Source organism: Barbus barbus, assembly GCF_936440315.1.
Source record: "Barbus barbus genome assembly, chromosome: 16".
In the NCBI taxonomy this organism is placed as follows: domain Eukaryota; kingdom Metazoa; phylum Chordata; class Actinopteri; order Cypriniformes; family Cyprinidae; genus Barbus; species Barbus barbus.
Genome location: NC_136744.1, coordinates 18113159 through 18225079, shown reverse-complemented (window position 1 = coordinate 18225079; position 111921 = coordinate 18113159). Strand labels below are relative to the sequence as shown.

The 111921-nt window shown below is 37.2% G+C and overlaps 8 protein-coding genes across 17 annotated transcripts; 3 read left to right on the top strand and 5 right to left on the bottom strand.

The window, feature by feature from the left end:
- Positions 1–2448: 2448 nt before the first annotated feature.
- LOC306882624 (DNA-directed RNA polymerases I and III subunit RPAC1-like) lies at positions 2449–5336 on the bottom strand. Of its 2 annotated transcripts, none has more exons than XM_079437395.1 (9): positions 5201–5285; positions 4885–4956; positions 4690–4797; positions 4435–4567; positions 4120–4239; positions 3504–3656; positions 3194–3343; positions 2991–3107; positions 2449–2901 (listed from the first exon to the last, which is right to left on the bottom strand). In XM_079437395.1, exons 1-9 carry the CDS (start codon positions 5282–5284, stop codon positions 2783–2785), a joined length of 1056 nt encoding a protein of 351 aa, XP_079293521.1. In that variant the 5' UTR covers position 5285; the 3' UTR covers positions 2449–2782. The 2 variants fall into 2 exon arrangements, 1 of the variants encoding a protein (XP_079293521.1); XR_013785272.1 differs by having other exon boundaries at positions 2450–2901; positions 3201–3343; positions 5201–5336.
- On the top strand, positions 4447–13782 carry LOC306882625 (polycomb group RING finger protein 6-like). Of its 3 annotated transcripts, XM_079437398.1 has the most exons (12): positions 4609–4645; positions 6102–6275; positions 6782–6881; positions 6993–7089; positions 7375–7430; positions 7545–7604; positions 7735–7855; positions 8525–8552; positions 8772–8870; positions 11918–12004; positions 12445–12492; positions 12951–13782. In XM_079437398.1, exons 2-11 carry the CDS (start codon positions 6153–6155, stop codon positions 12481–12483), a joined length of 810 nt encoding a protein of 269 aa, XP_079293524.1. In that variant the 5' UTR covers positions 4609–4645; positions 6102–6152; the 3' UTR covers positions 12484–12492; positions 12951–13782. The 3 variants fall into 3 exon arrangements, with proteins under 3 accessions (XP_079293523.1, XP_079293524.1, XP_079293522.1); XM_079437397.1 differs by lacking the exon at positions 12445–12492 and having other exon boundaries at positions 4447–4645; positions 12951–13775; XM_079437396.1 differs by lacking the exons at positions 4609–4645; positions 12445–12492 and having other exon boundaries at positions 5964–6275.
- Positions 13450–18442, bottom strand: LOC306882623 (alpha-internexin-like). Its single transcript, XM_079437394.1, has 3 exons — positions 17314–18442; positions 15978–16102; positions 13450–15874 (listed from the first exon to the last, which is right to left on the bottom strand). Exons 1-3 carry the CDS (start codon positions 18376–18378, stop codon positions 15631–15633), a joined length of 1434 nt encoding a protein of 477 aa, XP_079293520.1. The 5' UTR covers positions 18379–18442; the 3' UTR covers positions 13450–15630.
- Positions 18443–20036: 1594 nt separating this feature from the next.
- LOC306882368 (cytosolic purine 5'-nucleotidase-like) lies at positions 20037–31952 on the top strand. 6 transcript variants are annotated; one of them, XM_079436936.1, is made up of 19 exons: positions 20037–20084; positions 21215–21332; positions 23593–23666; positions 24728–25148; positions 25652–25769; positions 25856–25951; positions 26247–26338; positions 26437–26494; positions 26604–26697; positions 26808–26861; positions 26995–27078; positions 27196–27237; positions 27614–27721; positions 27796–27862; positions 27948–28118; positions 28770–28821; positions 29100–29160; positions 29725–29901; positions 29997–31952. In XM_079436936.1, the coding sequence occupies exons 6-19, from the start codon at positions 25875–25877 to the stop codon at positions 30216–30218; spliced, it is 1359 nt and encodes a 452-aa protein (XP_079293062.1). In that variant the 5' UTR covers positions 20037–20084; positions 21215–21332; positions 23593–23666; positions 24728–25148; positions 25652–25769; positions 25856–25874; the 3' UTR covers positions 30219–31952. The 6 variants fall into 6 exon arrangements, with proteins under 6 accessions (XP_079293062.1, XP_079293057.1, XP_079293058.1 ...); XM_079436931.1 differs by lacking the exon at positions 24728–25148 and adding an exon at positions 22296–22334 and having other exon boundaries at positions 20037–20089; positions 29997–31951; XM_079436935.1 differs by lacking the exon at positions 24728–25148 and adding an exon at positions 22296–22334 and having other exon boundaries at positions 20057–20089; positions 23593–23676; positions 29997–31951.
- Positions 31953–34312: 2360 nt separating this feature from the next.
- Positions 34313–47513, bottom strand: LOC306882121 (metal transporter CNNM2-like). Its single transcript, XM_079436601.1, has 8 exons — positions 45923–47513; positions 39672–39815; positions 38907–39044; positions 38626–38795; positions 38297–38390; positions 37819–37881; positions 36568–36746; positions 34313–35372 (listed from the first exon to the last, which is right to left on the bottom strand). Exons 1-8 carry the CDS (start codon positions 47373–47375, stop codon positions 35175–35177), a joined length of 2439 nt encoding a protein of 812 aa, XP_079292727.1. The 5' UTR covers positions 47376–47513; the 3' UTR covers positions 34313–35174.
- A 6621-nt stretch (positions 47514–54134) lies between these two features.
- LOC306882597 (BLOC-1-related complex subunit 7-like) lies at positions 54135–55804 on the bottom strand. Of its 2 annotated transcripts, none has more exons than XM_079437318.1 (5): positions 55670–55804; positions 55347–55409; positions 54781–54824; positions 54440–54460; positions 54135–54362 (listed from the first exon to the last, which is right to left on the bottom strand). In XM_079437318.1, exons 1-5 carry the CDS (start codon positions 55799–55801, stop codon positions 54311–54313), a joined length of 312 nt encoding a protein of 103 aa, XP_079293444.1. In that variant the 5' UTR covers positions 55802–55804; the 3' UTR covers positions 54135–54310. The 2 variants fall into 2 exon arrangements, with proteins under 2 accessions (XP_079293444.1, XP_079293443.1); XM_079437317.1 differs by having other exon boundaries at positions 54135–54357.
- Positions 55805–56997: 1193 nt separating this feature from the next.
- LOC306882877 (steroid 17-alpha-hydroxylase/17,20 lyase-like) lies at positions 56998–62365 on the top strand. The gene is made up of 8 exons (XM_079437861.1): positions 56998–57378; positions 57457–57595; positions 57734–57963; positions 59004–59090; positions 59339–59548; positions 59631–59800; positions 60452–60555; positions 60634–62365. Exons 1-8 carry the CDS (start codon positions 57073–57075, stop codon positions 60915–60917), a joined length of 1530 nt encoding a protein of 509 aa, XP_079293987.1. The 5' UTR covers positions 56998–57072; the 3' UTR covers positions 60918–62365.
- On the bottom strand, positions 62273–111422 carry LOC306882878 (F-box/WD repeat-containing protein 4-like). Its single transcript, XM_079437862.1, has 11 exons — positions 111043–111422; positions 109716–109811; positions 109076–109261; positions 108280–108412; positions 107455–107549; positions 95132–95197; positions 88445–88585; positions 85437–85578; positions 72894–72996; positions 70854–71015; positions 62273–65687 (listed from the first exon to the last, which is right to left on the bottom strand). Exons 1-11 carry the CDS (start codon positions 111225–111227, stop codon positions 64951–64953), a joined length of 2046 nt encoding a protein of 681 aa, XP_079293988.1. The 5' UTR covers positions 111228–111422; the 3' UTR covers positions 62273–64950.
- Between the last annotated feature and the right edge of the window lie 499 nt (positions 111423–111921).

The following is a 111921-nucleotide window of genomic DNA, read 5'->3' as shown; positions in this document are numbered from 1 at the left end:
CTCCTGGCCTGACAAGTTAAAAAATAATAATTCTTTAAACAAGCCAGTAAAACATTGTAACATATTAAACCAGCCTTAATCTGGTTTGCTGATCTCCCAACCTGGACTGGTGACTAGTTTTAAAGATTTTGGGGCGCTTTTTAGCTGGTAGACTTGCTGAAGAACAGGTTGACAGGTTGCTTGGGTAGTTAAAGCAGGTTTATTCAGTAGAGAATAAAGATATTAAAGAGATTCATTATCCCATTGAAAAAAGATAATGAAGTTTAATCTGGTTCTGGCCAAGATGTTTTTAGCTGACGACAAGCAAACCAGTTTAGGCTGGTTTAAGCAAGCTTTTTCAGCAAGGTAGTTCCACTACCATTCATGTCAAGGTTGAGACACTATTCAAATTATTTGAATCAAGCTGAACTCAAAAGCAATTGTTTTATTAGCAATGGAAAGCTGAAGTAGTCAGGAAAAATGGTAATGTCCAGACAGTCAAAAATATAATAACCTTTATCTTAATGAGCTGTCAAGCTGTGTTAAAGAAAATTCCACCCAGTGGGCCGAGGAACTGGGTGATCCCTTCACCATAATTTGCTTGCTTAGGAAAATACAGTATGTTTTATAAACAACAGCTCTGGCCAACAAGGATACAAGATTTTTCTTCTGTCTTTTTATGCTTTGAGTGGTGTCTGCTGCTTGCCAAGAGCAAAGCTGAGTAATGAGACAGGATGGAGAGGAACGGAGAGTGCCAAGTGACACCAGTCTCAACCAGTTTCAGCAGAACCGTTCTAATGATGAGAGCCACACAATGGAAGGTGACCCACTTATTGTGCCGCTTCCCTCTGTGATTCGCCGTCTCCAAAGACACCCTGGCCCAATTTCAATGTGTACACATTGTGTGCGATTATGTATTTACTTGTGCATTATGGGTGGGCGAGTATTTGTTTGAATATAGCTCAAGATGATCTACTGCAGATGTTGTGCCCAACCATAATAATATGCCAAAATGTGACTAAGTGCACCTGGAAAAGGCAGAATGAATGTACGGAAATAGCAAAGAACTTCTCCTGTCAAGCTCAAAAAAAGGAATTATATGCAAAATGAAATATCTGGATCGTGCATAAATCAGGATGAACTTCATCAGGTGCTCTGGTGTTTGTATCATCCAGCGAGAGAAAACAGGATTTCATGCATAATGTGTTCATTGTGCTGACTCCAGCCCTCATTGTGCCAAACAATGCCCTACAGCCCAAACGTAAAGCTACTTTAGACGCATCTGCCTCTGGCGACAGCAGCATATGCTGGACATTAGCTCTTGTAATTCAGTCAGCAAGTTTTTATGTAACTCAAAGCAGACATGAACCTCAGTATGTGCACTTTAGAAGCACTGATAGCAAATAATCATTACATGTCTATGTGGGATGATCTGTATAAAATATAGGGATTTTCAAGATGGAAACTTTCCAAGCAAGTACTAAAAAAACCAACTCTCACTGAGTTCACTGAACATGAAGGCAAATTTTCAGGTCACTGCCATGATGAAAGGAAACGCCTCTGTAGTACTGCATTATTTAGCCTTACTGGCACAACGAGATGTTTAAACAGTGTCAAGAGGAGTATGTCTAATTAATCTAAGTACATTTCAGAAGACTGAATTGATTGCCTCCATCACCATTCCTTCCAAGATACGACATTTGATTTCATTGATAGAGAGCAGAGCTGGCAGGCAAAATAAAACTAGATGATGCTTAGCCCTTTTTTTCTTAGTGGAAACTATGAAGATGGATGATCCAAAAGAAAGTACGAGCAGTGGTGGGTTGTCAAACTGACCAACTGGATTCAATACAATTCACCAAAAAAATCATACTGTGAAAAACTCTCCTGGTAAAAACAGCAAAACTTTAACATTCATACTTCTCATAAATTACAATAATAATAATTATTATTTTAACATTTAAAAAAGGATGGGGAAGCACTTTTGTGTGCTTTCCTGAAGCTAGAACAGAGCATGGCACTAGCAATGCAAAGATCATGAGTTCGATTCCTAGCAGAAGGAACATGCATTAACTAAGAAAAATGTACACCTTCAATGCAGTGTAGGTTTCTTCAGATAAACACATCTTCCAAAATCTAAAAACCCGCTAGGGTAGTCAAGAAATTTAAATTAAATCAAACAGTGTCAAATATAATCACATTAGTCAAACTGACTAAACATCATAATTGTAATAGAAATTTTGTATGCACATTCGACAGCACATCAGTATCTAGACATGTCCATGACCCTAAATGAGAATAAATCACAAAATTTCAAGAAAAACATTAAAGGTAACCGGTATTCTGACAACTTAAAGATTAAAATGTGTCAAATTGACCTACAACATAATGTAAGGTTTAAGAATATAAAAACTGTGTGTGTTCAGATGTTCACTACAGAGATAAAAATTCATAGACAATTGGTCATTTTGTCAACAGCAAAAGTTTAATGTACATGGAAAAACATAAATATGTCACAAAATGTGTTGTGTCAAATATGTGACTTAGATTATTATGTTTTGTTATAGCTGGACATCTCAAACAAAACAGATTAACTTGGCTAAAAAGAAACAAACTTGAATGTCAAGAAATCTACAGAATGCTCTTACGGCCTTAAATTGCTCACTGGAATTTGTATGAATTCATATTTGTGAAAGGAGGTCTTTAGCTTAAGCTTTAAAAGCTATGTACAGTGTCAGTAAACCACTCCCATGACTTCATTCAAAGCTGTAGGATGAGTGTGACTGGCCTTATTTTCTTCCATCTAGTCCATTTCTGCCGCATCAAGCTCTGTGAGAAACTTCTGGCACTTAGAGATGAGGACTTTAATGGCCTCAGTAACCAGGACATCAGCAGGGAGGATCCCCGTGGACTCAACTGAGACTAAAAAAACAACACATAAGGGAGATTTGACAATGCATTTGGTAAATCATCAAACAAACCTAACTCAATGCTTTTAGTTGCAAACGTACATATGAAATGATCCCGCACTCTGCCCAGTTTCACCAAGTTCTTCAAGTCATCATGCCGAAGAACTTCTCTGCTGCATGTGTCTAAACGACTGTTGACAACTTTAGCCACATTCCTTCCTGAAATTCATCATGATTAGATTATAATAAAACAACAAAAGTACCAACTATCAAGACAACATGTGAATACAGCGAAACAGTCCTACCGTTCACCTTCTGTATCTCAATAACTCCTGGTGAGAAGCAGCTCTTTAACCTCTCTGCTTGTTCTCCCTCAATGGTCTGTAATATTGTGATTTCAGGAAGAAGTCTGTAGCTTGCAGTGGCCACAGGAGAAAACTTGGCATGATCTTTGCCTGTGATGTGCAAAAAAGCTTTCCAGTTAATCACACAGTTTATAAATATACAATAACTAGGGACTGTACATTGGAGTTATACAATAACTAACTAAAATACATATGGCTCACTGGAAATCAAAGATCTATTTGGTCAGGACTCAGGAGCCTCTTACATTACCTATTCCTTTGACACAGTGCATGACTATATCAAGTTCCTGCCCTGGTCGAAGTTGTGCCAGGAGAATGTCCCCATGCACAGGACCAATCTTGGCATCTGCAAACACATCGGCTTGGTTTCCAATTGGGAGCCATTTTATGTCACCTGAGTAGACTGAAACCAAACACAAGACTTAAGTGGCATACTGTAAACAGGACAGTGATAATCAGAATGTTTTGTCATGTTAGCAAACAATATGCATGTTGTTTCAAACTTGTATTTTTTGCTTGGAACACAAAATTAGATGATAGGCAGTCTAAGCCACCTCACCTTTTAATTTCATTGCATCTTTTTTTCCCCAAGTTTACTTTTGCTATAAGTATTATTATTAATTAATAATTCATTAAAAATTATTCTTTTAATTATTTGATATCCATAAATATGATTTTTGGCCAAATTGTGCAGCCTTATGAAAACCCACAGCAAATCTGGAGCTTTTTTTATTGAATTTGTGGACCAGAGAAAGGGTGGATAATTGATCCAAAAAACAAAAGGATGATTATAAAGTAAACCTAATGGGAAATGTTTGACATTTAAAAAAGCTTAATTAAAAATAAGAAAACCATACTTTACTCACCCATGTGATTGAGATATAACTCCTTGGGATCTGAAGAGTCTTTAGGGGCTCGAGGATTCCTGGTGCATTTTACCTTCAGCTGAAGCTGAATTGTGTCAATTTCGGTGCCTTCCTGATCCTCTGACAAACACAACACACATTATCATACATTAGTATGTTAAAACAAAAAAAATAATAAACTTTAATTTTCATCTTTCATAAACTTAAGTCAGTGGTGGCATAAACTACTTTCCTCATGACAAATAAGTTACATTTGTCTAATTAACCGTTGTTTTAAATTAAAACAAGCATTTTGTGAGTCCAGAATGTACTTACCCGGATTCCTGTACTCAAAAAGACGAGGATCTGCTTTAATGGGCACAAGACCAAGTCTATGGGCTAGAATCTCATCCTGAATGATCGATGTGTTATTGTAAATGAAGACTTTTTCGATGGCCATTGTTGGGACCTTAATTTTAAAATGAGATGAGGGCGAAAAATATAAGATGACTATCAGATCCCGTTTAAAAAGCAGCTCAGGATGATGGTAAAGTATACAAGCAGACACCACGGACAAAACATCAAACATACCTCAGCCAGTAATATACGGCGAAAAGCGTTGGCGATGGCAGCGTCTATTCCAATCATATCAAACTCCAACATGTTCTCATCCGATTGAAGTATATCGATCCTGAAATTCTACAAGTTACACAATTTTTTGTCAATCACCTAAAAAAGCCAACTTAGCAGCATTTTAATAAAAGACAGCTTGTGCATTTCACACACCTTTTTGAATTTTTCCAAATCCCATGTGTCATCGTAACCTGGGTAATTTCCTGGATAATCTGTAGTATGGACCTGTAAATATATTATATAATACTTACATATGTAGCTTACAGGAATAAATTTTAATAAACAATAGTTATGTTATAATATAAAGCTAATAAACAACAATCACTACAGTTTTTGTACGAAGAAACCTGCATGACGTGCAACGTTATATTATTAAATAATTGACACTTATATTGGCAATGAAACAGTCTGTATAGACATAAATGCACACTGAATACTATATAAATGTCCTACAAAGGTCATAACTTACATTTTTTACGCCAAATTCACCCAATATTACTCTATCGCGAATTTCATCCACGTTGCTCATAGGCGCCGCCATCTTTGCTGTCATGTCTCTCTCGCGCCGGTGGAGGGCAGAAAACCTCCATTCAAAAACTTCACTCGAAAATAAATTTCACCAGTCATATTAATAATGTTTATAATACATACTAAATATAAGGAATACAAAAACTTAACATAAACATAGGTTTAAAAAAATAGCCAGCTATATATTATAAGTTTCGATGAAGGCTTTGCTTTGTCGTTCTTTAAGCCGTCCAATATCTCTTATTAATAAAACTCTTATAAACTGTTCACAGTTCTAAAAGGCATCGACTCGACATAAGCGAATATGTCGACTTTGTGGTGAGTATTTTCACCAGAGCCATTAAAACAATGTTTTTGTTATTCCAACATGTTCTATTTTAACCACGAGGAAAAATATCATTTTTATTATTTTTCTAAATATTGTGTGTTGATGCAGTTCATGAAATCAAATTGTATGTTTAGTTAAAGCTTTTCAAATTATTATTATTATTATTTACTTAATAATAATAGTCCATTTCATAAAGTAGCCTATGCCACCAGAATATCTAATTCTGTGGTCTGGATGAGTCAAGTAGATGAGCGTACTACTTATATACATATATTTTGTAATATTTTTTGCAGTAATCATTTGTGTCTTTATTTACACATTTTTATATTATATTTTTAACAATTTATTTATTCGTTCCTGAGAGGACTTTTATTCTATCCTCATTAAACAGCGTCACTGGAGTATTGCGCGTTCACCGTGAAGGTGCACAAGTAGGTTGAAGTGTTTCTAAACTTGTGCCTGCAATTTACTATTCGCTATTGATCTTGAATGAAGTCATCCACCCACTTCACAGAAAGCCGACAGGCATCCGTAGTAGTTCTTCTGCAGTTGTTTTGAGTGTGTTATGGACGGAACTGTGGACAGAGTTGAGGAGGAGGAGGAGGGATCCACGCTTGGGACAGGCGCTTCCCTCAGCAGAGACACCGACCACAGACTGAGAACTCACGAAACACATCCTGACGACGAGGTACAACACTAAATCAACTAATTAATCCAGTTTTTATTTCTAAAGTACTTGAACTTGTAGGCTATAAGTTGTTATATCGCATGTAAGAATTAATCGACTAATAAATGTTTGTGTATGTTTTATAAGAAAATATACGTATATAAATATTACTTGTACTTATATACTTAAACTTACTCGTGTGTGTGTGTGTGTGTGTGTGTGTGTGTGTGTGTGTGTGTGTATATATGTATTTGTGTGTGTGTGTGTGTGTGTGTGTATATGTATTTATGTATTTGTGTGTGTGTGTGTGTGTACTGTGTAATATATATATTTTAGTAGGCAACATTTGAAGTGGATCAAAAAAGTTCATCAAAGACAAGAACGCTTTTAGGTTTTAGGACAACTTTGATGAAAGGTTTTGATCCACTTCTAAAATTGACTAGTGTATATATATATATATATATATATGTTTAAAAATTATATTTAATTTATTTTAATGTTTAATTTAATGTTTGTTTTGTTTAAAGCGCTCCTTGCCTCTTAGAGAATTGTATCCCTATATTTGTTGTGCCCTCTGCAATGGATTTTTCATTGATGCCACCACCATCACAGAGTGTCTTCACACTTGTAAGTGCACATTTCCCACCAATTTAGTGGTATAAATTGATTTTGTTTTCTCATGTAATCTGTCATATGTACAGTGTTTGGCATCACACCTGTTTATTTCCCCCTTCACAGTTTGTAAGAGCTGCATTGTCAAGCACCTTTTCTACAGCAACAGGTGTCCTAACTGTTCAATTGTTGTGCACCAGACACAGCCACTCTACAGTATCAGGTAACTTTAGTTTTATTGATGTCTTTTTTTATTAATATTGTTCTTGTCAATTTCAACTTTGGCAAACTGTGCGTATAGGGCGTAGTGTTGTTGGCTGGTTTTGGTCTGTCACTAGAGATTTAGACTAGCTGTTATGTTCGACACCACCTCTTGTGTCTAATTAGTGCTGCCTAGCAATAACAGCCTCACATATGTCCCAGGGGCTTTAGGGATTCTTATATGCTTTAGTGTTTACTGGTTATGTTTTAGCATGGGAGTCAAATTTCATCCCTTTTTGTCTTTTAGACCTGACAGGCAATTACAAGACATTGTTTTCAAGATTGTTCCATATTTGGAAGAAGGTTAGTGGAGTTTGTTGAACTCGTTGTTGCTACGCTTTTGTTGTCCCATTCTGATTTTTTTTATATATATGTGAGAAGCATTTCACAGAAAATATGTTGTTTTTTCTTCTTCAGATGAAAGATCGCGATTAAATGCATTTTATAAACAGAGCGGGCTTGACGTTCCTAAGCCAGGTTTGTTCATGCAATCACTCTCCTGAAGTTTATTATTTGAATATATGTGCATTTTAGTACATAGGTGATGCTTAGTAATATTACTTTAATGTAGTTATGATGCAATCTTTTCTCTTTTTTCCCCCCTCAGTGGCATCTCCAGCTACATACCCAGTGAAGCTGCCTCGGAGACTGAAGAAAGACATGCTGCCTCAGTCTGTTTTTACTATTCCCTCAGAGCTAGATGTGTCTCTGATGTTGGAGTTTGTGGGGTCAGTAATGTTGATTTGTGATTATACTTATATCAGTGATGTCATTCAGTTTCTAGACTTAAAAAAAAAGCAAAGACAGGTTTAATTTTTGCAATAACACGCACCACTGAATCATTCAAATGGACCTGGAACATGCTTTAGGAAGTTAATAGGGTAAATTTTGATTTGATGTTAGCCTTTTAAAATGCTACATGAGTTAGTTGTGTATCATCACTAGATGGAGCTAAACAGTCAAAAATCAAAAGACTCTTTAAAGCCAGGATTTTTGATTGAAATCCCTCCCATTGTCCAACACAATATTCAAAGCCCCTTCTTATTGGCTTAGATATTGTGCCTGATATTTCTGCTGTAATTCTTATTGTTTTAAATTTTTATCAATAGAACTGAGTGTTTTTGTATTACGTTAATTAACAGTGATTCATTTTGTGTTTTCAGAATATTCTGTATGGTCTTCAGTAAAAACACTAGTTATTTTTTTTACCTTGATGTTCCCCCTTGATCCTCCTGGTTGAGAACCAGTTTTTTTTTGGTTGAAATCTGATTTTGCACAATTGTAAATGTCTGCCTATTATTTATAAATTATTCGATTTGTTGTTGTTACACAAACAAAGTATGTAATCCGTTAATGTTTCATCCTGTCTTTATTTTTTACATATCTTTGATTTACAGAGCTGAAAAGGGCATTGAGAACTATAAGGTAATGTTCATATTTTGTCAGTATTACAATATTGATATTTTTGTATTTTGTTCACAAATACAAAATAATACTTTATATTCAGGAAACATTGCAAATATTATTTAATATATACAATATATACACTTGAATCATTGTGTAGAATTAAGCTGAAATTGTGCTGTCGACCTGGCTGTTTTTTTTTTTCATTATTAATATCCTGATTATATTTTCACCCTCAAGCCCCTTGAGAGGAAGTATGTGCGTGTGTCAGGGGCAGCCACTGTCCGTCATGTGGAGCTTTTTATCAGGAGGAAGATGGAACTGAGTCAAAACTGCAAGGTGAAATATAGATTTTCTCCCCTTTATCTTTCTCACCACAGTTTTTTTGTGTATTGTGAATCATAAACAACATTATGTAAAAGGGTAAGGTCTTGGTCTTAAACGGCTTGTTTTCATGAAACCAGACGCATAAATCCTGCCTCAGACGGTCAGCTGTGTCAGAGGTCTGAAACATATGTGGGGTGAGCACCACCCAGCTGTATCAGTCGCTCAATAATTCATACTGACAGGATGGGCAGAATGAATCAGATACCATCCTTCACACAGAGCAAAGATATGCTGAGTCATTTGATGCAAAATTGTTATTTTTTGTTAGTGGACTAAATTCAGCAAAATCACTCCTCGTCTTTAGGGTTTCCACAATGAGGTCATTATGTAAAAGTGTGATTAAAGAAATTATGTTATGAGGATGTTCCCTTTCCCTCTCAACACTTCAGTGACTCTTGTCACACTTCACAGTCCTGCCATGTTGCTGTTTAATTAGTTTCCCCCTAATCCCAATTCTGGATAAGGATTTGAGTCCTTGAAAAGAACCACAGCTCAGTCGAGCATAGAAATTACTTGGTTGTGATGGTTGTGAATAACAGTGATTATGTTTGAAAAGAAGATCTAATGCTTTTTCTATGTACACAAAAGGCCTATTTCTCTCAATTATTGCACAGGTGTGCCTTAGGCAGGCCACAATAAAAGGCCACTCTAAAATGTGCAGTTTTATTGTATTGGGGGGGTCCGAGAACCAGTCAGTATCTGGTGTGACCACCATTTGCCTCGCGCAGTGCAACACATCTCCTTCGCATAGAGTTGATCAGGTTGTTGATTGTGGCCTGTGGAATGTTGGTCCACTCCTCTTCAATGGCTGTGTGAAATTGCTGGATATTGGCAGGAACTGGAACACGCTGTCGTATACGCTGATCCAGAGCATCCCAAACTTGCTCAATTGGTGACATGTCCGGTGAGTATGCTGGCCATGAAAGAACTGGGAGGTTTTCAGCTTCCAGGAATTGTGTACAGATCTTTGCAACATGGGGCCGTGCATTATCATGCTAAAACATGAGGTGATGGTCGTGGATGAATGGCACAACAATGGGCCTCAGGATCTCGTCACGTATCTCTGTGCATTCAAAATGCCATCAATAAAAGGCACCTGTGTTCGTTGTCCATAACATACGCCTGCCCATACCATAACCCCACCGCCACCATGGGCCACTTGATCCACAACGTTGACATCAGCAAACCGCTCACCCGACGCCATACACACCGTCTGCCATCTGCCCTGTACAGTGAAAACCGGGATTCATCCGTGAAGAGAACACCTCTCCAAAGTGCCAGACGCTATCGAATGTGAGCATTTGCCCACTCAAGTCGGTTACAACAACGAACTGTAGTCAGGTCGAGACCCCGATGAGGGTGACGAGCATGCAGATGAGCTTCCCTGAGACGGTTTCTGACAGTTCGTGCAGAAATTATTTTTCTTTGATTGTTTTGATTGTTGCAGCAGCTGTCCGGGTGGCTGCTCTCAGACGATCTTGGAGGTGAAGATGCTGGATGTGGAGGTCCTGGGCTGGTGTGGTTACACGTGGTCTGCGGTCGTGAGGCCGGTTGGATGTACTGCCAAGTTCTCTGAAACGCCTTTGGAGAGACAGCTTATGGTAGAGAAATGAACATTCAGTTCACGGGCAACAGCTCTGGTGGACATTCCTGCAGTCAGCATGCCAATTGCACGCTTCATATATATTTTATTTATATATATATATATATATATATATATATATATATATATATATATATATATATATTGGTTTTTTTTTTTTTTTTTTTGCAGACTGAAACACACGTCTCCAATTTGAGAGCCATGTTTTTAACTGGTAGCACTTTATTCTTTATTTTAGTGTCCTTGTTACACACTGTATGTTACATGTACTTACTATAGCAATAAGAGTTAAGTATGCATAATTACTAGTATCTAACCCTAAACCAAACTCTAAACCTAATCCTAACTCTATAGTAAGTATATGTTGGTAATTAATATTACCCAGTACTTAACTGTATAATTACACAGTTACAAGGACACCTTAAAATAAAGTGTAACATTAAACTTTAAGCCACATACAACAGCTTCACAGACATATACTTATGTATTTACATTATTTTCATTGTTGATTGTTCATAGTATATATGCATGTGATCTGGGGCATTTTAAAGATATATTCTGAGTTCAATTCAGGTTAAGCATAATGTTATTTACCACAAATATGAATTTCTATTTGTCCCTCCTTGATTACTGTGAAATTTTTATTTTACAATTCCGTTGCCCTGACAGCTCAATGTTGTATTCAGAATTAATATACTAATATAAAATATACTATAAAGCTTTTTATGGTCGCATGCAGCAGTTGTTAGTAAAGGCTGCTTGCATGTTGTAAGGCTAACGGTCGTATCTGGATTACTGGCTTAAAGGTTTTTCCTGGCGTCCAGGCACTCAGTGTTGATTAGCTCAGACTGATCTGACCCGATGAGGAACACCTCATAGTGCCAGGGACATCTGGGATAGAGGCGAAAAAGGAGACACCAGGGTTTGTGTGCCTCGCTACAGAACAGCCTGCTGTGCCCTGCTCCACATACTAGACTCTAAAAATTGTCTAATCATTCTGGGAATACACTGAGGCGGTATTGTATATTCATATGGAGGCTTGAAATGCATTTCCATCTGGCATTTTAGGGTCACTGTGAAAAAGCACTCCTCTAAAAAGTTTGAACCCACTGGAATCCAACCTCTAACTTTTATAAGTAATGTTTGCTAAGGCAAGAATCCCTGTTTCCATTGCTCATATTACCGTACTTGTTATATTTTTGTGAAGGTTTTTTCCTTTGACATTGTGCTATGGTCAGGAATGATACTTCAAAACATGCAGTGTTTTGTGGGGAGGTGTGCTATAACTTTTCTAAAGCGATTAGGCTAAAAGCTTTGGCATAGATGATATGACAGATAGAAAAAAAACAGACTTGCATCACTTACATGAACATTTACATTCTGCTTTATTTGGCAGGTTGATGTTGTGTGTGGAGAGCATCTTCTTGAGCAATGTCGGTCTTTGAGAGAAGTTTGTAACACCATGGGAAAAGATGCATTGCAGGTGGGTGTCTGATATAATGTACCTTTCATATTTTTGCTTTTTGTCTATTTATTTTTTTTTTTTGGCAAAAAATAGAATGGTTGGAGGCACAAAGAATTTCTTAAAGGGTTAGTTCATCCAAAAATAAAAAATTCTGTCGTACTCATTGTCACGTATTTCCAAACCTGTATGAGTTTATTTCTTCTGTTGAACACAAAAGAAGAGATTTTAAAGAATGCGGATAACCATTTGTTCCCCATTACAATTGTACATGTACTTTGTAAACTCAAAATGTAAGTAAATGACAAAATGTTGTTTTTTGGGTGAACTATCCCTTTAAGGTTTGTTCAGTCAGTAGCAGTATCATTGAGATGTTTTTAGAGAGAATGAGCCTTGTGTAAGCTGTTAATAACTGTGAAAAACAAGCGCCTTACACAGTTCCTGTCTCGCCCTTCACACAGCATTACATTAGAGCCTTTATCTGCTGTCTCTCAAAATAGCATTTCACAGTAAGTAAAAAAAAAAAAGACTTTCTTGCTTTATTCTGTATATGTTTTAGAGGCATCAATAACAAGGACTTCACAAATAATTTTCAAATGGCATCTGTGATAATCCATTGTGGTTAATCTGATGTCAAAATGTAATTTCATTGTTATTTTCAGCAGCCATTGCTCCAATCTTTAGTGTCACGCGATCCTTCAGAAATCATTCTAATATGCTGATTTGCTGCTTAAGAAACATTTCTTATTATTATCAGTTGTGCTGCTTAATGTTTTTGTGAAAACTTATACACCACTTTCAGGATCCTTTGAATTAGTTCCTAAAAATAACATTTATTTGAAATCACTGATGTAAAATTCTTACTTTTTCTTAGTATTAATTTCTTTAAAAAAAAAAATCATTGACCCAGAGCTTTTAAATGCTGCATTCCTTAATAATACCCACGTTTCTTATGTTCCCTTTTTAGGATGGCATGCTGGTTCTGCGTTTTGTACTCGTTCTACCTGATCAGTAAAGAGGGAAGACACAGAAAGACCACCTACTGTGAAAACTACATTGTATAGTGGCTTTATTTCAAGGGCTAAACTGAATTTTATCATAAGTTATCCTATGCAGTGATCCTTTGTCTTCCTGGTTACCTTCTGCTCAAAATGATTAGAAATATGTCAGCATTCTTTGAGCAAATGCATTAAGAAACATTAGAGCTGATTAGCTATTTTCAGAAAATACTGTTTGTTTGTTTTGTTTGTTTTATCGTTTGTTTGATTGATTGATAGATTTTTGGTTACAATTTGCCTAACTGTAGGTTCTGTAATACATTTGCTAAGATAAACAGAGCAATTAATTCCACCTTGTTTCTGAGAATATGTTGTTTTGACATGAATTGTATTGCTTGCTTTTGTTGTGCCTCTAGTTTAGCTGACAAAAAGTAAATCAGTACTTTGAAAGAAATAATTCACTTAAGTACCTGGACAGTACCTAAAATTGAAAGTGTTTAATTCTGTACAGCAATGAAGATGGTCATTGGGTTTACAGTCTTTCCCTTCTCAACTCTTCCAGGGTGTTTAAGTGTTTCTGTTTGTCTTTGTTCATTTTAGATTGAAATCCTTATTTATATGAAATCCTTATCCATTTGTTGAGCCGTATTGTGTTATTACAAGGCCTTTGGGGGGAAAGAACTTTCATGTTTTTTCACCTTTTGCAATATTGTAATTGAAGTGTTCTTCATTTTTAAAGCTAAATGTTAAACTGTGCATGACCAGACACACATCATTGCATATAAATACTATGCAAATATTATGTGTCCCTTTTCATTTAGTCATCTTTTTCATTTTGGGAAATATTTTATGACCCACTCTGGTTTTGTGTTTGTGTGCTGCAGATTTCAAATGTATTATTTATTAATCTTATTATTTACACAAAAATAATAGATTAGCCTAAATGTTAGGAAGCGTCTTTCACCTCGTGCAATATTAGTCACCTGTATGGTTAAAGCCATTATCACAAATGACTCTGGAGAGTCTGAGGCTCAGTGTAGCAGAGAGAGGAGGGATAGAGAGGCGCTTCTCACTAACCCGCGGGGACTGTTGAAAAGGGTTTCCAAGGGAACCGCCTCGAACACCCTGCATGATTTCGCCTGTCTGCATGCTACATCACATTAAGGTTCAGATATTGTTTATGACAGTGTAGGATTGTATAGGTACAAATCTAAGCCTAGCTAGTTTGAGTTCAGTTAAGATTGTTCAAGTGGGAATGTAATATTAACCACTGATGTGTCTTAATGTATCTCTATGGCTCTTTTGACCTACTCATGAATTTTTTTTTTTTACATCCAGTGCTGTCTTGGTGATTATAAAGGGAATTTACTGACCTTTGTCTAACAAGACAGTGACTCTTGAAAGGGCATCTGCCATATGTTTCAGTGATTGTTAGTCTTTTGGAACAACACAAAGCAGAAGCAATGTGACTGAGTGAAGGGGAGGATATAATCAATCATATTTTTAAATTCTCCCTCTAATTTTTGTGACGAGAGATGGAATCCATTAGCCTTTAGATAGGAGGTAATCTTTCTGCCACTGAACTGAAGTAAAAACTGAAGCAAAAATTATTATTTTTCAACAGATATTTCCATTTCAAATGAATGCTCTTCTTATGGTTTAATCAAAGAAACCTGGAAAAATGTATTCCACAGATTCCACAAAAATGTAAGGCAGCACAGCTGTTTTCAATAATAATAGTAATAATAATAATAAATGTTACTTTAGCATCACATCAGAATGATTTCTGAAGGATCATGTGACACTGAAGACTTAGCATTGTCATCACAGGAATACATTTCACTTTTATATATACTGTATTAGAACACAGTTAAGATAATTAAGAGCAGTGTAGTAATATTAAAAGCATGCACTTTTTATGATATAGTACTAATACGATTAGTGATGTTGACATTTACGCATTTAGCAGACGCTTTTATCTAAAGCGACTTACATTAAGCGAGTTACAGTTTTTAGATTTTATCAGCTCTTGCTTTCCCTGGGAATCGAACCCATGACCTTGGCGTTGCTAGCGCCATGCTCTACTATTTGAGCTACAGGAAAGGTAGGCTGCTGAAAGCTAGGTATGTTGAGAGTGATTTATGAATAAAAACAAAACATAACTAAAGCATTTCAATTATTGACTTTACTGTGGTTAAGGCATACATGTGTAACAGCTAATTCAGTGGTTTGGTCCCTTATTCGTAATATGCCATAGTGCTTTCCAACAAACTTTGTGCTTTCCTTTCATAAATGTGAATTTATCCATAATCATTGGATCAGTTCTTATGTTGGCTATATCTTAGTCATCCCTTAATATTGACGTTCATATTTATACTCCTAAAACCATCAACAGGACTAAAATACTCTCTGAAACTACAATTAAGAAACACAGGAAATATTTGAGGCCTAAGTTCTGACATATTAACCAGCATATTGTAGATATGGTTTTTGAAACACGATATCACCATTACAATATCTTAAACATGTTACCAATTACTATAAACAACAACTGGCAGTTTTTAGCTAAGTGTAGTGATTACTGTGCCAAACGCCCAAAAGACTGCTGGGAAAATATCTAGAGAAGCATAGGTTTAATAACATAACATTCTAGTTTGAGTTAACATCAACATTATCACTCTTTTCTGCTTTCTTAATCACAGCGGTTTCTGCCATGTTTTCCTCCCGCTTGTCTCCTGCCTTGGATTTGTCACGTCCCTCTTCTTCTTTCTCTTTTTTGGGATTGCGGGTTGAGGTGAAAGCGGAGCGGCTCTGATATCCGTAAGTGATGCTGGGTCTGCTGGAGAAAGTCACCCCAGAACTGAAGTGGGTTTCTTCACCTTCCAGTAGCTTTCTATGAGGACATCAATGATGAATGGTCAGTTCTTATTCATTTTCATTCTCATTGCATTAGTTCTTTTTAATGTGCAATTAATGTGGCGTTATTGGTGCTTTACCTGTATGCTGCAATTTCAATGTCTAATGCCATCTTGACGTTTAGAAGATCCTGATACTCCCGGAGGTGACGGGCCATTTCACTTTTAGTATTTCTAAGATCAACGTCCAGCTGCCCAATTGTTTCCTGGTTAATGGGATTTTAAAATAATATATAAATCAATATTAGCCTAAGCACAAAAATATTCTGTAGTGCCTGTCATAAAATTTTTAAAAAATCTTATAAATAAATGCAATACATTGAAACCATCTTTTACTTTTCTCAATCACATGACCATTCATTAATTTAGCTCAGCTCCTAAATTAGATCTTTCTAATAAAAGCTGATGTGAACCTTTATCTCTTGGCATTGACTGACTGTCTCAGCACAAAGTTCAAAGAAGCTAATCTGATTTACACTGGCACTTCTTTCACTTTCAAAAGATGAAAGGTCATAGATCACGTCTCTGAAAAACCTTGAGCCAAAATGACTTGGATACTTCATATGGCAGTGTGCTTAAAGTTCACATTTGAAAATCATCTAACACAAATTCTAACACATCAATATAAACATAAACTTGAGGTTATCATTCAGATTTATTTCACCAAGTGAACATGACCTTGCAGAAACCTCCCTTGCAAAATCCTCTTTATCAAGAGACTCTTCTTAGTGGAATTAACCTCAGCCACCTCTCGTGTGCGATTAGTTCAGCACCATGGACAGAGCACTCAGCTACTTGACAAGCCATTTCAAACCATTTCAGTATAATTCACAGTTCTTCTAATTATTATATTTACATTTTCATGAGCTCCTAATATAAATTGGCTGATTACATTAAATATTTATACTTTTAAACATTTCTGTGTCATGATGCAGGACTATTAAAAATAACTAACGAAGGCAAAACGTTGATTAAAAATTGTGAAAATCAGCCAGTGCACATGCTTTCCTTTATGTATTAATATAAATACAAAATAAATGTAAATAAATAATATATTTATAATAAAATAAGTAAAAAGACAAAAAAACTTGAAGGGGATTCCTTAAGAATAATAAATTATTGGTTAAATAAGACAGACAGACAGACAGATAGACAGACAGACAGACAGATAGACAGACAGACAGATAGACAGACAGACAGACAGACAGACAGATAGACAGATAGATAGATAGACAGATAGATAGATAGATAGATAGATAGATAGATAGATAGATAGATAGATAGATAGATAGATAGATAGATAGATAGATAGATAGCTTTTTCTCCTTTTTCCTTCTTTAAATAAATATTATTATTTTTAATATTAAATTGTGTTATATTTTAATAATATTATATGTAATGATTTGTATGTGTCTACCTGATAACCTGCGACCTCGACATTGTGTGCATCTTCCATCTCGCGGATCTGTCGCTCAAGAGACTCGTTTGTGCCTCGCAAGGTTTCGATGTCAATGGTTTTGGACTGTAGTTGTCTCCTGTAGTCGTTGATCTCCTCTCTTGTGGCTCTCATGGCCTCGTTGGTTCTGGTGGCCTGTTCATTGAGGCTGACGAACTTTGATTTGTACCATTCCTCAGCAGACTGCAGGTTCTTAGACGCGAGGGTTTCATACTGCCCACGGATCTCTTTAAGGGCCGAGGTCAGATCCGGCTTGGATAACTCCACTTCCACAGATATCTGAGCTGCCTGGATCATACTAGTCAATTCCACCACCTCTTCATCATGCACTTTCCTTAGAAAATTGATCTCGTCCAAGAAGGACTCGACCTTTCTCTCCAGGTCCACGCGCACCATGGTGGCATCATCCACATCTTTCTTGTAGGATCTGAGCGTCTGCTCTGCCTCCTCGCGCACTCGGATCTCATCCTCAAACTTGCCTCTAAGTTTCTGCAAGTCTTCCTCGATATTATCTCGTTCAATGAGAATGTGAGATTTTTCATTGTTCAGCTCGTCCACCTGTGCTCGCAGATCCCGGATCTCTTGCTGATAGAGGTCAGCGAGTCTGGACGGCTCGTTCTGCCTCTGGCGCAGACTCACCAGCTCGGTCTCCAGCACTTTGTTGTGCTGCTCCAGATTGCGCACCTTCTCGATAAACATCGCGAAACGGTCATTGAGACCCTGCAGTTGTTCCTTTTCATTGGTTCGGACGATTTTAAACTCGTTGTTTAGCACAGCTGTTTGAGAGAAATCCACGCTGTCGAAATGCACCGGTGAGAAGGACGATGACCGGCCCGATCTCTTGTAGTAGCCCGCTGGAGAGGCGCTGCTGCGGGAGAGAGAGTGGGACCTGAAGCCGCTGGAAGACATGGAGCTCCGTGAGGAGGAGACATTGCTCATCCTAGAGCTGGAACCGGTGAAACGAGGGGTTTCCCCGAATATCTTTCTATAGGATGAGGACATGTAGTTGTCTGATCCGTAACTCATCTTCGTCACAACTAAAGGAGTCTAAAATGGGTGTGCTTGTCATTATATACCCGGCGGACTGTCCCATTCAACAGTGTGTCTGTTCCCTCTGGTGGTGACAGTTAAGATGAGAATAAACCTTTTCAGACCATTAAAACGTTAATTTAAGTGTAACGTTTTTAACAGGTTTGTTTGACATTTGCACACAAAGGACATATTTTATATATAGGGTCGTTTAAACTGTATTTTGTCGATGGAACTGTCCAGGTTTGCGCAGTGTTGAATGGACCCGAAATTTAACTATTAAATCGATTTAGGCTTGATTTAAGATCTTGTTTGGATCCTGGATTTTTTTTTATTATTATTAGGCTATTTCGCTGTGCTATATTAAATGTTTTAGATGCCCATGCAATTTTAGACTGCATTATAAACAAAAACATTTCAGCCCAGTAGTTTAAGACAGAATTTACTTCCTTTGCAATAAAACAAAAAACAACAAACCAATTGGTCTCCCAGAATGACCAGATGACAAGTGCCCAAAACTAATTTTTAATACAATAATTTCATTCCAATAAATAAATGAATCAATAATTAATTAATGTCCTTACACTTTTGAAAAAAGCAGCATAAACTAGCCCAGAATTGTTTGCTGGATTTAGATGTTGAAGCTATAGCCTTCGAAAAACAGCAATGATCAGCAAAAGAGCAAACCCGTCTGAGAGCAAACAGCTTAGGCTGATTTAAGATTAGTTTTTACATTTTTTATTTTGCAGTAGGGTTAAAAATTTATAGGCTAAAATATGCACAACTAGGGCAGTCGTGGCCTAATGGATAGAGAGTTGGACTTGTAACCTGAAGGTTGTGGGTTCGAGTCTCAGGTCCGGCAGGGATTGTAGGTGGGAGGAGTGAATAACCAACACTCTCCCCACCCTCAATACCACGACTGAGGTGAGACCCTTGAGCAAGGCACCTAACCCCAAACTGCTCCCCGGGCGCCGCAGCATGACTGTCCACTGCTCCAGGTGTATGTTCACTACTGTGTGTACACTTGGATGGGTTAAATGCAGAGCACAAATTCTGAGTATGGGTCACCACACTTGGCTACACACCACTTCCCTTTCATTTCCAGTCATTTTTAGAATCGTTTTTCATGATCAAAAATGTTTAAATGTAAATTGTCTTCAGTCCCCCACCCACAATTTCTACTTCTAAACAAGGAAGAATGATTTGTTTAATTAGATGAACGTTAGATGAATTTAATTCAAAAAATTTATTTTGCTCTTTGTGTTTTTTCATGTTCTGAACGCAGTCTAAAGTTGACAACCAATAGATGGCGATATTTCTCTTCCAATGTTTATTTTAATTTTTTTTTTTTTTTTTTTTGTAAGATGTCTGTTCACTAGATACGCATTACTGATGGAATTCAAATACATCATTTTACAATAATTGTATTAATGTCACTGTCGACAGACATTAAATAAAATAAATAGGAAATGAAATGTATATTTTGTAGTTCTGTGTGGTTTTTAGATTCATGATTCGTTTCGGATTAGATTATTTAATCTATTATATGACATTACTCCCACACAGACTATCAGATATTAAGCATTCGTATTAATTGTATTTAAATGAGGTATTGTTTTGAATCTCATCATGTAGTGGCTGGATGGTTTGCGCATGCGCAGTATGCAGATAGCGCAGAATGCAGTTGTTGGTCATTGAAGGAGGTGAGGTAAGTAGCCTACTGACACTGAGCGGAGATATAACGCGTTTCAAGAAGCAGTAGTTATGTCATTAAAATGCTGCAAAATAACTGTGTATAAGAGCGTTATAGCGACAATCGTTAAGGCAGTTTCCTCCATCTTATGCATTAGTTTCCGGTTGATCAAAACTAAAGGAATGTTATTTAACGTTAGCTGTGATGCTAACTTTACCATCACGGAAATGCATGAACAAGAGCAAAAATCTACTCGCATTATGCCTTGATATATTTAATAAATCTTTAAATTATTCTGAGGCTTAATGTGGAAACTGAGTATTGTCATTATATAAATAAAACAGCAGGTTCTTTGAATTCAAAGCTCAATTGAGTCTTAATATAAATGCATAAGACAGAAGGTATAAGTTATACTTATGTTATATGAATTGCAACGTCAGGCAAAGATTAAAATAATATGCATATTTATGTGCTTTCGTTTTTGTATAATTTTTTAATAATTTGTACATTATGAAATTCGTTGATGGAATTTTAATAAATGTCACTATTTTTGTATTATTGGCAAACCTTGTAGAGAATGAGAAAAGTAAATATATTTTGGTATTTGAAGAAGAAAAAAAAAATAAAAATAAAAAAAAAAAAAATATATATATATATATATATATATATGGTTTCAAAATATTGTGTGGCTTCTATGAGCTGTCCTTCAGTGTTGAATTTAGAAAAGTAGTTCCTTAAGGGGTATCTAGAGATGTATCATCATAAACCTGGTATTTTGTAATTGGTTTAAACATTGTTTCAGGCAGATTTCTGTAGTTTTGTGTTCTTCCTGTTCATGGCTATTTATCTTTGATACAGGAAATACTGTTACACTGACTTAAAATGATTATTATAAATGTAGCATTAGAATAGATGTGATGAACATTTTGAGATTCTGTTTAAACTAGTTTGAATGTGTCAGGTCTTTTATTGTTAAGGTTTGCATATCACCTGCAGGGCTATTTTGCAACAATTAAATGTGGTGAAAATGTACCTTCTGAGATACTAAACCAGTGCTGTGTATATTCATTGTCTTCTGCTGTCTTTCCAAAATGTCTTATAGAACAAAATCTTCTTTTTAAGTGTTGCTTTCTTTCTCAGACTTATAACGGTTAAAGATGACAACTTCTTGGAGTGATCGGCTCCAGAATTATGCAGAACTTCCTGCCAACATGGATGGTTTATCCATGAAGAAGTACAGAAGAGAGGTGCATCACAGGTACTTATACAGATTCGAAGGCCAATGCCACTATATTGGTTAAATCCGATTGTGTACGATCTTGGTAACTTGAAAACTAATTCCATTGTCATATAACTAAATTTAAACAAGACAAAAAGGCTATATTTTTCTTGCAGCAACAGTTGGAGAAAATGACCTTAACCTGGTCTCCACTCTAGTTGAGATTATGGTAAATAATGAAGACCTGTCTTCATTGAGAAATTTAAATTTTATGTGCACAATGCTTTTGAGTCCAAAAAAAATAGGCATAACTCCAAAAGGAATTGTAGTCTCGTAATTATCTTTTTTAAAAATGTAATATGGCAGGTAGCATGTTTACTGTTGTCATGCCATTATGTTGTTTTGTGGATGCACCTGTTTATATGTCTGTTAGTCTGTCAAAATCTGTCAGCTTCATTGTTGAAAGTATGTCAGCTTGCATGTGGTTTAAACAAAAGTTGTGTATTGTAATTTTTTGCTCAATCAAAAAAATTAATTTTCTCACTGTGCCCAACAATTAAATATTTTCAAGTATTAAATTAAAAAAAAATCCTTTTAAATTATCTTTGTAACAGTGTATATGCACATAATGATTTTCATATCCCATGTTTTAGTCAGCTATATTTACTTAAGCCTTTTGGCAGGTTAATTTGGCCTGTTAGCATAATACTGGCAAGTTCCTAAAATGCTGTGTTTGTCATGGCAAACAGTAATTTCATAAGACCAATCCTTATATTACATGCAGACTATGCTATAAATGTGTTGACTTATAGTTTTCTGCAGAAAAACCATCATGGCAGTCACAAAGTGCAATATATAAAAAAAAAAAAAAAAAAACTGAATGCAATGGTAAGAAGACCTGAAATGTCATTTATAAGCATAATGGACACAGTTCTTCATGTAGTGGCATTAGCCAGTGTGTACTGATATAATATGTAGTCCATGTATTCCTTTATTACAAAGCTTACCACAGGAACTGGCCCACTGTCATCCTTCTATGAGGTATGCCAAAGTTTTGTTGTTGACCTGCAGTGCTGACCGATCATCTGTTTTGTAATTGATGATTTTTTGTACCATGTACTTATCCCAGCACAGCACTAAAAATACAAGATGAACAAAACCATCAATGCTTTTGCACTGTGATGTGACTGTATGTAGGTGTCCATAGGAAGACCTGTGATGGGATTTGAGTCTGAGATCATTCCTTCATTCTCCCTTCCCTTAGCTATATCTCCTTCCTTCATGCTCTTAACACATCATTTAACAGCTCATTTGTTCCTAGTCTAAATTCAGCTACTATTCAGCAACTGATGTACTAGCATCAGGTGAATTAAAAGAAATAACAGACCATTGCACAATTTTAAACCATGTGGAAGACAGATATAAAATATACTTGATTTAAACTTACAAATACTATTATATAACAAGCTTTTACTATTTTATCCCTTGACTCTGATTTAAAAGTCTCAAAGGTGGAAGTATTTGTATTTAAGTGCATATTTTGGTTGATTAATAATAACATTTCATATACAGCTATTATTTTTCATGTATCAATTTAAAACATGAAGAGTTTTTTTGCAAAAACATAACTATTTTTAATTTTCAAAAATCTTTGAATCATGTTTTTATTGTTAGTTAGCTGTATTTTTGAGTTATTGTTTTAACCTAATCAAAATAACCCAACTGCAGTGTGATTGAGATTAATTGGAATGCACAATGATAAAACATGATGTTTGAAAATTGTTAAAAATGGAGTTTTTGCAAATTAACTCTTCATATATTAACCAGATGAGTGGTGTCATTGTTTTCAGAAGAAAAAAACAGATGTGTTCAGCAGACTATATATAAAGTTGTTTTTCCTGGGTTTTTATTTTTTTATGTATTTTATTTACCATTCTGTTTTTGGTGTGTCTTGAAACGGTGTCAGTCATTACCACCCAAAAAAATAGATTTAACTGGAAATCAAGGAATATTACTATGCCATTAGCTCCACCTTATACTTTGCTGCTGTTGGCCGAAATAGGAATAGCTATCATTTAACCAATTGTATTAATTCTGATTTATTGCTTACACAGGTCACAATACGTCAGTGTAACTCATTATCTACACTAACATAAATACCTTTAGAGCTGAACTGCTCACGGGTTGTGTTCAAGGCAATGGAATAATACAGTCTGCTGAATTTAACACAGCTTGCAACTGAGAGAATATTAAATATCAATGACATTTGTCTTAAATTAAACTATTTTTCTCTCCATAGAGTTTTTGTCAATAGAAGTTTGGCAATGGAGAAGATAAAATGCTTTGGCTTTGATATGGACTACACTCTAGCAGGTAAGATGAAGTACGTGCTGCCTCTGAAACAAATGAGGTCTGCATGGTGTGTTGTTGTGCAGTGTCATTTATGAAGTAAGATCAAAAGAATTGTAAAGCATTGCGAAATGGTTACACCATAGCATGGTACTGTAAGATAATCCTTGGTGTCATGGCTCTGTAAATAGCACCCCTGTCTTCAGTTGGCTCATGTCCAGCACATGATTTCTTGCACGTAAAGCTCTAAACAAGATGAATGGGTGCACTGACATCCATGATATAAAATGTGGTCCTTTTGCTTGGTTGTCTTCCTGTTTATGGATCTGTAATGATAAACGAGTGCTAATCTTCACAGGAAAAGGTTTTAAGTTCTATTGCCATCACACAGCCTAATATTAACACTAAGTATGAGCTGCTTAGTCTGCTAGATCAATGTGCTTATGCTGCGTAACTCCCTTCTAATTGCAGAGCAGTGAATGTACTTACCTTGACAAGTAGTTCAGCAGAAAAAAGTAAAGAGTGCACAACAATTTTGACTCCATTTAGTTTAACTTTTATGCTAATAAGACCATGATGGTCAAGCAGTTCAGCTCTTAGGCTCCTTGAGAAGGTTGTTTCTTGAACAACAAGCCACAGTTACTCAGTCATTAAATTTTTCTAATAAGTCCATTTTGATTTTTTATTTAAATGGTTTCTAACCAGTGTCTCATACTTTACCAACAAATGAAGGAAATGGAACATTTGTCAGTTCATTTTGATATACGCTACTGTTCAAAAGTTTGAAGTCAGTAAGATCTTGTTATTGAAAGAATAGCACGGTTATATTCAGCAAGCACACGATAAGATTGAGCAAAAGTGACAGTAAAGACATTTACAATGTTACAAATATTAATTTTTCAAATAAATGCTGTTCTTTTTAACTTTCTAGTCATCCTGAAAAAAATGTATCATGGTTTCCACAAAACTGTTAAGCAGCACAACTGTTTTCAGTGTTGATAATAATAAAGAAGTAATTTCTGAAGAATAATGTGACACTGAAGACTGGAGTAGTGGCTGCAAAAAATTCTGCTTTTTCGTCGCAGAGTTTAAATCTTCAAGAAAGTGTCAGGGTTTCTATAAGAGTGGACTCAAATGCAGGATAAGAGTTGACAGTTTATCAACAAAACAACAGACAGGACAAGAGATGGTGAGGAGAAGAGAGAACACAGTCCAGACAATAGGCAGGGAATGAATGATGACAGGCGGCCTAGGTGAGCGGCCACAGAGTCCAGTCCAGGATGGCAGACCACCATAGAGCAGTGAAGGCAGCAAAGCTGGAGGCCGGAGGTTATCAGCGGTGGCAAGACACTCCACACTATTCCACTCCACACTAGTGATGTCACAGGCTCGGCACAGGCCTAGCAGTGTGGCAGACACAGGGAGAGGACCAGTAGCCCAGCCTGCTGGACAGGACAGAACAGGACAAGAGGAGACTGACAAGAGACTGAATCTACAAACAACTAGGTAGGGAATAAGCAGTATCTCAGGACTAGACAGAGCAAGTAAACACTGACATAGCACAACGAACTGGCAAAACAAGAGGGAAAGGGAGAACAATATAAAAGGACAGGAGAACATGAGGAACAGGTGACAACACTCAGACAAACAAGAGAACGAAAGGGACAGGTGACAGCTCTCAGACAAACAAGGACTAAACAAGGGGGCGTGGTAACAAGTAACAAGGAGGCAGGACAGGAGGAGCACATGGCAGACAACACCAAAGACAGAGCCAGGTGCTCAAACATAGAAACATGAAACACAGACAAGACCGAGAAAACAGTGAGGGCAGGATCCTGACAGAAAGTTACAATTTTGCTGTTTTTACTGTATTTTATCCAATAAATGCAGCTGTGTTGAGTATAAGAGAATTCTTTCAAAAACATTCAAATGACTTACAGACCCTAAACTTTTGAACGTTAGCGTATATGATAACATTTTCATCACTTTGATTTCTTCTCTGTTAATAGTGTATAAGTCTCCGGAGTATGAATCTCTTGGCTTCGATCTTACTGTCGAAAGACTGGTTTCCATTGGTTACCCACAAGAGCTGCTAAACTTTGTCTATGACCCTGCTTTTCCCACAAGGTGATTTGAAAGATCATTTTCTAAGATGCTTTTCTAACTATTTTTACTTCATATTTTGATTCATATAAATTCTGCACATCTCTCAGAGGCTTGGTGTTTGATACAATGTATGGAAACCTGCTGAAAGTAGATGCGTATGGAAACATCCTTGTGTGCGCTCATGGTTTTAACTTCCTTCGTGGGTGAGTCTGCACTCATAATTTAAGATCAACTGATGCCCTGGATAGTGCTCACTTTGTCTGTGCGTTCATTCTACTGCTGTAAAAACTTCATTTGTAGGATTTTTTTATACTAGTAAAGCAAACAAATGATAAAAAACGTTATTTGGAAGAACATGTACTGGTGAACCATTAACAATAAGACAATAACAATACATTAAGGAAGTAAATATTGTCTCTTATCATTTTGTGTAGATGTTACGGGGTTAGTCACACCTCCAGCAAATGTCATAATTTGTGTTTTTCAACTATATTTTAGTCCTGAGATACGAGAGCTGTACCCAAACAAGTTCATTCAGCGTGGAGATACTGAACGATTCTACATCCTCAACACACTTTTCAACCTCCCAGGTTAAAATCTTCTATCAACTAATAACAAAATCCCCAAAAATATATAGAATCCATAGTTCGTGTTTAAGTTAACATAGTTTGTTTTTGTGGTTTATTAGAGACATACCTCTTTGCCTGCCTGGTTGACTTCTTCACTAGTTGCACCAGATATACAAGGTTTGTTTTTGTGCCCTCATTTTAAGCTTCTGTGGTTCCTCGGGCATGAAAGTACAGTAGACTATCTGAATTGGCATTTTATATGACCTTTCAATTTTTGCTTCCACAGTTGTGAGATGGGCTTTAAAGATGGAGATCTTTTTATGTCTTTCAAGAGCATGTTTCAGGATGTCAGAGATGCTGTGGATTGGGTCCATTTCAAGGTAAAGGCTACTTTTAAGTGCCAAAATATACTTTTCTTTGAAAGAAATAGCCTTTCTTGACTTAATATTGATTTCATACTATGGGTAACTGCTTCTGTGTGACACATCAGGGCTCACTAAAAGAGAAAACAGTTGAAAACCTGCAGAAATATGTGGTGAAGGATGTAAGTAAACCAGATTATTGAACAACTTGCTGACCAGCATTGTTGTTACCTTATTTCACTTTGTATGTTTATTCATAATGAATTGTAGTTTATAGTTTACAGACATAATTTTTGTGTTTCTGTCTTCATCTAGGCCAAATTACCATTGCTTCTAAGCCGAATGAACGAAGTTGGCAAAGTGTTCCTTGTTACCAACAGTGACTACAAGTATACAGATGTGAGTTATTCTAGATGCAGCGGCACAGACCAAGAGCCCATAACCATCTGACAAAATCTGTTGGATTTTCATTAGAAACAAACGTAAGATGTAATTTCCTCTCCTTTTCTCTTTCAGAAAATCATGACATACTTGTTTGATTTTCCACATGGTCCAAAAGTAAGTAATCTTCAGTATTGTTGTTAACTAGAATAACAGTGGTACTTAGTTGTTTTTATTTGTCTCAGATCCCCAATGAAAATGTCTAGTGGCAAAGGACAGTACACATTTCACATATAATTTGTGTAGAGGACATGAGCCAGCAAGCTGCACTGTGTAGAAGAACACTCTGAGGATTCATTTGCCAGTTATGATGTGTCTGTAATATCACAGTTTTCATTAAAAAGTGTTCTAATAACAAATGTTGAGAAAGGGGATATGAACAGAAAGACAGGGAGTATCAGGGGCCATATAAGAACTCATTTTATTGCATTTATGTGTTTTATCACATACACAAAGACAGTGACAGACTGAATCTATTATTTCTTTATTACAGGCTGGTACGCCTCATCAGCCTTGGCAGTCCTACTTTGACCTTATTCTGGTGGACGCCAGGAAGCCAGTGTTCTTTGGGGAGGGCACAGTCCTGAGACAGGTGGACACGGTAAGATCCGCTAGACTTACACAAGTAGCTTAATATGACAGACTCATTGATGCAGCCATGTTTCTGTTCTGTAGACCACTGGGAGACTGAAGATTGGAACATATACGGGTCCCTTGCAGCATGGCATAGTGTATTCTGGTGGTAAGATAAAAATAAATGTCGTTCTTCATATGTTTTTTACATTCTGGTCTAAAAGGCCTGATTGAATATGCTTTATTCTCCACAGGTTCCTCAGACATAGTTTGTGTCCTATTGGGAGCAAAAGGAAAGGACATCTTGTACATCGGTGACCACATCTTTGGAGACATCCTGAAGTCTAAGAAGCGTCAGGGCTGGAGAACATTCCTGGTGATTCCTGAGCTGGCTCAGGAGCTGCATGTGTGGACCGACAAGAGCTGTGAGTCTCTGACAGGGTTATTGTAGTTAATGCTCATTAATAAAAACAACAACAAAAACATTTTTCATTTCATTCAGCCAGTTGGAAAAGCTACATTTCTGAAATAACAATGAATAAAAAACATATAAACATAATAAAACCTAATAAAAACAAACAAACAAACAAACAAACAAACATTATTACTAAAACTTTACCCAGAAAATGAAAATTAGCTGAAAATGTACTCACCCTCAGGCCTTCCAAGATGTAGTTTGTTTCTTCATTGGAAAAGATTTGGATAAATTTAGCATTACATTACTTTCAAGATTCAGATTCAATCTCATCAATGAGACTCTGTAGTGAATGGGTGCCGTCATAATGAGAGTTCAAACAGCTGTTAAAAACATCACAATAATCCACAACGAATCCATCTAATTATTCTACCACTTGGATGGCCTGAGGGTGAGTAAATTGTAAGCAAATTTTTGTTTTTAAACTAAATTTAAAATGAAAACAGAAAATATAAAAATAAAAACTAATTCAAAATATATATTAAAGAAATCTTACTGATTCTAAAATAACTGATCCATGCAGCTTGCAGACACACATTAAGTTCAGTTTTATGGCCATGGGAGCAGATGCGGACAGTTCACCGTGTTCTCTTTTTTGCAGCACTGTTTGAGGAACTACAGAGTCTGGACATTTTCCTGGCAGAGCTCTACAAGTAGGTATCATCCATGAACTCTTGCTCAGATGTTTGCACCGCTGCCATCCAGTGCCCGTGCGTGATCTCAGTCATGCACTTGCTTACCCGGAGAAGGACACGTCGCTCCCTCACTGCTGTCTGCAGCCATTTGACATGCAGATAAAGGGGAGCACATTCCTTTCTATTTTAAGACTGATGGTTCACGTCTTCTATTACTTTAACTCGTTCGACTCTGTTCTCACCCCACATCTCTCTATTTCTCCTGCCATTTTCTCCATCCTTTCTTTTGTCCACAGGCATTTGGATAGCAGCAGCAATGAGAGACCTGATATCAGCTCTCTTCAGAGGAGGATTAAGGTATATTTCTTGATAGATAGGAAAGTAGTACACTGTATAGTGAGAATATTGTCTGTGAAGAAAAATTCATTTGAATGTATTTTCAAGTTTTCCACATTAAATTGGTGGGGAAAGTGCATGAAAATTGTTCATAGCAGCAAGGGAGAAATTCCCATTAATATTAAAAAATTTTTAAAAGGCGCATCTCGGCAATACAACACGTCAAACTTTAAATACTTTATGGCAAAGCTGAATTTTCAGCAGCCAATGCAGTGTCACAGCCAGTTTTCAGTGTCACATGAACCTTCAGAAATTGTAATATGCTGATTTGCTGCTCAAGTAACATTTCTTATCATTATCAATGTTGAAAACAGTTGTGCTGCTTTATTTCTTGATGGAAACTGATATATTTATTAAAGGAAGTTAATTTATTTGAAATTATGGAAATATTTTGTAAGAATATTAATGTCTTTACTGTCACTTTTGATCAGTTTAATGCACACATTTCAGCCCTGAAGGGAAGAATAAGTCTCATCACTTAATTCAAACAGTTTTGCGCTGTTTCTGTATTTCTGATTTTCTCAGAAAGTGACCCATGACATGGACATGTGCTATGGGATGATGGGAAGTCTGTTCCGCAGCGGTTCACGTCAGACTCTCTTTGCATCTCAAGTGATGCGTTACGCTGACCTGTATGCTGCGTCTTTCATCAATCTCCTGTACTATCCTTTCAGCTACATGTTCAGAGCCGCCCACGTCCAGGTAAATGCAACAAATACACTACAGTTGATTCAGTGGTCCTAACAATGAATTAGGAAGCCTTCAGTAACCTGTTTCTGTCTGTGGTTTACATTTAGATGCCTCACGAGTCCACAGTGGAGCACACTCATGTGGACATTAATGACACAGAGTCGCCCATGGCCACACGCAACCGCCACTCCATCGACTTCAGAGACCGTGAATGCAAGAGACACCAGCTGACCCGCTCCGTAAGCGAGATCAATCCGCCACACCTCTTCCCCCAGACGCCACAGGAGATCACGCACTGCCACGATGAGGATGACGATGAGGAAGAATAAGTCTGCGGCATTGGCGTTAACTGGATTTCGGGTTCTTAGAGATGTGTCTGCGGCTTAAATAAGTATAATCATTGCATTCACACTCAGCCATAGATTTTATAGAGATACAAGAGAGGATGTTTATTTCTTGCAGTGTATTACATATTTTAGAGTTTAAGGTCTGATGAGAGTATGAAGCTAAAACTGGGTTTTGATAGTTCTAGCTTCTTATTTTTGAAAGAGGTTTACAGGTGGCCTCACTTTAAAACATGGAAATGTCAAGAGGGAGAAAATATCCGTTTAAACTGAATTACAGAATCAGTTACAATAATATTTGCATGATATTGAGTGAACAAATAACAGTTACAAGGTATGTCGTTGACTTAAGCTTGAGGAAAATGCATGAATACTTACTTTATGGCTCCATTAAGTATTAAATTGCCTTCAAAATTTGGATAAGAGCCATGTAGCATGCTGGGAAATATCATACCAACAATGCAGCTTGCTCTGTATCTCTCTGACTGCCTGTTAAGTGCTGTAACATCGCCATCTTCTTTTCAAAACTGGTTGTATGCAAATAGCTGTCATATTATTGGGTGAAAAATGGAACACATGCAACTATTGCCGTTTTATGCAGAGTGAGATACAGGGTTTCAGGTTACTAGATACTGAAGTGTAGTAACGGTTTGGGAAATGACGGCAACTCTGAAATCTCCCTGTATTTCTTATGCATTCGCCATGATCACTGTGTTACTATTAAACCTTGAATCTAGAGCTTAGATTCATTATTTACTATTTTTATATCCACTGATATAAAACCTAATTCAACCAGATATATTGAAAACACGTCAACTTGTGTGAAATAATTTTATTTTTTGGCCAGTTGGCTGTGATTTAAGATTGAGAGCTGGTCTGAATGTTTGACACAAAGCCTTGTGGGTGACAGTGGACCAAAAGGAAACACGTCCATGAATCACGCTGTGATAATGAACATTTGTAATTCATACAGTACCGTTCCAGATCCTGAAACTTTGTTTTTAACTGACATGGTGCTCTGTTTAGCATCAAAAGTGGTTTTGTTCTTGTTTTAAATCAAAAAGGGAATTTATGATAGGTCCATGTTGCTTTGGAATACCATACCATGTGCACTCATATATATACTGTATTGGTTTATTTTGAACAGTGTTGTTGATTTTGTTGAAGTCATCTTACCCATATGAAGGGACACTATCTTAAACAAAGACTGTTATTATTAGTGTCCTTCATTTAAATTCACAGATGCTGTTGAAGATTATTAATGTTGTGCCTGTATTGTGTGATAGTGATATATTTGAGTTTGCTTTAACCTAATCCAACACCCCTCTGTTTATTTTTAGTCCTTCTCAAATTTAATCTGCTGTATATGGGGGGTGTGGTATGTTTGTGATTCTTCTGTACTTTTTATTGTTTGAAATCTGTATTTGTTTCATTTTTAAGACCAAGGCCTCCTTTTTACATTTTTTTTTTTTCCTTTTATTATTGTTTCATGTTTTGCAGGATTTATTTTGTATTAAGTTTATGTTGTGCTTTACTGTAAAACGAACTGTTATGACAAGACAAAGTGTGGGAGTATTAGATCTTACTGTAGTTTTAATGTATAAATCAGAATGCTTTCATATATTTTCATTTTTATGATTTGCATTGTTTGCTACACAGGATTGGTTTTCAGTGCTTTGGCTTGTGTATGAAGAGAATAAAGTTCCGGTCATGCAGCACACTCTTGTGGTCATTCAGCAGTGGATGTCTTTGCATCTGCAAAAACCAACATGGAAAAGTTGTCCTCTCTAGCCCTTGTATTATGCTTAAAACCTGGGAACTTGAACTTTATGGGCCAGTTGTTCAAAAAACTTAATCTGGATCAGAATGATGTGGATTTGGAATTCCCATGTTTTGCTATCCAGGATCTAATGGTTTTTCAAAGCAAAATTGGATTGGAATTACAGTGATCCAGATACACTTTTTCACATGACCATATCTGGATTACTAGTGCTTTATGGAGCCCCTTGGGGCCAGTTGTTCAAAAGTAATCTGATGGGATTTCAGCTGTTTGATTGGATCAAATCTTGAAAATGAGAAAATAGAAATCCAGATTTGGTAATCAGAAAAGGTGTGTATCTGGATCATTGTGATCCGATCCAATTTTTCTTTGAAAAACCTGCAGAAAAGTAAACTGGATTACCTGATCCTGAATAGTAAAACATGGGATTTCCAAATCCAGATCATTCAGATCCAGATTAAGTTTTGAACAACTGGCCCTAGAGCATGGCACAAGATTCTTCTGATAAAATCATCTGCCAAATGCATATTTGTAAAATACCCTCAAATTTTGTAAGCAATTTTTGTACCCTACATGAGAAAAAGTCATACACACGCACACAAAAAATGGGTTCATCAGAATAACCAAAAAAATAAAAGGGGTCAAATTGACCCCCTAGTTGCTCAACATAATATAAGGGCTTGTAATTGCTGCAAAACAGTCCAGGGCAATTAAAATCTATTACTTTTCTGTTTTAAAAAATCTTAGTCAATATTAGTAAGAGTAAAATATTGTGTAAAAAGTGTTCATTTATGTGCATCAATATTCAGGTTGATTTATTTTGCTGTTTAAATTGTATTCTACATTATACACCTGAACCAGCGTTATATCTGTCACCATCTGATCAATCTTATTAGAAACATTAAATAAATATTAAAAACAAATCAAAATGCAAGCAACCATAAAGTTGTCAAACAGTTTTATTATAGCAATTTCCATCCGCATTATATATATAATATGTAGATTTAATTCTGATATAGCATTGTCTGGTTTATAGTATGCAAGCATACAATAGTACTCTCTGATTTATGACTGTACAGTATCTCTATACACATTCAAGATTGAAAATAGCAGCAATGTATGACAGACTCAAACCGCATGTTAGAGCACCACATTTTTGAAGACGTTTCCTCTTTTCTAAGGCAGGCGATCCGACGTGAAAACACTGATCTGATCTGTAGGACATCACCGAATGCTTTAAGTGAAATGAATAGCCGTTCCTCTTTAACACAGAGTGAAAAAACTGGAATAAGCGGTCGATGTAAGAGAAGAACAGGAATGCTGATCGAAGCCTTTGTTAGTGTTCAACAATCACTACTCTACATCTCAAGCCCCTAAACAGTAGTAGTGTTAATCTAACAGACTTACTCTACCTCTCAGTCTCATTAAATTAAATTCTCCTAGTTTACTTTCGGATATTTTGTCCTACCTGTGAGCACATTAATTGGTCATGATTGTCCCTGCATAGCTGTCGCACTATTGCACTGAGAGGTTGCTACATAAACTCTTGAGACGTGAATGTCTCAGCTTTACGCATCTGACAGAAGCGTCTCAGGAGGTTTTGATAAAAAAAACAAAAACCGGTCAGTGGATAAAAACATCAGCCAGAGATTCGTTCCCCTTTGTATCAAGAGCGTTAATGTAATCTTAAACCAAATAAATACATTAATGCTGAATTATTTTCCTTTTTCGTCTGTTTTAAATAAAAAAAAATCAAGTACCTCTTTTATAATCCCATGACATTGAGTCCTACATGAATAGCTTTTCTAAGAAATAATAAGAAAAAAGAGCAATCGTGGAATCTGAAGATGAGATATAAGTTACAGTGTAAGTTCCTGAAATAGTGTCCTTGAGGTCCTATACGCAGCTAGCAACTATCTGAAGAAAGGTAGTTGTGACATACAAAATGTTTCTTTTAAAAATTAACAGTTACGTGATTACAACAAAAGCACTGAAAATCAAAAACGTATCGTTAATAAAGAGTGGTCCGACATACGTAAAAATGGAACCAGTCATGAGACGTATACTCTAGTCGCCTTAAAATAGGTGACGCTGTACCTCAGCACAATCAGGATTGACATAAAAAATCTCTTTCTAATATATATATATATATATATATATATATATATATATATATATATATATATATATATATATATATATATATATATATATATATATATATATATATATATATATATATATATATATATATATATATGTATATATATATATATATATATATGAAAAAGGCCCTCATATGTAAACACTTTTGATTTCTTTGTACTGCGAACGCTGTGCGTCTGCGTACATCTGTACATCTGCGCGTGACGTGGATTAACCTGGGCAGAAGAAATCGCTGAAATCGTTGTTGGTGTTATTTGGCACAGTCCAGACAAACGCCATTTTGCCTGCATGTCTGCATTTTGCGTGTCGTGTCCGAGGCTGCTGTTTTTGTAACAAATTCTTGCAAAGGACCCACAATTATGCCGCCTGTTTTATCCTGTCTATGCCAAATGTCTTTGGTCGTGAGGCCTCTTCTGATAGGCTGAGATGTATTCTGGCTTTTCTCGAAGGGCTTGGGGATACTGATCTCCGTCGAGTGTTTACAAGCCTCCCTGTCGCTGAGATCTCCTCTTTGGCCGCATCTGCTCAGGCTTCCTGGGTCGAATGGAAGATTTTGGAGAGCTTCGTGTGGCCCGGGCCCTCGGGGGCCTCCTTTGTTGACAGTAACCGAGCGCTGTCTAAAGGCACCGTTATTTCTTTGTCCTTCTGGTATCATGTCTGGTCGAGGTGTGGTGTGGGTCGTCACCTTGCTCCGCCGAAGTGAAAGTGTGTATTTCAAGTGTGTCCGTCCTCAATCGAATGAGCGAGCGAGAATGATGTGGTGGTCCCTGACTGATCCGCTGCCTACAAAAGGTGTTAAGGTCATTAGTGCATGCATTGTGGGATATGCGGCCCTTCACATTGTAGTCTTTGCGTACGTTCCCCTTTGAAATCGACCGTGATGAGAGGAAGTGAAGCTGCCCAGTGTACGAGAAGGCCTCTCGCTCAGTACGTGGAAAGGGAGAGGCTAACGGAGCCGTTTGCGCTCTTTTGCCATCTCTCTTCACTGAGGGTGGTTAAATTGCCCCATCGTTGTGACTGGTGTGGTTGGGTTTGTGTGCGTTGGTGGTCAAAAGAGTGGCTGACTCGTCCAGTGGTCCATCCTGATGCTCTGTGAAGGTCAGCTCGATCTTGGTGAACTCGCTGTCTGTGGACTGGGGCGTCTTATCCATGCGAGATGCCATTAGGGCATTCTGATATTGCTGGCGGGTCACCTGACAGAGTGAAGAATTAATTAAACAATTATACTGGTCTATTTTGGTCTTTTTGTAATGTGGTACATCTAATATCTGTAATTAATCACATGCGGTTGTATTTTTATATCATTTTAAGTTGCTTTGAATAGAAGCATCATGGAAATTCACACTGATATTTTCAGATTTAGATTTTTAGGGCCAAGTGGATTTCAAATGCACTGAACTATATGGTCACTAAATTATAGCTGCAAGTTGGTATAGTACAACTAGGTATAGTAGTTATAGTATTTATATGTATAGTCAGGTGGTTAACTGTTGTATAGCTCTATTGATTTTCTTATACTTGCATAGTTGTATGTTTATCTTATGTTTAACTGGTATGTAGCACCGTGGTCCTGCGAGACAACATTTCGTCCCACTATATGTCCACACATGTAGCAGAATGACAACAAAGCTCGACTTGACTTTAATTATTTGATTCAATTGGCAGTTCTAATTTTTAACAGTAAGAAATAAAAACTAAATCTGTTCCTAGGTTCTCATGACATATGTTCAGAAATCTTTCAGTGGTAAATACCAAGTAAAAAATTTCCAGAATATATTTTAATTTGTTTAGCTCTAGTACAGGGATTCCCTAACCAAACCCTTCTCACATCAAATATTTACTTGAAGTACATAACACATAATATATTACAAATTGCATGTTCACAGGTTCTCTGATGTCAGTTAATTGTGACAAGATATACAAGTACACAAATACAATATTAATTTTTTTAAAGTTTTATTTTGACTTTTTATTTGAAATGTATTTATATATTTTTAAGATTTTGATCGATTAGCTGTTCATTAACTTACAAAACCAAACACCCAGTTTTTTTTTTATCTCTGTTCTAGAGCAATGACAATATAAAGGCCAGTTATTTATTTTGGAAATATATAATATTACACAATATTTTTATCATCATATTTGGGCATCAGAGTTTCAAATCCTCTACACTAAATGATAACATACAAGCTGCATGACGCCATTAATTTGAATAGACTGAATAGAGCTTCTGCTTAATTTGAAAATATAATATGATTTTCAATTTTAACATGACTCTGGTCAGACAATAATTTACGAGTCAAACTGCAAGATTCAGCAATTCCATGCATTTCAAATAAACCAGTTTGAGTTCAGAAGTGCAATATAAATTCTCAGCAGCATTCAGACCTTGATGTAGAGCAGGTCAGAGGCGGCTCTCACAGAGTAGTCTGGCACGTAGACCTGCAGAAAGGAGTTGAGCTGGTTGTTGCTGCTGCCCAGTGTGGGAGTGACCGCCTCCATCCGGTCACTCCTGTTCAGGGAGTCCGAGTGGTTGAGTCCGAACGGTCGTGGAGGTGACTTGTTTTCTGTATAGCAAATAAAGGGTAACATGCAGGTCAGTGGTCAGCTGCTGGTGTTGCTGTGATGTAAACAAACTAAAAAGATTCTTGTCTGATGTTCCATTCATTTTTCCATGCATTTTGGATGCCCTGTCTCTGTGGAATTCTTTTGAGTGTTTAGACTCAAAAGTTGAGCTTCATTTATTTACAATCCAAATTTGTGATGTAGAAGCCACTTTGATCTTCTTCTGCTATAAATCCAGTGAGGATTTGCTTACATAGCCAAATAATTAACATAAATAATCATTTATTTTTACACGTTTCCAAACTTTGCCAGAAAGTGACATAATTAAGATTAGAACATCTGCTTAATAACTCACACGTAATGCAAGGTGAAGAGTTTTTAATCAAAATAAGATTAGGTTCTCCACTTCTTAAAGAAACAGTTCAAAGGCTGTCTGTGGGGAAGCAGTCCAACAGTCATTACACTGGAATGTATATAATCCCAGGGTCAGATGTCTAACCGTGTGGATTTTTTAAATTTAGAAAAATATACACAACCAATTTGCTTCATTTGCATTTTTTTTATTAAACAACAAATTGGTTTGTAGAGTAGCATTAAAAACAGTAGCATGCCGTTTGGGTCGGTAAAATTATTTTTATGTTTTTGAAAGTCACCATATCAGTTTAAAAAAAAAATGTAACTGTAATATTGTGAAATATTGTTAAATACATTAATATATTGTGAAATATTATAATCTGAAATAACTTTTTTCTAATTTAATATATTTAAAAATTTATTCTTGACAACAAATTTTCAGCAGCCATTACTCCAGTCATGTTTCACATGATCCTTTAGAAATCATTCTAATATGCTGATTTGGTGCTCAAGAAACATTTCTTATTATTATCAATTTTGAAAACCGAATCAGATCATTGCTTATAGGCTCCCATGACCATTATTAGACCACTGACACTTACTTTGTAAAATAAAATGAGGACCTTGAACAGGGAAAACTCTTAACGCACCATTCCAATCTTCAGATTCTAATATGAAACAGAGGATTCAGTGGAAGGAATGAAGAAACGAGTGCGGTACCTGGAGATCCTGCCAGCGATTCTGCCCTGCTCACCACAAAGGTTCGAGACAAGGAGAGAGGAACTGGAGGGCAAGAGGAAGGGAGCGAAAAATAAAGGGGGAAAAAGGGAAAGACAAAAGGAAATCATGGGGAAGAAAATATGATTTACACAGAATTCCATCAAGAATCAAAAGAGTAATCATTTGCAGTGTGCATTTACATAATGTGATTGATTAAAGAGAGTCAGGAGCATATGTAATAAATCTGAGAGCAAACAACATCATGCATAATTTGGTAGAAAGAGTTGTATAAAATGAAGAAATCAACAATACGAAATAGGGTAAAAACTTCATAGATGAGATTCTTTCTTTCATGACCAAATACCGTACATTTCATAAAATCATCAGATATTTCCATAAAAATCCTGGCATTTAGGCGGAGGGGTGGGGGTTGGGGGGTTGTGTATGTGCAAGAAGTGAGAAAATCCATCATTCAGACCTGGTGAAGAGGTCAAAGCCAGCACTCCATAATAAGAGAAGGCACCAGCTTCAAACTTCATCCCCTCCTTTCCAGCCTCAACCTCCACCTTCCCCTGTGGGCCAACAGTTACAAGTATTTGAGATAAAACTCAGTAAAGTGGTAGAATTAAATTTGTACAAAATAAGGAGTCTTAGAAGGCGACCAACCCTTTGCAGGGTTGCTCTAAAAGAGCTTTTGCTCTAAAATGCTGTCTAGGTAGACAGCTCTCTAGGTTTTGGAACAGAGCTTCGAGATTTCAATCCTGTGAACCTCACAAGCCTTTGTGACTTTTCAATCAGAACTCATACCTGTAAGATGAGGATAAAGTAGTCCACAGGCTTGTTGCGGTGAAAGAGGTAGTGCTCTAACATTTTCTTGTTCTTGTCATCATATTTGAGCTCCTGGATGACGTTAGGATGTTTAAGCAAGCGCAGGAGGATTTTCTCTGACATTTGAGCCGTACTGAATGACTCCACCTCTTGGGGGGAGAATAAAAATAGATGGGGTTAAGAATGCTTTACAAGTTTGTGATTGCATTCTTAATCATAAAAAACAGAGACACATGTAGTTACATGCTGGACATCAGTACCAGTTGCCAGGAAACGCAGTGCGGCCAGAAGAAGCTGTGGTGATATTTTCACGCTCAACTCATTATCTGTGGGTTTGAAAGCAGAGAAGTCCTGTTTCCTCTCTCTGTGAGCTATCCTCTTTTTCGTCTTGTTGTCGGCTTTCGTTTGGGAATAACAAGATGACATGGTTAGATGGTTTTACTTGCATTGCGTTAAAGAAAGAAAAAAATCTCTTTGAAATCTATCTTAAAAATCTTGCGCCAGGTTCTCAGATTAGGTAGTCTTTGTATTTATTTTGATTTATATGGTTTTGAACATTTTTTATTCTATTTCCAAGAAAAGTTTCAATTTAATGAATCTAAATAAAACGTAATGTGGTGTAACCATCAAGTGAATTACATTGAATACATGCGAGGGTAAACATCTTTAAAAAATTAAACAGTGTAAAGAATTTTTAATAAAATGATCATGAATTATTCATGAATAGATATTAGGTGATACAATTTTCTGATATTTTTAGAGACTTGTTGGCATTTAACCCAGACAATTTTGACCCGGACATCTTTATGCCCCCCTTAAAAATATCCCAATACATATTTAAATTTAAAAACAATTTAATTAAAAACTTGCTCATCATAGAAGTGCATTCAAGTCACTATGTATAAACTATGTATTTTGGAAAAAAATGAATGAGCCCAAATCACCCATAGGCTGAATAGAATAGAATCAACTTATATGTTTGGATAATAGCATGTGCAAGATTTATAAATGTAAATGCTACTCACTGAACAAGTCAGTCTCATCTAGAATCTCAGATTTGATGATTTCCTCAATGACGTCTTCTAGCGTGACGATGCCCAGAACCTCATAGAATGGGTCTCCCTCTCCTTCGTTATTCACTCTTTGGACAATGGCCAGATGGGATTTACCTGCCATGGCAAAAACCAAATACAGTTACACTATAAGTTAATGAGGTATCTCTCGAGATCATTTCGGACGTGGTGGTCCCCCTGTACCCTAAACAACCATAAATGCACTAAACCCCACAGAATTACAGTTCTGTTGGTTTATGATTAAAATATGTCACGCATGCTTACTAAGAACCATGAGAGCATTATTATTTGACAGTTGTGACTGTTCAAACATAAGGTTCTCGGAAACAGTCAGACAACGATCCATCGCGTTTTCTTAGCAAATCTCTCATGGTTCCACATCTGTTTTCCCAGGACCTCCTTGATAAGCTGCTTAAAAAATTCCTGCCCAGCATTGTCAACCAAAACGTTAAAGAAAATTATTTTCCTGTTTCTCAGCTAGTGATCATTTAAAAGGAATTTTCCGGAGCCAGAGCTAATATTAGATCTGAAATGAAGTTTCCATTCCACTTGGGCAATGCTCTCACCGGCGTGGCAGTGTAGCAATCCATTATGTATGGTGTCCATATAAAACGGTTCCATAAATACCAGTATATAGCAGCAAAAAAGAAGAAGCGGTTTCCTTAAAAAACTGCTGGGCAGCAGAGACCCCGAGTTAATGACTGACCAATCTTACTTTACCCTGTGCTTGGTCAAAGGGACGCGCAGGCCTGTTTCATGCTCGTTAGATTCAGTAAGCACCAATACTGGCCTGAGAAAATATAAGTTTGTTTTCATTTAGAACCAGCATGACTTGAAATCAGTGGGAAAATAAGATTATTTTGTAAATAAAAAAAAACAGTTTAACAGCCCCTTCTTTGTTACAGTCCAGGCCGCCCACATCTCTCACCCCTGATCTATCTGATCTTAAGAGAGATTTAGACAGTCACCCCTCAACACATGAACCAAATAAGACACGGTAAAAGATCTTTCATTGGTTCAGTCCAGTTACAGTCAAACTGAGAACACAATTGTTTTGAGTTTCCAAGAAATGCCCACACAGTGTCACAGAGGCTTTAACAGCAAATAATAAAAGGTCTGACTGTTTAATTTTGACCACTTTGAGAAGATATTCTGAAGTAAATAAATGTTTTTTTCACATTCCTAGCTTTTATGAGCTATAACACTTATGTTCAGAATCATGTTGCATTTATCTGATCAAAAATACAGAAACTGTAATATTGCAAAAATATTATTACATTTAAAAAAACTGTTTACTATTGTAACATATTTCATACTTAAATTGTATTATTGTGATGGCCACACTGAATTTTCAGCAGCCATTACTCCAGTCTTTAATATCACATGATCCTTCAGAAATAATTCTAATATGCTGATTTCTTCTTTCTTATTATCATAGTTTAAAAACAGCTGTGCTTCTTATTTATTTTTATTTTTTTAAACAGTGATATATAAAACAAAAACATTTATTTGAAATAGGAATCTCCTATGGCAATGTAAAAGTTATTTTGACCAATTTAATGCATCCTTGCTGAATAATAGTAATAATTTATTTTAAAAAAATCTCACAAAAAGAAAAATAATTAAGTGGTAATTTATACATGTAGTCTATAGACAGAGCGTAAAATTCTCCCACACTTCCCAAGGCATAAAAATAAGACCTCTGGCATGTAAGAATAAGACACTTCCTTTGCTAAAGACATGGCTGTCAGGCATAAAGCATTATTTAGAGGGAAAAAACTCCAAGATGGATTGATGGAATGCTTTCTAGAAAGGCCTTATATTAAACATTTGAGATCAAGTGAACAGAACACATGGTTACTAGACAACACACAAAGACACATTTTGTACATTCCCACCTTATTTATGGAATGAGGTTTTTCCTTAAATATTTTCCATAATGGAATTTCCCTATAAATAGTCGATGGGACTGTGGGTGGCACGTCTGTGATGCTTCACTGGAAAATCTTACAAATTTTGCAGGCACTTATCAAGGCTGATGTGCATTTTTTATAGTACTTTTTAAAACTGAAAAATGACTTTAGGTTCCCAAGGAAAAGACTAAACATTTCACCCCAGAAATAGAAATTTCAGTGCAGTAAATTCACCCCCAGTTCTTCTCCCCTGTAGCAGGCTTATGACTCACAGTATCATAAACTGTATACCCTGTCTCCAAGATGGCCATCGGGACAAGACCACAGGAATCAGATGAGTCCTTTGCACAATCTGATTCTGCTTTAGCCTAGATTCAAACTGCTGATTTTGTCTGGCCAGAGGAGAACGACACTATTTCGACAAACTATTTCCCCGTCTAAATACTGTTAAGCTGATATAAAGCCACCCAGCTTTATATCAAGCTGATGTAAAGCTGCTTTGACACAATTTGCATTGTTAAAAGCGCTATAAAAATAATATTGACTTGACTTCTTCTGGAGGTGTAGCTGGATCATGAACAATGGTTGCTGATCCATCCTTGAGTTTTAACTTTTTAACAAAACCGGCCTTGAATTGTCCCTCATTCAGAAAGCTGTCTGGAGTAAAATGATTTGCACAGCCAGACATAAACTAATTTAGTGAAAGTGAAGTGTGGCCAGATATGGTGACCCATACTCAGAATTTGTGCTCTGCATTTAACTCATCCAAGAGCACACACACTGTGAACACACACCCGGAGCAGTGGGCAGCCAATGCTGCAGCGCCCGGGGAGCGGTTGGGGGTTTGGTGCCTTGCTCAAGGGTCTCACCTTAGTCGTGGTATTGAAGGTGGAAGAGAGCGCTGGTTATTCACTCCAAAATCAAAATGGCTTGATAATTAATACGGTTTAGGTTTTTGGGGGATTAGGAGTGAATTTTTATCATTGTAGGGGGGATGTGTCCACACATTGCTAAGACACATTTATATGCAAATGAAGATATTTTGCATCCAATGTCTCCTTTAAAATCTTAATTCAAGTGATGAAGGATTTCGAAAATCTGACAGCAATCAGTGTTGAGTACTACTGCAAGGTTAACCCTGCCTGGTTTACATGTTTGAAAATGATTAACAGTTGAAAACATTACAAATTTAGAAAAGTAATCAAATGTAATCAGTTACATTACTTTATTAAAGTAATTGAAAAGTTACACTACTTATTACCTTTCAAGTAGGGTAATTTGTAATCTATAACCTATTACATTTCCAAAGTAACCTTCCCAACACTGGATATAATTACATGAGAATTTCGACTAAAACTGGTAACAATGGAAAATTACTGATGGTACATTTAAGCATTCATTACAACCTATATTATTAACATTAATATATGTGCTACAGAATGGGATATTTGTAAAAACTGAAAAACTAAATATAAATTAAAATTAGATTAGATTTTGCTTAACTTAAAAATCTTTTTTTATTATTAATTTTGCTTAATCCAGTCAAGTATTCAGTGTCATATTATCTTTCTGAAATCATTATGTTAACTTGGTGTTCACGAAACATTTCTATCTCAATTTTGCTGAGCTGTTTTTTTTTTTTTTTTTATCCATGTATTTTTTCTTTTTTGGGGATTGTTTGATGAATAGAAAGTTCAAAAGAACAGAATTTATTTGAAATACCCTACTTCACAGTCACTTTTGATCACTTTAATGCATCCTTACTGAATAACAGTAGCAATTTCTTAAAAAAAAAAAAAAAAAAAATCTTAGTAAACTAACTTTTGAGCAGCAGTGTATATTATTCATAATGTAATATACTTTATAAAATAATATTCTTAATATAATATATGACAAATGTATAAAGAAGTGTATAATTTAGATCCAGACCTTTTCCTCCTTTTTCCCGTTCAGCTGTAACTGTAACAACAATGCATAATTCTTAAAGAGTTTTTACTGGAAACAAGTGGCTTTATCTCATTTACGACACGATTTATGTTTAAGTCTGCCAAATGCGCTTTGTTTTGTCAACACAAACATCAATTAACCCTGTGAATTCCTAACCCTGCTTACAGGATTAAGCATTCCAACTCCACAACATTTTGAAGCAAATACCTCTCATTCCTGTGAAGAGTCGTTTTATAAAACTAGAAAAGCCAAGAGTAAAAAGCCACAATCAAAGCTGCTTACATAACAAACAACAACCTGAAATCGAGCAATAAAGATGATCAAATAAACAGCGGAGTACAAAATGTTACAACAGCCAGAACTAAATAACCTGGAAATTAAAATAGTTTAACAAACAGTACAGATGCATAATATCCAAGAGGAACCTTGAATAAGGATATAGATAATATACAGATATAGAGCTATCGGAGACCTGCAGCTTAATGGTCACTTGCCCTTTGACACATCAGGTGACAACATGCTTTCACCATAACAGCATATCACTACTTTTGTGTTGAGTAAACACAGTTTGAAAGCTATGCTGAGTCACAACAAAGACAGGGAGAGAAAGGCGTATGTGGGTGATATGGAGTCCTTTACACAGGAGATGTGGGGGCTTCTAAGACAGGCTTTGTTGATGGACTCAAGCTCAACACTGTACTACACATACCTCAATTGTTGCCCAAATCTGGTTAAGTCCATTTCCTGTTCAGCCACAATTTGTGGAATGTTGGGCCACGGTCCTACTATGGTCTGCGTTCGCAACTGGGTGACAGCGTGTTAGTAAATTACCATCGAACGCAGAATACTTCAACCCAAATTGGCTTCAACAACTGACTACTAAACCAATTAAGACACACTTTAACTAAAACTATATAATTTACCCATTTAAATACATATGTTACAGCTGCATTCTTACAGAAACAAATGGCATAACTTAACCCACTCATATTGTTTGGTATTTCTGTCATAAAATAATTCACTGGTACAGACATCATGTTCTGATTGCTCAGGGCACCGAGTGAAAATTACAAGCCAGAATGATTACTCAGTGCCTGTTGAAGGAATGATTACCTAAACAGCAATCATAAAACACAGCTTTATAGAATGTGATGTTGTAAAATAAAACTTGGGTTATATGTAAGTCTAGGTTTAGGTTAGCAGTGGATATGGCCTTTTCCTGAACTCTGCTCCAGAGATCAATGCTATATCTGAGCAAGAGACCCGTTTGCATCACTGACGGTGAAGTTTAATTCACTCTTCTTGAACTCTTCATTGAACCCCACACCGCAGAGAAAACAGATCATCAACAGCTACCATCACAACATTTTATATTACATCCAATAATAATAATATTATTAATATTAACAGAATATGAATGGAGTCTGTTTTGTATGTTACTTTGGAGCAGTGGTTCTCAAACCTGTCCTGGGGACCCCCAACCACAGCATATTTTGTATGTCTCCCTCATTTAACACACCTGATTCAACTCATCAGCTCATTAGTAGAGTCCGCAACACTTGAAATGGGTGTGGCCTATGAGAGAGGCATACAAAATATGTGGCGGCTGGGGGTCCCCAGGTCAGGTTTGAGAACCACTGCTTTAGAGCCATGCTTAAAATCTTTAAGGACCCCCAAAGCCCTGCATGGGGGGAAATTTTCTCTGCAAGCTTTATAAAAACATTCATTAGCTAAATATTAACTAACATTTATAAATAATACATACATTTTGAAATCCTTTACTTAATGTATGTGCAACCAAACTGTCGCCCTGCAATGTGACTATTTGCTAGCGACTCTTAATTTTTAATCTAACTTTAGTGGTTACTGAAAGTTTGAAAATGCTGTTGAAACGAACATTTACAAACGATAAAGAATACTTTTATTATAATATAGCCAAATTATTTAAAAAACTATAATATTATAACTAATACTTCTACAACCCTCACCTCTTATACAGGTGAATTCTTCAACAGCTCAACTGCATATAACTTTGTTTTTTAAAGTCCTCAAGCATACTTGGTGTGGTGATGGCGCAGTGGATAAGACACATGCCGTTGGTGTGAGAGACCCGGGTTCGAATCCACTGTGAGACACCAATGTGTCCCTGAGCAAGACACTTAACCCCTAGTTGCTCCAGAGGCCTGCGACCTCTGACATATATAGCAATTGTAAGTCGCTTTGGATAAAAGCATCAGCTAAATGAATAAATGTAAATACTTGTATTATTAAATAGCTGAATTCCTCAACAATTGAAGGTGCAGCTCTAAGAAAAAAAGATCAATGCACTGCATACAAACTCACCTTTTTTAAACTCCTCGAGCATGGCATCCAGCTTTGTATCGTTGAAGACAAAATGCAGAGGGTGGCTGTAGAACTTGGTGATGGTTTTTAACGGTGTGCAGTCATCTGGATCCACAAAGGCCAAGTCCTTGACAAACAGCAAGTCCACAATATGACATCTCTCGCCCTCATACACAGGTATTCGCGTGTAGCCGCTCTCCATGATCTCAGACATGGTGTTGAAGTCCAGGATGGCATCGGCTGCAATCATGAAGCAGTCTCGCAAAGGCGTCATGACATCCTCCACAGTTTTAGTCCTGAGCTCCAGAGCGCCCTGGATGATGTTGAGCTCCTCTTTCACCAGGTCATTATACGGATCTGTCACCCTGAGCATCTCCAGAAGCTTCTCCCTGTTGTACACAGTGCCGATCTCCTGCCCCAGCACGTGGTCCAGGAGTTTACTGACGGGATATGATGCTGGGAAAGTGAGGATCATAAAGAATTTAGTCAGGAGTATAGTGTTTGCGCCCACGGCGAGCCCATGCCTGGAGCAGATAGCTTGTGGCACGATTTCCCCAAAAATCACGATCCCTATAGTGGACACCACTACAGCGATCAGCCCTGATCCTGCGATGTCATCGAGCAGGATAGTCAAAGTGGTATTGACCAAGACATTTCCCAGGAGCAAAGAGCACAGAAGGTAGTTTCCTTGGCTTCGGACTGGCTCGATCTTCTTCGCGTAATTCTTCTCCTTCTCAGTCCCGCAGTTTTGGACAATCCGGAGCTCCATGGGATCCAGCGCCATCAGTCCCAGATTCAGCCCGCTGAACATGCCGGACAAGCACAACAACATGGCAATAAAAATCACCTGCAGCCAGAAAGGCAGCAGGAACTTCTTCTCCTCCACCACGATCACTTTAGTGTCATGCCCCTCGTGATAGATCCAGGTGCTCTCGGACCACGAGTCCTGCGCACCAGGTGTGGTGGTGGCGATGCACAGGTAATACACTTTGCTCTTCTCAGTTTTTCGCAAAGGTTTCACCTCCATTTCAATAATCCCAGATGTCTTTCTGTTTACCTCCACGCTGGGAAGGATGATGATATCGGAGGTTCGGATGCCGCAGGGATGCGAGGCAGGTGCGTCTCCGGGGCTCTGGCTCTCCGCAGGTGCGCTGCCGATACTGTGCTCCGTAAAGGCGAGTTTGGACCACGTCTCGTTGTTGATGTTTTGCCCATAGACCCTTAACCTGACACGAGAGCGCTCGCTGATGCGCAAAACGCCTCTGTCCATAAACGACACCTCGGTGGTGTCCTCGAGCCGGAGGCCAATGATGGCAGTCTCTTCTGGCGCGTCTTTGCCATCAATGCTACTGATCAGGCAACTGCTGACAATTAAAAATATAACAGTCAATGATCTAGCCCGGTTCAGCGCCGCCATATTAGAAGTGGGCACTGCGGTCCATTGCTCTGCCATGTTGACAATGGGCAGACTTTAGTTAATGCATGTAGGATACCACGGTCAGAGGGAATCCGCGTCCGCCTTCATTCTCTCTATAGCAGTCCTGACATCAAGCAACAAGGCCGGCATTACTCACCGCGTATCGCTGCCTCTCTGCACCACGATGACACACCAGCACGCTCTATGTGAACTGCTGCGAGTACAGATGCCTAATGACGGACGGTCGTTCTGACCAATCCGATCGCGTATGCAAATTGAGACCAATGACATCTCGCGGAATGTCGGAGGGGGGGCGGTGCTATCGCGCTTAAACGCGGTAGTGGGTGTATCCAAAGACCAATCAAAATGAGCGGTACCTAAAAGGTGGGAGTGGTCACCGACGGCCAACGGTATGTCACCATTGAAACTACTGGCCAATACATTGCATTAACGTATTGAAATCTCGGGGTTAGTTCTGAAAACTGAGAACAACGGTATGACGATTGTAATGGGGTAAATGATACATAAGGAAATGCATAATAAAATCACGACACAGATTAAAAAGATTCGCTTTCTATTTGCTTGTAAGCGTGTGTAAAACTCGTAACGCCTTCATTCACGCCTTCGTTATGTCAGTTTCACAAGACGTCCAAAAAGTCTGTTCTTAATTCTTCCATAGAACCAGTAGATTGAATGGCAAACCAAATAGATTGTGATGTTTCAGAAAATCACAGAAAGAGGAAAATTTGAATACTAATATACATTATGACTATGATTTTAAATTGCCCTTATTTTGTCACCTTTTGGAGAGACTTTAAATTGTACAAGACAAAACTATTTTAATAAAAACATTATATTTAGAACCATCTATATAATATACATAATGAGACATTCTAAATTTTGGCTATTTTATATTTAAATAGTTTGAAAATTATAATAAAAGTAGTCCATTCACAAAATAAAAAAAGTCTTTGACTTGGTCAGAAAAGACGAAACTGAACCCTAAAACAGTACAAAGGTCAAGGCTTTTCACTCATGCACACACACACACACAGAGAGAGGGAGAGAGATTATACTATACCACATTGCTCTATTATATTACTTAGATGTACATTTTGCTTCTGTAAATCTGTCTAATCCCATATCTTTTTATTTTTTATTTCTAGTTTATATACTTACATTAGTAATTCATTTTATATTATTATTATTATTCTTTCTGTTAATACATGCACTATTTGTAAGCAGCCCAGCTGCAATTGCTTTAGCAATACAAATGTATAGTTTTTGGCATGCCAATAAAGCACACTTGAATTGAATTGAGAGTGAGAGAGAGAGAGATCATTTCTCCCCAGATTTGAAGCCCTGATCCCATCATTTACTGAGTTTAGTGATACTGAGAAAATGCCCTTCTTACTTGGAGAAGATGATTACACAGCTGCACAGTTGTAAAATATGTATTAACCATTCACAATGCTAGATGTTAAACATGATTAACTTGAAACTGATTTACTTTAGCTTTTCATTTATTTAGATGGATTTTATTTATTAATTTATGTTGTTGTTATATGTTAATGCTTTGGCAACATTTTGTTACACAGTCATGCTAATAAAGCTTGAATTGAAATTGAGAGAGAGAGAGTTTAGTATGCATTTCTTGCTCTTTCTTCTTCTGCATCATATTGGGAAAATAGTTTGTATTAGTTTGTATTTCTATTAGCTCATATGGGCAGTAGGTGATCAATATGAATGTATATAAAATGAGAGAGAGAGAGAGAGAGATGTTATTTTTATTTTATTGTATTTATTACTCATTTATTGTCTCCTTTTTTACTTTGATGGTGTAATTATATTCTGTATTCAAATGCTTTGGCAATACTATAACACAAATGTCATGCCAATAAAGCAACTTGAACTTGAGAGAGAGAGAGAAATAGTATAGTCCTTGCATGATTGCATCCTTGCAGTCAATAAAGCCTATAAAAACCTGTATTCTTCCGCAACAATTTATTTGCTCTATGGAAATGTGGTTTGTATGGAAGCACGTTTCCGCCACTGAATAAAAAATTAAAAAAGGATATTGCGACTTTTTATCTCACAATTCTGACTTTTTTTCTCAGAATTGCATGATATAATCTCGCAATTCTGACTTGATATCTCGCAATTCTGAGAAAAAAGTTAGAATTGTGAGATAAAAAGTCGCAATAACCTTTTTTATTTTTTTATTCAGTGGCAGAAACGATTTTCCATACACTGTAAAAAGTGACAAGTTGACTTAACTTTAAAAAATTGAGGAAACCCCTTGCCTTAAAATTATTAAGTAAATAATAATAAAAAAATAAGTTAAGTTAATTGTCACGTTCACTTAATTATTTTTTTTTAATTATTATTTACTTAATTTTAAGGCAACAGGTTTCCTCAATTTTTTAAAGTTAAGTCAACTTATCACTTTTTAAAGTGTAGGTTTTGCCTACAGAGGGAGCCAAAACACTGACAATAATACATTGTCAACTTTCCTCCTTTTTCAAAATCAATACCACTTGTACATAACTCACATCGTCAAACAGGGCAATATAAAATGTGCAAGATGATTTTGCACATCTAAAGAGCAAAAGACCATTACAACCATTCATAGCTCTGTAAATATTTCTAGTGTGCTTTATTATACATTATATGCACATGGTGCATATACTGGCTCATAAAGCAGAAATGTCTTTTTTGCATAGATTCGTAAATTAAATAATAACGATATACAAGCTAAAATGGCATAATCTTTAATGGGGGGTTTCATTATGTGAGAAAGCACTCAGTGTTGCTTTCAGCGATTGCTGTGAACATTCCACATAATTTATTTACACCCACAACATATTTTGTAAATATTAAGTTGTAAGACATTATCCTTTTGAAAAACCTCCTAATTGTAATGATTTTACACAAGCTCTTGGCAGATTGCAAGACTTCATTATTATAGACCTTGAGTACTGATAAGTTGAACTAGGGAGGTACAGAACATTCTTTCCAATTCAAGGTCTACCATGATCCTGTGAATGTGAATGGGCAGATGTGCATATAGTGACCTTTTAGCAAGCACTTAAAGTTAATCTTTGTTATTTATTAGGCTAGCTGTTGATATTGCAGAACTAAAATTTATTTCTTTTATTTTCTTGTATTATTCATTATTTTATAAAAAATTTTTTTTTTTTAAATGTACGTACATATCAACATATTATAAATGCAATTGTTACCATCCAATGTATTGTAACGTTGAAACTAGATGTTGATGCTCACGGTTATATTTTGACGGTAACAAAAAAAAATATGCACAAGTCTTGCAGACACAAGTCAAAACTTAGTTGAAGAAATAGTTATGCTCAAGGCCTTGCTCTAGGTCTAGGACATCCATCTGCTTGCCCTTGCAGAGGAGCTGCTGATATTGCATGTGGGATAAACTTTGTCACGTATCCCTGTGTTGAACTTTCAACAAAGAATACGTTTCATTCATTTGCTTTCCCGCATACATTTAATAAAGTTGCTCCAAGCTTAGAGTCAAGTCAAGTCAATGTTATTTGTATAGCGCTTTTAACAATGCAAATTGTGTCAAAGCAGCTTTACATCGGCTTATATTCTCCTCTGGCCAGACAAAGTCAGCAGTTTAAATCTAGGCTAAAGCAGAATCAGATTGTGCGAAGGACTCATCTGGTTCCTGTGGTCTTGTCCCGATGGCCGTCTTGGAGACAGGGTCTTCACTGGGGATCAGTCTCTGGGGTTCATCTAGGTGTCCTGGCTGTAGAGGTCATCTCTAGGTGCTGATCCACCATCTGATCTGGATACAGTCTGGATCAGGGTGGCTACGGTGACCTCGGAATAAGAAAGAAACAGACTAATATTAGCGTAGATGCCATTCTTCTAACAATGTAACAAGTACATAAGGTGTTTTGGGAAGTGTTCCCAGTTCCGGTTGACCCAATTAATGCAGCCTAACAATCCTTTAACGGATTTGAATTATAGAAATGCGATAGTGTATTATGTGTAAACCAGGTTAAAGAGATGGGTCTTTAATCTAGATTTGAACTGACAGAGTGTGTCTGCTTCCCGAACAGTGTTAGGTAGATTGTTCCAGAGTTTGGGCGCTAAATAGGAAAACGATCTCCTGCCCGCAGTTGATTTTGATTCTAGGTATTATCAATTGGCCAGAGTTTTGAGATCGCAGCGGACGTGAAGGACTATAATGCGATAAGAGCTTACTCAAATACTGAGGTGCCAAACCATTCAAGGCTTTATAGGTAATTAGCAAGATCTTAAAATGTATACAATGTTTAATAGGGAGCCAGTGCAGTGTTGACAGAACCGGGCTAATGTGGTTATACTTACTGGTTCATTTTGAACCAGCTGGAGTTTGTTTATTAAACGTGCAGGGCAACCACCCAATAAAGCATTACAATAATTTAGCCTCGAGGTCATGAATGCACGAATTAATGTTTCTGCATTTGACATTGAGAGCATAGGTCGTAATTTAGATATATTTTTAAGATGGAAAAATGCAGTTTTACAAATGCTAGAAACATGTTTTTCGAAGGAAAGATTGCTATCAAAAAGTATGCCTAGGTTCCTAACTGATGACGAAGAATTTACAGAGCAGCCATCAAGTATTAAGCAGTGATCTAGTTTATTACATACAAAAGGTTTTGGTCCAATAATTAACACCTCTGTTTTTTCATAATTTAGCAGTAAGAAATTGCTAGTCATCCAGTTTTTGATATCAACTATACATTCAATTAGTTTTGCAAATTGGTAAGTTTTATCAGGTCGCGAAGTCATATAGAGCTGGGTATCATCAGCATAACAGTGAAAGCTACCATGTTTCCTAATGATATCTCCCAAGGGTAACATGTAAAGTGTGAAAAGTAAGGGGCCAAGGACTGAGCCTTGAGGTACTCCATACTGCACTTGTGATTGGTATGATACCTCTTCATTTACTGCCACAAATTGATGGCGGTCAGATAAGTATGATATGAACCGTGCCAGTTCACTTCCTCTAATGGAGACTAATAGAGAGATACAACCACGATGATAAGAGCAGGTCGTTTGTAACTCTAATGAGAGCAGTCCCAATACTATGATAGGTCTAAAACCTGACTGGAAATCCTCACATCTATAATTTTTCTCTAAGAAGGAACATAGTTGTGATGATACTACCTTTTCTAATATCTTTGACAAAAAAGGGAGATTCGAGATCACTCTGTAATTAATCAATTCTTTGGGATCAAGTTGTGTTTTTTAACGAGAGGCTTAATAACAGCCAGTTTGAAGGTTTTTGGGACATATCCTGAGTTAATAATATTCAGAAGAGGATCTATTACTTCTGGAAGCACCTCTTTAAGGAGCTTAGATGGAACAGGGTCTAAAATACAGGTTGTTTGTTTAGATGATTTAACAAGTTTATACAATTCTTCATTTCCAATAGAAGAGAATGAGTGGAATTGTTCCTCAGGGGATCTATAGTGCACTATCTGATGCGATACTGTGACAGACAGCTGCATGGTTGCAATTTTATCTGCAAATTTATATATTTTATCTGGAACAGAGACAGTCTCTATAGTGTGATATCTAGGTGAAAGAGTCTCTATGTGCTGAGAATTAACTGACTTCTGTGACGTGAGGCGCCTAGCAGACGGTCGGTTTAGCCAGTCTGTCTGCTTCCTGACCTGGGCCCCAGTTAGTCAAGTATGAACTCTAAGACTATGTGCCATATTTCTAGAGAGAAGAGTGGCACCACCCCAAGAGGGATGAAGACCATCTCTTTTCAACAGGTTGTCCAATTGTCTATGAAACCTATGTTATTCTGCAGGCACCACTCAGATATCCAGCCACTGAGTGACGACAGTCTCAAGTCAAGTCAAGTCTGCTATGTATCTCATCACCCCGGTAAGCAGGGAGCGGACCAGAGCATATTACAGTGTCTGACATCGTACTTGCAAGTTCACACACCTCTTTAACATTATATTTAGTGATCTCAGACTGGCGAAGTCAAACATCATTTGCGCCGACGTGAATAACAATCTTACTGAATTTACGTTTAGCATTAGCCAGCACTTTAAAATTTGCCAAGATGTCAGGCGCCCTGGCTCCCGGTAAACATTGGACTATGGTGGCTCAGGGCTGGTGTCTCTAGTTTCACGTTTCTCAGTGGGAGTGTGACTGAGTGGGGAGAACCTGTTTGATGTTTTGATCGGAACGGAAGAGTGGTGTTTTGACCCGCGACTAGGCCGCCTCACAGTCACCCAGTTGCCCTGCTGCACGGGCTCGGAACAGAACAATGTACAGGACTCCCTGCGCTAGTCGCATCCACAGCAGTATCTACAGCCCTCACATTCTTACTGTCCTCAACTAAAGTTTGGATGCATCTCTCTAATTCTGAAATCTTCTCCGTCAGCCTAACTATTTCCCTGCATTTATCACATGTGAATCCCTCGTCGCCGACAGAGAGATAAACTGTACATGTGGCAAACAGTGCAAACAACAATAGCAGGAGAAGAAGCCATTACTCACCGTGATTGAAGAATGATTCGTGAAAAACGAGAAAAAAGAAAACAATAACAGGCGAATAGAAACGAGTGACAAGCTAACTAATGCTAACGCGCTGCACTCGCAGTTTTAAAAAGCAAACAGTCAAAAGACAAAAGCAGAGTATATTGTTTTGACATTGTACTTTAATTTCAAAAAGACAAATATGAATACTGGAAACAATCTCCCACAGAAAAGCCTTCACTTGAAGGTCTTATACATGTTTTTCACGACCATCCATAATCAGGTGTTAGAGAATAGGAGGATGTTGGGCCGTGCCTTTTTTTTTTAAATAGCTGTCTGCAATTAGCCATCATCTGCAGTCTCAAAAGTGATGGGATCTACTGTTAAAAAAATCAATGAAAAACTAAAGAATGCGATATCCACAGCATGTTATTAGAAGGGCTCCGTTATTTCATCAAGTGGTTGAGCTGGTCCTGCAGGCTTTTGGAGTGTTCTACACTGTAAAATACATTACAGATGAAGATGTAGATTACAGATTAATTACAGATATAATTTGAATGATCTACATGACTTACTTCTTTTGAATGGCCTCTTGCCTGGATTTAAAAGATAAAGAAATATATCAGATTTCAGACAGATTTCGGTTTTGTTTTATTTTATTTAGTCTAAACTATGAAATAACACAAAGTATGGGAATTATGTAGTGACCAAAAAGTCAAGTCACCTTTATTTATATAGCGCTTTATACAATACAGGAACTCAAACAAAGGCACAATTTTTATTAATATATAAAATTAAATTACAAATACTTAAAAATTATTTAAGGTTATGAGGTATATGAGTGTTTCCTTTCACTAGTACTGTACAAGATGGTAATGCAGATAACTGCAGTGTGGATGGACACTTGTCTACTTACTGATACTGCAAGTGGGTTGTTATAATAGACATCTTCCGTAGACTCTGCAAGAATAAAGATACTTGGAGAAGTTACATATGCTTTATTAAACATTAAATAGCCAACAAGTAGCCTACTGTATCATATTCGATACATGGAATTCTAAGGCCTCTAAAATATCAATCAACATGACCAAAGCTCCTGAAAATCAGTTGTACACAATCTACTACATGCCTTCTGTTCTCTGACTGATAGTTCATGCTTTTTTAGCAAGTAAAATGAAGTAGAAGCAACTTAATCGGTTTACTTAATTATCAATACATTATTTTTAAAAATCATATTAAAATCTAAAAAGTATAAAATATGATACAACAGTGTATTGAGGACAGTATAACTCTCAATCATATCGATGCATTGCATTATTTGCACCCCACAATAAAAACTAGAGCTCTGATCATAAAACTAAAGATTTGAATATCATAAAGAAATATTACTGGGAGAAACAAAGTGACAACTGTTATTTATATGTATTTTATGTAGTCTGTTATATCTTATAAAGAAAATTATTTTGCCTTTATATCACTTACATCTTCAGAATGCAGAATTGCATCTTCTTGAATGACCATATTTCTCGCTGCCTGACTGAGTAGCTGTAATGTAGAAGAGACCACTGTTAATTTTATGAGATAACTGCATTCATCTTTATCTTAAAAACTAGTGAAACGCCTGTCTGTACATAGCATCTCTGGTCATCATATGATGGCAAATTTTGGGGCATATCAATCCCAGGATATACTAAGTTTTGAGGCTTGCCTCCAGTGTATATTACTATGAGGAGGAAACAGATAGCCGGGCAAATATCTCGTCTTATATATATATATATATATAACATAACATTTCGTATATTTACTTCTTGGCTCCTGGATCCTTTCAACACTTGACGGGTTAGAGCGATCACATCTCCACTGCAAGAAGTGACTTTATCAGATAATAAACCTTTAACAGATTGACCGAAGCGAGGCTGCGTCTCGGAGGAAGCCATCACTGTTTACTACGGCACCCGGCGAGGGGCAATTTCAAATATGAACGCAAATGACAGACGAGAGGATCAAACATCCTCTCGTCTGTCAAGTAGTTGGCTACTTAGATAACTTGATCTAACTTCATCGTTATCTTAGATAACTTATAACTTTAAGTAACTTAGTTATTTGGTAAAATGCATTTAATAACAAAGCACTTCAAACCAAGCCACAGTTTATTTGAGCGCATTTCATATTCATTCCATTTTTATTTTAAATTGAACAATTTTACTCTTTGCTTTTATTAATGTGATTATTTTTAATGATTATTTTAATTCCCATTTATGTAAAACACTTTGAATTACCATTGAGTATGATTTGTGTGAAATGTGCCTTAAACTTGCCTTGCCATACGAAATCTATTAAATATAAATAATTATTTAACATAAAAGCAATATATAGCATCAAAAGTAGCTATTTTTTTAACAATTATCCCATTTAAATACTAATATTGTAAGAAATAAATATTATTTGTCTGTATGTTTAAAATACTATACTATATTACTACAAACCAACATTTTTATTTTTAATTGTTTTGGCTACATTTTTGTCTATAATTTTTACATTTATTGTATGTTATTATTTGAGGTTTTATGGAATTATTTCTAGAAAAAAATACACAAAACAGGGTTTTAATGTGTGCAAAAAAAAATAATCCTATAGAAAATATAACAGACTATCAACTTCTTGTCTTAAAGACAATAAGGTTTAGTTATTAATGATCATCATTTTCCAACGTTTAAGCACCTCCTTTATCTGTTCATTTATATAAAAAAAAAGGCTATTTGGTTTTTAAGACTTTCAAGCCTAATTTTGTATACTATTTGTAGAAAATGTCATTTTATCAAATGCACAGCAGGCTACAGCATGCAGTAGTGACTGTTTCTGCAAGCTCCAAAATAAATATAAATCACAAAGTTAAGCTAAAAGTTTAAAAGAAATGTTACATTTCAGGAAAATGAAAAATGAAAAATAAGAAAATAAAAAATGGGCTGTGCTCACACATGCACTTCCATGCATTTTTTAATGTGGGGAACCAATAAAAAGCTTTGTTGAAAAGAGCCCCGATGACACTTAGATATTTAAGCTAAACTATTTCAGGGTCAAGGAGGTGGCATTGAAGAATTTGAATAAAAATCTCCTGTCGCCCCGCTCATACAGGCAGTGCTGATTTGAAGAGCTGGTGAACACTTGGTTGAATGTAGCTGACAATGTCTGACCCACTCATCCTGCCATGGCTTCTCTGTTCATGCCTGTTCTCTGCAATAACTCTAGCAGCGCTATATCTCAAAAGGAAGATGAATGGATTTGTGCCAGGAGACAGATCTCCTCCAAGCCTCCCATCACTCCCCATCATCGGGAGTCTCCTCAGTCTCGTGACACTCCTCCACACATCTTCTTCCAACAGCTGCAGAAGAAATACGGAGATCTTTATTCCCTCATGATGGGTTCTCACAAAGTCCTGATTCTGAACAACCACCATCATGCAAAAGAGATCCTGATCAAAAAAGGAAAAATATTTGCAGGAGGGCCACGAACTGTAAGTAAACTGCATCACTTTCATCAGCAGCTGAATTTCACTAAACTATTTACTTTACTTTATATGTTTGTCTGTAAGGTTACAACAGACTTATTAACTCGAGATGGGAAAGATATAGCATTTGCTGACTACAGTTCCACATGGAAGTTCCATCGGAAAATGGTGCATGGAGCTCTTTGCATGTTTGGGGAAGGTTCAGTTTCTATTGAGAAGATAAGTGAGTATCACTGCAGCCAGCATGATATAGTACAAATATATAAAGCAAAATGTAAATTATAAAAAAAAATTTAATTTAAATATATATATATATACACAAATCAGAGCCTGCTACCTAATTCTTACTTTCCACCTAAAGTCTGCAGGGAGGCGAGCTCTATGTGTGACATGTTGACTGAATGCCAGAACAGCGCTGTGGATCTGGCACCAGAGCTGACACGTGCCGTCACAAACGTGGTGTGTGCCTTGTGTTTCAACTCCTCATACAAACGTGGAGATGCTGAGTTTGAGTCCATGCTCCAGTACAGTCAGGGAATCGTGGATACAGTCGCTAAGGACAGCTTGTTGGATATTTTCCCATGGCTGCAGGTAAGCTTTAATATGTGATATTAATGTTTCTTATACTGCATGATACTTAATTGTTTTGAAAGAGGTCTCACCTGGGCTGCATTTAATTGATCAAAATTACAGTAAAAACAGTCATTTTACAATTAAGAATAACTATTTTCTAATTTCTAATTTTAGAATGTAATTTATTTCTGTGATGCAAAGCTGAATCAGCATTTTTTTTTTTTAATCCAGTCTTTAATGTGACATGATCTTTCAAAAATCATTCTAATATGTGACCCTGGACCACAAAACCAGTCATAACCGTACATTTTTTGAAAATGGATTTATACATTGTCTGAAAGCTGACTAAATAAGATTTCCATTGATGTAGGTTTGTTAGGATAGGACAAAATTTGGCCGAGATACAACTATTTGAAAATCTGGAATCTGAGGGTGCAAAAAAATCTAAATAGTGAGAAAATCACCTTTAAAGTTGTCCAAATTAAGTCCTTAGCAATGCATATGACATATCAGAAATTAAGTTTTGATATATTTACAGTAAGAAATGTACTAAATATCTTCATGGAACATGATCTTTACTTAATGTCCTAATGATTTTTGGCATAAAAGAAAAATCAATCATTTTGACCCATACAATGTATTTTTGGTTATTGCTACAAATATACCCCAGCGACTTAAGACTGGTTTTGTGCTCCAGGGTCACATTTGCTGATTTGCTGCTCAGGAAACATTTCTTCTTATTATCAATGTTGAAAACAATTATACTGCTTTATATTTTTGTGAAAACAGCAATAAATTTGTTAAGGAGTCTTTGATGAACAGAAAGTAGCAAAAGAACAGCATTTATTTGAAATGGAAATATGACATTATAAATGTCTTTACTGTCACTTTTGATCGATTTAATGCATCCTTGCTGAATAAACGTATTGATTTCTTTCAAATGAATCTTACTTTTGAACAGTAATTCTTGGCTTTCCTAGTTACCTAAAATATTTTTTAAATTATTTTTGTCTAATGCTTTGATTTCTAATAGCCTATATATGATTTTTTCCTCCAAGATATTCCCAAACAAAGACCTCAAAATCTTAAGACAGTGTGTTTCAATCAGAGACAAACTGCTTCAAAAGAAATATGAGGAACACAAGGTAAACGTGCATCTTCACTATTACAAAAATACAAATGAAAGTTCTGAATATTCTCTGTTTGTAATCAACGTTCATAAAAGCTGCGTGAACAACAAACAGTTTTAGATGGAGTGTAACATTTCAAACCAATATGTCAACATATGTATAAATTATAGTGTAGACTAGACTCAACAAACAGCAGCTGTCACTGCATATTCCAAAGTGCACGATTTCTCCATCAATAACCTGGGATTTGTCTCTCTCTACAGGTGGATTACAGTGATAACGTCCAACGGGATCTCTTGGATGCACTTCTGAGGGCCAAACGCAGCTCAGAGAATAATAACACCAGCACTCGTGATGTTGGTTTAACTGAAGACCACGTGCTCATGACTGTGGGGGACATCTTCGGGGCAGGGGTGGAAACCACTACCACTGTACTCAGATGGTCAATAGCTTACCTTGTCCATAATCCACAGGTAAATAAACTGCTCTCAACTGGCTTTTCGGAATCAGTTCTTGCAAAGAAACTTAGTAGATGCTCTTTACATTTGGCATTAGGTGCAGAGAAAGATTCAGGAGGAGCTGGACAATAAGATTGGAAAAGACAGACACCCTCAGCTCAGTGACAGAGGGAATTTGCCTTATCTAGAGGCCACTATAAGAGAAGTTCTGAGGATCCGACCCGTCTCCCCACTTCTCATCCCTCATGTGGCGCTCCAAGACTCCACGTAATTAAAACAAACTGATATATTTTTCCTTTTATTTATCAAGGATGCATTAAATTGTTCAAAAGCGAAAGAAAAAACATTTATAATGTTACAAATCATTTCTATTTCTACTTTTACTGAAATTTGTATCACAGTTTCCACAAAAATATTAGGCAACACAACTGTTTTCAATATTGATAATAAAAAGAAATGTTTCTTGAGCAGAAAATCATATTACAATGATTTCTGGAGGATCATTGTAATGATGCTGAAAATTCAGTGTTGCCATCATAGAAATAAATTACATTTGAAAATGTATTAAAATGTAAAACAGTTATTTTACATTGTAATACTGTTTTGCAATATTATTGTTTTTGCTGTATTTTGGATCAAATAAATGCAGCATTGATGAGCACTGAAGAGACTTGTTTCAAAAAATTCTACAATTGTTTCCCACCTCAAACTTTTGAATAGTGTATCATTACATTTTATTTATTCTTTACTTAATTTTTGCTATTTATTTTTGATGCTTAATGCCCTTTGCTTGAAAATATGAAAAACACCCAAATTATTATACTACACTTCCCAATTTTACCCTCAGGGTAGCAAACATTTCAGTGGTTTATATAAAATACTGTCCAGTCGTGATGTCTTCTCTGCTGTCTTTGACAGCGTGGGAGAATACACTGTGCAGAAAGGAACCCGAGTCATTATTAATCTGTGGTCTTTACATCATGATGAGAAGGAATGGAAGAATCCTGAGCTGTTTGACCCAGGTGCGAATCTGCAGTGATAACAAACATTCATGTAATCTGTGAACATTACCAAATACAATGAATACTCTAATCTGACAGGACGATTTCTGAATGAGGAGGGTGATGGTTTGTGCTGCCCATCAGCCAGCTATCTGCCCTTCGGTGCAGAGGTTCGAGTTTGTCTCGGCGAGGCCCTGGCAAAGATGGAACTCTTCCTCTTCCTCTCATGGATTTTGCAAAGGTTCACACTTGAGATGCCTGCTGGCCAGCCTCTGCCTGACCTCCAGGGCAAGTTTGGTGTGGTTTTTCAACCCAAGAAATTCAAAGTCGTTGCTAAACTAAGAGCAGACTGGGAAAAATTCCCACTAATGCAGCACGGCTGAGAAAATATATTATGTACTCTTGAGATCTTTGTAATTTTTTTTTATGAAACTTGCTATCAAATATCACAAATCAGACATGAATATAATTAATATCTTGAGACAGTGTGGCTCTATGATCAACAGTAACTGAACAGAGTGCAACAATCAGGTTCTGGAGGTAAAAATCTAATTTTTAATTGAACTGTTAAAGGTGAAAACGCTTTAGAAAACTGAGGCGGGGTCAAGAACCAAAACAGCAAGCGACAGAAAGATAGATATGGCGGATAAAAAAAGTCTGCGGAACGATAAGGCAAGAAGTAGGACCCGTGTAAATCTCGGATAAGCTTTCCAGCGCTGGAGACTGGAGAGAACTCAAGGAGCGGAAGGCCTGCGATCGGACGCCAAGGTTGCTTTGTTTCTTCTCGATAGGTGAGTATTGAGTAACAGACGCGGCGAGCCGCAACAGCTAAAGTCTGCCTACACCGATGCGATAAAGCAAAAGCAACCGTTGAAAATCATTTGAAATTTGTGTCGGCACATCATAAATAGAACGCGGCAGCAGTTTTCTGTCGGGGATTTGTCGTGTCGAACCGCGCAGCATCCAGTGTAGACAGCATCACTGATTATAATGACTTCTATCGTATTTTGTCGCTCACGCCACTCGCGTCCGGTGTAGACACGGTGTAACATTGGTTTTGCTTTGTTTCACAGAACTAATCATTGCCTGGGTTGCATAAGTTATGTATGTGTGGGGCGGAGCTATCAAAATAGGGACGAGACCCTTTTGGGGTAGGGGCGTGTTTGTTTTGGTGATTTCAAATATCAACACTGGCTTCCAGAAATTGCTTACCCCACCTTTGATCGGCGGTATGTGCTTTTGTTGAAGTCATCACTTCGCATTAGTTCAACTTATTTTTAATCATGGAATTCTTGATGAAACTAACTACATTACCCATAATTCTGCAAAGAAATATCCACCAATCAGAAAATCAAGACTTTAGCATCCGCCCACTCCCATGAAGCACTGTGAATGTCAATCTCTCTGCATTCACAAACACTTAAATTTGTAAATATACATACATATTTTACAACAAAGGTAAATTTATATATTGCATCTATACGCATTATCTTTAAATCAAGTTATTTTCCCACCATTTTTTTTAGCAATGTCAATTTATTCCTTTCTTCAATAAAACTATTAAGTACAGTCTTGTACCTTTGTCTTTTTGTCCAATTTTCTTTTTTTTTTCTTTAGCAAAGACTTTAGAAATCCCTATAGGAAAATGAATAAGAAAAAATACTTTGAGAACAAAGATGGCTGAAAAAGACAGACTGCCGTTTTGGATGCATAACTGAATCACTCATGAAAATCCATTGGCTTTCAAAGCTTTTTTTTATTCATATGGAACATTCTTTGATGCTCTTTAATTTGGTAGAGTCTTCTTATAAAATGCGGAAAATACAATTTCATATATAAAAAGAAAGTGACTACGGATACAAAACTAAAACGTAGTACCAGGCTGGAATCAAAGCTTAAGAAGAAAAAAAGCAATTGGCTTGCAAAGCCTTCGTCACCTTCAAGCACACACACACACACTGCTCAGTGTCAAAACAGTGCAATGACAACTTTTTCAGGCAAAACAAATGAACGTCTCATTCACAGCTACCCAACATAGTGACTCAGATTTCCTTTTTTAATCAATACCTTTGGTCTCAAACATCAAAGGAGACTAGAGCTACAGAAAAATCGTCATGAGCACCATTGCTGCAACAGATGACTTGATCTCCTCACTGACCCTACTTCGTAGCTTCAAGCTTCACTAAATCAGTCAAATAATTTTGATGCTACGATGCTATGGTCCAAATAATTCAGAATGCTCAATATTAGGTTTAGCCAAACAATACTGCAACAAGAATATTTCCAAAGGCACCACGTCAAAGTTGGAATCTGCCTCCCAGCCAGCCAACACACTAGGAACCTAATTTACCGGCCACATCACGTTTGAAAGAAAATTAGTCACCATTTACACAGGAACACTCTGATCAGAAGATCAACAGGGCCGGAAAGCCATCTGTGCCCAAGCTAAGACTCAATTATAGGACACCTAACTGCTAATCTAAACCAAAGGTCAAACAAACACAGTGGCCTGAAGAACGATCCACTTAAAAGATCCTACAGTGACACACACACACACACACTCAGACAGTGTTAGGAATGCAGTGGAGCAGCTTTCAGTCTCACCGCCACAGAAAAACAAATCTCAATCTCATCATGAACCCGACTTAAGTGCTACACTAACATGACAGTAACCTTACCTGATCTGCTACAATAAAACACACATTAAAAGCTTAAAAAGGCCTGTACATAAGTTACTGTTAGTGGTGCAACAGTTCCCTTACAGTGTTAAGATACAAAAACAACTTAAAAGCACTATGAGAGAATAGAGAAATTAAATTAAGGCAAAAAACAAACATTTAAATGATATGTTTCGGTGGAAGGCTTATTAAGTTGTCCTTTCAAACAAGATGTTACAAAATCTTCACTCATACTGGCCCTTATTTTATGCAGAAATTCTATGACACAATCTTCTCGTTAAGGCATATGAAAACTAATAAAATCAACAAAGGCACCTAGTGTACATGTACAAGCTGGGTTCAATCTATATACAAAGGTATTTTCAGCCTTCATTTGAAGAGTCTTTGCATAATGAACCTAAAACGTACTACTAAATAGCATGTGAATGTATTCAGTTTATGCAAATAATCATGCAAAATATTGGATAAAGCCCGAGACCATGTTATACAATGAAACAAACAAGCAAAATGGCAACCATACCCTGCTAGGTAGGGAGCACATTTACTTATTGATACAAAAAGACAAAAATATATATATTTGAGATAATTACTTTCCTTCATTTTTCTGAATAGCATCATGCAGATACTCCAGATCAAACGTTTTCAGAAAAAAGACAAGAAACAACAACTGAATATTAAAGCTCTGAAGTATTAACAGACTGCTCTGTGGCCGTCTTTTTTTGTGCACAATATAATCTTAAATTGATAATTTACCAAAAAAATTAAATTCTGTTATTAATTACTCTCATTTCATTCCAAAAGCAAAGGACTTTTGATTTTCTTTGAAATTCACCTTCATTCCACCTAAATACTGATGCTTCAAAAAGATCATAAATGTAATCCATATGAATCAAGTGGTTTAATCCAAGTCTTCTGAAGAGACATAATTGGTTTATATAATTAACAGATTTAATTCAAGCTTTTATTCACATTTAAACACTAAACAAGGAACATAGAAACAAGTTTAACTGTACTTGCTTGATGTGCAACAAGAAACTTCCATGGTTCTTGTGCATCATGTATGTTTCATATTTATTTACCATAGTTGATGTGCTCTATGTATGTGCATATACATTTATTTTACAATCTTGAACTTTTTAAAAGTATCCACTTTTAGTGGAACAGACTTTTTAAAAAACATCTCTTCATTTTTTTTTAATTAAAAATATCTTCATTTGTGTTTTGAAGTACACAAGGATAAAAGTCTTGTGTATTTGGAAAGCCATGAGAGTGACTAGATACAGACATCTTTAATTTTTGAGTGAACTGTCCCTTTAAGTATTTTAAAATGGCATTAAAGATAAGAATTCAGGAGCAAAAGCCAGCACAAAGTAAGAGTAGGAGGCAATCAGCCCCCAAAAACCAACAAAAAGCCTCCAAATCTACAGGCATGTCACCCAGAGGTCAATAAGGCTATAAACTGAGGAGAATTTCCCCTGTGGCTTTGATCGTGACCTCTCTGTGAGGCAACAGACCTATTAACGTCTTTACTAGATTACTCTATTAATCCATAAAAACCGTTAGGACTCGCACATTAACGCCCTTTTAAAACTCCCCCCCTCTCTCTCTCTCTCACACACACACACACACACACACACACACACCCAAAGTGACACTGCTGACAGTACAAACTGATGTATCTCAAGAAAGTAAAGGGAGACAGCAGTCTAAAGTAAGTCTCTGTTGGAACCGGTTGTGCTCAACTCTGGGGGTCTGTGTTGTTGGCGTGATGCGGACCGTCCTGTTCGTTGATGGTGTGCAGATGGAGGCAGACTGGAGGTCGCTGATGCTCTCTGTGTTCTAGAGGCACGTCTGATGCAGCCAAGCCCTGTTCCTCATCCCCCGGACCACGAGGAAGGCTGCTGCCGCGGGGGTTGCAGCTATCACAGAAGTCCTGCTCCTCGAGCAGCCCTCCATCCATGTCCCCCACAAGCTCTTTCATCTCCTCCTCTTCCTCTCCATCCCCGGGCCCCTGGTTGCAAACGCATACCTCAATCCCAGAGTCACCCGTGAAGTGCCGGTGGCGTCCTGGAGTCTTGTCTTTGCTGTCGGGAGAACAGTCTTCTATGGGTTCGGTCAGATCCTCGCCGGAGCTGCCCTGTTTGACCGGGCTGTGTGAGGTAGCGCACGCCACCTGCTGGGGTTGCCCGTCCTCTTCTCGGCTGAGGTACTGTGGTTTGTGGGTGTTTCTGACAGGGTGGTGTGCAGTGGGAGTATGTTGCCCCTCTACGCAGGGTCCCGGAGAACAGTTCTCAGATGCAGACGGGACGACGGGGCTAGACTGAAGTGGAGGGCAGAGCTCATCTGGTTGTTCAGAGCACAGAGGGTCAATGCTGGTGGACTGGCCTGGCTGTGAGGCACTGTACGGAGGCGGGGGCGTCGGAGGTCTGTTCTCGACTTCCTCGTATGCCGGTAAGAGGTAGCCAGGCAGGAACCCTGGAGAAGAGGACAAAGAAATGCATTTATTGACTGACCATGACTAAAGCATGGATTTCTTCTAAGGGCAATGAACAGATCTCCAGTCAAATCAAAAATTATTCAGATACCATATCATTTTTGATATTTTTTTTTTTTTACTAGTGGGTGCAGGACACTGTAGTTAATTTATGTAAGTGAGGATAGCACAATAAAGTAAACTGTGACATATACCCAAAAATTCTTCATACAGTGGACTACCAGGAAAATCGATAAAAATGCAACCTTTTTACTCCACAGACTGAACAAAATTAAGCATTGCTTTACATTGTGAGGGGGATCTCCTCATTCACCACCAGCTGACAGCTATTAAACCTAATTCATTACATTCATTTCTATCAAAGTTATCTGACATTATCAAGATGAATTTGTTCTGACAGTTTAAAGGGGACCTATTATGCAAAAATCACTTTTATAAGGTGTTTGAACACAGTTGTGTGGCCGCAGTGTGTGAAAACATCCAGCCTATAATGGTAAAAATCCACCTACTCATTTTTTTATAATCTAAAAAAAAAATCATAAACAGTCTCTCGGAACAAGCAGTTTCAGATTCTCCCTCTGTTCACGTCACCGAGGGGAAAAAGTCCCACCTTTGTGACGCTGCCCTATAGAGACAGCCCTGAGTGAGAAGCAGCAGTCCGACTCCGCCATTACTGATTACTTGCTGTAGCCACTGAAGATATACAATGTCAGTGCCAAAGAGGCATTTCAAGTGTTGTGTTTTGGGATGCACTAACGATGCTCCATAAACTCCCTCCATCTGAGCCACTGAGGACACTGTGGTTAAAGGAACACTCCACTTTTTTTGGAAATAGGCTCATTTTCCAACATCCCTAGAGTAATACAGATGTGTTTTACCGTTTTTGAATCCATTCAGCCGATCGCGGGGTCTGGCGGTCCCAAAATTAGCATAGCTTAGCATAAATAATTGAATCCGATTAGACCATTAGCATCTCATTATAAAATGACTAAAGAGTTTCGATATTTTTCCTATTTAAAACTTGACTCTTCTGTAGTTGCATCGTGTACTAAGACTGGCGGAAAATGTAAAGTTGTGATTTTCTAGGCTGATATGGCTAGGAACTATGCTCTCATTCCGGCGTAATAATCAAGGAATTTTGCTGCCGTACCATGGGTGCAGCAGGCGCAATGATATTACGCAGCGCCTGAAAGAAGTCCCCATCTAGGTAACTTCCAAAGTGACCGGCACTATGTTTGTGTAGTTGCTGAGTTACAGCCGGTGAGTTTAGTGGCTGTAAAAGAGCTGATCTCCCCCTTTAAGATCATCCTTTAAGAAAAAGTGATGGACCTGTGTGCGATTAGCCATGGTTATGTGCGTTGTAAAGGGCTGTAATAGTAAGTCGAAGGTGTATTCCACCGTCATGTTTCATAGAATTCCAACGAAAAACAAGCAACAAAAGAATCAATGGCTAGCTGCTCTGAACATAGATTTGAAAACACCGGTAGAATCAATCAAGAAATGGCGTGTTTGCTCCGATCATTTTGGACCAGATGACTATTTGGAAAACATGGAAAGTGTTACCCATACTATGGTACGGCATCTAAAGAATACGGCTATCCCAACAATCTTCAGAGTACAGACAGGACCAAGTGGATCATCACCCATGGCTGTAAGTGTAACATTATTATCACTTTTGACCACATTGAAAAAGCACTGCTGTTGTCATTAGCTGCCTGTGTAATGCTATCAGATAGGGCTGTGCAATTAATCGAATTCGATTAATTGCTCAGCCCTACTATCAGATTTGCTCGACCATTTGTCTTATACAGTATATATTAGTTCTGTTGTACAGTTCTAGAGAGGTAGTGCATAGTTTGATTAAAAGAAACGCGTGTAATTGTCAGTATTGCTTATCGGAATTTTCTGTGGTACAAAATACAGCCCTATCACCAAAACTGATCCGATTTTTTTTTCAGAGTAACAAATTAGCACTGCTCAAGACTGTAGGCCTACTATGCTATATTGATTTACTGTAGAAGGGGGGAGTGGCATTTGAATCATTGAAAGTGCTCTGTCCGTGGTTTCACAATCAGCTTTACAAGCAGCCTTTTGCCAAAATGTATGTAAAAGTTCGTCTTCTGTGTATTCAGGTTCAAACAGATATGGTTCAGGTTCTGTACCAAAGGAAATGTTTTCTAAATCGTCTCTTACTAATGTCTCCATGGTTGCAAGGCACGCTCCCTGTGCAAACAGGTGGTCACGTTATACTATTAGCAGGCGCTGCGTAATATCATTGCGCCTGCTGCACCCATGGTACGGCAGCAAAATTCCTTGATTATTACGCCGGAATGACAGTATAGTTCCTAGACATATCAGCCTAGAAAATCACAACTTTGCATTTTCCGCCAGTCTTAGTACACGATGCAACTACAGAAGAGTTGAGTTTTAAATAGAAAAAATATCGAAACTCTTTAGTCATTTTATAATGAGATGCTAATGGTCTAATCGGATTCAATGATTTATGCTAAGCTATGCTAATTTTGGGACCGCCAGACCCCGCGATCGGCTGAATGGATTCAAAAACGGTAAAACACATCTGTATTACTCTAGGGATGTTGGAAAATGAGCCTATTTCCAAAAAAAGTGGAGTGTTCCTTTAAGTTTCATTGTCTAAGGAAATGTCCCGTAAAAAATCGGTAAAGTCCCCAATACGTGTAGGGATCAATACCAACGCTTCGTGCGTGAACGTCAGCTCCAGACAAAGTAAGTATCATGTGTTTGTTTTCCAAATTGCCCTTCTGAAAGAGCTTCTTGGCACTCTGTAAGGCTAATGATGCTAAAGCTACCATCATCTCTGCCTGTTTTCACTGGTGCTGCCTTCATGAATGATCGTGAATAGGAATGTGGTAGTTAAAAGTTGCATATGAAAGCAATGTGAGTCGATCGCTTGAGTTTGTTGAGCTCATAATCACGAGTGGGACTTATAAAGTGATGCTTTATGCATCTTATAAATGCATGCCATGCATCATGAGACCAGCTATGTTGTTATTTTTATCCCGCCGTGCTCCCTGTCTGTGCAATTCACAAACTGTATTGTGCACAGTACAATCAGATGACTGACTTTTAAACAGAGTACATTTTCTGTAAAGACAACAGGCTTGTACTAATAATGAAAATGTTTTTTTGCAAAGGCTAGCACTGCTACTGCGGAGCTTGAGCTCTTGAAGCTCCGCCCTCTTCTCAGGGAGCACCAGCTCATTTGCATTAAAGTAACATACTCAAATACAGCGCGTTTTGGCTCATACCCTAAAAGTGGCAATTTTAACAAGCTATAAAAAATGATCTGGGTATTTTGAGCTAAAACTTCACATACACACTCAGAGATATCAGAGACCTATTTTTAGGGATGTAACGATTAACCGTGAGCCGGTTGAAAATCGATTCAAATATGTGACGATTCAAGTTGGTTGAGATGCTAAACAAATCGTGATTTAATTAGGGGTAGGAGTTTATATGAATGTATGTCTGAGGGGAACTCACTGTCTTTAGAAAAGTTTAGATGGTATTTTTTCTTTTCATCTTGCCTCATAAGTTCATAAGTGCAGCGCTGTTTTGTTTACAGCGGAAACCAAGGAAACGCTTTGAGCGCCACCTGCTGGCAGAGAGTGAATCTGCGTCTCATTCAGCTCGTCTGATGTTTCCATTTCATGCAGATATTTTTATGTATAGTTTCACAAAACTGAAGTCAGACCATTCTGTTTTTGCTTCAAATTTCGAAATTATACAATCTAATTTACAATAAAAACTGCTCATGTTGCATGTATGCAGCATCTTTCTTCGGATCATGATTAAAATGCAGTTGTTGCCTCTAATTTGAAATGGAAAGAGCACAGACAGTCTCGCGGACCTCCACGCAGTCTCAAAAAATTGCCTGCACGTGGACGGGGTGCGTGCGATCCCTCCTGATGACGAAAATGACGCAATGCGGACGGTCGAAGTATACTGCGGCCTTAAGAGTTTACATTGCACATAACGTGTTGATATCGCGTTTGGTCTCGTTCTGTCTCGGTATCTTGTCAGTGTCTGCGCTTGCTTGGCCATTTGTTGTGGAAAAATAAGAAAAGTGTGTTCAGCTAAATTCAATTAGTATTTTGTTAGATGGGTATAAAAAAAAAAGGTTAGTTTACTGCGGCAGTTGTCGTGTGAAGTTGTCGTGTGATGACTGAAGAGTGTAAAGACCATCTACTCCACCAGGCAGGGACACCGGCAAAGTATAAGTATCACTTTTTATTTCTCCTCTTTTCTACTACTTGTTTCACTTCTGTTTCAGTTTTTATAACCATTTCTTACTATGTGGAAGTAAGTTGTTGTTTTAGCATGTGTGTTTGGCAGTGTTATTTCTTAGGATTACTGATAAACTATACTGTCGTGATTTGTATTTGTTATCTATTTAAATTTTAGTTAAATAATGTCTGAATCTATTATGTCTGTATAGGCCTTTTATTAAGTTTTATTTGGATTTAATTTGAGTTATTTTAATACTTCAACAAACTAAATGAATTGATATATATGTGTGTGTGTGTGTGTGTGTGGTGGTACACATATACATATATATATATATATATATATATATATATATATATATATATATATATATATATAGTTGTTTTTTTGGTGTTTGGCTTAGTGTTGTTAGAGTCATTATTATACTCATAACTTTTGTTCTTTAATATTTTGAATTGTTTTTAGCTTTATTTTATTTCTTTTTCATTTAAATGTTAAGTTTTGAAATTTTGTTGTATGCATTTGTCATTTTTATTTAATTTCTTTATTTTTAAAATGTGTATAGGTAGTATTTATAAAGTTTTAGCTTTTAGTTTTGGATCTGTTTTTAGTTGTTTTAATACTACAATTGATTGCTTCTGTTGTCCTCATTTGTAAGTTGCTTTGGACAAAAGTGTCTGCTAAATGACTAAATAATAATAATAATAATAATAATAATAATAACATAACTATAACCTTCCCAATCAACCCATTTCTTCACCTTTACATTAGCGTCTGATCCAATCTCTGTGGCCAAAACTAAATTGCACCTTGGGAGATAAATTCATATTGCACTGTATTGATTAAAGTTAGAATGACAGGGGAATGAAGCGGGTACTGACTGAAATAGAAGGGTACAGAAGTGTAATTATGGGCTTCTCTGTAAGCGATGAGGTTGATCTCATGCTGCCGCTGTTGTTGTTGCAATCTGTGTTTGGCTCGACGGTGGTGGCACAAACAGCAGCAGCCCAGAATGATGATGAGAGTCAGTACCAACCAAAACCCTGATGAAAGAGCACACACACATAACACAGTACTGTTAATGAGTGAAGAGAACATCATGTCCAAACCAGGCACAGCACACCATAAATCACCAGTCTTTCATGTTAATCGGAGTCGTTGTCACCAGTGTTGCCTGACAAGATGTTTTGTTAGTTGCTTAGTTTCTATTTTCATTGCGTATTGTCTTGAAGGTCCACCAACAGTCAAATTTCATTAGCCAAACATTTTGATTGGCTGCACACTGTGTACACGCTATTATTTAAAAGTCTGGAGTATGGGTATGATTTTTAAAATGTTTTTGGAAGAAGTCTTTAATGCTCATGAAGATTGCATTTATTTTATAAAAAAACAGTAAAAAGAGCAATATAGCGAAACAGTATTACAATTTACAATAACTTACATATTTTTAATACATTTAAAAGTGCAATTTTTTCCTGTGATGGCAAAGCTGAATTTTCATCATCGTCTTCACTGTCATATGATCCTTCAGAAATCATTCTGATATGCTGATTTGGTGTTCAAGAAACATACATTTTTTATACATTGATGCATTTTTTCAGTCAGTGATACTAGTTCTTCAGCATTGTCTGAAGGATAGAAAGTTCAAAACAACAGCATTTATTTGAAATAAAAATCTTTTGTAGCATTGTAAATGTCTTTGTCACTTTTGATCAATTTTAAGCATATGTGCTTAAAGTATTAATTTCTTCACAAAAACAAAACAAAAAGTCTATAAACTATCCTATTGGTACAGAAATGTCTTCTCCCAAAACAACCTAACAATCTGGCACCAGATCACAAGAGAAGAATGTGCTGGACATTAGGGTGTGACGCTCATCAGCCAACGGTAAGAGTCGTGTGGGTCAATGTCATGTGAGATTCAAGTGTGTGAAACTTTGCCCCAAATAAAGCAGAGACCTTTTCTGGCAGAGAGGGGGGTCCACTTTTCCTAATAGAGAAATTTAAGGCAGCTGTTTACAGTGGCTAGTCTGATTCGGTTACACTGGATTTGTGTCTGTCGGGTCGCATGTATTTGGCACGTTGTACAAAACCCAAAGTGCAGCCGCTTGACTCAGCAGATGATGTGCTGTAATTACCGTGGAGATGAGGTTAGTCCTCAGTTATTAAAATAGATGGTACACCAGAGGGAGAGGGGTAATTTGATAACACAGGAACACCGCCAACGGGCGTGAATAGGGCAGAACAACAACTAGATCAGGGCCAGTCAATGACAAAAGTTAGCAGTAACACACACACATCATACCCATAATTAAAACCTATGAAAGATGTTTAAAAAAAAAAAAAAAAAAAGGACAAAAAAAAAAAAAAACATTATATCCGTTTGTACTGTGAGGTCACTTACATTTGTGCTTGAAATTACAGCAAATCTAGTTCCAGTAAGCTGTGTGATTGAACACCTAAATCCCATTACTATTTGCAGAAACAAAACAATTACAGTGTCAAACATGAGCCACGACTTGGATGTCTTTTCCCAAGTCATGCCGCCTCCTGTCCAACCCATATAGCTGGCATCAGAAGGTTGGGCTGCTTACTGCAAACAACTTGAGAACAAAAGCAGGTGGCACGTTACACCCCTAAATGCTATTAAAACTGTATTTAAATGTTGACTCACTTCAAAGTTGAATGTAATCTAATAAAAAAAAAAAAGAAAAAATCTAGACAGACTGCCCTTTCTATCAGAGTTTACAGTATCCTGGATTTGCGACGACTGTATTATACACAACCAATATGCACTTGAAATGATTACACACATAACCAAAACAACTGGATGGTGTTTCAGACACTATAGAGAACATATACACCATGGACTGACCTCATCTTACAGCATGTTGTAGGCAGGAAGGACTTAAGATACTTACACCACACCTCGTAGTAATAGCTGCAACACTGAGATTCCCCACAGCAGTGGCCCGAATCACAGAAGTAGCTCTGGTTGTTCACTCCTACACAAGGCAGCCGGGTCTAGAAAACCAAACAGAAAATATAAGCATATTATCAGCACAGATACCATAACAGCTCTCTGTACCAAAGGCTTTTTTATGGCGATAAACTAAAATGAAATTACATTTCAGTGCAATATATAGCCAAAACAATAAGTACAGTACTATATAAAATAAATAAATGACCCCAACATAGTGATACGGTCTATACATACAGGTAATAATAAACAGCACATCAATACAGTTGACAGGCAGATCGCTATGCAAATCTTTGAGTGAGCAGACTGTATTATACTTGCATATCTAGTTACATTTGCTAATTCAATTAATAGATAATGCTGATTCCTCTGCTCTCGTTTTACCTGTCTAAAACCGAGGAGAAAAGGCATGATAGGCGTCTGATAGGAAAATCAACACAGCAAAAGACACAGAGTTTTGTTACACAGGGCTGCAAAGACCAAGGGAGAGACAGAAGAGGAAGGTCGGGCTTGGGCCACCCGCTGCCCACACATGGTGCGACATGAACTGCCCCCTTTATGAGCCGGAGGGGCTCAATTTAAACGCACGCACACATACATACACAGCCTCCCTCATGGCATTTCAGACTCAGCGAGGGCAGCCAGGGAATGCAAGTAAACAGGATGAAGTGCTTCTCTCACATACACGCAGCCATCGATGACAACTGCTGGCCTGAAAGTTGTCTCGAGTGGTGTGCTAGATACAAAGGATAGCAACTAAAATCTTGCCTGTTGAACAATAATCTTAACTCGACAGTAAAATACATCATTATTGACTCATTTGAGATGATGATCAGTGATAACAAGCAGTGGAAAGCAAAAGTTTGAGTGTTCAGTGCTGCAAACCTGTGCAGGGTTGGACGTAATGCAAAAATGTTTATAGATAGAATGGCAACTGGCAGCAAACAGCTGAGTTAAAGGTTAATTAGTTAAGTATTACACATTCCTGGTCTTATAAATTGGAACATCCAAAAGACAAAAATACCATTCAAATACATTTTTAGTGATAATTTATGAAGCATTCAAGAAGAACCAACAATGTTGTTAATTGATGTTATACTGTTATTCAATTTGTCTACTAAAGATATACATTATCAGTTAATGCATTTCCTGGGAATTGAAGCCGTAACCACATCTGCTGTTTATAGAAAACCATAATTCACCCCAAAATGAAATTTCTATGATCATTTATTCTCCCTCAAGTTGTTACAAACCTCTGTGACTTTTTATTCTTCTGATGAACAGAGGATTTTTGCAAAATGTTGGCAACAAAACCGTTTTGGTGACAACTGACACACTTTGTGTGGAATGGATAAAAAAAACAAAAACAGAGACATTTCTCAAGATATCTTCTTTTGTATTTTACAGAAGAAAGACAGGCATTTTCATTTTTGGGTGAATTATCCCATTAAGTACACAATGTTTTGCCTTTGTCTGTTATCTCCTAATTAATAGTTCAATACATTTTTTTGAAATCCTTATGTAGAAAATTACTAGGAAAAGGATGGTTGTTGCGGTGAAAAAAAAAGAAAAAAGGTTAATCTTTCATTTAAAAAATGAAATGAGTAAATTTGTTCTCTTTTAAAGTTGAATTCATGTTGGAAGTTGATATGTACACTACTGTCCATACGTTTGGGCTCAGTGAGGGTTTTTGTTTTCTTTTTGAATTAAATTAATTAATATTCAGCATGGACGCATTAAATTAATCAAAAGTGACAGGAAAAACATTCAGAAAATTACAAAAGACTTCTATTTCAAATAAATGCAGTTCCTTTGAACTTTAAGAATCCTGATAAAAACAACATAAAAATCATACAGATGTCTCAACTTTTCAACAGCAGTGTGTCACTTAAAAAGGTTGCGATGTAGAGCTTCTCATTATCCTATCCTAATTCTTATCTCATCAAAAGTCCTGTTTGACTTCAGAAATATGACTATTGAAGTAAAAGCTGTGAACGCTGTGTGGTTTTTGTAATGTTAGCAGATCGAAGATCACCTTATCTTTTAGGCACCTACATTCCCTCACAGATAACACCAGTGGAGAGCAAACAGCTCACTCCCTGCTTTTTTCATTCCCTGACCTTGATCTACCACCTGTCACAACAGAGAGAAGAGCATCTTCTTCATACACGCCTAACACATTCAAGGCCAGAATGAAAGCACACAGTCAAAACAGCTTCAGCCAGTCATCGGTGAAATCTTTTAAATATGTGCTTTTTCTAGACAGCCAACATTAAAGTGTCAATCACAGTCAACTGTACAATTCAAACTGTCATTTAAACAACTAGAATGCAGAATGATCACAACCTTACTACTAATAAAACCTTGCACTGATTGAAAAATCCTTTTGTACATCCTTACTTCAGTGGCAGACGAAATAATAGAGACTTTAATTATTTACCCATCAGAAAGGATAACATTAGAGCCGAGAAAAAAAAGCTTCATGAATCATTCATTTGGCTGTGTATTTACATGTAATCTCAGCAAGACTGAAATGGAACAGACTTTCCTACAATAGTATTCTGTTTACAGATTAACATTTGCTGGACGTTTTTGAATTAGTCTAAATAGGAACTTGTAGGGAATCAGGGTGTGAATTGTTGACTTTAACAAAGACTTCATACAAGGATATTGAATCACTTACTCAAAAGCAGCCAAGGTCACTACCGACCGACTACTGAAATACCTTTCTTTCTGTCCTTTCTTTGGCAACCACCAGTTTAATGTTAGGCAAATAAAATATTGCAGTCAACATATCAGGTCCCAGATTATTATTATTATTAGGTGTCTTTAACTACTTCGCTAAAAAATGTTAAATATCTCTTATCTTACTGTGTCCGTGCTTTAAAACACTTTGTGGCTATTGAGGTAGGATACAGGTAAGGTTAGTGACAGGTTTCATGCAAGTAAAATGTACGTTTCATATAACTATAGTGTAAAAACACGTATGAAATAATTCATTTAAATGCTGGTCTATCCTAGTTAAAGTGGGTCGACTTTATACATATATCTAGATTTAATTTCATTTACACTTAAAAGTCATGATGCCTAATGACGTGACTTTTAAAGTCCATATATCATAGATGAGAGAATATAGATTCCTGTACATTTACTTACTTTAAAAGCCATATAATGAACAAAGCTAAAACTGTTCAGATCAGCCTTCTAGGTTGTTGTCACCTAAGTTCACTAAAACTAACTGATTTTGTTTAAAAGCGGACTATAAAGCTCACATACGAACCTTTTAAAATATATTTGTGGCATGTCAGATTTAAAAACCAAGTAAGCTTTGTTGTCAGAGCTGTGAACGCAAACATACAGGTTGTGCTTCAAAACTTAACGAGCTGACTACGTAGACAGCATTTTGACCACAACGTTTAAAAGCACCTAAGGTGCCTCAAAATGCTGTCTAGGTAGGCAGCTCACTAAGTTTTGAGACGCAGCTACAATCTACCGGCTAGGCTAATGATGCTAACAGGGTTTTTACCTCGGTCAGCGCTGCCTCCACTGTCACCGAACCGATCGGTCCAATAACCGCGTTACTTACAAACAACCCCATTCCCAGTTTTATACATCCAACCTCCCACATTCCGTCCTTTCCCGTGGCTTCCGACACATCTGCGACACGGTAGGACATTCAGCTAGCCTGCGAGCTAGCTTCAGTTACGTCTCTTTCTTCTTTCTTTCAACTCTCTCACAAACTCCGAAAGTCTCAGCAAGCCCAGCCCCCTGCTGCTATTGGTCCATTCAAGCGAACACTTCCTGGTTTTACAACTAAATTTAGCGACGATTGGATGATTTATCTGTCGTTTAAACACAGCAGGGCGTGACTTTATTGTTTATAAACCAGCTGAGGTCAAGAAATCAGCTGACATTGAATTTAAAGGGGCAGGAAATGACATATTTCCCCTATGAAAAAAAGAAAGCAAGAAAAAACAAGAAAGAATGCGATAAATATATAATCGCACGGGCTGACAGAGAGAGGGGGAGTATTAATATTATTAATTATACAAGAATATGATAAGTACACTGACGAAAAATCTTTTCCTGCATGATACAATACAGTAATGTAAGTAGATAATATAAGTGAATATAACTTAAGTAATTTGCCGTGATGGGAAATATTGCAAGTGTCTGCCAAATACTGTACATATTTTAATCACACACTTTTACAGCATTTAATGACATTCCTTATGTCACAAATCACATTCCCCATGTATGTATTTTAAAACTAAAACTGAGTATTAAACTCTGATATTGTGGTGGCTTTAAATATTCAGTAATAACATATGAAATATGGTGGATTGCGAAATGTTCTAATGTTTGGAATATATATGTATAGAATATTAAAAATACCAGACAAGATATAGGCCTACTTGGACAATTTATCAATGAACTATAATTTAAACGAAATGCTGGATTCAGTTACCAAGGTTCTTCAGTATCTCAAGGATCTAATGTATAAAGTCAACTTCTAAATAACTACTGTGATTACTTTTTGTTAAAAATAGTTAAAAATGGAACATTTATGAATTAACTTTTTTCACTATCGCTCCAACAGATGCCAGTCCACACACACACAGGGGATCCATTTATCAAAAAAAAAAAAAAAAGCCCAGATGAAAGCATTTTATTATACAGGCTGTAGTGAAAACACTGGATTCGGACAGGCCTTGATGGCTTCCTAACCGAGAAGGCAGCATAGCTCAGGATTCGGACACAGCCTGGGTGTACGCTGTCATCGAGAAAGTGACAACCACTGATCCCTAGAAAATCAGTGTAATCTCTCAAGTAAACTTGTTTGTTTTGTGGTAAATGTTATTTTGACAGCCATAGCTAAGGGCTCGTACTCGCTTTATTCCTGGGACATATCTTTCCGACTTGGGACCGCGGCTTCTTAGGTGAGACCCTTTGAAACAAGCCAAGATAAAAGGAACAAAAGCAAACAAATCACATTGTTCTTTCAGGAATTTTTCTTGTTCACTGCCTTTCATTTCTCTCTTTTTTAGGCACTTCTCTCATTCAGAACAGTGAAGTCAATGGATCCTTACATCCCAGCTTGACAAGTTAGGAGGATACAAGCTAATCCCCTTAATCTGTCTATTCTCCCGTGCAGTGCCAAAGGGGGAGAGGTACCCAGCACAAGTAATCCTATAGAAAAAACAATAGGATTAGACCCTAGCTCTTGGAGTGACAATCAGATATCTACTGACTGATTTGCAAAGTAGGGTCGAGTTTCTTCAAATTAGCCCCCCCTCTGGGGAAAAGGTGCCTTTCATTAACTGCTGGTGGGATTCCTTTAGGACAGATGCTGGAGGTCCGCATGAAAGGCATGTATTCTTTGCTTCCAGCACACAGGTCCTGGGCTTCTCCCACAGCAGAGGCTGAGAGGTGGGGACGCACCATTGGCCTGGGCGAACACTCCACCCCTTTACCCTCTGTCAACCCCTTTATAATTCAAACTCTAATGCTTTTAAAAAAGTGTTTGACAGATGGATCAGATTCCTTTTCTTACTAAGGATACATGTAGCAGATCAATGAGGCTAAATGATGAGGGCAATTTGAGATATGCTGCCTATCCTTTTCATTTCTATGCAGCCATGCAGCATGTTTTTTTCTATAACATTTAATGACACAAATGTCTTTCAGACAATTGCTACTCTTTGATAGGCTATTTTAATGGTCGATACATGTAAACCTTGAAAATCAGCGTTTTACAGACAAAGAAACGCGTCTACAAATATAATTAAAAATAAATTATATAATAACATAACAATTTATAATGTAAAAAGGTATCAGAGAAATTTTACGAAATACAATTAGCAATATGTGTGTGTGTATATATATATATATATATATATGTATATACATATATACATATACACAGGTACATCTAAAAAAATTTGAATATCATGAAAAAGGTCAATATTTTTTGTCAGTAATTTCAGAAAGTGAAACCCATATATTATATAGATTCATTACACAAAGAGTGAAATATTTCAAGCCTTTATTTCTTGAAATTTTGATGATTATGGCTTACAGATAATGAAAACCCAAAATTCAGTGTCTCAGAAAATTAGAATATTACATAAGATCAATAAAAAAGGATATTTTAAACAGAAATGTCAGGCTTCTGAAAAGTATGTTCATTTCTATGTATTATGTTCATTTTCTCAATACTTGGTTGGGCCTCCTTTTGCATGAATTACTGCATCAATGCGCCGTGGCATGGAGGCAATAGTCTGTGGCACTGCTCAGGTGTAATGGAAGCCCAGGTTGCTTTGATAGCGGCCTTCAGGTCATCTGCATTGTTGGGTCTGGTTTCTCTCATCTTCCTCTTGATAATACACCATAGATTCTCTATGGGGTTCAGGTCAGGCGAGTTTGCTGGCCAATCAAACACAGTAACACCATGGTCATTGAACCAGCTTTTGGTACCTTTGGCAGTGTGGGCAGGTGCCAAGTACTGCTGGAAAATGAAATCAGCATCTCCATAAACCTTGTCAGCAGAAGGAAGCATGAAGTGCTCTAAAATTTCCTGGTAGATGGCTGCGTTGACTGTGGACTTCAGAAAACACAGTGGACCAATACCAGCAGATAACATGGCAGCCCAAATCATCACTGACTGTGGAAACTTCACACTGGACTTCAAGCAACATGGATTCTGTGCCTCTCCACTCTTCCTCCAGACTCTGGGACCTTGATTTTCAAATGAAATGCAAAATTTACTTTTGTCTGAAAAGAGGACTTTGGACCACTGAGCAACAGTCCAGTTCTTTTTCTCCACATCCCAGGTAAGATGCTTCCGACGTTGTCTCTGGTTCAGAAGTGGCTTGGTAGCCCTTTTCCTGAAGACGTCTGAGCGTGGTGACTCTTGACGCACTGACTCCAGCTTCAGTCCACTCCTTGTGAAGCTCTCCCAAGTGTTTGAATCAGCTTTGCTTGACAGTATTCTCAAGCTTGCGGTCATCCCTGTTGCTTGTGCACCTTTTCCTACCCAAATTCTTCCTTCCAGTCAACTTTGCATTTAATATGCTTTGATACAGCACTCTGTAAACAGCCACACCTTTCTGTAATGACCCTCTGTGACTTACCCTCTTTGTGGAGGGCGTCAATGTTCGTCTTCTGGATCATTGCCAAGTCAGCAGTCTTCCCCATTATCGTGGTTTCAAAGAACAAGAGATACCCGGAATTTATGCTGTAGGGATGGTCATTAATTGAAACTCAAATGTAAATATTCTAATATTTTGAGATACTGATTTTTGACTTTCATGAGCTGTAAGCTCTAATAATCAAAAATTTTTTTTTTAGAAATGTTACAAGAAAAAATAAACTTTTTCACAATAATATTTTTTTTGAGATGTACCTGTATATGAATAATTTGATTATTGTATGTATTTAATTTCTATATATTCATATTAAAAATACATATTTTATAAAAATATTATTCAATTAAACAATTATTTAATAGTTCAGATGTCTGTCCTTTCAAATACAAAACATATGTATCAAAGAATTGTTATAATATGCAATTAGCAAAGCAATATATAATTTTCCTTTTTTGTTTTTCCAATACATACATTAATTATACATACATATTTATGAGTATGTGTGCGTGCATGTGTGCATGCTTTTTTGCTAATACTATTTATGCATTTATTATATTTTCTGTATTTTATTTTATATATATTTATATATTAAAATATATTTATTATTCAAATATTATTTTAATTGTTCAGATGCACATTTTCTTCAAAAGTGAAATAATATTGCCTCTGCCTTGAGTGGGTCTTAATAAAATGCAATAGTTGTCTTCTTTGTGACCTTTAGATGGCACTATTGGTGTAAAATTAGCCCAGAATCCTCTGTGAGGTTGAAGCCTATTCCTGGGTGTGTGATTAGCCACTGTGACACTTGATACTTAACCACAAGCTAATGCAGCTTGGGAAAGGTATTGCCCTGTAAGCAAGGGTCACCTGCACTGAAGGAAGTCCTTGATTCCATTTAAGTCCATTGAACTTGGCCAAGCAAAACATAGTGAGACTTAAAATCTCACATTACTTTTCCAGTCCAGTCTGTAAATAAAGACAACAGTTGTGGATTATTGGGCAAGTGAATAATGTGTGAAATTCACCTGAACCTACTACGTGGTTTTGAGGTGAAATAGTCATTCTCGTCTTAATAAAAGCCAAGGCCGTCCTATGAAATATGAACGGAGAGTGTGAAGATATGAAGTCCTTGATCAAGTATCTCCAAAATATAAACATGTTCAGAGTTGAATGACTGAAGACAAGCTTTCAACCTCCTAAAGTCTAAGGTAACATGACAGATACTGTTTCACCTGCTAAACACCTTGCTCTCACAGCCAAATAGCTTGGCTTCCCACTATTCTTCCAACATCTGCCGGGAGAATCACTGTGTAATTGAGGCTTTAAAAAGGCATGCCAGAAAGCTCAGTAGATGCATCATTACAGTCTTCGGCCTGTCTTTTGAAAGCTAAATTTATGAAGCGGTCTTTGCTCAGGTCTCTATCAGTGGTTTGCACTCTTTACTCTGAACGCTGTTGAGATGCTAGAGCATGTGTCCAGCATGGGAATAGCTGCTGTACAGACAAACAAAACAACCGGAGCTAGGAATTAAAACAAATTAGATCAAAATGCTTTCAAAAATGTCATCAGCGGTTTCTCGTGAGTGCTACTTGCCATCCAGATGTTTCTTCTGAGATCAAAGCAGGAATGTGCTCTGATGGTGTAAACGTATTTGTTGTGTAATACTGGTAGATAATGTAAACCCTTGTGCAGGAAAGTAGACCTTTTGTCCTTAAATTGCCAGTATGATTTTACAGTGATTTGTGCAGGTGCAAAGCGTGTAAAGTGGGTTTAATCCCACGTCTTTGTAATCATTGCCTTTTTATATACCAGCATTTCCAAATCTGTGCTGCGTGCAGAGGCAAGTGTAAAGATAAAGTGTAAATAATCATGTTACGCCAGACGTGACATTGGTTGCTCTGTGGACAATGTTTGTGTGTGTTCCTTTGTGTGCTGTAGGTTCCGAAAATGTAATCCTCAAATCCCCTTCCCATAAGGCGCCTCCAAACCCTCCTCACGTCCTCTGAAGGTCTTCATTACCTTTGTCAGAAACTTTGAGCTTGTGGCTCAACCACAGTTCCCCAAGGGCCTTTTGGTAAGATAGATAGATAGATAGATAGATAGATAGATAGATAGATAGATAGATAGATAGATAGATAGATAGATAGATAGATAGATAGATAGATAGATAGATAGATAGATAGATAGATAGATAGAATTACATCATAATATAAAAGGGAAGAAGGAGGGTGCAAGAAATAAAACTAGAATCAGACATAGTAAATATTGTATTATGGCAATTATGCTTTTACAGAAGCCACACTGTGTAAAATTCACTGCCATCATTTTAGGAATATCCACAATGTCATCCTCAATATGAGTGAGTGCCCATTTCCTGCTGAGCTCCAAACCTATGGATTATTATTTATTAAACTGACCAAGTCTTTGAGTCCCGGGAGGCCATATTTCCTGCATGATTGTACAATATCTGCACGGAGGTGTAGGCATTCCTTTTATCATCAGTGACAAAATCAGCTAATGGATTGTCCTACATTGCATATGATCTAATTTATTCCGTGATTGACCATAAATCACATCAAGCTCAATATGAGCCCCGGCTTTTAAGAATTACACCGAGGAGCAACTGTGTTGTTCATTGTCTAGGTTGCTCGTTTCTTCTCAGTAGTTTCTAAAACAAAGTATGGTTAGTATATGTTAGATTAAATACTCCTATGATGATGTTAAATGTTAGTGTTCCTTTAAAAGGATAGTTTGCCCAGAATTTAAAATTGTCATCATTCATTCATGTTCTTCATACAAGTTATGGCTTTAGAAGATTTGGAATATAGCACATGAGTGCATGAGTCACATGGACCACTTTTATGATTCTCTTATGGTGCTTTTATGGTGACAGCCCCAGTCCTCATTCATTACAATGAAAAAGTAGCCAGGGTGTATAAATTATGGCAAGAATCTTAATTACTGGGTGAACTATTCCACTAACTCCTATAATACAGATTTTTTTTCTGCAAAAAATATTTTAAATGCTATATATACTGTATGTTATAAACAGCACGGCCTAAGGAAATATATTTTTATACTGAAAACTTTTTTTTTTAAATGCTAAAAGATATTATAAAATGTAATTCAATGAGCAAGAAAATATATTTGCAATCTTAAAATATTCTGTAAAATAAAATTAAATGCAAAATGAATTGGAAAATAAAAATATATTTAGTAAATAAAATATTAGCAAAATTTTGTATATTTTTTAAAAGACCTAAAAATAAACTTTTTTGCCATATGGACTCACATCAAGTAAGTGTATGAGATATTTTATTTGTTTTCTTTGACATCCCTGAGATGTTTTTAGGATAACATGGATAACAATATACCTATGAGTTATCACAGAGGAATCCCAAAGTAAAGGAGACCTGCCTGGAGTGTGATGGGACAATACCTTTGCATTGTCATCCAGTGACTGCGCCAAATCCAAGTGGGCTTTAACATCAGAAGCATGAGGTATTTGTTTTGGGATGGCATGGATTAACCGTGTCAGTGCAGGCCTCTGCTAGCTCTGGATGCTAATGCGCTCAGCTACTTCTGTGCTGTGAGTCATTGCTTTGAGGACAAGGGAAAGATGATGTTTATGACTGTCTTCTTTAGTTGTTCTGTTTCCTTCTTTGCAGATGTCGGCTCCTGCACAGACACAGCAGCCACCATAGCTTTTAAGGCCTAACCTTTGACCTTAAATTTCTCACTTTACGGTGTATAACACTGGTCGAAAACACTTACAGGGTGACCAAATGTCTTCCTTGCCTCTTTAGGAACACCAGAGAAATTATTAAAACACATGTAACAGAAACAGTTCTGATTTTTCAGTCTTAAAGCAATAGTTCACCCAAAAGTGAAAAACTGCTGTGAATGTACTCACTCTCAGGCCATCCAAGATGTAGATGAGTTTGTTTCTTCATTGGATTAGATTTGTATTACGTCACTTGCTCACCAGTGGATCCTCTGCAGTGAATGGGTGCCATCAGAATGCAGAGTTCAAAAAGCCGATAAAGTAACTCCAGTTCATCAATTAACATCTTGTGAAGTGAAAAGCTGCAAACAAATCTATCATTAAGATGTTTTAACCTCAGACTTGCTTCTAGCAAAAATATGTGTCCTCCATCCATAATATTGCATTCACACATACAGAGATTTACAAAACAACTAGCAGTTACTTATTTTCAATAACAGTTCAACAGTCCAGTGATTCAACTAGTTTATGCACCTGATATAAATGAGCAATGCAATGACTACCAATAGGAGTCAAGACACTGGTGCACGCGTCTCTTGTGGGATACTGTAGTGAAGTGTCAGAAAGATGAAGTGCTACGGTAAGCATTTAATCATGGTAAAAAATTATGCATAGAAAACTGTCAAAAATGGTCAGATTTTGATTCATGCATTGATAATGATTCTGCATTATGCACAAATACAATTTATATACAGACATTTTCCCCTCCAGGATGTTGATTTTTAGCAGTAAGAAAACTGATTTCTTGTCAAAATAGAAAGACATCCCATTTATGACGAGATTTTCTAAAGCTACGGCCAGTTACGATAATATTAGGACATCTAGCAACATGAAACCAGCGACCAACTAGAAGCGCTAAAATGCTGTAAGTGTGAGTGAGGCATGGAATCAATATAAACAACCGACCAAGGAATTCAGAGCCAGCCTTGGCTAACTGAGAAAAAAAAAGACAACGTACAAAGAAAAAATAAAAATAAAACATGTTTAATTGGCTCATTGTTGGAAAAATATACTTTCAGTTACAATATATCTATTATCATATGTTTAGCATACATCCCCTCTGAGCTCTGAGCAGTGTTTGTTTTAGACATCTCAGAGGTCGCTGGCAATGTGTTAAGTCCGTTAAGACTCGGGCCACAGAAGGTCGTGAACCCTGCTTGCTCTCAGCAGCCTGTGACAGGGGAAATATCCACTAGGCCATAACTGTATCATTAGCTGCACTGATTATCCAAAGGCAAGATGGCTACTTCCCCATTTAAGGGTCTAAGACCATCACTAAGGGCTTGGAGGAGATGAAGAACAAGCCTTTAAGTCTCAAGCAACATTAAACGGATGGTTATTTCCAGGACTAGGACGCTGCAGTTCTGAAGTCAAGGGAGTAGAGGACAGAGGCCAGGGCAGCGTACAGGTGAGTGGTGTTGAAGCACAGGCTGTACACTGGGCTGCTGGTGGTGGGTGCCAACTGGAACATCTGTCAACCAATTATTGCAATGATGAATATTACTGTAGTAAAACACCAAATGAAAAGGTGCTGAAGCATGCTCGCAGTTACCTGTAAACAGCGGGTTTGCCGTTTGTCCCAAAGGCGGACTACTCCGTAGTATGATGAACCGCTGGCAATCATGTGATTCTTGTCTGTCTTTATACAGTAAAGAGCGCTGTCATGAGGCTCCTCCCACTCCATCACGCACTTCCTGTTAGAAAGATAAATCAAGGGCACATACTGATCAGCTGTTACAAATAGATTGCTTTATAGGGTACATCAAACAATACGGTTTTTAACTTGGCAAAATTATTAAATATGCAGAAGTGCACAAATGATTTAAGAACTACAGCAGGGGAGAGCATTTACAGGTAACAATGACTTAAACTGTGGTCTAATCTTCACACAAAGCTGTTGAATAGACTACCTTTACAATGCTTTGTCTTTTTTGGAGCTTGACCGTCCCTGGTCACTATGTTTTCTCACTGTATGGAAAAGAGCAGCGTGACATTCTTCAAAATATCTTCTTTTGTGTTCCATAGAAAAAAAGCAGTTATTTTAGTATCAGTGAGATAATATTAGAGTTTTTAATCTTCTTTTTATTTATTTTTTTACACACCTATATAGTTTTTATCCATTTTTATTTCAGTTTTAGTTTTAGTTGTTTTAGTACATCAAGTTAACCTAAATGAAAATGAGAAATGTTGCTTTGGCAACTAGCTGAAATAAAATAAGTTTAAGTTTATTTATTTACATTTTATTTATTTCAGATAAGATTTATTTTATTTCAAGTAACAATTTTTTTGGGGTTTTAGTTTTAGTATATAACTATAATAACCCTGGAAGAATGTAATACATACTGGTTTGGAATGATATGAGGGTGAATAAATCTTGTCAAAATGCTCATTTTTGGATGAACTGTCCTTTTAAAGAACAATGGGTTATTTATGTTCCCTTATAATTATAGCTAGGATTACCATAATGGACATCACATAAAAAATGTAATCACTGAATCCAATTTCCAACTGAAATGAACAATGTACAGCTATGCATATTTGGACACATTCTGAAGTACTGAAGTCCATAGTTACACCACAACTCCAGCCATTGTCACGCTATATTAGACCGGTCTTAAAGCAGAGGGCCAAAGCCACCATGGCTAGCTCTCCCTGCGCGGCTTAAGGGCAAGTGTCTTATTTGCGCTGGCAGGCCACAAGGGTGAAACCTCATCCCTTGTTTACGGAAAGGGGCTTTCTTGTTTTAGAGCAGGTCGAGAAAAAAAAGAGGGAAGGACAGGGCAAGTGTCTGTGTGTGTGCTGAGCCAATAGAGATCAATTCTCCATTAATGGTGTGCTGAATAAATCATGGAGAGGGAGTGTGGCTGGGCCGTGTGGCAGACAGCAGGGCAGCAGAAGAGTGCGGAAGATGTCTGGATTGCATCTTGCTGTGCTGCACATGTGTACCCACATGCACTCACACAGATTAACAAAAACCTTAAACGTAGGTTGGGTCATTCCTCTTACGCAGAAAATTTAATCATATACAATAAACAATTCACAATACAGTTTAATACACTGTCAGAAAAAAGTGCAAAAATGTTACCATTGGAGGTGCAACAGCCTGTCACATCTTTGTACCTTATCCACCCATAAAAGGTGCATATTAGTACCTTAATATGTACCCATAAATACGCACATTATAGGGGTAAATAAGGATGTCCTTTTCAGGGAAGTGCCCCATTGACAAGCAGTTGCATCTCTTAAGGTACAATTGTTGCACATTTTTGTGATAGTGTACCCTGAAATTAAAATGGCTTATTACTTAAAAATGAAAACAACAACTCTAGCGTCAAGTATTGGCAATTAATTTTATAAATGTAATATTTTATGAAGCTGGTTTGTTTCATTCCATTATGTTTGTAGCACAGAAATTTGTATGACAATAAGAAAGTTTTACAAACTGGCATGTAAGCTAATTCTCAATACTTTAGAGTGCAGCTCTTTATATATTATATATATTTTATTTTCATCTCTTCTCTTTATTTCCATCATGTTAGGAATCCTGTTCATTTTCTTGTCAAGTAAATGATCAAATTATAATTGAAGTTATCTATATAATATATAATATTACATTAAAGAAAAAATAAGTAGCCTAATATATTAAACATTAGGTCTCTTTATTGGAGTTTAAGTATAAAAAAATGGAAAAGTTTGTGCTTAAACTAATCTGTCATCTCACCTCTCCCATTATTAACCCCTTGTATATGCAAGGTGCTGAGCAATCAAATTCAGCTGAAGAGAGATACACACATCCTCCTTAATTATTCACAGTTAATCTAAAAATTAGTTTCACACACTTACCCATCATGTACAGTTTATTCTACAAGTGAATTAAAGTGCACTTTAATTATTAAAATTATTTAATTTATAGACGATGACAACTTTCAGATGACTAACCACTTTGAATCAAGACGTACCACATATTGAGTCCTGACTGGTCTTACTGTGAATTATTGATATCTTAAGAGGGGACATTTGCCCCTCCCCAAACTCTCCAGGGCCCTCTTTCAATCACCTCTGATTTGTGTTACTTGACTGCCCATATGCGATTGTGAGGATCCCCCCTCCCCAAAGCCCTACATAGTGCCCCAGTCCACCCCACAAGCGGCTTGCTGATCCCCAGCACCCGCCCCGTTGTCCTGGAGATGTGCCGCGCCACATCAATATGGCCACCAACCAGCGTGGACTTGGGTGGGTGAGAGTCCCGCCGCAAGAGCCTCTCTCGACGAGGGGGTCCTTTTCAATCTCTCAGAGGAACAATTGTGTCCACAGACCCAAGAGGAGGCTCAAGTCTGGCTTCTTTTTTATCTAAACGGTACTCTATGCACAGGAGGGCTTATTAGATTAACAGAGAACACTAATCTTCCTCACAGGCTCTCTGAGACGTACCGGCTAACTTTATTAGTCTCAGTAGACAAGGCCAAATCTGCTGACAGCACAGGTCAATGTAAGAACTAAGCCTAATTTAACTCGAATCGTAATGGCGAGGCACTGGAGGTTCCCAGAACTGGACAGTACCTGGAGCAGACGCGCAAATCCCAATAGCGGATGAAAGTGTCATATCCACAGGTGAGAAGCTGGAAGGGAGACTCGTACACGATGTCCAACACACCTGCGCCACGGCGGAACTCTGTACCGAGACAAGACACCAGGTGACACCTGGGAGAAAGAGATAAGAGAAGAAGCTTGCAGATTATACCCTGTCAAACCTCATTGAGGAAGATTAATACATTGATAAAAACACAGACCACAACTTAAAAAGCAGCCGAGACGGAATTACGCAAACTTGCTGGAGGCCAATCATTTCAGAGAGCGACTGGACAAGTGAGGTCATCTGCATCTCATCGTCTGAGTATCAGTTTTATCAAAGCGATTCAGTGACAGGCAGGCTCATAAAACAGGTCGTGTTTACTTGTTGAGATTGGAACATCTCCCAGTCTTCACATCTCGGAGTCAATAAAGATCTAATTTCAAACCAAACGCCTTCATTTGCACGCTTAATCTCTTATTACCATCAAATCCTGCTATACTTGCACGTTTCCAATGTCCGTGGACCACACAAAAGCTAAATTAAGTCTTGGGATGAGGAGATAAAAAGTAAACACCTTTCTGACTTTGAATGGGCTGCTAAAGCAGCTTAGTTTGGCCATAAGGTACGTTCCCAGATACGTGAGGAGTGGAAGAAAGGAGATGGAGGGTAGAAGTGGGGGGGGTGTCGGGACTAGCACCACGCTCCTATGATCACAGACCCAACGGGTCCTGGCGCCCTCCGCCCCCACCTGCGCCGCAGAGGCCAGATTATTGTAGAATCACAATTTCTTTGTTGCTATTTAATTCCCTCCATGACCGTGACTGTGTGCGACTTGTGGACCTTTGATACCTGGTCCCTAGCAACCATTTTGGGGAGCCCAATGGCCATAGCGACCACCCCCCACGTTCGAGGTCTCCTGTGAGCTTGTTCACCGAGGGCAGACTGGTAATCCCCAACCTTCGCTCTAGGGGAGACAAGGGGGGTCTTTCTTAGACACAGGCTCTTTAAGAGTCCCACAGAACCAAAGGCCAAGACCCTGGTGGGCCTAAACACAAACTCTCTTCTAGCCCCTCGGGCATCTGCATACCCATCATTTACCCCTTGCTGCTAAAATAACACGCTGGCAACAACTTGAACTGATGACAGTGCTGAACAGTGGGGACAATCAATTAAATGATGCAAAGCATTTGTTTGCAAAACACGCAATTTGCATCAGATATTTCTTTGGAAATGGAAGTGCTTTAGGAAATTGTGTAAACTCAGGTCAGGAGAGAAAGAGAGAGAGCGTCCGACGTCTGCCTTGGACGCTCTGCAAATGTCAAAGCGCGAAGTGAGAAAAACAAGCATCGTAAAAGAAGTCCTCACATCTGTGCTCTGATTTTAAAGCCTGTAATAGCACTGTTCCAAGTACAACAGCAAACACCCAGGATTCTTAAATTGTTAGGTCACTGGTTTTTTATGCGTCCCATGTTTTTTCTTCCATTTTAGAGAGAACCTGTGAAGATTACAGGATGGAGGATAACCATATAATCTTTTAAATTACTGCATCTGCATGGCAGGCGACCTTGTTCCTCCAGCGTCTGATCTGTTTGGGAACATGTGGCGAGACTGTCCCTTCTCCAAATGTCGTCTGATCACGGTTGGTTCGACGAGAGCTTCTGATTGAGTGAAAAAAGGTTAGAGGGCTGCTAAGGAAAAATTGATCTTCGATTTAAACTCAGAGTACAGGAGTCATTTAGCAGAGTGATGGCATGTGTTTTATTAAGGCCAGAAGGTGAAATGGACAGATTAATTAAGACATGAGAGCAACTGTCCCAGTGGAGTAATACATATACAGTGTGTCCGCCAGCATTTCCCTCTCGAACGCGGTTCAAAGGCGGTTTGCCTTCTCCTTCTTTAAGCAAGCAAAACTAGAAATTACATAACAATAAGTGGGGCCCTATCGTGGCTTTTTTCGCAGCTCTTGTCGAAGGAGACGTCTAATGTTCAGACATGTGGAAGCTGAGAGGTCACTAACAGACATGTCAGGGGCAACTGTGATATTTGCAATCTGCTAAAGTGATCACATGAACAATGTAGCCACCAAATACAGACAGACAAACTAAAGGGAAAAAGCTTTATTTTCTACATCCTTTTAAAGCGTTCCTCAAAGAGCAACTGACCTCAACCTAATCCTATTTGACCCCTGGATATGTTTAAGCTCAAGCAAAACACCACTCAGTACTTGCAATACTCATCCACACACTCATACAGAATGTGTAGCTTTTTCTGCACTGATTCTACTGGAAAATCTGCAGAAAATTTAAATATAGCAAACTGCATTGGCAAAATATAACACTCTTATTGGGAGTTAAAAAGTAGAATGACATGTTATTTAATAAACTATAAATTAATTCATAGTATATACATTTAAATAAATTAAAATTATAATAAATTAGTAACCAACTTAAAATGTAACAAAATGATTAATGATATATTTTTATATATTTAATCATTTAAAATGTATTTAACATAAATTGTAAGAAAGAAAACAATTATTACATGCATGCATATCTATGGTCTTCTGCAATTGCGGTTTCATATAAACTATATTTATAATGTATATTTGCAGTCTTTATAGAAGCTATATATATATATATATATATATATATATATATATATATAGCTTCTATAAAGACTGCAAATATACATTATAAATTATATATATATTTATTTATATATATATAAAAGGCTTTTAAACTTTTTGCCAAAGGACCACCGACTACTAATTATCGCAGTTAAATCTTTATATTTGTTTAAAAACGAACATACTTTCAAATGGCCCTAAAGACAGTTGCAAATAAAGGTCCTCCTTTTTATGTTCTGATATTGCTTGGGAGTTTTTAAATCCCTATTCTGTACTATAAAGAATGGCATGTGTTCGTAACTAGTCATGAGTTATGGTCTCAGGGCCATCAAGAAAAATGGTGGGGTTGGCCTCCCTAACAGTCCTCAGTCTCTGTTTGACCATTTGGGCCACACACACACACACTTTATGAAAGGGAACTTTAATGAATTGATGGATTTTGAAAAAGGGTGTTAGATCCACAGGAAAAGGCCATTTTGAGCTAACGCTCTTGTAAGGTTAAGTGTAGAGGGTAAACTGGCACAGGGAAGCTATGGGAAACAGTCAGTGCCCTGAAAGGATGTGAGACAGGTACATAAAGAGCCCTGCTGAGGTTTTCAGGGCCTAAAACAAACAGAAATCGCATTGCGCCGTCTGCATGTCAGCCAATTTAGCCCACAGTCGAAATAACCACCAGCAAAGAGGAAAAGAAAAAAAAAAGAATGCAATGGAACAGGACAATGGAGACTTTTAAATGTCACACGCGTTCTCTTAAAAACAATGAGATTGCAATTTGTATAACACAGCTCTTGGTAGGATCCAGGCATTTAACCCTTTTCTTTGAGAGAAAAAATGTCAAGAATTTCTGCCCAATTGTGAGATTCTTTGATGGCAAGAGCCCCATGAAACTTAGGGGTCCTTTTAAAGCACCACTTGTGTGTCCCTGACTCTGGCTGATCATAGACTTTTTCCCTTTAAAGAGGAGAAAGACATTAAAGAAAGAACATAATTGCCATGTCCAGGGCAGAGTCAGAAATTCTATGAAGCTGGAAATGTTTCCAATTTCTTTATAATGAAAGTTTAATTAAAAGTTGGCACAGACAACCTCATGCATATTCAAGGTCTAAATTAAACTTTTTGTTACATAAATTGAGCCATTAATTTGTCTCACCAATCATGAAACTGTCTTTTGCATGATATTTATAAAGAACTGGAAAAAATATTTGACTTTTTTAATCCCATTTGGTGCGTTGATCAATTGGGCACCCTATGCATACTATATATATATATATATATATAAAAATACAATTTTCAAGTAAATATCACTTAATAAATTTACATTAATAATAAATTTACATTAAAGCAATATTGCAATCCATTTTGGCAAAACAATAAAACGTGCTTGTTTGGTGTCTGGGGATTGTCTGTCTTCAGCCTGATGATTATCAAATATCTTTTCAAGCACTGGACTTAAAAGACATCATAGAAGACAACATGTTCCTAGAGTGCTGGCTAACAGTAGTGAAATCTCAATGTCCCTCATACTCAAACTCTCTTCCTTACTTCCCTCATAATGCTGTAATTAGTTTAAGCAGCCGGTCAGCTGAGACGTGAGGGTCTGAGTGATCTTAGCCTGTACACGTCCTCTCTATTATTCCTCCATCCAGTCAACAGGCCCTACTAAAAAAATACACCCCGATCTTTCAAGAACATGTTAAAAAATGTCATTGGCTCTGGCCAGTTTCACTTGAAGTAGCCGGCACAAAAAAAACATCAGGAATTCTCTCTCTCTTAGGTGATGTGGTGTTTGAAAAATAATTTCAGCTTTTTAACACTACTGTATATACAAACAACATTTACAAGTGACAACACAAGTAGTTTTGTGCTGAACATAAAACCAATCTTGACATTACAGAGTACAGTCAACACTCTTGTGGCAAACAGGTTGGATGTTTGTTCTGATGTTGTCTATGATTGAGGTAAATGTAAGTGCTCTAAAGTGTCTCATGTTTGTGCTGGTCGTCTAAGGGTTATGCTGGTGGCCCGTCTGGGAAATGTTAAAAAAGGGAGACATAGGAACACACACATATACACACAGCCCCCATTCCCTGTCACCCCCCAGCCCCTCCACTCATCAGTCGGTTTCTCAGCCCCCTGTGACTGGCGGCTTTGTGCTCCTCACACAAGGTGCACCTGATTACTAGAGGGGAACACATTATAGCAGGATACAACTGACCCTAGTGCAGCTACACAAAGACAGGAGGAAAGACAACACGACTCACTCCAGGACAGGTCACTGAACGCTCCTGAGACACTTAACACTCAGGTAATCCTCTCAGTGATAAAATGCACCTATTTTGCACGTAAAACTGATTCAATAATGTGTGACTAAATCTACTGTAGCTTCTTTCCTCATGCAAGTGAAACTAAACATATTACCTGAAGCTAATATTAAAATCAATCAATTAAATATATATATGTCCAAACGTTTTATTATATATACTGTATACACACACACACACACACACGCGCACACACGCGCACACACGCGCGCACACACACACACACATACAATTGAAGTCAAAACTTTACATACACCTTTCAGAATCTGCAAAATGCATATTATTTTTTATTTAGTACTGACCTGAATAAGAGATTTCACATAAAAGATGTTTACATCTAGTCCACAAGAGAAAATAATAGCTGAATTTACAAAAATGACCCCGTTCAAAAGTTTACATACACTTGATTCTTAATACTGTTGTTACCTGAACGATCCAAAGCTGTGTTTTTTTTTGTTTAGTGATAGTTGTTCACGAGTCCCTTGTTTAAGGGTTAACAGTTAAACTGCCTGCTGTTCTTCAGAAAAATCCTTCAGGTCCCACAAATTCTTTGGTTTTCCAGCATTTTTGTGTATTTGAACCCTTTCCAAAAATGACTATGATTTTGAGATTCATTTTTCCACAATGAGGTCAACTGAGGGACTCATATGCAACTATTACAGAAAGCGTGAAAACATGTTTGTTCACTGACTGTCACACCTCTGTGTAACCTTAATTGGTTCCTAGTTTAACAGGGTTGTAGTAAGTCTAACTTGATTCAATGGCCTGTTTACCTGTGCGTGCATCTGCATTCTGATAGCCGTCCAGCCCACGTGTCCACAAGCTGACACTGGCTACCCGCGCCTCACAGATCAAACGCAGCCACATCGGTGGGTCACATTAATCTTGGCTCAACTTTTGTGTTCCGGTGTTCTATAGAACATGTGATTCCCGTCGAAATCTGTCTGGAATCGCCTCTACTCCTTCTCCGCAATTTTTCCCGTCTCAAATTTCCTTGTCATTTGGTGCCGGAACTCACGGCCCCCCCAACCACCACCTCCTCTTTTACTTTCCTTAGACTGACAACATGCAAGCAGGCTGAATTCAGCAGGTAAAGCTGGGGAATTACGGAAACCAGTCAGGTTGTATCAGGTTTAAGCCTGGCCTTTCATGACAGGAATTTTTAAGTCAGCTTTGAACTTCATAAAGAGAAAAGACTCAGTTGAAGGGATAATGGAGCAGCTTCCCTCATCATGATAAGGTTCTACTTTCACTTTGTGTGAAATTAACAGTTTCAAATAGTAACACATTAGAATTCATACATTTTTGAGCTTTATACATGTAGAAACCACATTTAACTGAATGTTGCTATGAAAGCCTGTGCATTTAAACATAACTAAGATCTAAATTAAAATCTAATGGTAATTTCGATAGGGAGTGGAAAACACTGAACAATTTCATGGCTATAAATTTACACAACACGTAATTCCACTTAGTTATGTAAAATATTAACGATAATGATATTTATATTTTTAAACTTGGCACAGTGTCTTAAAAGATGTAAAAATTCTGCACAATATGCTGACAAAACAAAAATGCATTACAACAATCAAAAGTAAAAAAAAAATTAAAAAAAATGGAACGGATGGAACATGTTCCAGCAAAAGGTTATATAGAACAAATAAATATTACAACAAATTAATTCTGAAAAAACAAAATATTTAAATAACCATGTAGAAAAAAAATACCTTTCTGTGTCCCAGATTCGAAGAGGAGCAAAATTCTCACAGCAGGCTGCTCCTGTCACAAAGTTGCTGCAAAGATATAAAGATCTTTAGAAATTATTGCAAAATAACGATAAAAAAAATTCAAAGCTACCATTCAACCATTTCATAATTTTTAGGCAAAATAATGGCAGATCTTTATACCAGATTTTGCAATGGTTTATTGATATCAATAATTACAAACAAACTAATAATAATAATAATAGTATTATTATTATTATTAGTTGTAGTACTTTTTAGTAGTAGCATTTATTATATTTATTTAGTAGTAGTAGCATTTATTATTATTAATACACCTTTACAAAATCTATACAAATCTGTGATTAAGAGTCTTCAATGCTTTCTAGAACATTTTCTCAAATAATCTTTATTCCAGCATTTAATGCTTTTAGCATTTAAATACTCAGCAGGTGATGTAACAGCGGAGTAATAGATTGGCTCCTGGAGAGAATACACACAGCGCATTAAATACAAATTTTGAAAAGCGAATGGAGCATAGCGAGGTGTAAAAGTGGCTGAAGGGTATGTTGAGACAGCGGATTTGTTCACAGATGTGTTTTCGTTCACGAGACATCTAGGGGGAAAAACATGGTGAAAAAAGAAAAAGAAACAAAAACACTCGGATGCCCCCTTTTTAGTTGGGTGACAGGTTGAAATTAGTCGAGCAGGTATGGGGGGGCGGGAGTGTGAGCACAGCAGTTTTGACCTGCGTGACAGTCAGGGATTAGAGCCCTCCTGGACTGCTGGGATTGGCGGGCGAGGCTCAAGGCTCTCCTGCTCCCTGCATTGCATTGTGTTCGGAGGTGAGCTGAACAATAGGGCCCTCACACTAGTGAACACACTGGAATGTGCCTGTTTTAGCACTCAGGTATTCCTACAATGCCCTGCTGGGATGGTCTCTTTCATTGACAGAATGCTTTCTCAGTCTCTGTGCCAACTATGTAAAGTGTGTGTGGTGTCAACGTGCCTCGCAGCGAATGGTCACTGACGCACCACGCGAGAGGCACGTAAAACTACACGGATCACAAAGCATCTCCCTCTCTCACATACTTTCATACCTCTACAGAAAACCCAGAGAAAGAGCAGGGGGGCTCTATGCCCTCCCACTAACATCAACCAAAGAAACGGGCTTCACAATGAAATACCAGTGTGGCCTCAAATTAACAACCAGCCCGTGTGAATAAGCTCTGTAGCGCCTGGTGTCCAACTCCAAACCCCCAGCACAAAAACAGAGGGACAGTGACCCTTCATCTCACTCACACACAAACACACATAACATACAGAGAGTCAGTCTGTTAAGGCCTTTTCACACCAAGGACGATAACCATAATGATAAACACACAGTTCTAAAATCTTTCTACATTTAAAAGAATAATAGTCCATACCACAACTAATGGAACGATATTGCTGGAATCACTTCAGAATGATTTTTCCACCTGATAAGTGATTAAAACGTTGATAGCCAATCAGAATTCACTAGGGTAGTGCCGATAGACGATAGTATCGTGTATAGACAATAGTCAGAGATATCGCCTGTGGCTAATGCCTTTGACAATAGCAAGACGATGGTTATTATTATTATTATTATCTAATTAATATTAGGTCTTATTTGTTCTGTTTTTTCAGTGTTGAGCATTATAACCAATCATACACGATTCCGTTGACTTCATGAATGCAATTGCTAATCAGAGGCGTTCAGATTAGTCATCGCTGAAACACCAGAGTTTTGTCATTCAGTGCGCACGCTCGCGAACTGAATTCTGCTCTCTCGCGAATTCTCTCAAAATAAACTATGTGTGATGTAAGTATAAGAGATTCATTCATCATACAGTGTATCATAATGTGCATACACTCGCGCTAAACTGAAGTCAGTGATGCTGTTCTTTGGTATTGTAAATATTCTTAGCTCGTTTTCTGTAGCTGCTGTTTGAATAACTGAGGAAATGTAAGCATTAAAATTTGTAACTTACAATGTTTCTATTAAATTGGCATCATGTTAAATATATAATATTTTAGAACATCCATATGCTACTTCACTAAAAAAAGATAAGTAAATATTTAAATAAATTTGCACGATAATATCGTGTATTTGCGTATCTCACGGGCTAACAATAGGAAAATTGTAATCATTTTTGGTGTGAAAAAGGCAGAAAGAAAGAGAGAGAGCGTGCTAGTAAAGTTGAGGAAACATGCGCTCTCGTCTGTGATGGCTTCAGTTGGTTTGTTCATTGAGGGCCCAAGCATATTGGCAAGGACAGCCATGGCAGCTGTCAACCCAGTTAGCGGTGGCCCATCAACCATATTCAGCTCGCCTGGCCAGTGCTGGCATTTTAATTACTGTTGGGTAAACTCATTTGCCCCAATGAAGGCCGTGCGCCCTAATAGAATATGCAGGCTGCCTGACCTTTGAACCTGTGTGACACAAGATACAATAGGGGCAAGGCCAAAGCTCTCTCTTCCCAGCCCTTATTACTCTCTATTACTTCAATTACTTATCCCTCAGTGAGTCCGATTGTGAAAAAACACAAGGGAGGGAGTGAAAAGCAGAAAAATAGAACACCACAATTAAATACATTTTTGTCTACAAGACAAGTTCTGATTGATCTGAAAGGAACTCCTAGTGATATTATAGCTGTAAAAGGTCAAAGCCTCTCTCTCGCCTAATGTGCCTCCACCTTCCCTCGACCTTATGCCCCCCTCTAAACCGAAGAGCATGGACAATCTCCCTCCAAAGCCCCTGGCCCACGCTGCCCACCCCAAACCCCAACTCCTCTGCCCCAAAAAATCCAGCACGCCTCAGGATCATTAGAACATGTCAGGGGTTCACTGCCAACACAACCATTTTGGTAACCTAATCAACTGACATCGTTATTCGAGGAACTGTGCAGCATGAAATTAGTGCCGGGGTCACACAAACTTTAATTCAGCCCCTGCTGGGAGAAGAACTCCACAGTAACAACATTGTTAGGGCCAAACCAACACAAGCAACCACGTGTATTGGGTCAAGACCACAGCAAGCGCTTTTTGTACCAAACTGCACACATCACTGGAAATGTGCTGAGTGTATCATGGAGATATAATGGGATATTTTTTAAAAGATAAAACTAAAATTATTGTTACATAATTTAGATTTTTGTATATTTTGCTTGTTTTTTTGTATGTGGAAAGCAAACTACATGTACACTTTTGTTCAGTAAGATTTTTTTATTATTATTATTTATTCATTTTTGTATCATGGTTTCCACATACATATTAAACAGTGCAACTGTAGTGAACATTAAAAATTATAATAAATGTTTCTTTAGCACCAAATCAGTGCAATGAATGATTTCTAGAGGATCATGTAACACTGAAGCAAAATTCAGCTTTGCCATCACACAAATAAATTATATTTGGAATTATATTAAAATAGAAAATACTTATTTTAAATTGAAAAATATTAAAATATTACTGTTTAAGATGGTGACCATAAGAAACTTTCAAAAATATAAAAAAATTGTTTTGGAAAAGTAGTAGACAGTTAAAACATAGACAGTTTTCAGGATAAATTCATTCAAAATAGAGATGCTACTAACTATATAAAAATATATATTTATATTTTCAGTAGTATGACAGTCGTTCAGTTTTTCCAAGGTGTGATTAAAGTTCTACAAAATGCTATATAGCATTTTATGTCAAATTATATTGTGTATATACTTATACTTGTTTGGATGTATACTTTACATCCAAACAAAATGAGGCAAACCTATAAAACCAAGTCAAGCAGTTTTTCTGTTTTTTTTTTTTTTTTAAACATAGAAGCTGGTCAATGGTGGTCTACCAGTTCTAACCAGCTGGTAGTTCAGCAGGTCAACCACCTAAACCAGCTTGGTCCAAAGAAAAAAAAAAAAGACCTTATTAAAAATACAATCTACACTGTAAAAAGTGGTAACCTGCAACTGTTACCTTAAATAGCAATTTCTACTTGATTTAACCCATATACATTTATTTTGTTGGTATAAATTAATGCATTTAGGTGTTAAATAATACTTCCTTGCATAAAACCACCTAATTTAAATGTTATAATTTTCTAGTATAAATACTTTTTAGTTTTAATTAGGAGACTCAAATACTGCCTTACAATGTCCTCTCTCAGCAGTAGGGAAACATTTTTAACATATTGCTTATCACATCAATTCAATATCACAACTTCTATTACTATTTATCTAAAAAGTAAGAAAGAATGAAAAAAGAATCAAATAATCCTAAATTAAAAACATGGCAGTTAAATGGTCATTAATTGTGTAATGATTATAATAAATGAATAAAATATTTAAAACAGAGTGAAATAAATCTATTGACCCCAAATGCATCTCAGCCTGTCCTAAAGGCCCATGGGTAAAGACAGGGTTCAAAGGGAGTTTAACCCCCCGTGCAACGGCCTTGCAGTGGATGTTGTTCATTTGTTATAGCTGACCCCTGGCTTTGTTCAAGGGGATGTTAGAGTGCTTTCATCTTAGTTGCTAAATATGTTTGAATTGAAAAGGGTTATGATGTATTTATATTGGCTGGAGGAACACAATAGACAGGGCTTTCTCTTTCCCTCTCTGTGTCGACCCTTCTGCCCCGTCCTCTAGCCCAGCTCCCCCAAGCCCCCCTGTTCAGCTCACACCCGAGTTCACAGACCTTTTGGCTTTCTGTTCATGTCCCCTGCATCTGAGGTCAGAGGAACATTCCATACACCACCTTTTGCTTAGCGGAGTGGAACAGCACCACATCAATTTAGATAAAAAAATACACACAAAAAAGCCATGAGAAAGTCAGCAAGTTTAGTCAGCTAGTTTACGCAGACCTCATCACCTGCCACTAATTAAATCACACATTTATCAGGCCATCAGATAGTAAAAATGACTAGGGAGGGAGCCATAAAAGGCTCTTAAAATTAAATAATTAGGAGCCAAATTTTGTTTTAAAAAAGTGAAATATTATGGCTCCAACATGTCGCTTACCTTAACGTTTTATTGCATTTGACACCAAGGATGTTAACTAGAACAATAACTATAAAGTTTTAATAGGCATTCTAATTCCAAGATAATAAGAAAGTTCACACCACAGCTATCACCATAACAACAGAGAAGAACAAAGTCGTTGGAATCATTTTCAGAAGAAATTTTTTCAGTTGATGAGACCAATCAGAATCCATTTAAGTTTAAAAAGCTCAAGCATTTAATGTAACAGATGAAAGTTGTGCAGCACACACAATATAGTATAGTAACTGAATGTTATGCTCTATTGCTGTAGATGCCAATATAGTTATCTTTATAATTATTGTGCTTGGTGTGAACAGGCTACTGCTCTAAAACAAAGATTTCCATTGACAATTTAAGTGCACTACACTACACTATAGAATGACCAACATTTTGCTGTGACAATGTCTTTAATCACAAATAATAGTTAATGTTTCATTAGAATCAGACATAACAGAAAAATGACTCACTAGGAATCACAAGGGAATCAGTTGTGAACTCAGTAATAGACTGAGTAAATCTAATTCTAATTGCAAACTAGAGTTTGAGAATGTGATTTTTTTTTTTTTTTTTTAACTAATCCTTTAAAAAAAACAATCTAATTTGTTCATGAATTGGACATCATGTGTTTGTTTTTCCATACAGCAGAAAGATATTTGAAGAGATACTTGATGATACCAAAAAACGTTTTTACCAAACTGATACTGCTTTATTTACCTGACAAGAAGATTTGAAATTATTGTCTCATTTCTGACCATTTCAGTCACAGTCTGGAGCACTTATGATGCCCTGGATCTGCGCCACTTGTGCTAGTACTGTTATTTCCATCTGGAGCTACAGGCTGCTTAGGAAAATGCTGACGCATTCTGACACAAAACAGATTTGTGTCACAGATTTACAGATTTAAAATGTTCACTGTCAACAAATGATATTTTAAGTTAAATATGATCTCTTTTAGTACTGTGACAAGGTATTGAACTTTTATGTCAACAGTCTTAACTCTACGGCTAAGAAAGATACAGACGGTAGTGCATTACACCATAGACACAGAGCTGAACTCCCCAGCTAACTTGTGAGCAAAAATGCTTTTTAGGGAATAACAAAAGTTTCCATCTCAAATGTGCCTGGGGAACACCTGTATGTGGCATGTGTGTAATGATCTGCTTGTGCAAAGCCTGCATAGAAGGGGCATATTGACTGCAATTATTCAGGACACCACCTGCAGTCAGAGGCTATAGCTCCCATGCTGTGCTTTCAGTAGTAAGCGCCCTGTATTTAACGTGTGGGAACGCACATTCTGTCCGTTATCGCTTTATTGTTGCAGACTCTTTCTTTTCTTGCTTTCTTTCTTGTTTTTTCCCCTTTTTTAACTAATTGAATTCTTGACTCCTAAGACACGGCTCGCCCTCCCAGCCTTAAAAGAGAGAGAGAGAGAGAGAGGAGAAGCAAAATGAATGACATGAATTTCATTCTTTTTTCTCCTTCTCTCTCTCTTTTTGCTTGAATGAGGTGGAGCAAAAGGGGTGAAATTGGGGCGGGGTGAGCTTAGGGTGGTATAGAGGAGTACGTTTCGCTGTACTTTTATAGTGAGGGTCATAGGTCACGCTCCCTCCGTTTGCCAGAGAGTGGCGTTTTGGGGGCGGTTTATCCAACAATCATTTTCTTTGGAAAATTTCAAAGGCAGTACCCCTGCAACATCTTTGTAGTTGTGCTTGACCAACTCTAAACAAAACAGGCCTCCCCAAAAAGAAGCCTTTCTCGCTTCTCCTCGGGGTTGCTTCTCTTTTTGACGCTTGCGCCCTTTCCTTTTCATCCTCCCTGCCTGGTCGCTGTGGGCTCATTGCGACTACTGAGGTAGTGTGCACTGTGCTCTTTGAGGCAGTTTGATAGAAGGAACGCTTCTGTCCATCATGACATGGCCTATCCCTTCATAACATACAAGAAGCACAAAATTATCAATATCTGCTATCTGTGTTTAGATTCCCTGCATAAGACATTGATTAGCCATGTTTAAAAACTCCCTGGGAGATGAACAGACACTAATTTTATGCGCAATTTGCATTGGCCAATGAGGACAAGCACATTTGATCATCCAAGTGAGGCCTCTTCATCTAAACTATCATTAAACAACGTCCGAAAAGCTAAACGAATATAATTCTCTCAAGATCGGTGAGATGTGCATGTGGTATTAACAAGACCAAATTACACATTTCAGGCTAACAATTACACTTCTTCTAACTAAAATCAGATGAACCTAAACCCCACTCTATATCAAACAAGCTTAATGAACTAACTGACAGACTCTGTGCTGCATGTGTGTGCAAAATATGCAAGAGGAAGAGTAGCTGACGTACCTAACATATACTCTGGCTAGAGTTACCCAGGCCTGGATGGATTCTTCCAGACTCAACAAGTCCCATCTTGTCGGTTAAAATCTGTCATGTCTGACATTACAGGAAACTATTTATCACAAGAGGCGCTCCCTACTAATTCTACATCTAGTGGTATAAAGGGAACGACAAAGACTTGAAATGGGATGGGTCAGACAGACACAAGGAGTGAAGGATGCCATGTCCGAAGGATAACAGATATTCAATGTCCAGTGCCTGCGATATTTAGGTGAAATAGTTTAGTAAAAATACATTAAAATTGTACAAATAATAGTAATATAATAACGAGTCTAAAATGCATCCGTTCAAAAGTTTGGGGACAGTATGCTTTTTTTTAAATGTTTTTGAAAGTTTTAATGTCATGTTCACCAAGGCTATGTTAATTTGGTCAAAAATATAGTAATACTGTGAAATATTACAATTTAAAATAACTGTTTTCTATTTTTATATAGTTAATACTTAATATTGCTCAATAACCACTTAATATTTTTGTGAAAACCATGACACATTTTTAAGGATTCTTTGAATATAAAATTCAAAAGAGCATTTATTTGAAATAGAAATCTGTTGTAAGATAATAAATGTCTTTACAGTCACGACTGATCATTTTACTGCAGCAAAAAAAAATAAAAAAATTCAATCCTTCTGACCCCAAACTTTTGAAAGGTAGTGTGTATAATAAGACAATTAATTGACCATCATCAAATTAAGCAATTCAATTTGGAAGGAAAAATTATTTGTTTTCCATTGTATTGCCTTGGAGTAATTGCCATGTAAACTATTTTTAGCTCCAATTAAAGCAACTGAAAGAGTTGAGTCAAAAAGAGTAGCTTTCTCCTGTGAGAGCCACATTACCAACTGAGCAAGTCATTCCAGGTCCTAAAACAGTGTCCTCAAGATCAAATGTATGCTAATCACAGGCCATTAGTAGCAATCAGGGCCTTTGCTCACACAGGAGCAGATGAATCAACATTTGGGGTGAGAGTCTGAAGTCTGACATGGCAGACAAAGACTAGACTGAGATGGGGGAATGGAGGGGGGGGGGGGGGGGGGGGGTGATCCAGTCAAGCTCACGGGTTACAGATCAAGAATCAGGAATCATTTGGGCTGCTGTGAATACCGGGTTTTTTTTTCGCCTTCAACATGGCCGCTGCTGTCTCTTTGATATGAGATTGTAAATGGAATTCAGAACAGAAGAGCAACCCACTGGAGTGAAATGAGAACAATGCAGGGAGCCAGAGTGCCCATTACCTTCGCAATGGGAGAGGGGCCTTTTTTTGGAGCGGTCTCACAGTTAAGGCTGGGACCGCTAGCCATATGACACCATTTAGGGAATTTCAGAGCTAGCGTTCACATTGCAACATCAGCTGTGAAAGTCATGCAGTCACCATGGAGTTCTTCAAGTCTGCACAGGACCGGTCCTGTCCACCGCTCGCACACATTACGCTCTGATATAACTAGTGAAAAACCTGAGAAGATGGTCCAATATGAAAGAAATAAAATGTAGTGAAAAACCCAGGTGCCTAAAATTGTAAAAGCAATCTCAAGGGCCACTGGATACGGTTAGGATCAGTGACTGCAAAAAGATAGACGACAGTCAGCCTTGGCATTTCGCTCTGGCCGGAATATCCCACTAACAGGCCTTCAGATAATGTTCCTTGGAAAAAACGATGGCAAAAAGGGAGGGAGGATTACGGAACAGACGAGGAGGGAGGTTGAAAGAAACACAACACAAATTGGAGCCTGAGCAAATGGTGGCGGGAAAAAAGAGAGAAGGGCTATATTTTCTTACACGGTTCTTTTGTTTTATACACAAGTGTGATTCTGCATTGGGTTGGAACAATACAGCCCCTAACACCTGAGTGTCAGAGGCGACCATATGCACACTCTTTCGACATCTTTCTCTCTGTTCTTTCTCTTTTCTTTGTCCCTCACCCCTTCTCTCGGACCCGTTGCTCACTGCAGCGTCTCCTCTCTTGCTCCTTGTCCTTTAGATACCTCAAGCGTGAAGCTGGAACAATTACATTTGCAACACAAGGGCTTCCCATCTATTCCTTCAGGTTTCCAACTTAAAACACACTTTGCAATCACTATTTTGAAACCCTCTCCGTCTACGGTTTCAGCTCCTGACTGTTGCAGGAGTGAAATCAGAACACGCTCTCAATTAGAGGACATCTGTTGCTCTTTCTAATTGGTGGAGCTAGAACATATGAAACAGATAATCTGGAGAGAAAATGAAACTTTTAACAAAACTAAGCAGGCCCAAAAATATCAGCTTTACTATGTTATTCAAAATCAAATAGTGGAAGTGGAATTTTTTTCTCACAATTTGTATGTGCTTTTAATCCGATTCCACAAGGCCAGAAAATCACAGAGAAATGTGTTTAAATGTCTGCTTATAAATTAGTTCAGAGGTTTTCTAAAAAGTTCAAAATAATATATATATATAATAAATAAATCTTAAAACATGAATAAAAGTAATTTGTAATTACATTTTTTATTCTGCTCTCTAAACACTGGTTAATATCATGATATTTATCACAATTAATTTATTCTATGGATAGATAAGAAGATACAGTGTCAACTTAATGAAAAGTTACTACTTTCCAGAAAATACACTACCGTTCAAAATGTTTGAGGTTGTAAGATTAAAAGATGTCTAAATGTTTTTGAAAGAAGTCTCAACACTGCATTTTTTTGACTAAAAATACAGCAAAACTTTTCTAAAATGTCATTTATTCCTGTGATGGCAAAGCAGAATTTTTCAGCATCATTACTCCAGTTTTTAGTCTCACGTGATCTTTCAGAAATCGTTCTTCTCGTGCAGCTTAAATTTCTTTTTTGGTAACATTATAAATGTCTTTACTAATCACTGTTGGTAAATTAAATGCATCCTTGCTAATTAATCCCCCCTAACATTAATTTCTTATGAATGGTTTATTTACAAGACACAATAATTTAAATTTTCACACTATAAATAGATTGTTATAGGTCAGTATAGGTTTGGTGCAAAGGCATCAAAAAGTATTAAAAAAAAAAAAAACCTGATTTAGTTGACGCCTTTATTTCAAGTCAATTTCATCAACTTCTCCCACCGTCAATATGTGTAAAGAAGTGTGGTCCATTATCTAGGTCCAACAGTCTGTTTCAGAGGCCTGCTATTTCAGCCATCAAATTGGAGAATTAATGATGTGGATAATCGTCTCTTATTTTGAAATCTAAATTCTTGGCTGAGGAGACGGGGCAGTGGGGATTAATAACTCGGCTGAGTGACTAAAACTGCGTTGAACCATTGCATTTGCTCAAGTAGCAGTGGCTTTCTTCCGCTACACGCTGGCCTTGTCGTGACAAAAGATGAGAACGCGACTGAGTCGGTCGGTGTCTTTTAGCGTCTCCCAGCACACGGTGTTTCCATTCCTTCAGCAGTGCTGTGAAGGTGCGTTTCACGGATCAGGGGCAGGTGGAGGCTCTGCACTAGTGTTACAGCTTCATGTGCCTGCGTGTCATTAAGCGTGTGGGAGTATACATGGCCGAGCAATCAAAGGCAGCAGGAGCAAAGGCAACACCGCTTCACCATAATATCCTGCACATTTTTTTTCCTTTCTCCCTCTTCGCCTGTCTCACTCCATCCCACACTTGTTTAAACAGCTCATCACATTGGGAAACGTCCCAGATGTATTGAGGGAGAAACGGTTAACCAGTTGTAGACTGAAACAGCTTTCTAAAGTTCAAAAGTCTGTAACGATTTATCAACTGGACGGTTCAACACATTTCTGTGTTTAAAAAGTCTAGAAACACAAAGAAACATTCAATGATGTATTGCCACTGTCTTGGTGAGAGCTGAGAAGCGGGAAAAACATTGTGGGGTACATTTGAGCATTTTAGGCTCACAAAAAGGGTCTTTTTTTCACACCATGAGAGGGCAAAATTCTGCTTTCTAAGCCTTTAGGGGCCGGGATCACATTCTTCTCCATCTGCATTTCAGAGGTGTGAACTAATTGACTTCAAAGCAATGGCATGGCAATAAATTGAAGAGTATGTATTAAAAAAGGGTCTGACCACCTGCTTTGGGTTGCCCTGTCTATGACCACTTCACCTCACTAGCCGTAACGATGCCGCCACCCCCACCCCGCTCTTTTAAATCCACTCATACATTCATTATTTGAAAGATCTCAAATTCTCTTTGATGAAAGCTAAGGCTGATGTTCAGGTCTGTTGGTGATTCATATGGAGAGAAGAACAGAGGAAACCAGTGAGTATGAAGTATGTGGCAGAATCAAACACATAAACGTCTTAACAAGTGAGACGGCCTGAAACTGGAAGAACATTATGGATATAGAAGGAAATACAGTGTTCAAAGTTCTGAAAATGCTAGGGAAAACTGACAGAAAAATTGAATTATTAACATTTTGCATGATGATGATAAAGATGATCGATGCCATAAATATGGTTGTATCTGTCCTAGATATAGTGCAGAAGCATAAATATTGCCTATTTCTATTTTCACCATAACGTTTCTTGTTTGAAATTATTCAAAATTCTAAAATTTTCTGTTTATTTTCAGGTTTAGATTTGGAAAATTTTAAATTTGGTCTCAGGCATAATGTTAAAAAATACACTTGAAAAGGGAGATTTCAACCAATGATGAAAATTCTGTCATAAAAGAAGATATTTTTTGACATGTCTCAAAGCTGTTTGGTTACCAAGAGTTTGTGTTCCACAGAAGAAAGTCATTTAGGTTTGGAATGATATGACTTCATCCGATATTGAAAATTAATCAAACACTGGAAGAAAGGTTGTTGATAGACTATATTGTAAGCATTACTAAGACTCTTAAGCACAAAGACTAGACAAATCTCATGGCACGACTCAATCACGAGTAGAGGCTTACCACAGAGATGGACTGATGGCCACCGACCACACTCTGTCATATGTGGAGATTGTATGCAAGCACTGTCCAAATCGATCAGGAGTCAGAGCCCAAATCTAAAATGAAATTACAAACAGTACAAAAAATCATGAGTCAGTTAGACATTAACCAGCACTCCTGTTCAAAGGTTTGGGGTTAGTAAGATTTTTATTTAAATAAATAATAATTTTATTCATCAAAGATTTATTAAACTGATCAAAAATAAAAACTTTTATTTTGTTACAAAAAGTATATTTCAAATAAATGCTGTGTTTCTGAACTTTTTATTAATCAAACAATTCAGTTTTGCCATCACAGCAACAAATTACATTTCAAAATATATTAAAGCGGAAATCAATTATTATAAATTGTAACAACCTTTCACAATATTACCTTTTTTCTGATCACATAAATGCAGCTTTGGTGAGTATAAGACACTTCTTTCAAAAAGAGTAAAAATGTTTAATGTTTAATCTTTGAAGTATGAATTTCTGATGTCTTTCCAAGGTGTTTCTTAAATATTTATATCCTTGAACATAACTCTAATTTAAATAAATTATTTAAATAAATAATTGAGTAAGTGGGACTGAACTGGACTAAGTCCAAATCGACAGATTTAAAGATTTACTTCCCACTGTTGGATACAAACTGTCTCCTGTAACAAAATCCTTCTATGTACCGTACATGTAAAAAAAACCATGAAAGTCACACAGTGAATGAAACCAATGCAAGAAACCTAGTCATAGACATACAGTAGCTACCATATTTACTTTTTTAATTAAAACAAAACAGAGTGTACAATCTCACCTTTGCAGTCTTGTCTCTGGAGCCACTGACTATCACACCCCCTTTACAGTCAATGCAGTTCACCTCCTGATTGTGACCATAATACTCCACAGAGTAATCATTTCCTCTGTCATGAACAATAATTTTACCATCACTGAAAAAAAATTTAAGAAGAGATTAAGAAATTAAAACAAGAAATTCAAGAAGAGCATTATAGCAAATAAACATCAATGAGATATAAAAAAAAAAAAGCAGTTCAGGATTGTATTTTAGGATTAACTCATTGGCTATGCCTGATTAATTATAACTCAAAAGAATTGCAGAATTGATGTTTTTCAATTAATTTATTTTATTTTGTTCTGTGCTGTATTTTATGACTGTAAACTAAATTTGTAGTAGTATTGATAACAATAATAATTATTATTATTATCATGTGTTTTAAACAGCAAACTATCCCAAACAATCAAACCATAAAGTGTGCATGGCTGAACTACTGTAGTTAATATTTTACTATGTTTAAATTTAGGAAATACCTAGTGGCACAATAACAAAAAAAGAGGGAAAACGAGCACATTCCTGTTTTACCATTCAAGCGAAGAATACAGGTAGCTGATAGTCTCTGTGTGCTTATGGAAATTACATCAGTTTCTCATTTTTTTTTAAAAGTGTAAAACAGTATTTTATTTAGTGACTATATTATAAGATTTGAAGAAGCTTTGAATTCCTTATCAAATCTGTTCATAAGTTTCCTGACTTGATAATTATAATAAAACAATAAATCAAATAAAATAAATGACTAAAAAGAACATGGATTTACCCTCCTGCACTGATAAGGTGTGTGTCTGTCAGAGTGAATCTGCACACATCTTCTTGGTGTCCCGAGAACAGGGCCACTCGATTGTTCTGTAACTTTCCCCCCTCAGCTCTCAGATGGTACGCACTGATGTTTGCTGCCTGAGAGAGATACAGCACATCACAGTCCAGCTGTATCCATGGCAACAAGCTGTGGGCGAACAATCAAGGGATGGAAATTACTCCTACACATGTTTTTTCTGTAGCTCAATCTGTATCTTGGGGCTTAAGGTGACGAGGAGGCTAATAAAAAAACACAATAATGTCTTGTCCATATTGGCAAGGTCAACTACACACCCTAAGTCAGAGGATAAATGCCTGAAAAATTTGTATTTTGGGGTTGGACAATGAAAGTATGACATCTTCCAACTTACTATTAAATTCCTTTTTCCCTTCTCCTTTTCAAAGTATGGGTTGGGTCACATTATAACAATTTTATTTTACTAGTTTGAGCAATTGTATTTCTGCATCTGTATATGGCTAGTTATTTTATAGACAGTTTAAGTTATTTTTGGTTCCAATTTCAATACATCCAAAGTAAGTGCAAAATAATTTTTTTAGAGTTTTAGGCCTACAGTATATATAAAGAATATAAAATAACTTACTTAATTTTCCATTTTAAAAGGACTTCTTTACGACAGACTCCATGGATCCAGTTGTGGGACACCCTCACTCTGTCCTTAAGAGGAATAGAAGGACACCTGAAAAAATGTAAGAATGTTTGAGATTATTTGAGCTTAATTTAGATAATTGGCAAAATAGAGAAACTGCTGAAAGGACTCTGAAATTATACGCTGCTTCTTTATAGGTTTTCAGAATTTCCTTCCAGCAACAGTGTAGACTGTTTAGTAGAAACGCACACTACATATATCAATTATTATATCATAGATTTAATTTGTGTTAACAATATAGTACAAAAATTTAGTAATAATTTTAGCTGGTTTAACTGAGCTTATAATGTAAATGTTTTTGACTTGGCACTTTCCACAAAAAGGACACAGCAGAGCATTTGAAACTTTTCTTTTTTTAACTTCTCAATAAATGGCCAGTTAAAGAAAGTGCTTAACCTGCAGAAAATTTTGACCAACAACCTCAGGCAGTCAAATTAAATTCAGTTTTTGTTTTCATTTCTATTTATTTTCTCTGGGGTTTGAAAACTTCCCAACCGTCATCAAAGTTTGGGGGTAATGTCTAAATCCAGTTTAAAACCCTGATTTGTGCGATTTAGCAGTTTTAAAGCAAAAATATTAAATCATCATAAAATGACCCATATTTTCCATAAATTACCTTTTTTTGTGGAAGGGTTGAGCTTAGAGTTTGACAAATAAGCCCAACATTAAAATGTGTGCAAAAATTAAGAAAGTGCAGTGTATTATTACTGTTGTTGTTGTTTGCCTTTCTGCAGATCTTCAAAATAATGTATTTTTTTGGGGGGGGGTCACAAATTGTTAATAAGAGGAACATTTTAAGAATTTTATCTTAATTTTTTGTGATAAGAAATGAATAGAATTATATGATAACGGTGCATGCAACATTTAAGACATCCATATTCGTCCTCAAAAAAGTGTTGCGGCACATCAAAGTTCGTTTTCGTGGAAAGTGACTGAAGTGCTAGTTCAGTTTGGTCTAATCTAAACAATTATACGAGGAAAAAACAGGCTGACTACAATCCAGCATCCTATTCATCTGCTTATATACATTACTTTTCCAATTTGTTGTCTTCTGGCCGCTCTTACGTAGATTGCCCATGTAAACAAAACCCTCGTGACTATCAGCGTAAGAACGCAACTGAATCTCAACATACGCTCTTTTTATTACGTCACGAGTGCTATGAATGCCTGTGCTCTACGCAGTCTACGTAGTTCTGTTATTCTATGCGTAGGCCGAGAACTATTAGCTAGCAACACAGCTAGTGTATCTCAACATCCTTACAAATCTATTCCTTGTCGTGTCAAGCCAGTGTTAATAATGTCTCTAGCTATTTTCCTCCAAACAGCGTCTCTGGAGATGAACATGTAGCTTCTCTTGCACGCTTGAGAGAGGCGGCAGAGCGATCTGGGATCCAGGTAGGACAGGACGAGGAAGAGTACATCCTCGGGTAACTGAAACAGAAACATCGCGGCTTCTTCTCCAGATCAGCGCCTTTCCTCTTTTCTTTATCACGCTGTGTCTGCCTCCACTAATATGAAGGGTATTACTGAGAGGACACTCGTCGGTTTGACGCAGGAATACGCAGAAGCCCATGTTTTTCTCAAAGCGTGTAGTCACAGTAAGCGAAGGAAGCCATCACAACCAGTAGAGTCACGTGATCCATTAGAGTGACTGACTAGAGCCAGTGACTTAAATCCATCCGGTTTTCTGTGGTACCTTTCATTCAAGCTGTATGTGTGAACAGTCGCTGGAGCTCCTACTGTTTTTTTTTTTTTTTACTTCTGTATCTGTTGATTATGATCATGTTCTCTCTCTCGCTATTAATTATGAAATTAATTGAAATGTACTTTATAAATACTATATTAACATATGAAAAAAAAAACATTCTGTTAATTACAAGCATTGAGGACTTTTTCAGTAACCCGATTTCTAGTGTCAAAAAAAAAGTTAAGGATGCACTTTTTTACCATGCAGAATATAGAAGTTCACAAAGAGCATAACATATTTCTTATAGTGGTTTTGAAGGATGAGAAGGATTATGATTCCTTGGAAATGTGAGTTTCATTTCTAATGCTGTCTTTCTTTATTTAAAAAATAATAAATCAAATATCTGAAAAAGACTTTCAGTATAAACAATGTGTTTTCTTGCTCATGAGATTT

Excerpts from the sequence above, each read along its gene's own strand:
- LOC306882121 (XM_079436601.1), bottom strand. The coding sequence starts at position 47,375 with ATGGCAGAGCAATGGACCGCAGTGCCCACTTCTAATATGGCGGCGCTG. Across the intron at positions 38,796-38,906 it reads ACTGCGTTTCCTGGCAACTG|AGGTGGAGTCATTCAGTACG; the intron begins GTACTGATGTCC and ends TCTCCCCCCAAG. Across the intron at positions 35,373-36,567 it reads CTGACCTGCTCTACATCAAG|GTGACCCGCCAGCAATATCA; the intron begins GTCTGAATGCTG and ends TCACTCTGTCAG.
- LOC306882877 (XM_079437861.1), top strand. The coding sequence starts at position 57,073 with ATGGCTTCTCTGTTCATGCCTGTTCTCTGCAATAACTCTAGCAGCGCT. Across the intron at positions 57,596-57,733 it reads AGTTTCTATTGAGAAGATAA|TCTGCAGGGAGGCGAGCTCT; the intron begins GTGAGTATCACT and ends TTCCACCTAAAG. Across the intron at positions 59,801-60,451 it reads GTGGCGCTCCAAGACTCCAC|CGTGGGAGAATACACTGTGC; the intron begins GTAATTAAAACA and ends TGTCTTTGACAG.
- LOC306882597 (XM_079437317.1), bottom strand. The coding sequence starts at position 55,801 with ATGGCTTCCTCCGAGACGCAGCCTCGCTTCGGTCAATCTGTTAAAGGT. Across the intron at positions 55,410-55,669 it reads AAGGATCCAGGAGCCAAGAA|CTACTCAGTCAGGCAGCGAG; the intron begins GTAAATATACGA and ends TCTACATTACAG. Across the intron at positions 54,461-54,780 it reads ACAACCCACTTGCAGTATCA|GCAAGAGGCCATTCAAAAGA; the intron begins GTAAGTAGACAA and ends TTTTAAATCCAG.
- LOC306882623 (XM_079437394.1), bottom strand. The coding sequence starts at position 18,378 with ATGAGTTACGGATCAGACAACTACATGTCCTCATCCTATAGAAAGATA. Across the intron at positions 16,103-17,313 it reads TCGAGGTCGCAGGTTATCAG|GAAACAATTGGGCAGCTGGA; the intron begins GTAGACACATAC and ends CCCATTAACCAG. Across the intron at positions 15,875-15,977 it reads ATTGAAATTGCAGCATACAG|AAAGCTACTGGAAGGTGAAG; the intron begins GTAAAGCACCAA and ends ATGTCCTCATAG.
- LOC306882368 (XM_079436931.1), top strand. The coding sequence starts at position 21,232 with ATGACAACTTCTTGGAGTGATCGGCTCCAGAATTATGCAGAACTTCCT. Across the intron at positions 25,770-25,855 it reads GACCCTGCTTTTCCCACAAG|AGGCTTGGTGTTTGATACAA; the intron begins GTGATTTGAAAG and ends CACATCTCTCAG. Across the intron at positions 26,495-26,603 it reads AGTTGCACCAGATATACAAG|TTGTGAGATGGGCTTTAAAG; the intron begins GTTTGTTTTTGT and ends TTGCTTCCACAG.
- LOC306882625 (XM_079437396.1), top strand. The coding sequence starts at position 6,153 with ATGGACGGAACTGTGGACAGAGTTGAGGAGGAGGAGGAGGGATCCACG. Across the intron at positions 7,431-7,544 it reads TGTTCCATATTTGGAAGAAG|ATGAAAGATCGCGATTAAAT; the intron begins GTTAGTGGAGTT and ends TTTCTTCTTCAG. Across the intron at positions 8,871-11,917 it reads AACTGAGTCAAAACTGCAAG|GTTGATGTTGTGTGTGGAGA; the intron begins GTGAAATATAGA and ends TTTATTTGGCAG.
- LOC306882624 (XM_079437395.1), bottom strand. The coding sequence starts at position 5,284 with ATGACAGCAAAGATGGCGGCGCCTATGAGCAACGTGGATGAAATTCGC. Across the intron at positions 4,568-4,689 it reads GCCGTATATTACTGGCTGAG|GTCCCAACAATGGCCATCGA; the intron begins GTATGTTTGATG and ends TTTAAAATTAAG. Across the intron at positions 4,240-4,434 it reads TTTTGAGTACAGGAATCCGG|AGGATCAGGAAGGCACCGAA; the intron begins GTAAGTACATTC and ends TGTGTTTGTCAG.
- LOC306882878 (XM_079437862.1), bottom strand. The coding sequence starts at position 111,227 with ATGTTTCTGTTTCAGTTACCCGAGGATGTACTCTTCCTCGTCCTGTCC. Across the intron at positions 107,550-108,279 it reads CCAGAGACAAGACTGCAAAG|ATTTGGGCTCTGACTCCTGA; the intron begins GTGAGATTGTAC and ends ATTTCATTTTAG. Across the intron at positions 95,198-107,454 it reads GCCATCAGTCCATCTCTGTG|CAACTTTGTGACAGGAGCAG; the intron begins GTAAGCCTCTAC and ends ATATCTTTGCAG.